Below are 114,260 nucleotides of genomic sequence, written 5' to 3' on the forward strand. Positions count from 1 at the left end.
CACACACGTCTATGCCCGAGGCAGGATTCGAACCTGCGACCGTAGCGGTCGCGCAGTTCCAGACTGTAGCGCTTAGAACCTCTCGGCCACCGCGGCCGGCCTACCAGTTCAGTTTGTTCTCCTACGGGTCAAACAAACCTATGACAGTTTGTGCTAACTTTCTCTGTGTACGTTTAATATCCCCTGTTGGTAATATTTGGCACAGGTTCCACACACTTGAGTAGTATTCTAGGTTGGCCCACTCGAGAGATTTGCAAGAAATCTACTTTGTAAACCGACTGCACTTCCCCAGTGTTCTACCAACACACCGAACTCTGCCATCTGCTTTATTCACGATTGAGACTATGTGATTGTTACATTTCGTATCCGGTCCGCCCCCGGTAGCTGAGTGGTCAGCGTGACAGAATTCTAAGGGCCCGGGTTCGATTCCCGGCTGGGTCGGCGATTTTCTCCACTCAGGGACTGGGTGTTGTGTTGTCCTCATTATCATTTTATAGACGCGCAAGTCTCCGAAATGGCTTCAGATCTAAAGACTGGCACCCGGAAAACGGTCTACCCGACGGAAAGCCCTAGCCACCCGCAATTTCTATTTCATATTCCTAGAGTGTGCTACACTCAGGTATTTGTACGAGTTAACACTTTTCAACTTTGACTCATTGATATTATCGACACAAGACATTATGTTTTCCCGTTTTGTGACATGCACAGTTTTACATTTCTGAAAATTTACAACTTGCCAATCGTCCTGTCAATGTCAAACCTTATCAAGGTCTGATTGAGTATTTATGCAGCTTCTTGCAGAGTACTTCAGTATAGGTAACTTCATAGTCTCTAAAGTGTCTGAGGTTACTACTAATATAGTCTGTAAGTACAGTATACGACATCAACAGCAAGGGTTCCAACACACTTCCCTGGGGCACAACCGTAGGTACTTCCGCTCCTGATGATTCTCCATCCAAGGTAATTTGTTGCGCCCTACCTACCAAAAGTACTTCAATCCTATCACAAAATTCGCTTGGTAAGCCATACGATCGTACTTTTGATCATAAGCGTAGCTGTGGTACTGAAATCAAACCCTTTTCGGAACTCAAGAAATACCGCATCACCTGACTGCCTAGATCGGAAGTTTTCAGAATGTTAGAAAAGTGCGAGTTGGGTTTCACAGAATCTATGTTTTCGGAATCCATGCTGGTGGTCACGGAGGAGGTCAGAATATTAGAGAGATCTCATTATGTTTGAGGTCGGAACATGTAAAATTGTACAACAAATCGATGTCAAGGATATTGGACGGTACTCATTTCCTTTTCTGTTCCACTCGCAAACAGAGAGAGGGAAAAACGACTGTCTCTGTGCCTCCGTATGAGGCCTAATTTCTTGTATCTTACCTTCGTGATCCTTATGCGAGCTATACGCAGCAGAATCGTTCTCAAGTCTCCAGCACACGTACTGTAAATTTTCTAATCTCTTAACAGATATCCTATCATCCTGTCCCTTCCCCTTTTCAGTGTTTCCCACACATTCCTTTCCTCTCCGATTCTGCCTGGAAACTCCTCCTTCCTTAGCTTATCGGTCGACCTATTTTTCAACATTCATCTGTAGCATCACTTCTCAAATCCTTCGATTTTCTTCTGTTCTGGTTTTCCCACCATACAACGCTGTGCTCCAAAATTACTGTCTTAGGAATTTCTTCCTCAAATTAAGACCTATGTTTGATACTAATAGACTTCTCTTGGCCAGGAATGTTCTTTTTGGCAAGGTAGTCTGATGTCCTCTTTTACTGGTTATTTGGCTTCCCAGATAGTATAATTTCTTCATATTGATCTTCTCATTTCTGCTCTCTCATTACTTTCGTCATTCTTCGATTTACTCTCGATTCGTATTCTGTATTCATTAAAATGTTCATTCCATTCAGTAGATCATGTAATTCTTTATTTCCACTCAGGATAGCAGTTTCCATCATTGATATTCTTTCACCTTGAATTTTAATCCCACTCCTGAACCCTTCTTCTATTTCCATCATTCTTTGTCGATGTATAGATGTAACAGTATGAGAAAAGACTACATCCCTGGCTTACACCTTTCTGATCCGAGCACTTCGTTCTTGGTCGTAGCCGGACGAGCGGCCGAGCGGTTCTAGGCGCTACAGTCTGGAACAGGGTCGCAGTTTCGAACCCTGCCTCGGACATGGATGTGTATGATGTCCTTAGGTTAGTTAAGTTTAAGTAGTTCTAAGTTCTAGGGGACTGATGACCTCAGCAGTTAAGTCCCATAGTGCTCAGAGCCAATTGAACCATTTTTCTTGGTCGTCCACTCTCGTTATTCGCTCTTGGCCCTAGTACATAGCGTATACTACCCGTCTCTCCCTATTTCGAACATCTTGCACCATTATACATTGTCGAACAACTTTTCCAGGTCGGTAGATTCTGCGAAAGTATCTTGATTTTTCTTTAGTCTTGCTTCCATTATTAACCGCAACGTCAGCATAGCCTCTCTCGTGCCTTTACCTTTCCTAAAGCCAAACTGATCGACATCTAACACGTGCTGAATTTTCTTTTCCATTCTTCTGAATATTATTCCTGTAAGCAACTTGGGTGCATGAGCTGTTAAACTGATTGTGCGGTTCTTGTACTGTCACCTCTTACAGTCTTCGGAAGTGCGTGGATGATATTTTTCCGAAACCGAAAGTCAGATGGTATGTCGCCAGACTCGCACATTCTACACATCAACGTGAATAGTGGTTTTGTTGCCGCTTCTCCCACTGATTTTAGAATTTCTGATGAAATGATATCTGTTCCTTCTGCCTTTTTTGATGTTAAGTCCTCGAAAGCTCTTTTAAAATATAATTCTAATAGTGAATCCCCTACCTCTTCTAAATCGGCAATTGTTGCTTATTCTATCACATCAGACACGTCTTCCCCTTCATAGAGGCTTTCGATGTATTCTTTCCACGTATCCGGGCTCTCCTCTGCATTTTAAGCTGGAAATCCCGTTGCACTCTTAATGTTACCACCGTTGCTTTTAATTTCACCGAAGGTTGTTTTGACTTTTCTGTATGGTGGGTCAGTCCTCCCGGCAATTATATCTTTTCTGATTCTCCACATTTTTCATGCAGCCATTTCGTCTTGGCTTCCCCGCACTTCCTATTTATTTATTTCTCTCCTCAACGACTACCGGTAACAAATCTAACAGACCGCCTCTCGATTTGCTTCCATGTATTCGTTCATTCGGCCTGGTGGGGGTCCCAGACGCTCGAGCAGTACTCAAGAACAGGTCGCAGGAGTGTTCTACAAGCGGTCTCCTTTGTTGGCCATTCGCCTTCCCTGCTATCGACATCACATGACTTACGGCGCTAAGACAAGATATTTAATCGACTTGACTGTGTCGTACAGCACAACAAATATAAATTCTAACTCATCCACGATCCTTCTACAGTCACACAACGGCGACATTTTTGCATGGAGTAATAGAAAAGACAGCGTAGATCCGACGAACAACCGAGAGGGGTAGCGAAGTGGTTAGCACACTGAACACGCATACAGCAGGACGATGGTTCAAATCCGCATCCGGCCATTCAGATTTAGGTTTCCCGGTATCTCCCTAAATCGCTCAAGGGAAATGCCGGAATGGTTCAGTCCAAACGGCACAGCCGATTTCCTTCCCAATCCTTCCCTATTCCGAGCTTGTGCTCCGTCTCTAATGACTTGGATGTCGACGGAACGTTAAACACAAATCCCCTCCTCCTGCTCCTCTCCCTCCTCCTAAGAGTCGAACAAAATATTTTCTCCCACATACACCTCGCGGAATGATCACGACGAGAAAACCCGGAAATCGGAGCTAATACAGGGGCTTATCCACAATCATTCTTTCCACGTGCCATTCAGCAGCCGAATCAGTTTAAGAGAATCAGTTAATAGTACCAGAAGTACCTTCCGCCGTGCACCGTTAGATGGCTTGAGGAATATGAAGATGTATATGTAGATGGTGATGACTCTCCTGTTTTTGCTAGTCAGCAATGTTCCTTCAGCTATGCATTCACGCCACTTCTTATCGTTCGAGTACATACACTATGTGATGAAAAGTATCCGAACACTTGGTTGAAAATGACTTACAAGTTCGTGGCGCCCTCCATCGGTAATGCTGGAATTCAGTATTGTGTTGGCCCAGCCTTAGCCTTGATGACAGCTTACACTCTCGCAGGCACACGTTCAGAAAGGTGCTGGAAGGTTTCTTGGCGAATGGCAACCTATTCTTCACGGAGTGCTGCACTGAGGAGAGGTATCGATGTCGGTCGGTGAGGCCTGCCACGAAGTCGGCGTTCCAAAACATCCCACAGGTGTTCTGTAGGATTCAGCTCAGGACTCTGCGCAGGCCAGTCCATTACAGGGATATTACTATCGTGTAACCACTCCGCCACAAGGCGTGCATAATGCAGAGTTGTTCGACCGTGTTGTAAGGTGCAATCGCCATCTCCGAATTGCTCTTCAACAGTGAGAACCAAGAAGGTGCTTAAAACATCAACGTAGGCCTGTACTGTGATAGTGAGAGGCAAAACAACAAGGGGTGCAAGCCCCCTCCATGAAAAACACGACCACACCATAACACCACCGCCTCCGAATTTTACTGTTGGCCCTACACACGCTGGCAGATGACGTTCAGCGGGCATTCGACATACCAACACCCTGCCATCGGATCGCCACATTGTGTACCGTGATTCGTTACTCCACGCAGCGTTTTTGCACTGTTCAATGGTTCAATGTTTACGCTCCTTACACCAACCGAGGCGTCGTTTGGCATTTACCGGCGTGATGTGTGGCTTATGAGCAGACGCTCGACCACTAAACCCAAGTTTTCTCATCTCCTAACTGTCGTAGTACTTGCAGTGGATCTTGATGCAGTTTGGAATTCCTGTGTGATGGTCTGGATAGATGTCTGCCTTTTACACATTACGACCCTCTTCACCTATCGGCGGTCTTTCTCAGTCAACAGACGAGGTCGGCATGTACGCTTTTGTGCTGTACGTGTCCTTCGCGTTTCGACTTCACTATCACATCGGAAACAGTGGACCTAGGGATGTTTAGGAGTGTGGAAATCTCGCGTACAGACGTTTAACGCGAGTGACACCCAATCACCTGACCACATTCTAAATCCGTTAGTCCCGCAGAGCACCCGATTCTGCTCTTTCACGATGTCTAATGACTACCGAGGACGCTGATATGGTGCAGCTGGCAGCACGTGTCAGCACAATTCACCTAATACGAAAAACGTATGTTTTTGGGGGTGTCCCGATACTTTTGATCACACAGTGTACGTTAGCGTCTGTGTTCATCCGTTCCAAATTCTCAGTCCACGTTTCAGCTCCGAACAGCCATCATTTGATTTTTGAGAGCGTCATCACGGAGGTTGTCTTTTTTTGTCATGCAATGACGTTTTTGCGCTAGATTTGGGCAACCCACTGGTGTGACCTTTGAAAAATTTGAAAAGGAGTATGCGGAACATTCTTTATCACGAGCACAAGTACAAATAATTTTTGGAAGGCCGGCAACGCGTTGAAGATGAGCGTCACTCAGGGAGGCCTTCACCTTCAAAAACCGATAAAACGCCGAACATGCGCCTGATCTTGTCAGACCAGAGCGACGTTCAACAGTAACGATGGTAGTTGACCTGTTAAACACTTTCATCGTACATCAAATTTTGAACATGCAAAAGGTTTGCCCCAAAATGGTGCCAAAAAGCCTCACAAGTGAGCAGAGGAGCAATTCATCCTCATCTTGCGAGGTTTTCGAATCACCACTAATAGTTCAGCCGTGTGGTCACGTGCGATGAACCCTGGATTTTTGACAACGGTCCTGAGAGAAAGCAGCAAAGTGAGGGGTCGCGCACAATGTCCTGGACCGAAGAAACCTCGAATAAGCGAATCAAAGATCAAAACAATGCCAGTTTGCTTCCTTGACAGGACGGTTCAAAAAATCGTTCAAATAGCTCTGAGCACTATGGGACTTAACATCTGAGGTCATCAGTCCCCTAGAACTTAGAACTACTTAAACCTAACTAACCTAAGGACATCACACACATCCATGCCCGAGGCAGGATTCGAACCTGCGACCTTAGCAGTCGCACGGTTCCGGACTGCGCGCCTAGAACCGCGAGACCACCGCGGCCGGCTCATTTTAATTACCGGTCGTGGACGCTGAATAGAATACGAAAAGAGCCAGAAGTTCAGAGCTCAAAAAAGGTGCGTGCGAACCTGATACTGGACTATGAGCAGTCGGCTGTGGAACTGCGACGAGTGGCCACGCGAAGAAAGACGAGTCCGGCCGAGCGAGACCTAGATAAAGAGAGGCGGGAAAGGGACCGAGGCTGGAACGAGACCGGCCGTCTCCCGTTCCCGGGAACTATAAGTAGAAATTCGCTACCCGAAGTGAACCGTGAAAGACCGTTCCTTAGAATTCGTTCCTCGCTACTTCCGTTCATCTTGGTGAACCGTTCCTTTGAACCCGTTAGTTCGCGAACGACCCATCTGTACTATGTACTATGGGGTGCGAAGTGTAGATCACCTCCCCGATGGTGCACCCTGGGCAACGCTGCGTCATGACTCAGCGGCGAAGAATCTACACAAAAACGGCGACCGAACGCACGAGTGCCTCCCGGTCCAAGCAAAGGCGAACGAGAAGTAGGAGAGCCCGCCCCGGCGGGAACAAGCGGGACATTAAGAGATTATGTATATGCCATCTCAATATAGAAGGATACACGAAGACGAAAGGAGAAATCCTGGAAAAAATCTTAGTAAGGGAAGGAGTAAATGTAGTGTTTTTACAAGAAACACATCTGACGAAGGAAACGATTTCGACACTTAAAATCCCTGGTTTTTCTTTGGTTGAATATAAGGGACATGACAAACATGGCCTAGCAACCCTGGTCCAACAAAATCTTACAGGAAATGTGAATACAGACCTAGAACAACCGGAACATGCCATAGGAATCAAAGTGAAAGACCTAACTCTCTTCAATGTGTACAAACCTCCATCTGAACTCTGGCCACTGGATATACTGCCAAAAGCCGAACACCCAGCTGTGTATGCTGGCGATTTCAATTCGCATCACACTAAATGGGGTTATTCAGAATGCAATACAAAAGGCGAAAGACTGAGTAACTGGGCTGAAGGAAGAGATCTCCACCTCCTGTACGATCCAAAAGACCGAGCGACCTTTTCATCAGCAGCATGGGGATCACAAACAACACCTGACCTGACATTCGTTACAACGGGAGCAACAGAGAGACGTGCTCCAAGCGCAAAGAAGGGTATTACCAAAGTTCCCTAGAAGCCAACACCGACCTGTGATCGACGAAGTGGGACTGTCAATTTCTGTCATACAAAGCCCTCCAATCCCAAGATGGAATCTAAAACATGCTGACTGGGAGACATTTCGGACGCTTACAGAGAGAACAGTGTACCTATACCAGAGAACTATGAGCGGTTCACTACTCTGATATATAAATCTGCACTGAAAAGCATCCCACGCGGTGCGAGGAAATAATACACTCCGTGCTGGACGCGAGAGTGTGAATCATTATTGGAAGAATACCAGGAGACAGAAAACTATGAGGTCGCGGAACAACTAGTTCAAACAGTGAACGAAGAACGCAGGTGTAGATGGATGGAAACGATGGAGAGCATGGATTTCACCCATTCTAGCCGCAAGAGCTGGAGTCTGCTAAGAAGATTGGGAGGAGCTTCAACCCTACACAGACCACAGACGAGAATGACACCCACCCAGATAGCGCTGCACATAAAACAAACCTCGAAAATCCATCTAAGAACATCTGAAAAGAAGGACTTCGATCATATGATAAAAGAGGTAATGAAGAACAAACAAGAGAACACAGATCTGATAAAAGATGTAGAGTTTCAAGAGATCAATAACGCACTGAAAGGAGTGAAAGCTGGCAAAGCAGCAGGAGTAGATGGAATCCTACCAGAATTCCTTAAAAATCTAGGACCAGCAGGAAGAAACTGGCTAGCAAAACTCTTCTCTCAGTGCATCAAGCAGAACAAACTACCTTCTATATGGAAAGAAGCCAAGGTAGTCGCTGTCCTGAAACCAGGGAAGACTGGAGAAAACCCCAAACATTTTAGACCAATTTCTCTTTTATGCACTGTATATAAATTATTTGAGAGAATTCTGATGACCAGACTCTCCCCATATATAGAACCCTCCCTGCCAAAGGAGCAAGCAGGTTTTAGGTCTAAAAGAAATTGTTGTGATCAAGTCCTTGCCCTCACAACCTTTATCGAAAAGGGTTATCAGGATAAGAAGAAAACTGGCGTTGTCCTTTTGGATCTAACCTCAGCATACGATACAGTGTGGAGGGATGGCCTACTTTATAAACTGATGGAAAAAACTCAGAGCAGCCAGACCTATAATCTTATGAAGAACATTCTAACTGGAAGAAAAATTAGAGTTACTCTTAATGGCAGAACCAGGAGATGCGTAGCGCTCAACAACGGACTCCCACAGGGCTCGGTACTGGCCCCCTTATTGTTTAACTTGTACACTGCGGATATCCCATAAACAGCGTCCCGTAAGTTTATATACGCGGACGATATGGCAATAGCTTATCAAAGCAAATATTTTGAAACAATAGAGCGGAAATTGAACGAAGACCTAAACCTGCTGCACCTATACTACACCAAATGGCATCTCCAACCAAATCCAGACAATACAGTAAGTGTAAACATGCATCTCAATAACAGAGCAGCCAAGAGAAAGCTGAACATCTGCATGAATAACCAGACCATTAGACATGAAGACAATCCTCGGTACCTTGGAGTGAAGCTCGACCGATCCCTAACGTACAGAGCCCATCTAGAGGACACAAAACAAAAACTGAAAACTAGAAATGCCATTCTAGCTAAACTCACCGGAACCACTTGGGGATGTGATGCAAATACCTTGAGAACTTCTGCCTTGGCACTGGTATACAGCGTGGCCGAGTATTGTGCACCTGTATGGGCCATAAGTGTGCATGTATCAAAAATCGATATCCAGCTTAGAGAAACAATGAGAATAATATCGGGAGCACTTAAACCTACCCCTATAGATTGGCTACCCGTACTGTCCAACATAGCACCACCTGAAATCAGAAGAAATCAGCTGCTGTCAAGAGAATATAGCAAAATACTGGCAAATCCAAACCTACCCATACATCAGGACCTGACACCAAAAAACCGCCTGAGATCGAGGTCACCTCTATGGCAAATAGGTGAAGAGGTGTTTCCCTTCGACCCAGAAAATGAATGGAAAAGTTTATGGAGTAGAAGCGCAGTAAAGAACAAAAAACTAGTTACTGACCCAAGCATACAAATAGAGGGCTTTAAGCTTCCCAGAAGAGTGTGGACTACGCTGAACCGTGTGAGGACGGGTGTCGGAAGATGCAGGGAGATGATGACAACATGGGGCCTCGCGAACGACCCTCAGTGCGAATGTGGACTCAATCAATCAATGGCCCACTTGATCGAGTGTACTGTGCATGGTTTTAATGGTGAACTGGAGGATATACATAATCTCACGGACAATGCCATTGAATGGCTAAAAAAAATAAGTCATATAGTATAAAATTTTGTGTTTTGTATTATGTAATTAGGTAAAGCTGAATGTCTCATTTTTAATGCTGTAATGCTCAAATTTAATATTTCGCCTTGTAAATGCCGATCGAGTAAATAACTATGTATCCGTCCGTAATTGAGAAAGTATTGCTGGCGCAGGATTTTGTGGAAGAACTGACCTCTCGAAAATGTCGTATAAATTTTCCACGGGGTTCATTTCGGGCAGTCTGGGTAGCGAGAACATTCGCTCGATTTGTCCAGAACGTTCTTCAAACCAATCGGGAACAATCGCGGCGTAGTGACATGTTTGACAAAATGAAGTCCATGATTGGCTGAAAATGGTCGCCAAGTAGACATTTCCAGTCAATTATGGGTTAAGTTGGACCAGAGAACTCAGTTCACTCCATGTAAAGACAACCCACACCAATACGCATTGTCTGTGGTGAGAGGTAATGCCCTAAATTTAGTTTTCTCGGCACGCTCTTGGCACTATACATCTCGGAATATTGAATTCCCTAAGGATTTCCGAAACGGAATGTCACACGCGTGTATCTCCAACTATTAGTTCAAATAGCTCTGAGCACTATGGGACTTAACATCTGAGGTCATCAGTCCCCTAGAACTTAGAACGACTTAAACCTAAGTAACCCAAGGACATCGCACACATCCATGCCGGAGGCAGGATTCGAACCTGCGACCGTAGCAGTCGCCTAGAACCACTTTGACAGCAGGGGTATCGTGCATTAAGAATTCAGCGTCAGCGACAAATAGTCAACCAAATACTTAGAAAAAAATGTCCCTGAAAGGCTCCGGAACAGGGGGAATCGAGCGAGAGCCCGGACATTGCAGACAAGAGGATGCTGGATCATGACAACGTGCCATGCCACTCAGCCGCTTCCACGACGGGAATTTTGACCTCAACAGCAATTCTTATGACTTTCTTTTTCCGAAATTGAAAAATGACCAAAGAGAACGTCATTTTCGGTCCTCGGAGAATACTGGAAAGACCGAGAACGACCTGTAAAAGGCACTATCAGCTGAATTATTTCGGCGTGCACCCCTCCTATTACTACCTCCCAGCATTTCCACTATCAGCGAAATTATGTCCTTGTATGGCCAGCCAATACTCTTCACCTCGTCGAGTTGCGCTAATGCGCGGTGACACAACACAGTCATTGGGGTCAATATTTGTTCATCAACAACCTTAGATTCAAATTATTAACATCGGCTACCTGCTTTGTTTAGTAGTGTCCGGCAAAGATGCTCATTAGCAGTTACTAGGCGGCCGACTCGCGTTTCAAAATGAATTGATATCGTTGATTTGCGTAGTAAATCCATTGCGAATTAATTTCTTCAAAAGGCACAGGATTCATTTGACGCAGCACAATATTTTGTCCGTTGAAAGTTATTCTGTTTGATATTAATGTGAAATAAACTATTGTTATTACTATAGTCCATAGAGGATGCAGTACACGTTTCACTTCTCGTGATACTCTGTTAGAAATCGTACGGCACAATAAACTTCCTGTAATTCAGCTTTTATTAACACATATTCTTTGATATGATTCACTACTACGAATGGTCATACTTCACCCCGATAATAAATGTCCAAACAATGTCTATAAACGAAAGTCAAGTTGCGACGCGATGTTTGAATAGTAACTTCGGCAACAGCTGAAGTTCTGAAACTTGGAATTAATGATACCAATCTTTCATCGATTGAAATGTTCGCTAGATTTTAGCGTTATCTCAGTGCTGTCAGTTATTTCTGACAATAAATTAAACGTACCGAAATGTACTTTTAATTAGCCCAGCTTCCTGTAGGTTTAACTATGCCACGCAGTGGCGCATGAACTTCAGAGACGCGAATATTCAGGACTCAAACACTAAAGACCACCAGACGCTGAAGACGTTAGCAATAGCTGCTTCGCCGGCCGCGGTGGTCTGGCGGTTCTAGGCCGTGCGAATGCTACGGTCGCAGGTTCGAATCCTGCCTCGGGCATCGATGTGTGTGATGTCCTTAGGTTCGTTAGGTTTAAGTAGTTCTAAGTTCTAGGGGCCTGATGACCATAGATGTTAAGTCCCATAGTGCTCAGAGCCATTTGAACGTTCTTCAGAAACCCTTTTGAATAAAGCCCCTTGCAACTCTGCACATAATACTACATTCCATTTGCTCTTATTTTTTATTTAATTTTCTCTACTTTAAAACTTGAATTCGTGATTTTGTATGAAATGTGAAAACTGTTTATAGTCAGTTCGAATAAATTTAAGTTTTAAAAAGAGCAGATGTAAAGCGAGGGTTTACAAGGGCTATTACCAAAACTAGAACACCACTCCCCTGGTGTTTAGCTGCCGAGGAAACTGCTCTGAATGGGAACACTATTATTGTCTGAAAAGAAAAAAAAAACTATGATAGGTAAAAAGTCAGCGTCACTACTTGTTTCACACACCCCGTATGGTCTACGCATGAATAGAACTGTGAACTAACCACGTTTGAATTCTATAAATGTTCTGTGACTACTGCCCCTCTGGTCACATAAGATACTTCCAAGCGGCAGTCACGTTCGTTCCACACCTTATCTACATCTACACGGATACTCTGCAAATCACATTTAAGTGCCTGGCGGAGGGTGCACCCAACCGCTTTCACAATTGTCTATTATTGCAATCTCGTATAGCGCTCGGAAAAAACGAATACCTGTATCTTTCCGTAAGAGCTCTCGGTTTCATTATTTTATCGTGGTGACCGTTCCTCCCTATGTAGGTCGGTGTCAACAACATATTTCCGCATTCGGAGGAGAAAGTTGGTGATTGGAATTTTGTGGGAAGATCCCGTCGCAACGAAAAACGGATTTCTTTCAATTATGTCGTGTGCCCCCCCCCCCCCCCCCCCGAAATCCTGTATCATTTCTAGGATTCTATCTGCCATATTTCGCGATAATACAAAACGTGCTGCCCTTCTTTGAACTTTTTCGATGTACTCCGTCAGTCCTATCTGGTAAGGATCCCACACCGCGCAGCAGTATTCTAAAAGAGAACGGTCAAGCGTAGTGTAGGCAGTCTCCTTAGTAGACCAGTTTTGTTTCCTAAATGTCCTGCCAATAAAACGCAGTCTTTGGTTAGCCTTCCCCACAACATTTTCTATGTGTTCTTTCCAATTTAAGTTGTTCGTAATTGTAATTTCTAGGTATTTAGTTGAATTTACCGCATTCAGATTTGACTGATTTATCGTGTAACGGATTCCTTTTAGCACTCATGTGGATGACCTCACGCTTTCCGTTATTTAGGGCCAACTGCCAATATTCACACCATTCAGATATCTTCTCTAAATCGTTTTGCAGTTTGTTTTGATCTTGTGATGACTTTATTAGTCGATAAACGAGAGCGTCATCTGAAAACAACCTGGGAAGGCTGCTCAGATTGTCTCCCAAATCGTTTACATAGATAAGGAACAGCAAAGCGCCTATAACAAAAATTGTTCACACACACACACACACACACACACACACACACACACACACACACACACACACATGCCCGAGGGAGGACTCGAAACTCCGACGGGATCAGCCGCACAGTCCATGACTGCAGCGCCAGAGACAGCTCGAACCGCGGTATTGACCCTCTAGGTATGGTTGGACTAGAGACAGCACGAGCCGTGTACCTCCTTCCTGGTAGAATGACTGGAGCTGATCAGCTATCGGACTACTGCGCCTAAGAGGCTCTGCCCATGCGTGGTTGTTTACATCTTTGTGCGGGTTTAGTGACATCTTTGAACAGTCAAAGGGACTGTGTCTGTGATACAATACCCACAGTCAACGTCTATCCTCCGGAGTTCTCGGAACTGGAGTGATGCAAAACTTCTTTTCATGTGCAATACGGACACAGTGTTATACCAAACTTGTACCTTCAATCTGGTGCGTCGGTGGCATGACTGCCTCAGTGCTCACGGCTGTTTTGTCTGATTCGAATGCCGATTCTGTACCGCCTTCGAAAGGAAACCTTTTGATCGCGGCTTATAGTAGCCTTTGATATTATGCGGCCACAAGTATTTGGACACCTAGACTCGGGGAGCAGTGTTTTGCTGTGGGAAGATGTTTGACTGGGGTTTTGTGGGTCCATTCGAACCGATTGAAAGCATCAGCGAGAGTTGTGAACGCCTCGATCATTATTTCCAGCTGCATGCCTTCATGCATGACACGGTAACTTTTCGCGTCATAAGACCAGAATCGTGCTACAGAGATTTCAGGGCGTGGTATCCAACTCGCGTCGCTGTCTTCGCTACCTGATTCGCCTGGTGTGAACCCGATGGGACACACCTGCGACGCTAATGTGCGCCAGCTCCATAGCTCGATAACCACCGACACGTGATTTATCTGTGCAGTAGGTTAGTTACACGTCTCGTAGATGATCTGAACTATTCTTTTGTTTAAAATGATGTGCAACGAGTCAGTCTATACAGGCTATGTAAACACGATTGCAGTTAACATTAATGGACAAATGATTGAATTCCTACTCATTCAGCAACACTTAAAAACTATTTTTTTCTTAATTTTTATTTTTAATGGCTACCAATTTTTAAGTAGAAATTTGTCAGTGGGATAGAGGTTGTCCAGGAGAGGCTGTTTTAAATTAGATTCAAAACTTGCTTCGCTACAGCCAGAAAAACTTTTATTGCTTCAAATAGAACTCCTTTCTGAGCCACTGTCACCTTTAACAATGGGTAATAAAAGCCATTTTTCCCTCCAGTATTGTGAGTACATGTATCACTTTTATTTTAGAATTGTGATGGATTATTTATGACCAATTTCACTACCGAAAATATGTATTGTGACAACGCAGTTAATATGACTAGCTCCTCGAAGAGGTACCTACATGACGTCTGTGGATGAACACATTTTCTATGACTTCCCTTTGTCGTAAGTGATCAGAAGTTACCCCTGAAAATTACTGCATACGACATTCAAATGGCTCTGAGCACTATGGGACTTAACATCTGACGTCGTCAGTCCCCTATAACTTAGAACTACTTAAACCTAACTAACCTAAGGATGTCACACTCATCCATGCCCGAAGCAGGATTTCCGCGGTTCCAGACTGAAGCACCTAGAACCGTTCGGTCACTGCGGCCGGCTCCATACTACATTACTATGTGGGAACATGCAACATATGACAAGAGGTTGATACATTTGTTTCCAAGATTAGCAATTATACGAAGAGCTAAAGTAGTTGAACTGTATTTTTTTTTTTATCTCTGTAACTTGCTTCCTGCAGTTCAATTTACCATCAACATGAATAGCGAAAAATTTGGAGCCTTCTATCCTTCTTACATCGATTGGTGCTACATCGATTGTTGGTATCACTTTATTTTTTGTACAGACTTTAGGTACACTCCATTTTCATTGTACAAGTTAATTCCTTCGGAAATATCATTCACTAACTCTTCTGTTGCTTTCTCTCTAATGTTATTTTTTATTGCACTGGTATCGTCAGCTGAAAGTGGCAATTTTGCTTGTTCAAGGAATACGAATGGATCCAAAATTGAGTTCTGTGGGAGTTCATTTCTGATTTTTTTTTATCCCGGTCATTAAAATGTTCTACCTTTCCGACACTGAATTCTTCAGCACAGCCTTTTGCATCTCTTTTGTCAAGTATGACTCAAACCAACTTTGCGTAAAGCCATCAGTTACATAAAATTTGAATTTTTCTGAGCGAGTATCATGATCCACGCAGTCAAAGACATTTTAGAGATAATAAAGAATGCCAACTGGCTATATATTATTACTTAAGACTCGTAATATTTAATGAGTGGATGTATAAATAGCATTCCCAGTTGAGCAACGTCTCTGGAATTCAAATTGTGACAGGCTAAGTATATTGTTTCCACATAAGTGTGAGGCTACTCTTCAGTACACTGCTCTTTGAATATTTTGCAAGAAGATGCCGGTAAGCAAATTGGAGGATAATTGTTTACGTCTGTCTTGTCACCTTTCTCACGAAATGATTTAATACTTCAAGGTTTGAACGTGTCTGGAAAAATTTCTTGTGCCAGTGATGCACTGTATGTATCACCAAGGACGGTATTTATTTAGTTGTAACAGCTTTTCAGAGTTTTTTTAAATTTCACCAACCCCAGAAAAGTTTTTATTTATAGAATTTTTAGAATTGAATTAATTTCCGTTAAGGAGGCTGCTACTATTTCTAGTTTAAAGTTTTGTCGAATGATATTTTTGATATATTTTCTTGCTTCTTCAACTGAACAATTTAATCCTACGTTTGCTGCTACGTTTAGAAATTGATTGTTAAAAGTAGTTGCGACTTTTGAGTCAGTCTGTGATGTGACAGGCTTTGAGGTATGGATGTGAAGACTGCAGTTTCTGTAGTAAAACTAGCGGCAAAGAGGCAGCCGAGAATCTGGCGTGTTTACATCTTAGATGGGTGAGTGTCAGCCATGTTGACAGCAGCAGAATCGTCCCAGTTTCGGCACTGACCGACGGATGTCGGCACTTTAAAATGAGTACGGTCAGTTTGGCGTCCATCGACGTGACGGGGAAACTCAATGGCCGGCATCCTGGGTCATGGCGGACTTCGTCCGGGCCGCTTTTATCATAGAGAATGTACGATGTAGAAATAAATAAAAACTGATCCCAATGTGGCACGAAGGAGCTTGTAGGCTCATTTTAAAGCAGAAAAGTAGCTGGTTGTGATCATATAAACGCGCCTCCAGTTGCCCTGGTAGTTTTTTAATTATAATAAATTGAATATTTTAATAACATGGTAGGATTGTTAATTGGACATCATGGAGACTGACAAAATTTTACGAAAGAGGTGTCAAATGAAAGGTCGGAATTAGTAGTATTAAGACATCTATATAATTTTTTGTACATGTTTTAGAAATTGAAATGAGGAGTCGGAATGCTAACTTCGTGATTAAAAAAGCAGACTTTTGATAAATAAAAAATGGGAAATATAAAGATAGCGACAGTACGCAAAATTAGACACAGGGAAATAGGTAATACAATAATAATATCAGTTATTTATGCATTGAAAGTATTTTAAATAATGAAAAGTTCTATATGAAGAACACACAAATTTTAATAGTATGAGAATAAGATATTTTACAGAAATTCTCATGATGAATCTGACTTCAGCGGAAAATTTCCGTCTGAATACAAGTGTTACATGCATTTTATTGTCTCTATACTAAATGTAAATTTTGTGTGCAAACGAACCTGATTTGACTTCAGAGTGTTCAGACCGAGGGCTTATAAGGGCGGCCATTTTCTGTGGTGGGAGCAGTCACTGAGTATTAAAGGGGTAGCACGGGTGAATGGCAAAAGGTCCGTGTACGAATTGGACTTAAAATGTTTTCGGACCGCAAAGTCGAGTGGAACTTGCGATCTTCAGCAGTTGCGTGCTGCTGGACGTCGAAGAATTCTCGGTGGTGAGTTTGAGAGACTTACGAAAATTTTGCGCACGCGCTAGAATATTTTGGTACCGAGAAGTGTTATTATTTTTTCGAGAAGTATTCTCCGAAACTTTGTTCATCTTGGGGTTTCAGCTATTTAAAAAGAAACCTGATTTGAATAATTGCTCAATGATTGTGATTAATATTTGAGTGGCGCTGTTGAACTGACTCGGTAAATATCTGACGTCGAATCAAGAACACGTAACAGTATTTCTACTAAATCTGTCCTGAACAATTTAAAATAGACTCCAGTTAGCTAAAACTGTGTTGTGTTCACTAAAAATTATTCTTGCCTGCTAACATTTGCTTCCAAAAACTGGAGATTAATGTAAAATAAATGGGGATAGTGCAGCGGATGTGGTTGGCACACCTCATACATAACGTATCCAGTTTAGTTAAACGTCCAACCACATTTTATGGAACCCCAAGGGGTGCATGCTACGTAGGCTTTTTTTTTTTTTTTTTTTTTTTTTTTTTTTTTTTTTTTTTTTTTTTTGCAGAAGCACGTGGGGGCTCGAGCCGTCTAGTTTTACGAGATAACTGACTTTGAACTAAAATTATTGTGATCACCCAGTGCAACCAGTGTGTTTCTACCGATCTCGCGCATAGGGAGAAACCGTAGCACGTCGCAAATGGTTTTCTCGACCCAGCGAAACTCTCAAATAGGTATTTCTCGTCCATAGTAGCTCGCAGGTCATAACATTGTCATTTAATTTGTCATGGTGTCTTGGACAGTGACTGACCGTCATGTCTCCTTAGACAATTTCCAATACAGTTATAATAATGTTATAGGCATCAGTTTAATAATCCACGGCTGCGAAATACTAATACAAATTCTTTACAGACGAATGGAAAAACTGATAGAAGCAGACCTCGGGGAAGATCAGTTTGGATTCCGTAGAAATGTTGGAATGCGTGAGGCAATACTGACCCTACGACTTGTCTTAGAGGATAGATTAAGGATAGGCAAACCTACGTTTCTAGCATTTGTAGACATAGAGAAAGCTTTTGACAAATTCTGAAGGTGGCAGGGATAAAATACAGGGAGAGAAAGGCTAATTACAATTTGTACAGAAACCAGATGGCAGTTATAAGAGCCATGAAAGGGAAGCAGTGGTTGGGAAGGGAGTGAGACAGCGTTGCAGCCTATCCCCGATGTTATTCAATCTGTATATTGAGCAAACAGTAAACGAAACAAAAGAAATATTCGGAATAAGAATTAAAATCTATGGAGAAGAAATAAAAACTTTGAGGTTCGCCGATGACATTGTAATTCTGTCACAGACAGCAAAGGACTTGGAAGAGCAGTTGAACGGAATGGACAGTGTCTTGAAAGGAGGATATAAGATGAACATCAACAAAAGCAAAACGAGGATTTGCCCGCCGGTGTGGCCGTGCGGTTCTAGGCACTTCAGTCTGGAACCGCGTGGCCGCTGCGGTCGCGGGTTCAAATATTGCCTCGGGAATGGATGGGTGTGATGTCCTTAGGTTATTTGGGTTCAAGTGGTTCTAAGTTCTAGGGGACTAATGAGCATAGTGCTCCGAGCCATTTGAACCAAAACCAGGATAATGGAATGTAGTCGAATTACATCGGGTGACGCCAAGGGAATTAGATTAGGAAATGAGACGTTTAAAGTAGTAAATGAGTTTTGCTATTTAGGGAGCAAAGTAACTGATGATGGTCGAAGTAGAGAGGATATAAAATGTAGAATGGCAATGGCAAGGAAAGAGTTTCTGAAGAAGAGAAATTTGTTAACACCGAGTATAGGTTTAGGCGTTAGGAAGTCTTTTCTGTAGGTATTTGTATGGGGTGTTGTCATGTATGGAAGTGAAACGTGGACCATAAATAGTTTAGACAAGAAGAGAATAGAAGCTTTCGAAATGTGGTGCTACAGAAGAATGCTGAAGATTAGATGGGTAAATCACATAACTAATGACGAGGTATTGAAGAATTTGGGAGAAGGGAAATTTGTGGCACAACTTGACTAGAACAAGGAATCGGTTGGTAGGAGATATTCTGAGGCATCAAGGGATCACCAATTTAGTACTGGAGGGCAGCACGGAGGGTAAAAATCTTAGCGGGAGACCAAGATATGAATAAACAGATTCAGAAGGATGTAGGTTGCAGTAGGCACTGGAAGATGAAGAAGCTTGCATAGGACAGAGTAGCACGGAGAGCTGCACCAAACCAGTCTCAGGACTGAAGACCACAACAACATAGGCAATATTTATTTCTGTCAGTGCATGCACCCTGCTGGACATTTTAATGACACCACAGTATTTTTTTGTAGTTTGCAGTTAATATCGGCTCCTGAGTTACTCTGGCCTCTGTATTTGGTGCCATTTGATGCCACAAACTTGAGACAACTTGAAACTTCCTGGAAGATTAAAACGGTGTGGTGGACCGAGACTCGAACTCGGGACTTTTGCCTTTTTTGGGCAAGTGCTCTACCAACTGAGCTACCCAAGCACGACTCACGCCCCGTCCTCACAGCTTTACTTCAGTACCTCGTCTCCTACCTTCCCGACTTTACAGAAGCTGTCCTGCGAACCTTGCAGAACTAGCACTCCTGAAAGAAAGGGTATTGCGGAGACATGGCTTAGCCACAGCCTCGGGGATGTTTCCAGAACGAGATTTTCACTCTGCAGCGGAGTGTAGAGCACTTGCCTGCGAAGGGCAAAGGTCCCGAGTTCGAGTCTCGATCCGGCACACAATTTTAATCTGCCAGGAAGTTTCATGTCAGCGCACACTCCGCTGCAGAGTGAAAGATCTCATTCTGTTAGAAGTTGTCGAATCCACGACACGCGACGTAGCTGTTGTACTGCGTTCCGAAGGCGGGCCAACAGGAAATCAGACAGGTAGTTACGATTTGCCTCCTTGACGCAGGACTAAATAAACAGGAGCAGTCCTGCGCACAGTAGACAGTCTGCTGGGTGATTTCCGCTCTGGCCACTTTGCAGCCGGAGACAGGAGGGGGACTTCCTGGTTTGCATGCAGCTGAGGATGAGCCGGCAGCTGCAGTGATAAGCGAGCCCGGGATAAGGCGAGCAGAGACGAGACGGGGAAGCCGCGCCGCTGAGCTGGGGGTCTCCCACGGTTCATCTCTTCTGCCGCTGCTTGGAGCTCTCTCTCCGTCCCGCGTGCAGACGGTCAGTGGATGTCCGCCGCGAGATGGTGCCAGCAGCCGCCGTGGTCGCGTCGCTGCTCCTCCACCTGCTGTCCACGGGGGTCGAAGCCCGCACCGGCGTCTGCACCCGGAAAGAGTCGTGAGTACTGCAGGATCCACCCACGTCTTTTCAGCTCAGTCAGACGCGGCCCGAAATTGCCACACTGGCGAGAACTGCCAAACCGTTACCGGCGTGTTCACATACTGCAGCAAAGAGTGTAGCTGATAATTTTGTTTGCATTATCTAGAAACGTTTGAAAAAAAAAAAAAGAATAAAATAGCCGGCCGGAGTGGCCGTGCGGTTCTAGGCGCTACAGGTTGGAACCGAGCGACCGCTACGGCCGCAGGTTCGTATCCTGCCTCGAGCACGGATGTGTGTGATGTCCTTAGGTTAGTTAGGTTTAAGTAGTTCTACGCGACTGATGACCTCAGAAGTTAAGTCGCATAGTGCTTAAAGCCATTGCAACCATTTTATTTTTTGAAAAAAAAGGGGAGCGGCAAGTTCGATACGCTTAATGAGATATCTTTTAATTTAAAAAACCTGTCTCACACCGGCCTGATTTAGCTTCACTGATCAGGATAGTAAAAACATGAGTATATTAAGGCAATTTTCATTCACAAAGCAGGCTTATCACATTCGCGCAGTTTATTACTGTTCTATCCTGATTAAATTGAGCTTAACTTAAATTCCATAGGGCAGTGAAGCAATTTCGAAGTCTCGGTGCGACGAAAATTGTCAGTCGATCTCCTGAAAACATTTGTAATAATTGTTGACTTTCGGTGGTCACATGGGGAAGACCGGAGATCTGTGACTGTGTTAGCCTATTTATTTGAAGTAACAGGATACCTTGAGCATACAAAACGGCAGGTTCGTCCAGTGTAAATCAGACGTTCCCCACTGATCCCGTGCAACACAGCGTAGTAAGCAGACACTGTCAATAATAATGAGTTAAATAATACGCGAACACACTTACTTTAGTTTAGTTCATGTATTAAATTCCTTCTCATACAGAATCTCACCAAGATGGCGACTAGCTCAACAATACATACATATACATCTTCGTTCTTTACCGGGTAATCGGCAAGATCTCAATCATTCTTTTCATAAGATGGGTGTTGTGTGATGTTGTGTGGGTGATGAAACTACTTTGCGTTGATAATCATCGTATATTAAAATTTAGGAATCGGTAAGATATTTCGAGATATGTACTGAGTTATATAATTTATAAAATTTCTGAAAATATCGCGGAGAGACCGCTGCAAGAGACATTACAATCTGCACACGTAGTAATATACACTCCTGGAAATGGAAAAAAGAACACATTGACACCGGTGTGTCAGACCCACCATACTTGTTCCGGACACTGCGAGAGGGCTGTACAAGCAATGATCACACGCACGGCACAGCGGACACACCAGGAACCGCGGTGTTGGCCGTCGAATGGCGCTAGCTGCGCAGCATTTGTGCACCGCCGCCGTCAGTGTCAGCCAGTTTGCCGTGGCATACGGAGCTCCATTGCAGTCTTTAACACTGGTAGCATGCCGCGACAGCGTGGACGTGAACCGTATGTGCAGTTGACGGACTTTGAGCGAGGGCGTATAGTGGGCATGCGGGAGGCCGGGTGGACGTACCGCCGAATTGCTCAACACGTGGGGCGTGAGGTCTCCACAGTACATCGATGTTGTCGCCAGTGGTCGGCGGAAGGTACACGTGCCCGTCGACCTGGGACCGGACTGCAGCGACGCACGGATGCACGCCAAGACCGTAGGATCCTACGCAGTGCCGTAGGGGACCGCACCGCCACTTCCCAGCAAATTAGGGACACTGTTGCTCCTGGGGTATCGGCGAGAACCATTCGCAACCGTCTCCATGAAGCTGGGCTACGGTCCCGCACACCGTTAGGCCGTCTTCCGCTCACGCCCCAACATCGTGCAGCCCGCCTCCAGTGGTGTCGCGACAGGCGTGAATGGAGGGACGAATGGAGACGTGTCGTCTTCAGCGATGAGAGTCGCTTCTGCCTTGCTGCCAATGATGGTCGTATGCGTGTTTGGCGCCGTGCAGGTGAGCGCCACAATCAGGACTGCATACGACCGAGTCACACAGGGCCAGCACCCGGCATCATGGTGTGGGGAGCGATCTCCTACACTGGCCGTACACCTCTGTTGATCGTCGAGGGGACACTGAATAGTGCACGGTACATCCAAACCGTCATCGAACCCATCGTTCTACCATTCCTAGACCGGCAAGGGAACTTGCTGTTCCAACAGGACAATGCACGTCCGCATGTATCCCGTGCCACCCAAGGTGCTCTAGAAGGTGTAAGTCAACTACCCTGGCCAGCAAGATCTCCGGATCTGTTCCCCATTGAGCATGTTTGGGACTGGATGAAGCGTCGTCTCACGCGGTCTGCACGTCCAGCACGAACGCTGGTCCAACTGAAGCGCCAGGTGGAAATGGCATGGCAAGCCGTTCCACAGGACTACATCCAGCATCTCTAAGATCGTCTCCATGGGAGAATAGCAGGCTGCATTGCTGCGAAAGGTGGATATAAACTGTACTAGTGCCGACATTGTGCATGCTCTGTTGCCTGTGTCTATGTGCCTGTGGTTCTGTCAGTGTGATCATGTGATGTATCTGACCCCAGGAATGTGTCAATAAAGTTTCCCCTTCCTGGGACAATGAATTCACGGTGTTCTTATTTCAATTTCCAGGAGTGTATATATGGCGTTTCACTAAATGTGTTTGCCTCTGTAAATTACGAAGTAATAGACGACGGAAATACGTCACGTACACCTCCGTCTCCTCATTTCTTGCACTTGTTCGTTTGTTACTGCGGCGCATTACCAAGATGCCTGTTTCCCGAAGCCGTCGTTCAGCACGTAAGGACGTAATGGCTGCCGGAGCTCTTCGCCTAGTACATCTAACGGCGTACGCCATCGCTGTTTTTGTGGCATCGTGTCGGCAGTCCCCGAGCATCAGCAACATGTCACCGTATTCGTTGTTCGTTTATGCCATCTTTACCCGATGTCAGTAACTTTGGAGCCCCGTTTGTTTGCGTGGCTCGAACTGTCGGGTACACGGCCGTGTGCGGCGACAGTCGGCAGTCTAACAGCGCATCGTGGAAGCTTGTCGCTCCGTGACACCGGCGACGTTACAACTCACATTTACGAGGCGCATTGCGTTATGCGCATCGTGTGTGGTATCTGACCCAGATACCTGTCGCTGTAATTCAAGAAAAACCGCGATCTCATTTTTGCGTGGATAATGATGTGCCCATAGAAATTCAACCTCCTTTTTCTCACATCTGCTGCTATGTTTGTAGTTTTCCTAGCGTGTAATCTGTAGCCCTCTTCTGTCAGCTTTGGGCTGAGAATTTTTCTCGCGATTTTCCTTTCTCCCCTCAGTATGCTTTCCTTGTAACTTTTCGTATGGAGTGTTAGCGCCTCACTTGCAGACAGTATTTCAGACTTGATTACTGTGTTGTAGAGCCTGGCTTTTGTGTGAATGGTCATGCATTTTTATTATATGCGTGGTGCCTCTTGCCGAAGGCTCCCTTCATTTTTTGCAGTCCAGTCTTCTGTGCCCTCTTTTTTACCTCCTTGAAGTGACCAACTGTGTTTATTTTGCCGTATTTTGTGTCTAATTCTGTTATGTTTTTATTTTTAGCAGAAAAATACAGACGTCTCGACAGATACTTGCAGCCAAACTTTTTTCACGCCTTTGTTTGTTTGCTGTCGCCAGTTTCATTGAGTTTTCAGTTTTTTTCCCATTCCACCATTACTTTGTCCAGGACCAGGTAGAGTAATAGTGGGGATAATCCGTCGCTTTGGGGCACTCCAGTTTTGATCATGAAGGGATCAGAGAAATCACCCTTGAATTTAACTTTCTATGCTGTGTCAGCTGTCTGATTACTGGTAGTGCTTTTGGGTCGAGTACCTGTTCTTCTAAGACTTTGAACAGGGATTTTCGGTCAACATAATCATACTCTTTCTTGAAAAATATGAACATGCAAATGATTGGCGCATTCCTCATGCCCTTGCAGTTTAGAATTGTTTTCAGATTAAGGATTTGTTCTGTGCGTGAACGCCCGGGGTGGAAGCCTGGCTGGTAAACACCAATTTTGTGTTCTCTGGAGTATATATATACTCCAGAGAACTTTATATATAGTTTTCATGGAATCCTCAGTGCGGGAGTCCTACTCGCACTCTACATAATACTACTTTATCTATCCTGGGAACCTAGAATCTCAGCGATGAATTTTTTGCCTACTTTCGATATAAATAATACCTAGCTATAGATACCAAGACCGTATCAAAATCTCTACAGTAGTTCCTCAGACTAGGCCGGACATATGAAAAGAAGCGAGCACGAAACTTCAATTTACATACGTAGTTATAGAAGGTATTTACGTACTACAACATGTCAGCAACTTACATTTTATGTTTGCATGCAGTAATATTCGTCTATGATAATTTTGAGGTATGACGAATGCAGTGCATGTCCGAGTGGCTTGTGCTGTGAAACCTTGCTTCTTGCAAGGGAAGTACCCTATAGGCTTTGATGAGTTAGTTTTCGGGTGTTAAGATATATAGCATAAATGGTCGTATCCTGTGATTTAATTGACTTACGAGCTTAAATTTGTTTACACTGCCTAGTGACCACATTCTTTAATATGTGACATAAGTGTGAAATTGATACGCCTACGCGCTGTTGACAAAAGGGAGTTCTTAACGGGATAAAGGACTGGCAACAAAACGATCCTGTAAGGGTTCAGTTTTTATATGATGGGGTTGGGATACCACAAAAAACGAAATTTAGTTTACAACTTTTGTTTGTTGACGCAGTCATTTTCCATTGACACGATCATAACTCGTTTCAGTCACATTCACCGTCTTTAGGGGTACAAAAAGATGTAAAGTTTATATATAGACTTTGATGCAAGTAAACAGAATTGAACTAAGTGTACCAAGTGTCGAATCCCTGCAGCCCTTAAAAAATATTTTACTCAGTTGTACGTAAAAATTGCACGTCGTTAAATCAGTAAAACCGTTTTTAAAGCAAAGGAACTTGTTCGTAATAAAGGAAACGAAGCAGCAATTCTCGCGATAAAAATTTACAACGGCTAATGGCTTCTGACTGCTACGAGGGTTGTCCAGAAAGTAACTTCCAGTCGGTCGCTAAATGGAAACCGCAGTGGAAACCAGGAACATATTATTTGCAAGAGTTAGCTACACTTTCCACGTACTTCTCTACATAGTCACCGCTCCGTCTTAGACATTTGCCGGAGCGTTATACCAAATTTCCAACACCATCGTCACAGAAGGCAGCCGCCTGTGCTTTCCTATAATTCTCTACGCTGGTCTATAGCGCTTAGCCTGCGCCAAAGTGTTCTCTCCGTGTCCGCCGATTCATGTGAACAGAGATGGCACTCAGGAAGAGCCAATTAGGGCTGTGTTGTGGGTGATCGAACACTTCCAATGGAAAAGGCTGCAGGAGCTTCATCACTGCCCCTGCAGAGTGCGGCTGAGAATCGCCACGAAGAAGGAAGTGCGTGGCAGTTGTGTTAGGCGGGCTGCATTCATTAAGGCGAAGCCTCTCAGCGGGCGCTCCTACTTGGCGGGAGACATCGTTGTTCGAGGCGCCTTTACTCGCTCACAGTGCACTCACAACTGAAAAGAGCGTCTTGACGCGATAGAGGGTCATACTAGAAACACTACCCAACACATCTGTGCAAAGCTTCATCGGGTTTTCAGTGTGGTGTCCATTTCCTGACCGATCGGAATTTAGTTTCCGGACAACCCTCTTATACCTTAACATCAGTGCCCATACGCTTACAAGGGGGACCCTTCATACTGTAAATCACGAATTTTGCTGCGCTTCAAATATGTTTTAGAGGCACTTACCCTGAGTACCTGGCTAATCGGTTTTTTTGCGATGGGCCTTGGCTTTTGAGAAAATCGATTTTGAAGTTCATTGCAGGTTTTGTATACCTGTAACATCACATATATTTCAGCGAAGTTAGCGTAGCGCAGCGGTAAAGCTTCAAGGTTACCGTGCTGGAGGTACCATGTTCGAATCCCGCTAGTTTATCTATTTTCAAGATCAACCGATTTTTTCCATTTTATTTCAAAGAATATCAACAAACAGGGTAAGGTGTACAAAATTATATAGATATATTCAGTTATTATTTTTTTTCAAATATCCATTTCGTTTTTCGTTGCATCATATTCTCCCAATTCATCTTCTTCGTTGAAATCTATCAGTTCACCATCAATAATGACCCATCTCTCGGTCAAGACATCCTGTATTGCAATATATATCTCATAACCAATTGCAACGGAATTGGCAGAGATCACGCTAGGCGGTGTAGTCGTTACGAGATTCAAATCGCGGAGTAGATTTTCGGCGTATTCAATAGCATTTGCGATTTCGTCTTTTGATTCTTCAACTCCTCTACTTGTGGGCCTTCTTCTGGGTGCACTACTGCAGAAACATTTGGTTTCTTCCAATCCACAGAATTTTTCTAACACACGGCACTAAAGACGCATTGCGAGCAACTGACGCTGTAGTTAGATGTGAACGTAAAGAAAAGAAACTCGCATCGTCATTGGCCTAAGAGCTGGGATTCCCTTTATGGCTAACGGTATTCACGGGAGAGGGGGACGATACTAGGTGGAGATCGATTTCAGATAATACAAGAAGCGACCGTTGTACGAACATTTAGAACTCCAACTGCGAACTGCCGGTCGAGCGGTTCTAGGCGCTACAGCCTGGAAACGCCAGGCCCCTACGGTCACAAGTTCGAATCCTGCTTCGGGCATGGATGTGTGTGATGTCCTTAGGTTAGTTAGGTATAAGTAGTTCTAAGTTCTAGGGGACTGATGACCTCAGGAGTTAAGTCCCATGTACTCAGAGCCATTTTTCTAACTGCGAACCACAAACGGAATGAATATTTGAAAAAATTAGTAACTGAATATATCTTTATAATTTCACACACCTTACACTGGTTGTTGTTCTTTAAAATAAAATTGAAAAATTTGGTTGATTTTGAAAAAAAAATACATGAACGGGGCGGATTCGAACATGGTACCTATAAACCTGACCTGCTCGTAATGTATGGAATGTTACAAAGCACGCAATGAACTTCAAAATATATTTTCTAAAAAACCAAGGGCCGTCGCTAAAAAAACGGATAGCCAGGTACTCAGGATAAGTGCCTGTACAGCATACCAGGTGATCAAAAAGTCAGTATAAATTTGAAAACTGAATAAATCACGAAATAATGTAGACAGAGAGGTACAAATTGACACACATGCTTGAAATGACATTGGGTGTTATTAGAACCAAAAAAATACAAAAGTTGAAAAAAATATTCGACAGATGGCGCTTCATCCCATCATAATAGCAATAATTAGCACAAAAAAGTAAGACAAAGCAAAGATGATGTTCTTTAGAGGAAATGCTCAATATGTGCACCATCATTCCTCAACAACAGCTGTAGTCGAGGAATAATGTTGTGAACAGCACTGTAAAGCATGTCTGGAGCTATGGTGAGAGGCATTGGCGTCGGATGTTGTCTTTCGGCATCCCTAGAGATGTCGGTCGATCACGATACACATGAGACTTCAGGTAACCCCAAAGCCAATGATCGCAGGGACTAACGTCTGGGGACCTGGGAGGCCAAGCGTGACGAAAGTGGCGGCTGAGCACACGATCATCACCAAACGACGCGCACAAGAGATCTTTCACGCGTCTAACAATATGGGGTGTTTTTTTTTTTGTTCTAATAAGACCGTAGGTCATTCCAAGGATGTGTGTCAATTTTTACCCCTCTATCTAAATTATTCTGTGGTTTATTCAGTTTTCAAATTTATACTGACTTTTTGATCACCCGGTATTTGAAGCTCATAAAAATCCGTGATTGAAAGGTGGAGGGCCCCTTGTTAGAAGAGACGACACAGGGAAGTACGGCGCTATGCTGCACCTTGCCGCCATTCCACAGACGGTTGCAAGGTGTGTATACATTCGCTGGACAGTTTCTTCGAAGTGCCGACGCGACCCGAATGCCACAGTGCGGTTCTCTGCCACAGGGAAGCCCCATCTAAAGTTGAGGCATGCATGTAGGACGCTGCGACAACTTCAACTGAGTAAATCTTCATAAATATGTAAATGCGCACATTAGCCAGAATATTATGACCACTGCCCATCGCGATGTAGAATGTCGCCTATTGGCTTTGCAGGCATGTGACGCGGCAAGGAAAGTATGTAAGAGGAGCAGAGGCGGATGGGGTACCACCCTAGCGAAGACACTGGCTCTAAATGGGGAAACCCATTCAGATAACCGACTCTGACAAATTCGCAGATAGTTATTACGCAGAGCCTGTGAATGAGTATCTAGGAAACGGCGAAGCTGGCAGAATGTTGAAGTCCTACTATCATGAGCGTTTACGGAAGAGGTAGAAGGCTAGCGAAACTACCACTATATGTTTAATGGTTGGATGTCTAGGGCTCTTCATAGAATGTGGAGTTCGGAGGATTGTTTGCTCTGTAAAGTAGGATAGATGGTGATTTGTGGCATCTCTGTCGCAAGGGCACAACTCTGGTGCACGTACAAGTGTTTTGGAGCACACGGGTTATCGTACATCGTTTAACATGGAGCTCTGCCGACGACTACCTTTACGTGTACAAATATCGTCCCAGCGACATCGTCAATTACGATTGCAGTGAGCGCGAGACAATCTGAATTCGACCGTCGATCAATGGAAACATATCGACTCTTCGGGTGCGTCACTAGGTCGACAGTCGTCTCCACAAATGCCGTCATCGAACTGAACAACGGCTCGAAACGTGCAGCGCGCCGCGGACGCATCCTTGTGAGAGCAGTATTGTGACGTGAGACATTTTCCCTACGCTTGCACAGAACCTGTGGTAGTAATGGAGGACGCTCTGACAGCTGCGAAACACCTGCATCCCTTCATGCTTGAGCCTCGTGGAGTAGCCGCGTGGTCTTAGGCGTCTTGAACGGTTCACGCGGTTTCCCCCGTCGGAGGTTCGAGTCCTCCCTCGGGCATGGGTGTGTGTGTTGTCGTTTGATCAAGTATTGTGCAAGCTTAGGGACCGATTACCTTAGCAGTTTGGTGCCATAAGAACTTAATACAAATTTCCAATTATCTCTATGCTTGATGTCTCCCTCGACGGCTCTGTCATATTTCAGCAGTGTAACTGTTCGTTGGGTAGGTAGTGAGACAGCGTTGTAGCCTCTCCCCGATGCTATTCAATCTGTATATCGAGCAAGCAGTAAAGGAAACAAAAGAAAAGTTCGGAGTAGGTATTAAAATCCATGGTGAAGAAATAAAAATTTTAAAAATCGCCTATGACATTGTAATTCTGTCAGAGACAGCAAAGGACTTCGAAGAGCAGTTGAACGGAATAGACAGTGTCTTGAAAGGAGGGTATAAGATGAATATCAACAAAAGCAAAAAAAAAAAAAAAAAAAAAAAAAAGGTTCAAATGGCTCTGAGCACTATGGTAATCAGTCCCCTAGAACTTAGAACTACTTAATCCTAACTAACCTAAGGACATCACACAACACCCAGTCATCACGAGGCAGAGAAAATCCCTGACCCCGCCGGGAATCGAACCCAGGAACACGGGCGCGGGAAGCGAGAACGCTACCGCACGACCACGAGCTGTGGAGCAACAAAAGCAAAACAAGGATAATGGAATGTAGTCGAATTAAGTAGGGTGATGCTGAGGGAATTAGATCAGGAAATGATACACTTAAAGTAGTAAATGAGTTTTGTTATTTCAGGAGCAAAATAACTGATGATGGTCGAAGTAGGGAGGATATAAAATGTAGTCTGGCAATGGCAAGGAAAACGTTTCCGAAGAAGAGAATTTTGTTTACATCGGGTATTGATTTAAGTGTCAGGAAGTGGTTTCTGAAAGCATTTGTATGAAGTGTAGCCATGTATGGAAGTGAAACAAGGACGATAAATAGTTTAGACAAGAAGAGAATAGAAGCTTTTGAAATGTGGTACTACAGAAGAATGCTGAAGATTAGATGGGTAGATCACATAACTAATGATGAGGTATTGAATAGAATTGGGGAGGAGTTTGTGGCACAACTTGACTAGAAGAAGGGACCGGTTGGTAGGACATGTTTTGAGGCATCAAGGGATCACAAATTTAGTACTGGAGGGCAGCGTAGAGGGTAAAAATCGTAGAGGGAGACCAACAGATGTATACACTAAGCAGATTCAGATGGATGTAGGCTGCAGTAGGTACTGGGAGATGAAAAACCTTGCACAGGATAGAGTAGCATGGAGAGCTGCATCAAACCAGTCTCAGGACTAAAGACAGCAACAACAACAAACCCCAACAACAACTGTCCGTGTTCCACAGCCAGAACTATGCTACAGCGGTTTGAGCAGCGTTATAGTGAACACACATTGATGACTTGGCCACCAATTTCGCCAGACTGGAGTCCAGTGGTATCCTTCCGTGTATTTATCGGGAGCTATCACGACGTACCCAAATAGGCGGCAGGTTGTTTACGTGAATTAGATGACCTTTGTGTTGACGTGTGATGATACGTACCTCCAATAACCTGCCAACAAATTGTAGAGTCGATGGTGCACGATGATGATGTCCGATATTCCGAGCAGCGTAGGGGACGCTGCGGGAGAACCACACCCCCGTACTTCCTCCGACCGTTATTGGGATGAATGATGATGATGATGATGAAGACGACACAACAACACCCAGTCATCTCGAGGCAGGAAAAATCCCTCACCCAGCCGGTAGTCGAACCTGGGACCCCGTCCGCGGAAAACGCGAACGCTACCGCAAGACCACAAGTTGCGAACGTTCCAAAGATAGAGCAACAGCTATTAAGCAGGTGGTCATTGTCAATAAAATTCTTCTGGATTTGGGGCCGCATTGTGAACTATAAAATTCCGACGCTTTTCGATTATTGCAAGACACCTTCCTCAGGGCGTATTGCTCACTGTTGAATGAGCACTAGTTTGCTAACTTACTGTGGAGAAGTGCTGTGATTGGATATGAGGGTGAGGAAAAAGGGTACGAGGTGTTCTTTTATTGGTCTTTGCATTGCTGTTGTCATTGGTGCAAATAGGCGTTTTCCATTGAAGGTGCCTTTATTGCGTGCCATTGGTGGAAATCGGCGAATAGGAAACTGAGAGGGGACTGCAGCGTAGCGTTGTTTACTACTTGCCTAGTATAGAATAGGGCACGTCGCCAATCTGTGTACCTTCCGCCGCTGTGACCTACCTCGCGCATGTGAAACTTCCTCGCAGATTAAAACTGTGTGCCCGACCGAGACTCGAACTTGGGACCTTTGCCTTTCGCGGGCAAGTGCTCTACCATCTGAGCTACCGAAGCACGACTCACGCCCGGTCCTCACAGCCTCACTTCTGCCAGTATCTCGTCTCCTACCTTCCAAACTTTACAGGAGCTCTCCTGCGAACCTTGCAGAACTGGCACTCCTGAAAGAAAGGATATAGCGGAGACATGGCTTAGCCACAGCCTGGGGGATGTTTCCAGAATGAGATTTTCACTCTGCAGCGGTGTGTGCTGATGTGATGGTAGAGCACTTGCCCGCGAAAGGCAAAGGTCCCGAGTTCGAGTCTCGGTCGGGCACACAGTTTTAATCTGCCTGGAAGTTTCACATCAGCGCACACTCCGCTGCAGAGTGAAAATCTCATTCTGGATACCTCGCGCATGTTGTTTTGCGAGAGCTGTCACTGCTGGCAGCCAAGACCCTGTGAGTCGATACCCGTCTCTTCTACTCATGCTGTCGGGTTGGTTGGCTGTTTCTATAGCCTCTCTAATCTTCCTCCTCAAACTACACGGCTGTTTCGCCAGTACTCGGGCCTCTGGAAATTCGGTCTACATCCTGCACTGTTCTTGGTGATCTGCCGCCGCTGATTTGTTGAATTGTTAGAGACGGATGTATCTTTTGTGTTCAGATAACATTGTGCTTATTGGACGTCCAGTCTCACCTACATACACCAGTCCACTTTCGCACCCGATTGCATAGATTCCGGCGGCATGAAACTTGTCAATTGTATCTTTCGTCAAGCCCAGAACGTCTTTTATTTGTTGCTACGAAAAATCGCCTTAATAACTGCCCGATGGAGAATTTTAGCCAGACGTTCAGTAACCCCTTGCACGTATCGTAGAAGGAGGGTGTTCCGTGCTTCGTTCTGCACTTCCCTACTTCCCTCCCCTTTCAGCACCATATTTTCCTTCGGCGCCATGTTTTTTTGTATCGTCCTCATGTCGTAGCCACTAGCTCCAAAAATGGAAGTGAGGTTCTGCAGTTCAGTTTTGATATTGTGTACACCGCTGATTCTGCAGGCACTCTTGGTTAAAGTTTGCAGGGCCGATTTATTTTGTGTAGGATGGTGGTGTGAGGATGCGCGCAGGTATCTGTCCGTGTTGGTGGGCTTCCTATAAACTCTGTGTCCAAGCTTCCCCTCTGGCTTACGGTAAACTTCCACGTCGAGAAAAGACAATACCCCGTTCTTTTCTATCTCCATGGTAAAGTGAATTTTGCTGTGCTGCTGACTGAGATGTTGGTGGAAGTTCTGGAGCTCTTCTTCTACGTGTGGCCGGATGACAAAGGTATCGCCAACGTATCGTAGCTAGCATTCTGGGCGCAATGGTGGAGACTGGAGTGCTGTTTTTTTCGAAAGCTTGCATAATAACGTCTGCTGCGACTGGATAGGGGAGAACCCATAGCTACACCGTCTGTCTACTCATACAATTCGGGTGACAATCACTAAAGCAAAGGCGTTTTTCGTTGCGCCAGATCTTTTCACAAAATTTCAGTCACCAACTTTCTCCTTCGAATTGGGAAATTCTACTTTGACAGCAAACTACGAGGGTAATCCCAAAAGTAAGGTCTCCTATTTTTTTATAAGTACAGAACTCTGTTTGTGTGGCAGTTCGTCACACTGTAATGAAGAGTGCTTCACGCGCTGTGTGTAAACATACGCGCGCCGCTGTGAGGCGCTCAGTCTTGGCTCGGCATCCGTTGAGAGTGGAGCTCCCGTTGGATGTTACCGCCAAGTGCGAATTGCGCGCAGATATTCGGTTTTTGAACACAAAGGGCACTGCGCCGACTGAAATCCATCGCCAAATTGACGGAAGTGTATGATGCCGTGCATGGATGTCAAAAATGCTTGTAAGTGGTGTAGAGAGATTGCAGATGGTCGGACCGAAATTCACGACGAACATCATGGAAGCGAGCTGGTATGACATGGTCATACAAAAACTGCCACAGCGTGTACAAAAACGCATCGACCGAAATGGTGATTATGTCGAAAAATAGCTAAATGTTCAAGCTGTAAACTGCTGTCAGCCATTGTAGAAATAAACAGTTCTATGTATTTACATTTGGGATTACACTCGTACATAGAGAGAAATGATCATCGTAATAAACTAAATCAGATCTCGCACGGAATCATTTAACCATTCGTTTATCCTGGGCATAGTTCGTCACTGGAGCGGTAGAGAAATAGTTTGAGGGTGGTTCGATGAACACTTCCGCCAAACACTTAACTGTGAATTGCAGAGTACTCATGTAGATGTAGGTGTTGACTTTGGTGTTAAAACACTTCTACGGAGAGAGACTTGGGCTGATCATGGGGCTTTTGTTGGTATACTCTGTTTATCGCACGTAGCGTATAGTTGCACTAAGAATTTGTTTCATGTCTAGGAGTGTAACACAGCATGCTGTACTCTACGACATATGTTGCAAGGAATTACTTGTAATATATGTTGAAAGGTTAAATAACAGAAAACAGCTGCCTGCTAGTCAAATCTTTAAGAGGATTAGATTCGCTCTTACCAGTATCATGCTGGTTTGCCCATCTTCGCATGAGGGCATCAGCTTAGTTCCAGGATGTAGCAACGATATTCATCGGGTTAACGGCAAAATAAAGTGCCGTAAAATCATGTGTAAAAGGTGTATTTGTGAGAGGAACACCGAATAGATGAATGTACATATCATTCCCCTGCCCGCATTTACGCTGCAGCGATTTTGTGTACTGTATCCGCCAATTCAGATGTTTATTCATAGAACCTCCAAAGGGAAATGCCGCAATGATTTCCCGCGAGAGGCATGGCCTTTGCGACAGTTTTGTCGGTCTTCATCAGGGAATATTTTACAAACTGTAAGAGACGATTAACCGAGATTGTCCCCTTTCCAGGGAACACCATGAGAATGTAGTCTCTTTTCGTCTCCCATTAAAGTTATTTATGCTATTTACAAGGCTGCCAATGTGTGGTACGCGCAGTAAATATTTTTTGAATAGTTACATAATTTCCAGTGGCTGCGACGCTTCCTGCGTCAAAGTAAATTCTGTGCGTAGGTCTTGTTACTCATAATTTAAGGCATTGGCGTAATAAAGAGATATGTCAATTTTTGGCCGAAAATACGATTTTACTGCCATAACACAGTTTAAAAATTGGTCGATCACATGGTACAAGAATGCGACCTGTCCATAGGATCAGTTTAAAATAACGTACGGAATGACCTTTTCGACATCGAGTGCCTGGGGCAAGAACTGGGCGTGTCGAAGGCAGTTTAGAAGGACGCTTTGACAATGCCAGCCACTCGTGCTGGCGAAACGTCAGAAAAATCATCATACAAACACCGGCAGAAGAACCAGAGACAGAAGCTGCAAGGCATTTTGTTGTTTTATACTGGTTGTCGCAGAGCATAGATTTTTAGAGTAGGCAATGGTTTTTTTTATCATACTGTCAATTATGTGTTTCCCATCTTGTAGATGTACACCTGAAGATGTCGTAAATAAAAAGAAAGCTTCATACACGGCTGAAAGCGGTTTATTTCTGAAACATGGATTACTTCAGGTGCGATAGCGCTTTACAAACATGTATTTGTGTAATACGTTGGTCTGTTACTGATGCTACTCTACTTCATCAGAAGTAGAAGCACAACGAACTTCTAATTAACCTCACGCAGCCATGACTCTAGTTGGGGGTACCCGTTTTTTTTTAATTCTGAGATTTTTCACAATATTCAATAACCTGTAAAGTGCTCATAGTAGGTTCTTTCTTTAGCCACGTTTTTGTTTATTTCACATCATATACGAATGCGAAAGTTGTTTGGCGCAAGAGCGACAGATATCCCATTTAAAAAAAAGTAAATATTACAAAAATCTTTGTTTGTCTATATAACAAACCGTCAGGGCGTGATGGTAGCCTAAACAAAGGTTACGAAAAAAGAAAATACCCACTAACAAAATTCTACAATTTGGGGGCAATTTTTTATTTTTAACTCGAAGGTATGCAAATGTGACTTATTGGTTATTGCACCAATGCTTTTAATTGCTGACTTATTTCATCCTTTCGCAAAAAAACCTTAAAAATAATCTGTCGGTCTGGTGGCCCTGTTACTCTGCATCTTCTCGAAGACTTCTTACCAATCACTACACATTTGTCTGGACTTCAGTGTATCTATCCTTTGCTTTCGTCCTTGCTAGAGCTTTCCGAGTAGAACGTCGCAGGTAGCTGTAGACAGGCTGGTCTATCCTCTTTCCGGAACAATCTGTTCCGAGGTTCATCATACCTGAAGTGTCTTTGCAGAAATGCCAACACATTCCATCCCCATCCAGCTTAAAACTTCAAGTTTTCTCCCCCGTTAGCAGTAATTTATCGTTGATGACTGGAACAACGGAGGATATCAACGATTTGAAGAAGAAAAAAAAACTGCAATCTGTTGTAGAATTGTGGAACATGTTTTATTAAAAGAATTATGTTGTTTTTTGGGAACGAAAATCTCGTGTATCAAAATCAACATGCAGTCTGTAAACGGAGATCCTGCGAGACTGAGCTCGCACTGTTCCTCCATGAGATCCACAGCGCTATAGACATCGCCGCTCTGGTTCATGCCGTGTTCCCCGTCTTCAGGAAAGCAATTGACCCTGTCCGTCACTAGCATTTTGAGCAAAAAATACAAGCTTACCGGATTTTGGACCAGATTGGTGACTGGATTCCGGGCTTTCTACAGGCAGAACTCAACACGTCGTTCTTATCGGAACAAAATCAACACATGGAAAGGTTATTTCCGGAGTCGACATCTTGTCTACATGGCTACTCTGCAGTTCACACTTAGTGCCTGGCAGAGTGTTCATCGAACCATTTTCATACTACTTCTCTACCATTCCACTCTCGAATGGCGCGTGGGAAAAAGGAACACCTAAATCTTTCCGTTCGAGCTCCGATTTCTCTTATTTTATTATGATGATCATATCGCCATACGTAGGTGGGTGTCAACAAACTATTTTCGCATTCGGAATGGAAAGTTGGTGATTGAAATTTCGTAAATAGATCTCGCCGCAAAGAAAACTACATTTGTTTCAGTGACTGCCGCACCAACTCGCGAATCATAACAGTGACAGACTTACCCCTATTGCGCGATAACACGAAACGGGCTGCCCTTCTTCCCACTTTTTCGATGACCTCCGTCAATGCTACCTGGTAAGCTAGCAGCAGTATTCCAGCAGAGGACGGACAAGTGTAACGTAGGCTGTCTCTTTAGTGGGTTTGTCGTGCCAACAAAGGGCATTCTTTGTTTGGTTTTCCCCACGATATTATGCGGTCTTTCCAATTTAAATTGTTTGCAATTGTAATTCCTAGGTATTTAGTCGAATTGACAGCCCTTAAATTTGTGCGATTTATCGTATACCCAAAATTACTACCCATGTGGATGACCTCGCAGTTTTATTTCTTTAGTGCCAGTTACCACTTTTCGCACCATACAGAAATTCTCTCTAGCTCATTTTGTAATTGGAATTGATCGTCTGATGATTTTACTAGACGGTAAATTGCAGCGTAATCTGCACACAATCTAAGGCGGCTGCTCAGATTATCACCTAGATCATTTATGTAAATCAGGAACAGCAGAGGGCCTGTGACACTACCAGAACGCCAGATATTTCTGTTCTGCTTGATGATTTACCGTCTGTCACTACGAATTGTGACCCCTCTGAGAGGACATCACGAATCCAGTCACACAACTGAGACAATACTCCATATGTACGCAATTTGATTAATAGTCGCTTCTGAGGAACGGTATCAAAAGCCTTATGGAAATCTAGGAATATGGAATATATCTGAGATCTCTTGTCGACAGGACTCATTAGTTCATGGGAATAAAGAGCTATCTGTGTTGCACAAGAATGATTATTTTCTGCATCCGTGTTGTCTAAGTATCAATGTCATTTTCTTCAAGGTGATTCATAATGTTCGAATACAGTATATGCTCCAAAATCCGACTGCAAATTGAGGTCAGTGATACAGGTCTGTTATTGAATGGGCTACTCCTATTTCGTTTCTTGAATATTGGTATGACCTGTGCCACTTTCCAGTCTTCAGGAACAGACCTTTCGTCAAGTGAGCGGTTGTATATGATTCCTAAGAAACGCACTATTGTGTCTGCGTACTCTGAAAGGCACGTGCGTGTGAATTTGATAGCAGTTATGACTCATTAAATTTTTTTTACTGTAGAACGTAGGATTTTTGTAATAAACGAATTATCAGTTAACGATAACAGTAGTGCTAACATTTTTGTTTTGCTTTTAAAGTTTCAATTTTTTTCCTATTGAAATTCAAGAAAACTTCAATCAGAAATGCCTGCGCGTTGCAGTTGGCCTTTTCATCCCGATATCGAAGCACTTTCATTTGACGAAATTATGGCTTCCGCTTACAAATCGGAGTGTTTTATGAAAGACTGGAATTACTTTTCGAACCTTTTATATCCGTATAAATACGTCAGTTCGTGACTTTCAGGCAGTCACGTTTTAATTCGTATAAAAAAACGAAATGACAAGTAAAGTAGACAAGACTGTTTACCGTAAACTAATCCTGTTACAAAAAGAAATCTTGTTGTGAATAGTATTCTAAATGAAATCATTCCGCTTTAGTTTGCTAAAACATTATTTATTGCGACTGCATTTTCGACATGATGTCATTTTCAAGAGTAGTGGTATGTTGTAACCACTATTCTCTAAAATGACCTTGTGTAAGTAAAATAAGTAAAATGATTTCACTCAACAGATTCACTGTGTACACAGTTATCATCAAATAATATTTTACTTGATACTAATGCCCTCTGAGATAATATCCGACCCTAACAGGACTCCTGTTCCACCGCTAACTGTTACAGAACCTTGGTAGGCGTAGACTAGTAAGGGCATGAAAACACCGTGTATCGAAATATGGGATCTTTTCCTGGAAACGAGCAGAGGAAATGTAGTACCGTACTACACCAGTTGCATTCGAGTGCAGTAAATAGCGATTTTAGCCTATTTAAACTATATGGCACACTTCATTCGAATCAGCCTTAATAGTAGACGCTATAAGGAAAATTTTAAACCAATGAAAAATCAATCTAATATCTTACATTATTAATCTACTATGCACCTATAAGTGGTTGGATGGCTGGTATGGCGGAGGGGGACCAAACAGCAACGTCATCGGTCCCATCAGATTAGGGAAGGGTGGGAAGTAAGTCATCCGTGCCCTTTCAAAGGAACAACCACGCCATTTGTCTGAAGCGATTTAGGGAAATCACGGAAAACTTGAATCAGGATGGGTGGGCTCGGATTTAAAGCGTCGCCTTCCCCAATACGAGTCCTTTGTGCTAGCCACTGCGCCACCTCGTTCGGTACCAATGTTCAAATAGCTCTAAGCACTATGGGCCGTATTGTGGGTGATCGAACACTTCCCATCGAAAACGCTGCAGGAGCATCTTCATTGCCCCTGCAGAGTGCCGCCGAGAATTGTCGTGTAGTATGAACCGCATGACAGTTATGTTATGTGGATTGCATAGCTTCAGGCGAAGTCTTTCGCCCGGCCCTCATACCTGGCGGAGGACGCTAATTTCTAGCCAACCTTACGTTCTCACTGTGAGCTCAGAACTGAAAAGAGCGACATGATGCGGTCCACGGGCGTACTAGACACAGTGCCCAACGCATCTCTGAAAAGCTTCATCAGATTTTCATTGTATTTTCCATTTCGCGACCGATCGTTCCTTACTTTCCGAATAATCCTCGTAGTTGCACACGTGTAATTTATTTAAATGTGTATTGCATTTGTTATAATTATGCATACTATAGTTATAATAAACATTTCTATCTCATTTTTAAAAAATCATCTTTGGTGGCAGTAACAGCCTGAAATTACTTTTTCGTTGTAGATCATTGAAGCTTATGTTTTTCTCATTTCCTGACAGACAGACTGCATTTGAATCGTGGCATCTCAAGTTTAAAACAATAATTTTATTGCTCTCTCTCTCTCTCTCTCTCTCTCTCTCTCTCTCTCTCTCTCTCTCTGTGTGTGTGTGTGTGTGTGTGTGTGTGTGTGTGTGTGTGTGTGTGTGTGTGTGTTCACCAGTTTGGGCGAAATTACGTTGAAAAGTCTCGCTTTTCATTACGCAAAATTTTATATGATCAGCAATGTTTACAGACATACAACCCGAATTAAATTAAATTACGTTAGAGTATTAACGTAAAACAAACGTCACTCTGCGGAATATGCATGACGTCATATTTTCAGCCAGTACTGAAATGGAGTAAAAATGAGAAAAAAGAACCCTCCAGAAAATGAGAGGAAATTTAATTTTCTGCCCTGGCACGCTTTTTAATTACGAACTGTCACACGTGTTGGCCAAACAAGCAATTACAGCGCTATTCACAAGGAAAGTTGTTTCTTGTATAGAAAGGTACATTTATTTATAAACAGGGGTCTGTTGTAGAATCGTCGGTTGATCATTAAAACCCTATTTCCTCTGCTCGTTTCCAGCAAAAGATCCCATATTTCGATACACGGAGTTTTGATGCCCTTACTAGTCTACGCCTACCAAGGTACTGTAAGCAACCAGCCGCACAGTTATGTTTGGTGGGTTGCAGACACAGCAGGTTAACTATTGCCGCCCGTTCATTTCAAGGCAGTACGTTGCCCTACAAGTATTGCAACCTAACAAGTGTTGGAATGCAGGTCTGTTATCGACACGAACCATTACCAAATGCACGGCAACTGGTAAATCACCATTTATAATGTACTTTCACATATTTTGATTACTTTACAAATTAATTAATGCGTCAAATACTTGACGTTAAGCATATAAGCTAGGAAGAGCTTAGACAAGGTTTGATATTATGTTTAAAGGCTGTCGGGAATCGCTACGTGCTCTCATTATTAAACACAGGATGAGTAGAATCTGGGTAATTTGTGCTCTGTTTGAAGAAAAAGCTGGTTTTTCACGCACCTCAATGTGTATGGCTTTAGATCTCCTGAACTGTATTTGGTATAAAGATGTAATTTTGCTGAACATTCAGCGGTAACTGTGGATACCTTCTGCTAAATGTGTTGCAGATTGAACTAGCAATAAATTGAAACCTCCTGCCTGTAGCTGAAGTCTCAGTGAATGAACAACGAAAATGTAGTATGTGATGGACGATTCTCCTTTCATTATTTAGTGGAGCACGTGAGCGATAAAATGTTTCCTAATGGTTTAAAGCTTGGTAGAAGTCGCTGACTGCTCTCACTCAAATACTGCATGAATATAGTCCGGGTTTGCTTAGCGTGAGTTCCACTGTCTCAAGACGTATACACAGCTTCTTACTTCAGTACTTGACTTTCTGTGTTAAACTTTTGATATCAGGTTCTCTCTCTTAGTACGTATACTACTGGCCAGTAAAATTGCTACACCACAACGATGACGTGCTAAAGACGAGAAAATTAACCTACAGGAAGAAGATGCTATGGTATGCAAATGATTAGCTTTTTAGAGCATTCACACAAGGTTGGCACCGGTGGCAACACCTACAACGTGCTGACACGAGGGAAGTTTCCAACCGATTTATCATACACAAACAGCAGGTGACCGGCGTTGCCTGGTGAAGCGTTGTTGTGATGCCTCGTGTAAGGAGGAGAAATGCGTACCACCACGTTTCCGACTTTGATAAAGGTCGGATTGTAGCTAATCGCGATTGCAGGTTCTCGTAGCGCGACATTTCCGCTCGCGGTGGTCGAGATCCAATGACTGTTAGCAGAATATGGAAACGGTGGGTTCAGGAGGGTAATACGGAATGCCGTGCTGCATCCCAACGGCCTCGTATCACTGGCAATCGAGATGACAGGTATCTTATCCGCATGGCTGTAACGGAAAAGTGCAGCCACGTCTCGATCCCTGAGTCAACTGATGGGGACGTTTGCAAGACAAAAACCATTTCACGAACAGTTCGATGGCGTTTGCAGCAGCACGGACTACCAGCTCGGAGACCATGGCTGTGGTTACCCTTGATGCTGCATCGCAGACAGGACCGCCTGTGATGGTGTACTCAACAACGTACCTGGGCGCACGAATGGCAAACCGTCATTTTTTCGGATGAATCCAGGTTCTGTTTACATTATCCGTGTTTGACAACATCGCGGTGAACGCACATTGGAAGCGTGTATTCGTCATCGCCATACTGGCGTATCACCCAGCGTGATGGTATGGGGTCTCCACAGTACATCGATGTTGTCGCCAGTGGTCGGCGGAAGGTGCACGTGCCCGTCGACCTTGGACCGGACCGCAGCGACGCACGGATGCACGCCAAGACCCTAGGATCCTACGCAGTGCCGTAGGGGACCGCACCGCCACTTCCCAGCAAATTAGGGACACTGTTGCTCCTGGGGTATCGGCGAGGACCATTCGCAACCGTCTCCATGAAGCTAGGCTACGGTCCCGCACACCGTTAGGCCGTCTTCCGCTCACGCCCCAACATCGTGCAGCCCGCCTCGAGTGGTGTCGCGACAGGCGTGAATGGAGGGACGAATGGAGACGTGTCGTCTTCAGCGATGAGAGTCACTTCTGCCTTGGTGCCAATGATGGTCGTATGCGTGTTTGGCGCCGTGCAGGTGAGCGCCACAATCAGGACTGCATACGACCGTGGCACACAGGGCCAACACCCGGCATCATGGTGTGGGGAGCGATCTCCTACACTGGCCGTATACCTCTGGTGATCGTCGAGGGGACACTGAATAGTGCACGGTACATCCAAACCGTCATCGAACCCATCGTTCTACGATTCGTAGACCGGCAAGGGAAATGCTGTTCCAACAGGACAATGCACGTCCGCATGTATCGCGTGCCACCCAACGTGCTCTAGAAGGTGTAAGTCAACTACCCTGGCCAGCAAGATCTCCGGATCTGTCCCCCATTGAGCATGTTTCGGACTGGATGAAGCGTCGTCTCACGCGGTCTGCACGTCCAGCACGAACGCTGGTCCAACTGAGGCGCCAGGTGGAAATGGCATGGCAAGCCGTTCCACAGGACTACATCCAGCATCTCTACGATCGTCTCCATGGGAGAATAGCAGCCTGCATTGCTGCGAAAGGTGGATATACACTGTACTAGTGCCGACATTGTGCATGCTCTGTTGCCTGTGTCTATGTGCCTTTGGTTCTGTCAGTGTGATCATGTGATGTATCTGACCCCAGGAATGTGTCAATAAAGTTTCCCCTTCCTGGGACAATGAATTCACGGTGTTCTTATTTCAATTTCCAGGAGTGTATATATTCATACTCCGTTTTGTGCTATCACACATTTAAAGTGCTGGAGAGAGGAAGTCTTTGAACACATTTTTCGTAGACGCGAAGCGTCACTTGGACTGAGTTGATCTCAGTCATAAGCGACTTCTGTCATAGACTTACAAAATAAATACTGAGCTTCGAAGCGACGTTTTGAATTAGCAAAATTTACATTTACATTTTTGGAGAACTTGTGCTATATTGCATAGTGATTTAGAGATCTTTTTTATCCGCTGCAAGTGTAGGTAACGCTAGAGTGTACAGTGAAAGAAATATCAAACCAACAATACCTCTTTCCTTTCATATTCTATTAATTTATTGAATGGTGGGAAGACGACTGCCTGAATGCGTCTTCACCCACTTTAACCCCTTAGTTTACAGTGTCGTGTGAGAGACGTAGCGTGCCGACCTGGATAAGCATCACCTAGACGTATCAGAGACGTGGTACGTTTACCGCGCCGAACAAGCGCATGTGGTCAGCCGTGTCAAATGCAAACAGAACATCTGACACGTTGCGGAGCTGATCGAGTACACGCGGCATTCACGAAGTATTCTTCGCCGCATTCGGAACTGCCGACATCACAAAAATACTTTCACAATGTTCCCGACGAGTAGCAAACGTGTTCACGAGGAAAGGGAGACATGTGGTGACAGAGCCAACAATCATTTTGTAGGATACTTTGACAGCGGCAGTGGCAGTGGTGGCGACGTTTTACCTCCTGTACGAAAACTGTGTAAGCGGCTGATACTGACTGAAGATGATATGACGAAGAAGAGCAAACCTACCAGCAACAATCAGAGTCGTGGATGTGGCAAAAGGAAGACAACGAACCAACAATCTGGACGTATACGGAAATTCCTGGAATAAGGGAAGCTGATTTACGGCACGTGAGTACAAGCATAAGAGAATTAGACTTTCCTACTTAATATTAAATATTACATTACATTTGGGGAAAACTTCGTAACTGAGACGAAGAGCTATGCACAAGACGTACTCAACAATGAACAGAAGAGACGAAAAATACAACAAAATTGGTGTGTTATCGGCTGTAATGAAATAAATATATACATTGCGCTTTGTATAATCATGGCTGAAGTAAGGAAACCGTCGATTCAGATGTATTGGGCTATAAGGGCCGTTATAGAAACGTCAATATATAGGAAGAGAGATTTCTGCACATAAGTAGATTTCTTCATCTACCGAATAACAGTTTAGCCAACAACACAGATAAGCTGTACAAACAAAGGCTAGTCATAGATATGTTTTTTTTTTTTTAAATAAAAGGTTTAAATGGCTCTGAGCAGATTGGGACTTAATTTCTAGGGTCATCAGTCACCTAGAACTTTGGACTACTTAAACCTAACTAACCTGAGGACATCACACACATCCATGACCGAGGCAGGATTTGAACCTGTGATCCTAGCGGTCGCCTGAATGCCTCAGTACGAGCTCTAATCTCCCTTATCTTTGAATGGTGACCATTGCGCGATTTGAAAGTTGGTGGTAATAATATATGCTCTACGTCAGGGATTCCCAATGTGGTCGATATCGACCCCAAGGGGTCGATATCGGTTTCCTAGTGGTCGACATAAACGAAAACTGATTTTGGGGGTCGACGAGGTACTTTAATACCTAGGTATTTTGTATCAATAGGAAAAAACTAAAGATAGGCCCCTTATTCATGATATTCTGCTAACTTAAAGAATTGCTAATTTTCACTCTGTCTTCTTCTATTGACCTAAGTTAGAATGAAAAATAACACTCTGTAGCAGCTGTTTTAAGTTAGCGGACCATGATGAATAAGGGGGTCGATCTTAAAAGTGGGTAATTTGGCCATGGGGGTTTGAGGTAACAGTTCATTTTGGAAACGGGGTCACTTGTCCAAAATAGTTTTGGGATCCCTGCTCTACATCCTCGGCGAAGATCGGATTTCTGAATTTAGCGAGCAGCCCCTTCTGTTTAGCGCGTCGTCTGTCTGCAAGTGTGTCCCGCTTCAAACTTTCTGTGAGATTTGTAACGCTCTTCTTTGCTCTTCTTTGAACCTCGTCAGTCTCTTGAATCAGAGTCAACTGGTAAGGGTCCCATACAGACAAACAATGAGACTGGACGGATTAACATATTGTAAGCTAACGGAACTTAAATCGTAAGGCAAAGGGCTAATCCCACTTACGAGGGACGTTCAATAAGTAATGCAACAATTTATTTTCCTGAAAGCACGTAGGTTTTATTTCAGGGTTTCAGTACATCATATTATTCCGCTGTCTTTTGTCTAGGAATCCCTGTATTTCAGCAAAATCTCCGTTCCTTGCGACGGCCTTACGCCGCCTTACTAAGAGGGTCTGTACGCCCACATTATATCACTCTACTGGTGAACATCCGGGCCATTGCGTACTGCTTCCCGCGGAGTGCAACCTTCAATGCGCCGAACAGATGCAAGTCGGAAGGTGCGAGATCCGGGCTGTAGGGTGGATGAGGAAGAGCGGCCCACCGAAATTCTGTGAGCTGTGTCGATGTTGGACGAAAAATTGTATCGATCAGCCTCGTAACTCGCAGTCACCTCCGTACTGTTAGTCCTTCGTTGCCTTTTTTGGTCTTCTGTTTCGAAACCCAGCGGTGGCACACCTTTGAGTACTCCAACTGGTGGACGAGTGTTTCTACACCACCAACAGAGACGTCCAGTTGTGCAGAGAGGTGTCTTCTTGTGATCCGCTGATCACATTGGAACAGGTTTGCGCTAACTTGTTGCTATGATTAAGACACCACGTCCAACGATTCACCGTACTTTTGTAGACTGCCAGGTCTCTGAAGACATTCTGCAGCGCCTTTGTATAACTGCGATGCTCTAGTTTCCCGTCACAAGAAACTGAATGACACCCCTGTGCTAGGAACACACATCGGTTACAGACTCCCATTTTGGCGACTACATACAGCGTCTCCACCAATCAGAAATATACGGAACTATATAGAGTGAGATGACATCACTCCGCTGTGTCCCACAACAAACGCGTCATTGTTTTCTACCGAAACTGGCCGAGGAAAAGGTGTTGCATTACTTATTGAACACCCCCTTTAATAAGCAAATGTGACACAAATGCAAATGAAGTATTTCTTTGATGATTCGCCAAGGTATAAATGGTTGTCCAAAATATGTGGATCCGGCCGATGTGTCCTAGCGGTTCTAGGCGCTTCAGTCTAGAACCGCGCGACCGCTAGGATCACAGGTTCGAATCCTGCCTCGGGCATGGATGTGTGTGATGTCCTCAGGTTAGTTAGGTTTAAGTAGTCCTACGTTCTAGGTGACTGATGACCTTAGAAATTAAGTCCCAACGTGCTCAGAGCCATTTGAACCTTTTTTTTAAACATATCTATGACTGGCCTTTGTTTGTATAGCTTATTTGTATTGTTGGCTAAACTGTTACTCGGTAGATGAAGATATCTACTTATGCGCAGGAATCTCCTGAATGGCATCGTCTTCCGATATATTGGCGTTTCTATAACGGCCCTCATAGACCAATACATCTGAATCGACTGTTTCCTTACTTCAGCCATGTCGCATTCGGGAGGACGACGGTTCAATCCCGTCTCCAGCCATCCTGATTTAGGTTTTCCGTGATTCCCCTAAATCGTTTCAGGCAAATGCCGGGATGGTTCCTTTGAAAGGGCACGGCCGATTTCCTTCCCAATCCTTCCCTAACCCGAGCTTGCGCTCCGTCTCTAATGACCTCGTTGTCGACGGGACGTTAAACACTAACCACCACCAACACCATACTTCAGCCATGATTATACATCGCGCAATGTATATATTTATTTCATTACAGCCGATAGGATACCACTTTTGGTCTATTTTTCGTCTCTTCTGTTCATTGTTGAGTACGTCTTGTGCATAGCTCTTCGTCTCAGTTACGAAGTTTTCCCAAAATGTAATGTACTATTAAATATTACGCAGAAAAAAGTCTAATTCTCTTATGCTTGCACTCACGTGCTGTAAATCTGCTTCCTTTATTCCAGGAATTTCCGTATACGTCCAGATTGTTGGTTCGTTGTCTTCCTTTTGCCACATCCACGACTCTGATTGTTGCTGGTAGGTTTGCTCTTCTTCGTCAGTATCATCTTCAGTCAGTATCAGCCGCTTACACAGTTTTCGTACAGGAGGTAAAACGTCGCCACCACTGCCACTGCCGCTGTCAAAGTATCCTGCAAAATGATTGTTGGCTCTGTCACCACATATCTCCCTTTCCTCGTGAACACGTTTGCTACACGGGTACATTGTAAAAGTATTTTTGTAATGTCGGCAGGTCCGAATGCGGCGAAGAATACTTCGTGAATGCCGCGTGTACTCGATCAGCTCCGCAACGTGTCAGACGTTCTGTTTGCATTTGACACGGCTGACCACATGCGCTTGTTCGGCGCGGTAAACGTACCACGTCTCTGATACGTCTAGGTGATGCTTATCCAGGTCGGCTCGCTACGTCTCTCACACGACACTGTAAGCTAAGGGGTTAAAGTGGGTGAAGACGCATTCAGGCAGTCGTCTTCCCACCATTCAATAAATTAATAGAATATGAAAGGAAAGATGTATTGTTGGTTTGATATTTCTTTCACTGTACACTCTAGCGTTACCTACACTTGCAGCGGATAAAAAAGATCTCTAAATCCCTATGCAATATAGCACAAGTTCTCCAAAAATGTAAATGTATATTTTGCTAAATCAAAACGTCGCTTCGAAGCTCAGTATTTATTTTGTAAGTCAATGACAGAAGTCGCTTATGACTGAGATCGACTCAGTCCAAGTGAGGCTTCGCGTCTACGAAAAATGTATTCAAAGACTTCCTCTCTCTAGCCCTTTAAATGTGTGATAGCACAAAACGGAGTATGAATATATAATTGATAATACAGGGTGATTCAAAAAGAATACTGCAACTTTAGGAATTTAAAATTCTGCAACGACAAAAGGCAGAGCTAAGCACTATCTGTCGGCCAATTAAGGAAGCTATAAAGTTTCATTTAGTTGTACATTTGTTCGCTTGAGGCGCTGTTGACTAGGTGTCAGCGTCAGTTGATGCTAAGATGGCGACCGCTCAACAGAAAGCTTTTTGTGTTATTGAGTACGGCAGAAGTGAATCGACGACAGTTGTTCAGCGTGCATTTCGAACGAAGTATGGTGTTAAACCTCCTGATGGGTGGTGTATTAAACTTTGGTATAAACAGTTTACAGAGAATGGGTGTTTGTGCAAAGGGAAAAGTTCTGGACGGCCGAGAACGAGTGATGAAAATGTAGCACGCATCCAGCAAGCATTTGTTCGCAGCCCAGGAAAATCGACTCGCAGAGCTAGCAAAGAGCTGCAAATTCCACAACCAACTCTATGGAGAGTCCTACGAAAATGGTTAGTTATGAAACCTTATCGTCTGAAATTGGTTCAAGCACTGTCTGCAGCTGATAGATTAAAAGAATCGATTTCTGTGATTTTATCCTTGCTCAAATGGAAACAGATGAATCTTTCGTTTCAAAGATTGTGTTTAGTGATGAAGCAACTTTCCACACTAACGAGAAAGTCAACTGTCACATTGTCTGTATATGGGGCACTGAGAATCCGCTGGAAACAACTCTGTATTTACGTGACTCGCCTAAGGTGAACGTTTTCTGTGCCATTTCAGCCAATAAAGTTTTTGGTCCCTTTTTCTTCGAAGGTGCTACTGTAACTGCACTACAGTATCTGGAGATGTTAGAGAATTGGCTGTTCCCTCAGCTCGAACAAGAAGCACAAGAATTCATATTTAAGCCGGATAGAACGCCACCACATTGGCACTTATCTGTCCGTCAACTGAACGTCAACTACCCGAGGCGATGGATCGGCCGCCAGGCAGCCCGTGACAGAGCACTTCATCACTGGCCTCCAAGAAGCCCTGATCTTACCCCCTGCGATTTTTTCTTATGGGGGTATGTTAAGGATATGGTGTTTCGGCCACCTCTCCCAGCCACCATTGATGATTTGAAACGAGAAATAACAGCAGCTATCCAAACTGTTACGCATGATATCCTACAGAGTGTGTGGAACGAGTTGGAGTATCGGGTTGATATTGCTCAAGTGTCTGGAGGGGGCCATATTGAACATCTCTGAACTTATTTTTGAGTGAAAAAAAACTTTTTAAATACTCTTTGTAATGATGTATAACAGAAGGTTATATTATGTTTCTTTCATTAAATAAATTTTTTTAAAGTTGTTGTATTCTTTTTGAATCACCCTGTAGTATTAAGCTGCTGTACGACTAGCTCAGATTTCTTTTAACTCAGCAGTAACTTAAGTTTCTCTGAGTACATATTGATGTAGTGTTGCCCATGTTTGTGAGTCCTCTATTATATCGAGAAAACCTGTGTGCTAGTTTAGTAGAAATAAACAAGACTTGTTCACGGAATTTTTAACAAATGGGAATTTTTCGTGTAAATCACTCATGTTAAAGGAATAGTTGTAATGATTCAAGAACCGTTCTTGGATTTTATGGTTCTGTAATATTTCCAAACTCATTGAGCATTGAATGTTGTTGTTTCTACAGTATGAATCAACTGACGCTACTTATGAGTTTTACACAACCCCAAACTCGTTCAAAAACCACGCGCAAAATATTGATGTTCTCCCCCTCGCTGTGCAGAAACTGGTAATCTTCCAAAAAAAAATGATCAGAACTTTTTTGTGGCAAATTTAATGTAGCTAAATTTTGTTCTGGGATACGTTTCTGCTGGAGGCCACGGTATTCGAGAGAAATGCGTTTCAAGGTCACTTTCGTACATTTTTCGAGAACTGCTGCCTCTGACGGTAACGTATCCCAGTACAAAATATAACTACATTTCATTTCTAACAAAAAGGTCCCATTCGTTTTTTCAGTGGGTCTAATAGTTGGCACCTTGCAGCCAAAAGAATGTGAAAATCTCACACCTATTGTTTGAAGGCATTGCAGTTTGCATAAAACCAATAAGTAGGGGCTGCTGACTCCCCATGTATCTGTGTATGAAGTGCGATCGAAATGTTTCCCTTCGCAGGCCGTAAACTCCAGCACCGGTATGCCAATCACTCACCAGCTTGAAGATATCCATTTGGTAAAACGTGGTGCCCTGTTGCGTGAATGCGTGAAGAAATCCGTATCTCCCTGCAACACAACCTCGACCGACCCTTTAACGCCCTTTTTCAAAGGACCGAAGGCGTGATAATAGTATGGAGAGGGATCAGAACTATAGGGCAAGTGGTCTAATGTCTTCCACTTTAGTTGGCTTTAACTTCTGCGTCACGACATTTGCGCCATGGGGACACGAGTTCTCACGAAGCAGCACGGGACTTAGCGCAGTACTCCACAACGATTGTTGTCCACTGACATGATGCCACATACACATATTTCATTGTCCGATAAATGTCTACCAGTGTTTGTACTTCGGCAGCCGAAGGGAGAATAGCAGCATGTTGGTCGCGTTTTTGGCGCATTTGATAATATCGCCATATGTGGCGTTTTCGCTTTTACCGAACGCACGTCGCAAAGACACGAATGTCACACTAATGGTTTGCCTACTTATCGGTGCTTACATACCCGCATTGGAGTCGCGCAACTCCGCATATACGCTGCAGCAGCCACGCGGGGTAGCCGCACGGTCTTAGGCGCCTTGCTATGGTTCTCACGGCTGCCCCCATCGAAGGTCGGAGTCATCCCACGGGCATGGGTGTGTGTGTGGTGTCAGCGTAACTGAGTGTAAGTAGATTAAGTAGTGTGTAAGACTAGGGACTGGTCCCATAGGAACTTACCACAATCACCACCACCACCACCACCACCACCACCACCACGCTGCAGCAACGCCCTCAAACGGAAATTTAAAGGTCGCCTCTTATATTTAACAGTTGCGTTTCAATTACTATTTTATGTGTAAAACATAATCTTTCGTCTTCAAGTGTATGCCGAATAAATGTTGTATTTAAAAACAGTCATTTACCTGAATCCGAGTATTACAAACCAGTTTCTTTTGTTCATATGTGATGCAATTCTGGAATTACACAACTGAGTTGGAATGCCTTGAAACCTACAGTCTTTAGTTGTCATAAACCCCCAGTTTGTGGTGGCAAAGTATAGGGTGAAGTATCCCACTGGTCTCAACATTTCAAACACGCATTGGTTGCCGCTCAAGGACCAAAGAATTGCAGTGTGACTGGCCAGCGTTACTGCGATATGTTTCGCCAGAATATCATATTGGCCCATTCTTTCTTGGCACAGGGTGCCACTCAAGAACAAAATGCTTGCAGTGTGAATAGCCAGCGTTACTGCGATATGCTTCGCCAAAATATCATATTGACCCATTCTTTTTTGCAGAGGGTGCCGCTCAAGAACCAAATTCTTGCAGTGTGACTGTCCACTGATACTGCGATGTGCTCCGCCAGCATATCATATTGGCCCATTCTTTTTTGCACATGCTGGCGCTCAAGAACCAAATTCTTGCTGTGTGACTGTCCACTGTTGCTGCGATTTGCTCCGCCAGCATATCATATTGGCCCATTCTTTTTTGCACAGGATGCTGGTCAAGAACCAAATTCCTGCAGTGTGACTGTCCACTGTTGCTGCGATATGCTCCGCCAGCATATCATATTTGCCCATTCTTTCTTGCACAGGGAGCCGCTCAAGATCCAAGTTCTTGCTGTGTGACTGTCCACTGTTACTGCGATATACTCCGCCAGCATATCATATTGGCCCATTCTTTTTTGCACAGGATGCCGCTCAAGAACCAAATTCCTGCAGTGTGACTGTCCACTGTTGCTGCGATATGCTCCGCCAGCATATCATATTGGCCCATTCTTTTCTGGCACAGGGTGCCACTCAAGAACAAAATACTTGCAGTGTGAATAGCCAGCATTACTGCGATATGCTTCGCCAGAATATCATATTGACCCATTCTTTTTTGCAGAGGGTACCGCTCAAGAACCAAATTCTTGCAGTGTGACTGTCCACTGATACTGCGATATGCTCCACCAGCATATCATATTGGCCCATTCTTTTTTGCACATGGTGGCGCTCAAGAACCAAATTCTTGCTGTGTGACTGTCCACTGTTACTGTGATATGCTCCGCCAGCATATCATATTGGCCCATTCTTTTTTGCACAGGGTGCCCCTCAAGAACCAAATTCTTGCAGTGTGACTGTCCACTGTTGCTGCGATTTGCTCCGCCAGCATATCATATTGGCCCATTCTTTTTTGCACAGGATGCCGCTCAAGAACCAAATTCCTGCAGTGTGACTGTCCACTGTTGCTGCGATATGATCCGCCAGCATACCATATTGGCCCATTCTTTCTTGCACAGGGAGCCGCTCAAGATCCAAATTCTTGCTGTGTGACTGTCCACTGTTACTGCGATATACTCCGCCAGCATATCATATTGGCCCATTCTTTTTTGCACAGGATGCCGCTCAAGAACCAAATTCCTGCAGTGTGACTGTCCACTGTTGCTGCGATATGCTCCGCCAGCATATCATATTGGCCCATTCTTTTTTGGCACAGGGTGCCACTCAAGAACAAAATGCTTGCAGTGTGAATAGCCAGCATTACTGCGATATGCTTCGCCAGAATATCATATTGACCCATTCTTTTTTGCAGAGGGTACCACTCAAGAACCAAATTCTTGCAGTGTGACTGTCCACTGATACTGCGATATGCTCCACCAGCATATCATATTGGCCCATTCTTTTTTGCACATGGTGGCGCTCAAGAACCAAATTCTTGCTGTGTGACTGTCCACTGTTACTGTGATATGCTCCGCCAGCATATCATATTGGCCCATTCTTTTTTGCACAGGGTGCCCCTCAAGAACCAAATTCTTGCAGTGTGACTGTCCACTGTTGCTGCGATTTGCTCCGCCAGCATATCATATTGGCCCATTCTTTTTTGCACAAGATGCCGCTCAAGAACCAAATTCCTGCAGTGTGACTGTCCACTGTTGCTGCGATATGATCCGCCAGCATACCATATTGGCCCATTCTTTTTTGCACAGGGTGCCGCTCAAGAACCAAATTCTTGCTGTGTGACTGTCCACTGTTACTGCGTTATGCTCCGCCAGCATATCATATTGGCCCATTCTTTTTTGCACAGGATGCCGCTCAAGAACCAAATTCCTGCAGTGTGACTGTCCACTGTTGCTGCGATATGCTCCGCCAGCATATCATACCCGCCCTATAGGAGAGGTACGCATCGAACCCGATACCTGCAGCTCGTGGTCGCGTTCTCGCTTCCACAGGTTCCCGGGTTCGATTTCCGGTGGGATCAGGAATTTTCACCTGCCTCGAGATGACTGGCTGTTTGTGCTGTCCTCATCATTTCATCATTATTCATGAAAGTGGAGAAATTTAACTGAGCAAAGGTTGGGAATTTGTACGGGCGCTGATAACCGCGCAGTTGAGCAGCCTGTAAACCAATCGTCGTCGGACTCGAACAGTGTTCATGAAAGATGGAGCGCCACTGCACATCATCCTTGAAGTTCACCTGCTCCTCGAAATATATTTGGAAATAATCGAATTATTAACAGATCGATTTCAAATGCCTGGCCGACACGATCACCTGATCACAGGTGAAAAACAAGGTTTTCCAGGGAAACTTTCTCACATGTGCTTAAGTGCTGCATATCGACAGAGGTAGCCAGCATATCTACGGACATGATTCGTTCTCCTGTTTAGAATGCAATCCTGCGCTTTGACTCTTCTAGGCACTGATGGGCGCCGTATTGGACCTCTTTTGTAACAATAATGGTACCGGTATGTAATGCTATGACGGATCGTAGCAGCTCAGTAAAAGTGTTTCAGTTGAATTGATTCTGCATTATTTCTCTTTCCAAGGTCCTTGACATAAATACTACCTGGTTTGGTACTCGTACAGTAATTAGTTTACGTGTTATAATGTGTTAGACATGGAAAGTTTAATTATAACCACCACTATAGAGGGTGGTCCATTGATAGTGACTGGGGCAAATGTCTCACGAAACAAGCGTCAAACGAAACAGCTACAAAGAACGAAACTCGTCTAGCGTGAAGGGGGAAACCAGATGGCGCTATGGTTGGCTTGCTGGATGGCGCTGCCGTAGGTCAAATGGATATCAACTGCGTTTTTTTTAAAACAGGAATCCGCATTTTTATTACATATTCGTGTACTACGTAAATAAATATGAATGTTTATTTGGACCACTTTCTTCGCTTTGTGATAGATGGCGTTGTAATAGTCACAAACGTATAAGTACGGGGTATCACGTAACATTCCGTCAGTGAGGACGGCATTTGCTTCGTGATACATTACCCGTGTTAAAATGGACAGTTTACCAATTACGCAAAAGATCGATATCGTGTTGATGTATCGCTATTGTGATCAAAACGCCCAACGGGAGTGTGCTATGTATGCTGCTCGGTATCCTAGGGTGACATCATCCGAGTGTCCGGACTGTTCGCCGGATAGTTAAGATATTTAAGGAAACAGGAAGTGTTCAGCCACATGTGAAACGTCAACCACGACCTGCAAAAATGACGATGGCCAAGTAGGTGTTTTAGCTGCTGTCGAGAATGCTATATCAACAACGGTTGCACCCGTACCATATTTCTATGCACAAGGAATTGCATGGCGACGAATATCAACGTCGTGTACAGTTCTGCCACTGTGTACAAGAGAAATTACAGGACGATGACAGATTTTTTGCACGCGTTCTATTTAGTGACGAAGTGACATTCACCAACAGCGGTAACGTAAACCAGCATAATATACACTATTGGGCAACGGAAAATCCACAATGGCTGCGACAAGTGGAACATCAGCGACCTTGGCGGTTTAATGTATGGTGCGGCATTATGGGAGGAAGGATAATTGGCCCCCATTGTACCGCATTCTAAATGGTGCAATGTATGCTGATTTCCTACGTAATCTTCTACTGGTGTTACTACAAGATGTTTCACTGCATGACAGAATGGCGATGTACTTCCAACACGATGGATGTCCGGCACATAGCTCGCGTGCGGTTGAAGCGGTATTGAATAGCATATTTCATGACAGGTGGATTGGTCGTCGAAGCACCATACCATGGCCGGATCTGACGTCCCCGGATTTCTTTATGTGGGGAAGGATATTTGCTATCGTGATCCACCGACAACGCCTGACGACATGCGTCAGCGCATTGGCAATCCTTGTGCGAACATTACGGAAGACGAGCTACTCGCTGTTGAGAGGAATGTCGTTACACGTATTGCCAATTGCATTGAGGTTGATGGACATCATTTTGAGCATTTATTGCATTTTAATGTGGTATTGACTGTAACAGCATGCGTTCCCAGAAATGATAAGTTCACAAAGGTACCTGTATCACATTGGAACAACCGAAATAATGTGTTCAAACGTACCTACGTTCTGTATTTTAATTTACAAAACCTACCTGTTACCAACTGTTCGTCTAAAATTGTGAGCCATATGTTTGTGACTATTACAGCGCCAGCTATCACAAAGCGAAAAAAGTAGTCCAACTAAAACATTCATATTTCCATACGTACTGTACGAATATATAATGAAACATGGGGGTTCTTGTTTGAAAAAACGCAGTTGATACCCTTTTGACCTATGGCAGCGCCGTCTAGCGGGCCAACCATATCGCCATCTGGTTTTCCCCCCTTCGAGTTATCAAGTTTCGTTCTTTGTAGTTTTTCCGTTTGGTGCTTATTTCGTGAGATATATGGTCCGGTTTCTATCGATGGAAACCCTGTATACTGGTGCAGTCTTTCAGTGGAATCGTCAAGCGGAACAACAGAAGGTGATCTGGTAACATTGCTTTTCTCTTTCAGGCGACAAGTGCCCTACACGTACACCGGGTACTCAGGACACACCTACGTCTACTACGAGAAGTGCTGGTGGGTGTTCGGTTCGTGCACCAAGTATGGCTACCGCACGTACTCCTACACACGTTATGCGGTGAGTATACTCGCCTGTTGTCAGCATGACTGCACACGCGACCATCGTAAGTGACAGGTCCAAGATTACCCAACAGATATGCCAGCTGCAACGGAACTCATAGTATATTGCACTTTGATAGGTTTGTACAAAGCTCAGTGACATCGACATGTAGCTGAATCACATACGGTGGTCAAAATAAATGTTGCATAGTGATTTATTGCAGTATCTTACTATTAGTTATCTATCTTGAGCTGACTGTAATTTAATTAAAAGAATTAGACCAGACACGCTTCCTTTCGGTTTACACACTTCAAAAAATGTTTTGCATCACCCCAGAGACTAGAATTCCTGAAAATAGACGTTGACTGTGGATATTGTATCACAGACACAGTCTTATTCACTGTTCAGAGATGTCACTAAACCCGCCAAAAGATGTAAACAACCATGCGTCAGCAGCGCCTGTTTAACGGAGGGGGTCCGACAGCCGATCAAATCCAGTCGTTCCACCAGGAAGGAGGTGGCCTTCTCCACCAGACATCACGGTGCCTAGAGTATCAGCAACCAAACTGACAGCCTGCAGCCGCGGGTTGCCGGCCTCGCAGGCGCACCGAAGCACTACACAACCGACAGGCAATATTGAAGAACGGCCACAGCAACAACCACAGCAACACCACCACAGCAAAGGCCCCAGCGGGCACCAGGGACCACTACAGGTTCACGTAAACATAAGGGAGATGTCGCTGTAGATCCCGGAACTATTTTCACACGTCAAACCACTTGATGGAAAATAGTTACGAGGTACTCATCCGCCGAAGCGCTATAAAGGCCGGCGCTCGGCAGCGCACCGGTTGTTCATCGACCGACAGCAGACTTGGATACATCTATGTCTACATCTACATTGCAATTCACATTTAAGTGCTTGGAAGAGGGTTCATCGAACCACAATCATACCATCTCTCTACTATTCCACTCCCGAAGAGCGCGCGGGAAAAACGAACACCTATACCTTTCTGTTCGAGCTCTGATTTCTCTTATTTTATTTTGATGATCATTCCTCCCTATGTAGGTTGGGCTCAACAAAATATTTTCGCATTCGGAAGAGAAAGTTGGTGATTAAAATTTCGTAAAAAGGTCTCGCCGCGACGAAAAACGTCTTTGCTGTAATGACTTCCATCCCAAATCGCGTATCATATCTGCCACACTCTCTCCCCTATAATACAAAACGAGCTGCCCTTTTTTGCACCCTTTCGATCTCCTCCGTCAATCCCACCTGGTAAGGATCCCACACCGCGCAGCAATATTCTAACAGAGGACGAACGAGTGTAGTGTAAGCTGTCTCTTTAGTGGACTTGTTGCATCTTCCAAGTGTCCTGCCATTGCAACTCAACCTTTGGCTCGCCTTCCCCACAATATTATTATGTGGTCTTTCCAACTGAAGTTGTTCGTAATTTCAACACCCAGGTAGTTAGTTGAATTGACAGCCTTGAGAATTGTACTATTTATCGAGTAATCGAATTCCAACGGTTTTCTTTTGGAACTCATGTGGATCACCTCACACTTTTCGTTATTTAGCGTCAACTGCCACCTGCCACACCATACAGCAATCTTTTCTAAATCGCTTTGCAACTGATACTGGTCTTCAGATGACCTTACTAGACGGTAAATTACAGCATCATCTGCGAACAACCTAAGAGAACTGCTCAGCTTGTCACCCAGGTCATTTATATAGATCAGGAACAGCAGAGGTCCCAGGACGCTTCCCTGGGGAACACCTGATATCACTTCAGTTTTACTCGATGATTTGCCGTCTATTACTACGAACTGCGACCTTCCTGACTGAAAATCACGAATCCAGTCGCACAACTGAGACGATACCCCATAGGCCCGCAGCTTGATTAGAAGTCGCTTGTGAGGAACGGTGTCAAAAGCTTTCCGGAAATCTAGAAATACGGAATCAACTTGAGATCGCCTGTCGACAGAGGCCATTACTTCGCGTGAATAAAGAGCTAGCTGCGTTGCGCAAGAACAATGTTTTCTGAAGCCATGCTGATTACGTGTCAATAGATCGTTCCCTTAGAGGATTCATAATGTTTGAATACAGTATATGTTCCAAAACCCTACTGCAAACCGACGTCAATGATATAGGTATGTAGTTAGATGGATTACTCCTACTACCCTTCTTAAACACTGGTGCGACCTGCGCAACTTCCAATCTGTAGGTACAGATCTATCGGTAAGCGAGCGGTTGTATATGAGTGCTAAGTAGGGAGCTATTGTATCAGCGTAATCTGAAAGGAGCGTAATCGGTATACAATCTCGACCTGAAGACTTGCCCGTATCAAGCGATTTGAGTTGCTTCGCAACCCCAAAGGTATCTACTTCTAAGAAACTCATGCTAGCAGCTGTTCGTGTTTCAAATAGTTGACGCCCCAGCAGCCCAGATCTTCTAACTGATCTCTGAATTAGGCATGGTATGTCGGAGAAGTCTCTTGCGGAGACTAGTCGGAAATTATTTCTGTTGTTTTCTATATTATTCTTGTATATAGCTGTGATACGGTGAATACCGCATTTAGATCGCGTCTGCATTGTTACTGTGTGCCAAGGAGGACTTTCAAAAAGGGAAGTGTCCAGGCGTCTCGGAGTGAACCAAAGCGATGTTGTTAGGACATGGAGGAGAAACAGAGAGACTGTCGATGACACGCCTCGCTCAGGCCGCTCAAGGGCTACTACTGCAGTGGATGACCGCTACCTACGGATTATGGCTCGGAGGAACCCTGCCAGCAACGTCACCATGTGGAATAATGATTTCCGTGCAACCACAGGACGTAGTGTTACGACTCAAACTGAGCGCAATAGGTTGTACGATGCGCAATTTCACTCCCGACGTCCATGGCGAGGTCCATACAGTTTGAAACGAGAATCGTGCGACCAGGCAACATGTTTCCAGACATCGACAGTCCAATGCCTGTTTTACGTGCCCAGGCGAGGCGAAAAAAAAGGGGGGGTTCAAATGGCTCTGAGCACTGAGTCCATCAGTCCCCTAGAACTACTTAAAGCTAACTAACCTACGGACATCACACACATCCATGCCCGAGGCAGGATTCGAACCTGCATCCGTAGCAGTCGCGCGGTTCCGTAATGAAGCGCCTAGAACCGCTCGGCCACAGCGGCCAGCCCAGGGGTAAAGCATTGTGGCTTTCGTGAGACCTTAACTTTTACCTGTGAATCGAATGTTCAAATAACTTATGGGTTTTCTGCCGGGTGACGTCGTCGAACACCGCCGATATTTCGACAGGAGCACACCCTGCCATTCTCAAGGCACAAATTCAAAAAGGAAGCAATGTGCAAGGAAATTTAATACCTCGGTTCACAGACGAGAAACAAGGAAGATACCACACACAGTAACCGCAAAGTAAACAAATCAAAGATAACCAACATCAGAAATGTCGATAGTAACTATTAATCAATAGGTGAGGTAGCCCTAATTCTGTCCCTCTGTTATTTGATGAGAGACAGAGCCGGATTTCAGCCGGTTGAAATCAAACTATCAAGCAACCTTATAAACAGAGATAGTGGATTTTGTCTAAATGCTCCTTGGAATCCGGCTCTGTCTCTCATCAAAAAACAGAGGGACAGAATTAGGGCTACCTCACCTGTTGAATAATAGTAACTCTCGACATTTCTGATGTTGGTTATCTTTGATTTGTTTACTTTGCGGTTACTGTGTGTGGTATCTTCCGTGTTTCTCGTCTGTAAACCGAGGTATTAAATTTCCTTGCACATTGCTTCCTTTTTGAATTTGTGCCTTGAGAATGGTAGGGTGTGCTCCTGTCGAAATATCGGCGGTGGTCGACGACGTCACCCGGAAGTTATTTGAACATTTGTGGCTTTCAGTCACGAAGGGCACACGAGTGCCTTCGGCCCCCAAAGCTCATATCGATAATGTTTCGTTTAATGTTTCTGACACTGGCCCAGCATTGAAATCGGCAGCAATTTTCGGAAGGGATTGCAATTCTGCCACGGTGAACGACTCTCTTCATTCGTCGTTGTTCCCGTTCTTGCAGGATCTTTTTCCGGCCGCAGCGATGCCGGAGATTGTGTTTTACCGGATTTCTGATATTCATGGTACTCTCGCGAAAAGTTCGTAAGGCAAAATCCCCACTTCATCGCTACCTCGGAGATGCTGCGTCCCATCTCCCGTGCGCCGACTGTAACACCACGGTCAAACTCACTTAAATCTCGATAACCTGCCACTGTAGCAGCAGTAACCGACCTAACAACTGCGCCACTCACTTGTCTTACATTGGCGTTGTCGACAGTATCGCCGTATTCTGCCTGTTTACGTATCTCTGTATTTGAATACGCATACCTATACCAGTTTCTTTGGCACTTCAGTGTATAATCCTCAAACAACCTTATATTATGTGGAAGAGATTACTTAGTTTACCAGTGTCACTTCCCCATTTTCCTGTTGCAGTCGCGAATGGTCCGCAGAAAGAATAATTCTTGGTGGGCGTCGGTGTCGGTTCGAATATGACCCGTTTTGTGTACTATGGTGGATCGGTACCATCACTCATTACTTTATGTGGTATTGAAACGTCCCCTCAAAAAAATTATACACGACTGTGCTTAAACTGACACACAATATTTTTTAGCGCAACGCAATCTGACTTTCAAAAAACCCTACAAAAGAATGGGCCTGACTAACATTAACCTATACCTTTCACAAATCACTTACCTCACAAAAATCTTCGTTACTCGAACTACTGCAATACAGCGAGCGCCACTACTGCCAGCTAAATAAAAGATTCAAACTACGGAAGGCACTAACTACTGATAGGTATAGTTAGCAAATAAAAGATTTTAATAGAGAACAAACAGTGTATTTACCTTAATAGTCAAAATATATATGGTAGTTCATGACATCCAGTCTTACAAATTACATAACTCCGCCATCTCTCTCCCCATGTCCACCACTGCTGGTGGCTCACCTCCAACTGCGCAACGCTACGCGCTGTTAGCATCCAGCTGCCGCTGCCCAACACTACAATGGCAGACAACAATGCAAACTAAACACAGACTGCGCACAGCACAGCCAGTGATTTTTCATACCGAGCGCTAAGCGGCGTTACCAATAAGAAAACCTAAACAGCCTACTTACATAGCCCCCATGCTCCCCACAAAAAATTTTTACAAATTGTTTTGGGCAGTGGCCAATAATGATTTCATAAAATTTTTCATAATTACTATAACAAAGATATCAAATGCACACACTTATTGATACAATGTTGGTCAAAAGCTAAAATTTTCTCACAGTCCATAAAGACAGTCCTGATCATTCCTCAAAGTAAAATTGCTGTGTTTTTCTCAAAGTCTGAGCAATAAAAGAAAATGCACACAGAAGTAGTGGATTTTCCATGCAGTCTTGAAGAAGTAGCGTTGTCCTTCCAACGGAAGAGCAAACCCACAGCAGAGTCAGTCGAAGTTTTAAAGAATATTGGTAGGTAGGTCGTCACAGAGTAGTCCTGGTAGAGATTACGGTATTGGTGGGCCACCAGAGGTGCAGACCCACTGCAGTCCTTGTAGAAATAATGGTATTGGTGAGTCATCAAAGGTGTAAACCCACTGTAGTCCTTGTAGAGATGGCTAGCAGCCAACTGTTGCGACTGTGCAGGTGCACAATCACCATCGAAGAGTCTTGCAGACAATATCGCATGTACTTGAACCACCACTTGTGCACTCACAAAGTTATTTTTCTAATTGTCCTTAGAACCAGCAATGCTGTTATCCAGTCCCAATGCTGAATTATTAACACACGTGCAAACACTATCAGTCCCTACTTCTCACATATTGTCCATATACTATGACCAACAGAAATGTGTGCAGTGAAATGTAATTTACAAGTTACTTAATTTGATGAACTGGTGTCAATTACAATTTTATAACATAAGAATACAATAACAAAGGTACAAAATACATCTTTAAAGAACATAATAGTACACATAACATTTGCAGTAATACAGGCTTTACAAAAGAATCGAAATAACATATACATCAGTGTTACAGGAATTATGACAGGAGCACATACATAAAAAATCAGAATAAATTTCGAAACATCAACTTCACACATGAGCATTAAAACAGAACAGAATAAATAATTTCTAAACATATTTACAAAGAAAACGACATATTATTAATGCAAATTATATTTGAGGATAACAGTATTCCTCATCATAGTGAATGTAGCTGAATATTAGAAAATTCTACAACATAAGTCTTATCAGATGAACATATAAAGACATGAAGAACATAAATACACAAGGGTACACAAACAAATAGTGGGATAACACAAAAGGAAAGGACAGGGTTTGTTTTCAGTGTAACATTTGGTACTGCAGTCTAACCCAAAACTTCATTCTGTAGATCTTTCGTCATATCTCAACATTTGTTTCCACCAAAAATATCCTATCCAAGCATGCTTTCTGTATTTTGCTCACATCATCTTTCAAAAATAGTTTTTCTCCATTGTACACTACTTTTTTTTTTTTGGCCAAACCATTTTCTTACAACTTCTCAATGACTTTCTTCCAATTCATCATAGTTAGTTTCTTATATAGTCTACCCCCTCTTAAGCTAACTTAAACCTACTGAGCTCAGATGCTAATCTAAGGGACGAGGCAATGCAGCAGCACAAAACAATTAACACAAACAGCAATGATAAAAAAATTGAAATTGGCAAAAAAAAAGGCAGCAATATTAAAACTAATATACGGCAATGCGCAGCAAACAAGAAAAAATAAATCCGTAGTAAAACTGGCTTAATAGAGTAATACAAAGTGAAATTCAGTAGCACTATGCCTGGCACACAGTAGAAGCAAATGCAACAGCTTATAACTAAACATGACAAAGCTCAAGCAGAAAAAAAATTTACACTAAAGACAAGAATGCAGACAAGGACAATGTCTATTCACATCTTAATGTCTATGCAATTAAAGTGGTGCACCACAAATATTTATTGTAAAAAAATATTACTGTGTACTTGAAAGACAATTCTGTATGCAATTTCTGTGAAGGGAAATGTCTTTTTGTGCTACTTCTTTTTTTTAAGTACATCATAAAGTTATTATTTACTGGATCTGTAGGCATAAAATATTTATATTAGTACATCCATAAAATTTATTTTAACCAATGCTTCAGTGCAGTTAGAAACTAGATATTAAACAAAATGAGTAAATAAATGCATAAAGCAAGCCACATGGCATTTCTCTCAACTAGCAGGACAATAGCCACGAAATGTTTCTCGTCGTTTCATTAGGCATTTCAGTAAATATCATAAATTAAGAGCTCCAGAGTGTAATCATATGTTTTCAAGTTTGGGCGTGTAGTATTTGCGATGCTTTCTACAAAGGAATCTCAATAGCGAGGATAATGGCCTCTTTTTTTTTTTCTCCACCTGTGCCTCTGACAGGCACACACTAATGGCTTTCTTTTATCAGGTGGTTGTCGCGGAGCTGGGTGCCCACGACGCATTACATGCAGGTGGTCACTTAACTGTCTTATCGAAATATTTACGACACCAGTTTCCGCTACAGTGGCAGTCTCATATAAAAATATTTTCACAGGTTGAGAATTTGCGTTATAAATGTGTAGAAAATAAAATCCTATAAATATAATAGTGTCCGAAAAATTTTCGCCACCATAGTGATACATTCACGCATATACACACATTTCATAACTCTTAAAGTACGATTCTTGGTTTCCAACATCCTTTTTCACAAACCAGAGTCCCTAACCACTACTCATTATTCCTTACCTTACCACATATACATATTCGTCGACACTTTTTCAATATTTCATCGTAACAGATATGTAGCATAACCAAATAACTCACATAGCATCAGCTTAAACATATACCTCAACAGCATAATTCACATAGTCATCGTAATAATAACATCATAACACCTCAGTCAACTCTCAAAATCGTCGTAGCTTCCTCCAATAATTTCAAAACCTAAAAGAAAATCTCTGCTCATGTCAAAAGTGTCATCTGCCTCAAACGTACTTTAAAAATCATGATCTCATACCAAATATGTCATTCAAAGCTCTCATAGTATCACAATGGTTCCGAAAAAACATGAACAGTTCACAAAGTACAGACAAAATACAATTTCGTAAGTGTGAAGTTATCCAACAGTGTAATTACGTAAACATCTATCACTGATGTAGTAAAAAAAAAAGTTTGTCTCTCAGTTAAATGATCATATAGCTGTGTAATGTATGTGTTAGATAAATATGGTACCGATGTGTAAAGTTGTATAAGCAAATACCATATTACCTAGGGATCCTTGTGCTTGCCGAACACATGGTACACAAAGTAAGCGTGTACCCCCCTGAGGATTAATGTAATTATATCCTCAGGAGTTACAGATTACAGCAATTGGAATGAAATGTATCACGGAAAACTTTCTTTGTAATTCAAAAATCTTGAAAAAGAAATGGTTTAAGTACGAAATTAATCACTCAAATACGTGTACTGTAGCGATAAACTGTGCGTCTTGTTGTAAGATAATTATGTGGAAGTGTCGTAGTTATCGTCCTCTGTAAGCAAAGTTCTGCTGAAGTCAATGTACTTACCTCGTAATAAAGGAAGTGAATTGCTTTGCGTATAGATATCGTAGTTATTACGTACCTTACCGTGATCTAGAAAGTACTATAATGTAACGTATTGTTGTGCTACGATAAAGGCTGTCTCATTGTAGCTATACCATAAAGTTACTACTAAAACATGTTTTCCTTTCCAGAAGAATTCAGAAAAACTGTGCAGATATAAAAGAGATACACCGCAAAAGCAAAATTGTAAATTGTCACTCATTAGTAGCGTCGTGACATAATAGTGTAGCTATCACATAAACTAACCACTGTGTCATCTGGTATCTCACAGAAAGTACTTTAAATCCAGAATTTATTTTCAAGTAACCCAAAATGTTGCATTAAAATCTAATTAGCAGTACTGGTAAATGTTCTAAGTATATCAGCCTTATAGTCGTTACGTAATCGTGCAACTAACAAGCAAGAATGTACACGCACAATAACACTGTGACGTCTGTTCACTATAACAATGCATTCGTAATTTCTGTTTAAATAAGTTCTCTTGGTTCTTGACTGGATATTTAACTTCAAACATGGTTGCATGTTAACAGATTCTAAGTCTGACAAATTGTACTAGTAGCGTGAAGTGAAAAATTTTGTGGCAAAGACAAAGTTAAAAAGCTGATTATATTTCAATAAACGGTTTTGCATGTGAAATGTGGTGTAAACCTTTACTCTTCCTAGTACGCAGACTGTCAACTGAAAAGCATTTATCATGTGATTACGTCGGTAAAGACCACTGGAATTCTGCTCAAGATTAACTTATGTTATTTTTCTCTGAGCCAGCCGGCGCACGCGGCTGCCTGCGGTGCGAGTCATTGTCTGTTTCTTTGTTGGCGCGCGTCGTTATTGGGATTAGGAGACCTAACTTCTACCAATTCACCTTGCCGAGAGGGCCCTGCTCTGTTTGAATCCCGCCAGTTCAGATGCAATTCAGGTCTGTCGTTACGATCATATCGTCTGTCGTCATGTCGGTAATTTCTGTAATTAATTTCTTGTCGGTCACGTGGTGGAGAATTTCTCCCTGAATCGTAACTGCGCGCTGGACCGTTGCGTCTGAAGTTATTCCGTCTCCCGTGATGATAATAGCTCTGGTTGCCATATTGTCTGTTTCTATGATTGTCTCTGTCATATTCATTACTACGGAAATGCGATCTTTCTCTGTAACTATTACTCTGCCAGTGGTTGTCATACGGGTGGTGTCTGTTTTGGTCACGATTTGTGAATGGCCTTGTCGTGTCCAGTTATTGTTTCTTTCATCGCGGAATTGCGACGGATGTGACCTGTAGTGATTGTTTTCCTGTTTTCGCATCCCGCGACTGTCTGTGTCAATTTCTAATTCTTGTAAGAGTCCCTGAAAAGCTTCAATGTCGTCTTTGCAACGGCCTGCCAAAATAATCTGTCGTAAATGTTCAGGTAATTTGATTAAGCAAATGCGGATGAGTTCTGAGGGGCTGTATGGGTTTGAAAGATACTGGTTCTTATGCAACATGTCTTCAAAATATTTGACAAGACTAGAAAACGCAGATCGTTCAAAGTGTTTCATCAAAATTATGCTATGTTTTACTTGGTCTTGTGTAGCTTGAGACCAATATGCTGAGAGGAAGGAAATGATAAAATTCTCCTTCACTATGAAAATCGTGAATGACCGATCGCATTCTTACAGCTGGTTCATTCTCCAAGTAGCCACACATAAATTCTAATCTGTGTTCTAATGACCAGTTGGGAGGAAAACAATGAGAGAATTGATGAAGCCACGGTTGTGGATGAATTTCGTTGCCAGAATTCTTAAATGTTTTGAATTTACGTGTAGTAATGAACAGCTTATAGTCAAAATCATCATGTCGGCGAGTCGCATGTCGGTCATTGTTACGTCGTTTCGGAGGTTCCATCTCAAAATTCGGTGTACCTTGCCAATTTCTTTCATAATTTCCGAAGTGCCCTGTGTTATTAGAGTGTCCTCTGAAATACGTATTTGTTGTATTACCTGTGTCAGCTGATCTTGTACTTCCCGGATTTCTCTTTGGTGTTGCGTACTAATTTGATTCAGACTTTATTTGAATTTCCTAATTTGTTCGCACTCTTCTGTCATTAAAGACTACCGGTTTTGTGTCATTCAGATTATCATCTACCTTCGTAGATAAATTAGTGAACTGATCCGAAAGTTCGGCAACTTTCTCCGATAGTGAACACATTTCCTCAGTGTGTTCTTCTGAACCAAGATTCAGAGTGTTCATTTGTGTTTAAATCGAATCTACTGTGTCCTTTAAGTTTTCCTGAGTTCTTGCAAGTTGTGTAACCGAATCCGTGGATGCAACTGAGTCCATTTTAGCTTGCAAGGTGTCGTGATTTTCACGAACAATAGTTTGCAATTCTTTTATGGCTGCTTCGTGATTCTGTAATGCGTTTTCATGCCGCGAAAAAATAGGTTTAAAATGCTCACAAATTTGTGTTTTTACGTCATTACAGATTTTTTGACATTTCGATTCAATGTTATGTAACTCAGTAGTTAAATCTTCACGTGTTTGTTCAAGTGTGGTGTCTAACTTCCGAAGATTATCTTCCATTGTGTCCAACTGTTGCTGTGTTCGTCTCTGATTTAGTTCCATTGTGTCTAACTTTTGAAGCTTTTGTCCCATTTGTTGCATTAATTGTAATAACAGTGCACTGGTGTCTGAAACATGTTCCTTAGCGCTATTCGGCAATGCATTTGAACCGGCAATATTCGCAGTTTGAAAAACAGAAAATGTGTCTTGACTTATTTGAGAAAACGGTGAGGACGCAAAACCTGAATGTACAGTATTTGCAAGATTGTGTCCTGTCATTTCGGAATCCTGACGCGAGCTGTTGCCGACCGACCGATCGATAATGCTTCCCTGTTCACTAATTGTTTCACTGTGTAAACCATTGTTTGAAGCCCACTCCATTTCCCTATGTAGAATTGCCAAATTACTACTTTGAACATTAGTTAATTCATTACATGGTGGCGCTAACACACTGCTTTCGTCTTCACTGTCATTTCTCAGTTTACTTTGGAGCCTAGTAGTACGTTTTTCACACGCCATTATAGTCACAACATTTCACACGACAACACAGAAAAGCACAATTTGAAGAGCAAAATAAGAAAACACCTTAACATAGCACTGAAAATAATAACTAGTTAATTGCAAGAGCAGCTGCGAAATACTTCATGCAAAAATACATGCATGCCACAACTATTTTACTGTACAACAATGAAAGACTGCAACTACAAAGGAAATTCTCTCTATGATTATGCGCTGGCTATAAACAAAAGCTACACTAATTACACGAACTACAAGGAAAAAATCAGAAGATTCCAGTGAGGTATCCTCGGCTAAGGGTCGACATATGAAACGTCCCCTTAGAAAAATTATACACGACTGTGCTTAAACTGACACACAATATTTTTTAGCGCAACGCAATCTGACTTTCAAAAATCCCTACATAAGAATGCCCCTGACTAACATTAACCTATACCTTTCACAAATCACTTACCTCACAAAAATCTTCGTTACTCGAACTACTGCAATACAGCGAGCGCCACTACTGCCAGCTAAATAAAAGATTCAAACTACAGAAGGCACTAACTACTGATAGGTATAGTTAGCAAATGAAAGATTTTAATAGAGAACAACAGTGTATTTACCTTAATAGTCAAAATATATATGGTACTTCATGACATCCAGTCTTACAAATTACAAAACTCCGCCATCTCTCTCCCCACGTCCACCACTGCTGGTGGCTCACCTCCAACTGCGCAACGCTACTCGCTGTTAGCATCCAGCTGCCGCTGCCCAACACTACAATGGCAGACAACAATGCAAACTAAACACACACTGCGCACAGCACAGCCAGTGATTTTTCATACCGAGCGCTAAGCGGCGTTACCAATAAGAAAACCTAAACAGCTTACTTACAGTATATATTAATTGCCGTTAATACTACCTCTTTGAACTCAATCCTCATCTTAATAGTCGAGACTGTCTCTTAAAAAGTCGTTAGAGAATTTTTATCAGATTTTTTAAATAAATGTAATTTGGGTTTCTTTTCGATCGTGATGGGTGTTACGGTAGTCAGCCTAGCAGCAACTGCCTTGTGGTTGATAATCCCTGTATCCATCACGATACCCCTTATTTGTCCAGGATTACTTGTTGCTAGGACGGCAAATATGCTTTAGCAACCATATGCGCTTCGAGTGGGCTCATGAACTAATGGTTCAAAATACTTTTCTGAGAAAGCATTCAGTGCAGTTTCGGATGACGTTTCATGTGTACCGCTGGCTTTAAGCGTCTAATTTTTCCAGCATATGGAGGGTAGATTCAAGTCAGCACAGAGTTCTAGGGTTGGAACTTTAATAATGGAAACTATTTATTTACTGATCTTACAATACAGATACGTGTTTCAATGTTTTACTGACCTTCAAAGTAGTCACCAGCATGGTGTATAACCTGTTTCCAGCGATGTGGAAGTCGTAGGATACTCTTAAGCAGTGCCAATTTTGTTGACAGTTCGAGCGGCTCGTTCTATTGGCCGCCGAATGTGTGGCAGTTCTGAAGCGAATGCCGTAAAGTGTTTCCTTCAGTTTAGAAATCTAGTTGAACTCACGAGTGGATTAGGTGGTATAGCACTTAGCAGCCCCATCAGTCAAACAAATCAATAACAGCTAGCACTGTACGTGCTTGAGCATTGTCCTGCAAAATGATGGCCAGGTCCTGCAGAAGGTGTCATCACTTCTGTCTCTATGCTGTTCATTTTTGGAACACAACCTACGACCAGCTTACAGACAGAAGTGATGACACTTTCTGCAGGACAATGCTCAAGCACGTACAGTGCAAGCTGTTACTGATTTGTTTGACTGGTGGGACTGCTAAGTGCTATACCACCTAATGCACTCCCCTCACATAAGACCTCGTAAGTTCGATTTCTAAACTGAAGGAAACACTTCACGGCAGAACTGCTACAAATTCACCAGGCGATAGACAGCGCGCTAGAACTGTCAACACACACCTGCCACTGCTAAGACTATCCTAGGACTTCCACATCGCAGGCAACGGGTTATACACAATGCTGGTGACTGCTTTGAAGGTCAGTAATACTTTGACAAACGCATCTATTTTGTACGAGCTGTAAATAAATTGTTGCCGCTATTAAAGTTCCAACCCTTGTGTAATTGTAAGAGTGAGGAACACTGTAAATAATAAAATATTTTAACTATATACGACGGTAGTATCTGTTCCCGACAGAACAGTTACCGTTGATGACCATGCAGCTTTGCTAGAAATGGAAAGATAATTAAATGGACATCTTAGCTGCAAACAGGCGTTGATTTACTTCATTGGGGACATCACCATCATTTATCATTAACCATTTCATTTGTAACAAAGCTGCATGGTCATCAACGGTAACTGTGATTTCGGGGAACAGATACTCCCGTCATATCTAGTTAAAACATGGCTTCCCGACCATTGACCTTCTTGTGCGAACGCACACGATATGCCCGAACTCGTACGGGACTTGGAACATTAATCTGCCACGAATAATGAGTATAATGGGCAAACATCTATTAGGCGACATAAAAGACTTCTGGGTTTGGTACCGCGTCATAATGTAAAACAGATTAGACCCAGAGGAAGGCCGCTGCAATCGTGGCCGAAAAGTTGGCTTTTCTATAGCAGCAGTAGTTTTTACATTAGGACGCGGTACCAAAGCCAGAAAACTTTTATGCCGACTGACTGGCCGCGGAAGCCTACGCAATTATATCTATTAGGCACACTACGAATGTAGCAGTGTGGACATGTTGCGAATGTGAGTCTCACGGGGAGCGTACAAGGGATACGTCCCAGCTGTACCGGGTTCGAGTCCCGGTCGCGGCACACATTTTCAACATGTGCCCAATGAAGTACATCAACGCCTGTTTGTAGCTATGGTGCCCATGTCTGCGGTCTTACCCGCACTTGTTTTAAAGGGCTCTGCGGTACGTTTTGGTTAAGCCGGGAGTACCAGTTGGTGAGCAGATATTCTGTTGGTGGTTTGTGTCCGCAGAACTACTGGGTCTACTCGGAGAAGAGCTTCTGCTGCTCCGGCTACGACGGGGACCCCGACCTGTGGGGCTGCGACCCCGTCTGTCCAGGAGGCTGCGGGCCCAGGGAGGTGTGCAGCCAGCCGTACAGGTAAGTCTCCCGCTGCCGTCTCTCCCACAACTGATAAAGGCCCGTTTCACACTGGGACACGGTCGCCAGCAACTGTGGTGAACGTTCCTGGATCACAGGTGTCCGCGTCCATGCCTCGCCCGACCACCCAGACCGCAGGCTCCTTTTCCATCTTCTGCACTCCCCCCCCCCCCCCCCCCCCCCCACGACGGCGGGCCTAGGTCGGGTCTCCCGATCGCCGTCCGCGTTCGTCCCCTTCTCTCGTCACTCCTTTCCCCTTCCTCCATCCTTCGGGCCCTCTTCTTCTACCCGCCCTTGGTCCCACCCTCGCTTTAAAAAAAATTTCTTTATTTCCAGAAAAAATGTTAATTATACATCTAGCCCACTGCCTTATGAGGTTAGTGGGCCAAAAATAGTGATACAGAGATATAAGTTGCAGCAGATTCTAAGTCATATTTTAGTAACTAGTTAGTAGGTAAGCTATGAGGAGAAAGCAATGGGAAAAATTAATGTGTTAATATACTACAAAGCAGGTAACCTAAATATACACTCCTGGAAATGGAAAAAAGAACACATTGACACCGGTGTGTCAGACCCACCATACTTGCTCCGGACACTGCGAGAGGGCTGTACAAGCAATGATCACACGCACGGCACAGCGGACACACCAGGAACCGCGGTGTTGGCCGTCGAATGGCGCTAGCCGTGCAGCATTTGTGCACCGCCGCCGTTAGTGTCAGCCAGTTTGACGTGGCATACGGAGCTCCATCGCAGTCTTTAACACTGGTAGCATGCCGCGACAGCTTGGACGTGAACCGTATGTGCAGTTGACGGACTTTGAGCGAGGGCGTATAGCGGGCATGCGGGAGGCCGGGTGGACGTACCGCCGAATTGCTCAACACGTGGGGCGTGAGGTCTCCACAGTACATCGATGTTGTCGCCAGTGGTCGGCGGAGGGTGCACGTGCCCGTCGACCTGGGACCGGACCGCAGCGACGCGCGGATGCACGCCAAGACCGTAGGATCCTACGCAGTGCCATAGGGGACCGCACCGCCACTTCCCAGCAAATTAGGGACACTGTTGCTCCTGGGGTATCGGCGAGGACCATTCGCAACCGTCTCCATGAAGCTGGGCTACGGTCCCACACACCGTTAGGCTGTCTTCCGCTCACGCCCCAACATCGTACAGCCCGCCTCCAGTGGTGTCGCGACAGGCGTGAATGGAGGGACGAATGGAGACGTGTCGTCTTCAGCGATGAGAGTCGCTTCTGCCTTGGTGCCAATGATGGTCGTATGCGTGTTTGGCGCCGTGCAGGTGAGCGCCACAATCAGGACTGCATACGACCGAGACACACAGGGCCAACACCCGGCATCATGGTGTGGGGAGCGATCTCCTACACTGGCCGTTCACCTCTGGTGATCGTCGAGGGGACACTGAATAGTGCACGGTACATCCAAACCGTCATCGAACCCATCGTTCTACCATTCCTAGACCGGCAAGGGAACTTGCTGTTCCAACAGGACAATGCACGTCCGCATGTATCCAGTGCTACCCAACGTTGTCTAGAAGGTGTAAGTCAACTAAACTGGCCAGCAAGATCTCCGGATCTGTCCCCCATTGAGCATGTTTGGGACTGGATGAAGCGTCGTCTCACGCGGTCTGAACGTCCAGCACGAACGCTGGTCCAACTGAGGCGCCAGGTGGAAATGGCATGGCAAGCCGTTCCACAGGACTACATCCAGCATCTCTACGATCGTCTCCATGGGAGAATAGCAGCCTGCATTGCTGCGAAAGGTGGATATACACTGTACTAGTGCCGACATTGTGCATGCTCTGATGCCTGTGTCTATGTGCCTGTGGTTCTGTCAGTGTGATCATGTGATGTATCTGACCCCAGGAATGTGTCAATAAAGTTTCCCCTTCCTGGGACAATGAATTCACGGTGTTATTATTTCAATTTCCAGGAGTGTATATACTAGTCAGTAAGTCCTACAGCGTTACAAATGTGTCAGATGAATAGTATAAACCTACTGTAGAGCCTTGCTCATTGAGCTAACCCAAATGAGCGTGCCCCTCACAGGCCAAGATGTAGATCGCTGCAGGTTTCTAAGAATAGTGTCTAAAACTAAGTCCTACAACTAACTTATCCTAAGGTCAAATCAGGTGCGTTGTCCAAATCAGTAAGGTTGCACCCTAGTCCCCCAAAATCCCGAGGCACGGCGGATTCAAGACTGAGGAAGTCGGCCTTTCCGCGCCCAGGCGGTTTGGGAGTAGGGTACCAGACTCTATCAGTGTTCAGGTAGGTCTCTCGTAGGTGCTAATTTAATTCTCTCAAATAGTCCTTTAAGACTTTCTGTGATACCGCGTTAGCCAGTTCATTAATGGTCTGAAAAGTGTCGTGTTGTCTGAGCAGTCTATATGTGTCGTTGTGCTGTAGTTGGTCACGTAACACTGAGGCCACATCATTGAAAAGGGGGCACTCGTAGACTACATGGCCAGGAGTACCCTCCGGAACACCACAGTCACACGCAGGTGTCGCCTTTTTCCCGAATCGACACAAGTATGTCGAGTAGGGTCCATGTCCAGTCAGAAAGTGGATTAGTCCCCTGGTTGGTTCGAAATATGACATTCCCATCCTTTCCCAGACATCTGGTAAGAAATCAATAGCTGATCCCCTTTTTGCCTAGTCTCAACTTTCTCAGTCCTGCTGCCTAGAATTTCCTCTGTTTTCTCCAAATTCCCCTTCTTTGCCCAGTACCAAGCGGCCTGCTCTCTAATTTTGATATCCCTCCCTCAATTGCGATTTTGCTTGGATTTGTCCTGCGACTCCGTTCAACCTGCCAGTCTTCCTCAACAATTCATTGCTCTTCTTGCTTCGTTTCGCGATGCAGATGTAGTCAAAACCGATGGTTCTGTGGTCGATGGACCCACAGGGTTTGCTTTCATCCACGGTAACTACGTTGGGCAGCATTCCCTGCCTTGTGGGTGCAGTGATTTCACTGCGGATCTGGTTGCTCTTTATCGTGAACTCGCTCATCTTTCCTCCTGCCCTGGGGAGTCATTTGTGATATGCAGTGACTCCCTGAGTGGATTGCAAGAACTCGACCAGTGTTTTTCTCGGACCCTTTGGTGCGCCGTATTCAAGGTGCTGTTTTTGCTCTCGCCGAGTGTGGTCGTTCAGTGACGTTTGTGTGGAACCCGGGCCACATCGGCATTCCAGGAAACGAACGTGTCGATCGGTTGGCCAAGCGGGCCACCACGTCGCCACCCCTGGAGCTTGGTCTCGTGGAAAGAGACCTCCGATCAGCCCTACATCGCAAGGTCCGCGATGTCTGGAGCTCTGAATGGTCTGTCTTGAACACGCCCAATAAGCTCTGCATGGTAAAGTCGTCCACGGCCGTATGGAACTCATCCTTGAGGGGCACTCGTAGGGACTCTGCCATCTCCGAATTGGACATACTCGGTTGACCCGCAGCTGTCTCCTTCGCCGTGAGAACCAGCCCAAGTGTCGATGTGATGCGGGGCTGACAGTGGTCCATCTTCTGATGGACTGGCCCCTTTTAGCCTCCTTGCGGCAATAGTTTAGTTTACCAGCTACACTTCCTTTAATTCTAGGCGACGATGCCTCTGTAGCTGACTCAGCTTGACGTTTTATCCGTGCAGCTGGGTTTCATCACTCACTCTCGCATGATTTCTATGCCCACTCCAGCGACTTTTAATTGTGACGCGGATACCAAAATAGTGTCTTTCATCGTAACAAATTGTGTTGGTACCTCTATCGATGCTTTCCAGCTGAGTGGTTGACCTTTTACCTGATCCATTAAACACTGTAGTCTGTTTTACTCTAGCCAATAATTTTCTCTGCTCCTTTTAAGTGTCCTCTATTTTGTGTTACTGCGGTGTTCATTTTAGCTCTGTAGCCCTTGGTGTTCCCTCCCTCTGGGTACAGAGGTTGCACTTTTACTGTATAGGCCTTTTACAAGTATGTCTGTTTGGAACAGGGGACTGATGACCTCGATGTTTAGCCCCCATCAAACCCCAAAACCAACCAACCAACAGGTGTCCGGCACCGCAGGTTTCGCCAACTGATAAGTTAGTGAAATGGACTGGAGCAAGGGGGAACTTTTGTTGGTACTTCTAAGCATGAAGAAGAGGATGACTTTGCGACCTACTTCGTTAGCCCTGAAGGTGAAGTGGCTTGGCAGCTGTAAAAAATGTAATTGCTAGAAATGTTACGTGAACGTTAATGGAGGATACGTCAAGGATTGCAGGACTTGTCACCTTGTTTAGTCGGTGGAGAAGATATTGAAAACAGTATCAGAGATGACTTTGCCACCTACTTCGTTAGCCCTGAAGGTGAAGTGGCTTGGCAGCTGCAAAAAATGTAATTGCTAGAAATGTTACGTGAACGTTAATGTTGTTAGGCCCCATTGTTCATCTTTCATTGTATTTGTGGTGTTCTAACATTCATTGTGGTGTCTGATTGTTCTATATCGTGTCTCCCTACCACTTTCGCGCAACGACGCTCTGAGCGTGTTTTTCAGGGAACTGACTAGTTTGAACTTGGGACCTGTTGCTGGTAAGGAGACGCCAGACCGCACATGACTTGTAGAATTCAGGAGTTCAGTGAGACTAGCGATCATATAACCAAATACTTAATGATCTCAGCGTCAGCTCCACTGCACTCCCTGTAAAAGAATCTTAATACTAACTAAATTTAGTGGAAGGGGTTCAACGCTTTCCTATTTTTAGGTAGCTGGTAAGATAACGTCGAAACACAAAACATTGTTTATAAATTGCACTATTGATAAAAGGAAGTGTTTTAATACAGGATGGTAAAAACCAACTGCGTTCAACAAAATGTGAACGGATATTCCCTGAATGGGTTTCCAAGTTCTACAATATCACATCTATAATCTAGGTTTAAATTAAGTTTCACAAGAGATAAAACTATCAAAATGGTCTACAGTGACCCTCAGTTATCTTTAATTACTTATCTAACTTGTCGTAAATTGCAGTGGCTGATGTGGCTTCTCAATAACTATATAACAGAAAAATCATCGCGTTTCAGATTTTTACTTCAAGTGACAAATGTGAACACCATGAGTTTTAATTAACGATCGACACTAGTATTACGCAAAAAGGGGGTGTAACAGATGAGACTTCTGCAGTTCTGAGTGAAGCGTTATGCGCTGTTATGTGGCATCGCATGCGTTCATTACCTTGTCGTTGGTTAGGCAGCTTCAGGGGGCAGCGGCCGGCGCAGCAGCCATCCAGCTCGCCGTCTCGGAACTAACTCACCTCTCCTCGCTTCTCCTTACAACCATTTACCGAAGTTGGTTTAAAAAGAAAACTATATGGCTGTGTGTTCATCTGACCAATCAGGGTACCAACATTAACCTTAAGCTCCGCCTGAAAAAAATTCTGTCTATCCAATGAGAAACGTTACACTTTTCGAGGTGGGGCAATGTTTTTAAAGTTTGCAACGTAACAGCGACGCGAAAAAGTCTAACAATAAAACTTGCAGTTGTTGTTGTCCTAATGGTTAGTTGGCGACGAGGGTGTCCAGTCCGTCCCTTATCGTAGGGCCTTCTAGCTTAACATGGTTCTCCTCTCGGCTTGTGTTCTCGTTTCTCCCCTTGGAACTGCGTCTGTCTCACGGTGGGAAGGTATGACGTGCATTTAGGCATTCTTGTGTTAGTCTGTGGTATTCCATTTCCTTACTCGTTACTCGTATTACTTTGGTTAAATTAATGTCACGATTTATTCGGATCTATGTGACATACTACTGGATTTGCTTATCATGTCAGGGTTTTCATGGAAGGTGTTGGATTTGCCTGACACTTTAGAGCGTGCAGTGTGAAATCATTATTATGTTAACTGTAAGAAGTCACATTATTCACTGAACTGATTGGAATTTGCAGTTAAAATTATAGCGTGACAGGATCTTATAACACAACAATATTATAATAAATAAATTAAATAGATTATTGTAGTAGTTACATATGTGTAAATAATTGTAATTAAGAATAATATGTTAGCTGTATTTTGTGGACGATAAGGCGGAACGGAGACGCAAAAGAAAAGGGGGGGGGGGCGATGGATGCAAATGTGCTTCAAGGTTACTACCATCCTAGCCACGACTTTGTTGCTATGCTCACGCTTTTGGCATTCCAAAAAGCGGGACGACTTTCTACTTCACTTATAAAATCTTCCGTGTTAATGAAATCTAAACTCATGGTTACAATGTGTACAGTATAATATGTAATGAATGTTTCGCGGCGCTGCCTCAGAAATGACTGCCTGTCTGTTGGCATATCTGCAGCGCTGTGTCTGATCTGTCCCAGTGCGAACACTCCAATTCAAACAGATGCACGTACGGCGCTGAGGCCGTGTGGTGTTCAAAGAATGTAACCCATTGAGTCCTACGATCGCCAATTTTTACATGGAAAATTTCGAACAATTAGCTCTGGAAAAATCGAATAAGAAAACATGTCCATGCTATCGAAATGTGGATGATACATTTGTGGTTTGGTCACAAGGCAAAAAACCCTTAGAGGAATTCATTTGTTATTTAAATAGAATAAATCCAGTATAAATCCAGTTTACCATGGAAATGGAGAATGACAATGCAATATCCTTCTTGAATGTTTTCGTTATGAGACAGACTGATGGCAGCTTGAAACGCAAAGTCTTTCGGAAGGCTACACATACCGACAGATACTTGCATAAAGATTCCAATCATCGTCCACAATAGAAAATAGATCTTATTAGAAGTCTCGTGGACAGAGCTAAAGGGATTTGTGCGCCGGAATACCTGGACACCGAGTTAAAATATCTAAAACAGGCTTTTGAGAAGAATGGGTGCTCTAGTAAGGAAATGAATAGAGTTTTGCGACCGAGTAACAGGAGGGCTACGGACAACGATAGGACACAGCGGTGGAAGAACACGGCTTCTCTACCCTTCAACAAAAAAGTAACTGGTCAAATCGGCAAGATTTTAAGGAAACGTAACGTTCGGCCGATTTTCAGACCAACTAAGAAAATAGGCCAAGCACTTTGCTCCGTTAAGATTCCATGTACATGTGGTAGGGTCTAGATTGGAACTACAAAGAGAAGTGTGAATACACGGTTGAAGGACTAGGGAAAGCAGTAAAGCCAGCCGTGGTGGAACATGCTCTTCAGTAGGGTGGTCACGTAGTGAAACTGATGTTTTATCTACTATGAACGAACTATTGTCCACTGCGATATAGAGAAGCCATCGAAATAAATAAACATGGGGATAATTTTACCAGAAAAGAAGAAGCCATGAAACTCAGCAATATATGGACAGCGTCGCTAAATAATCGAAGCCAAGTTTTTATCTTTGACCTACTAAGATCGATAGTTACGTTTTATCCTTGACAAGGTTTATCTCCCCTGTCACGTGAAATCCAGACCACGCCCACTTTCCACGGTATTTAAGCCGTTCTTCGACGTCCGACTCGTCAGTCGGCAAGACTCAGCAGAACCAGTTGTACAATGTAGCTTTGGACGAAACAACAGGGATAGAAGAGTTCCATGGACCACGGCCATACAACCCGGAAGAATTCTCGGCAGCTGAATGTATCTCTGCCGGTGACTGTCACCAGTGTTCCAGCGTGAAACGGGCCTAACACTATGCGAGCCATGTCCTTCCCCCCCCCCCCCCCCCCTCCCCCCACAATCATCGCCATCTTCCACAGAACGCTGCCTAGTATGTGATACAGCCGTCTTGTTCTTTTTAAGATTCGATTAGCTACAGCTATCGTTCTATAAACCCAAGAATTAGATGATTCTCGTGGGTGTGGAACAACTCAGAAAGTATAACGTAAAACATATGAATATAATACTCACTACCCTGATCATTTGTCAGGAGGCTGACAAAATAGGTGACTACACTCGTCTCCACAATTAAAGCAACGAACGGAAATTTTGCAACAAAAATATTTTAACAGATGATAGTAAAGTAGAAACAATGTAATGGATACAGAACGTAAACGACTGCAGCAAGCATAATTGTACACGGACTGTTCGCTTTTTCCAACTTAATGGATTTACACAGACATTCTGGTATCTGGTTAATGTGCTCAGTATCACATGTGACCACCCCCTGGCGGCGATACACGTGTGACAACGATGAGGCATGCTGTGAATGATGTCATCAATCTCATGTTGAGGCACTAACGCACGTTGTACTTGCAGAGCTGCTCAGAAATCTTGGAGAGTCATTGGTAAAACCTGGCGTTCTAATGGCTATAAGCACTATGGGACTCACCTTCTGAGGTCATCAGTCCCCTAGAACTCAGAACTACTTAAACCTAACTAACTTAAGGACATCAGAAGCATGCATGTCAGAGGCAGGATTCGAACCTGCGACCGTAGCGGTCGCGCAGTTCCAGACTGAAGCGCCTAGAACCGCTCGGCCACTCTGGCCGGCACTAAAAGCATTAATTGCACAAAAACGTGGTTACTAAATAATCATCATACTTTGTGAAAGCATAAGAAATGTACATCTGTGTCGTGTTTACACCTTGAGGTCAGATGCCTATATTCAGGAAAGATATACACACTTTTTAGCTGGGAGACAAGGTAACCGCTTCCTCTTCACAACACAATTTCGAATTACTTAATCGAAATCGGCTGCTTGAGTTTCACCTGCCTTCACTGTAAATATACATTTACATCCATACTCTGCAAGCCACCTGACGGTGTGTGGGAGAGGGTACCCTGAGTACCTCTATCGGTTCTCCCTTCCATTCCAGTCTCGTATTGTTCGAGGAAAGAAGGATTGTCGGTATGCCTCTGTATGGGCTCTAATCTCTCTGATTTTATCCTCATGGTCTCTTCGCCAGATATACGTAGGAGGGAGCAATATACTGCTTGACTCTTCTGTGAAGGTATGTTCTCGAAACTTTAACAAAAGCCCGTACCGAGCTACTGAGCGTCTGTCCTGCAGAGTCTTCCACTGGAGTTTATCTATCATCTCCGTAACGCTTTCGCGACTACTAAATGATCCTATAACGAAGTGCGCTGCTCTCCGTTGGATCTTCTCTATCTCTTCTATCAACCCTGTCTGGTATGGATCCCACACTGCTGAGCAGTATTCAAGCAGTGGGCGAACAAGCGTACTGTAACCTACTTCCTTTGTTGTCGGATTGCATTTCCTTAGGATTCTTCCAATGAATCTGTCTGGCATCTGCTTTGCCGACGATCAACTTTATATGATCATTCCATTTTAAATCACTCCTAATGTGTATTCCCAGATAATTTATGGAATTAACTGCTTCCAGTTGCTGACCTGCTATTTTGTAGCTAAATGATAAGGGACCTATCTTTCTATGTATTCGCATCACATTACACTTGTCTACATTGAGTTTCAATTGCCATTCCGTGACCATTTTCCATTCTTACAACTTGTCGATATACTACAGCATCATCCGCAAAAACCCTCAGTGAACTTCCGATGTCATCGGCAAGGTCATTTATGTATATTGAGAATAGAAACGGTCCTAAGACACTCCCCTGCGGCACACCTGAAATCACTCTTACCTTGGAAGACTTCTCTCCGTTCAGAATGACATGCTACGTTCTGTTATCTAGGAACTCCTCAATCCAATCACACAATTGGTCTGATAGTCCATATGCTCTTACTTTGTTCATTAAACGACTGTGGGGAACTGTATCGAACGCCTTGCGGAAGTCAATAAACACGGCATCTACTTCTGAACCCCTGTCTATGGTCCGCTAAACGGCCTCATATTTTTCAGTTGCACGTGCAAGCCTGGATACTTGCGAACGAACGGGACGTGCCTGTCACCCTGCGAAGCCCGCGGCTGCGAACACGGCTCGTGTACAGACCTGAACACCTGCACGTGCGACGAGGGATACGAGAAGCCAGGTGAGTGAGTGTACAGGCGCTCTCCCTCTCTCTCTCTCTCTCTCTCTCTCTCTCTCTCTCTCTCTCTCTCTCTGCCTGTCTCTCTCTCTCTCTCTCTCTCTCTCTCTCTCTCTCTCTCTCTCTTTCTTTCTTCACAGTGCAGCACTACATGAACACGGAAATCCCTGGCAGCAGCCAATTAATACAGTGTTAGACCGCCCGAAGGTTGGTTATAGCATCACTGTGCTTTGTACGTGTTTTTTAAATAGCACGCTGCCTTTTTTTTTTTTGTTGACACGTGGGATTTAAGGGAAGCAGGAAAGGTGTGGCCGGGGCCTAATCAGTTACCGCTGGTCGCTCAGAAGACACATACATACACTTTATTTAAAAAATAACTCTCAACAATCATTTTAAGAAATTTTATTACACTGACGGCTGAAGGCCTTAATAAGAAAGAACTGCACATTATTGGTCGGCTGAAGGCCACAATGCTACACACCCCCAACGGCTGAAGACCTGCTTAAGAAAGTTCAAAATTCATTCAATCAATTTCAGAATACTCGACGGCTGAAGGCGTGAATTACTAACAAGGTTGACAATTAGACGCTAAAATACTAAAACTCTTTTTTAAATACCTTAATGAGCTGTAACAAGTTTAGTGACAGCTGAAGGCCTTTTTAAGACAAATGGTTGAAATGTCTCTGAGCACTACGGGACTCGACATCTGAGGTCATCAGTCCCCTAGACCTTAGAGCTAAAACCTAACTAACGTATGGACATCACACACATCCATGTCAGAGGCAGGATTCGAACCTGCCACCGTAGCGGTCACGCGGTTCCAGACTGAAGCGCCCAGAACCGCTCGGCCACCCCGGCCGGCCTCAGTAAGACACAATTGAAAACTATTTGTCGGCTGAAAGCCACAAGCAATTTTGGAATACACAACGGCTGAAGGCCTGAATTACAAGTGAGGAAGGCAGTTACAAATTAAACCATTATGGCAAATTTTAAACAATTATGATAACATGAGCACGTAAGACGGAGTGATCGATAGACAGTGCTCCCTGGACGGACCTGAGGAAGGTGACTACAGCTGTGTAAGGGATGAGACAGGCAGCCAAAAATAATGTTCACCTATGGATGGCAACTCAAACTAGAGACGGTTTGAAAGACGACAAACCATCTTAGCAAATCCACCCAACAGCAGACAATGATGGAATAATACAGGCGAAAGCGAAGTGGCAGACAGCACTGCGTCTCCAGAACCAAGTGTTTTAAACACCAAAAGGCAGAAGGAACCATTATGATCCAGGTAGACGAGGAGAACAGTTATCCATACCCTCAATCAAGGGAGCTGTCAAATTACACGCCATGCTGGACAGCATCGGCAAAACGAGGAATGTACGCTTCCGCAAATTACTCTAACCACCAGGGCACGTAACTGGGGCGTTAACGGCCACTAGGCAGTAAGATACCGCTGATTGCACTTCACCAATAACGAACAACGAATTGAAACTAATATCAGGCAGTAGAAGGCAGCTAATAGCTTCTGCCAACCAGACACACTCCACTTGCTGCGGCTGGTCTCACCGACCTTGGGAGCAGCAGCACGCAGACGACAGCGAGGTCTCAAACAGTGTATGTTTCACTACGGGATGAGGTCCACTCAACTCCAAACGTGCTGGGTTCGGCCGTCGGCTACAGCCCCTCTATCCGACAGTGCCTGCACGCCGCCAGCGGTCACGGCCTGCCCTCACGCTACGGACCTCCTCGTTGCTCCGACTGAAGCCGAACTACCGACACCAGAACGCAGGCAGCATTCAAATAACTGGACATTAAAACCACACAAGAACACACGGATCCGCGAAGACAATTCCACAGTGTCTCAAACAATACTAAAACCAGCCGCTGTGAAACAACACGGACGAATTATAATTCGGCACAAACGCAGAGAAGCAAGAACAGGTCGAAAAAACAAATGCACGTCGTGCGCTGCGACGACTGACCGAACGACCAACATCACTCAAAGTCAGGCACGGAAAAGATCCCTGTATGGACACTGCCATGAGGGCACTTTGACGGGCAGACACACACACACAGGTGAAAGTTGCACTAGTCGAATATCACGGTTCATTCAACTAAAACTCTCGTGACCTCAACCTTCCGTCGGACAGTGCATGAGTGTCGCCAGCGGTCGGGCGAGTACTGGCTGTCCACACCTCACTGGTGCTCTGTCCAAGCTCAACTCCCCCTGACACACGAGCACCCGGGAATACTAGAGGCCGCTCCAAAGATGGTACCACACTACGCGCTATCGATAAGCGCTGCTGCTACTCGCTGACAGAAAAGGTCAGAAATCGTAGTGGCGCCAGTGAACACTCTAAGAAAACGAGACGCCACTAACGCTATTACAATACACCAAGCTATGAATGGCATCAACGTGAGCTGCACACAGGTCTTTTTTTTTTAATTCCATATTCTCTCGTCAAGGTCTGTTCGACGGCATATTACAGTGTACTATTCACGTAAATACATTATTCAAGCTGACTGTGTCTCTCCACTTCTAGGACACAGAGCAAATACCCAGTTAAGCGTGAGTCGTCCTCTTCTTGGAGCCAGCAGTAAACAAGTTAAGACACAAGGAAAATGCATACCGTTCAGTCAGCCACCTTGACTTTAAAGTCTGTTCCACTGCGGCCGGCCGGGGCGGCCGAGCGGTTCTAGGCACTACAGTCTGGAACCGCGCGACCGCTACGGTCGCAGGTTCGAATCCTGCCTCGGGCATGGGTGTGTGTGATGTCCTTAGGTTAGTTAGGTTCAAGTAGTTCTACGGGACTGCTGACCTCAGAAGTTAAGTCCCATAGTGCTCAGAGCCATTTGAACTTTTTTTTTTTTTTTTTTTGCTTTGTCAAGGAAGGCAGATTCGGTTACGATTGTGGACGAGGCTGTAAGCGGTTACTGTTGTTTTCCTTTTGCAATTACACACACTTATTTTAAAACGATAATTCCAGACTCGACAATAAATAATCACATGTTATTAATGAAAGAATAAACAAATGTGTAATTAATAGTGCTTTCAGTACGTTACAATTAACCAAATGAGTATAAAATACAGACACAGCAAATAATGTATTAAAAACAAGAAATTAGAATTTTCAGGCAAGAAACCACAGTCATGGCGTTAACGCATTTAAAGCCAATAATGGCAATTACAAAAAAATTTAACAAACATACTGTAAAACAGCATCGCAATTGCAAAGCTTAATTTAAAAAGACAGGCAACTGATCACCAATCGGGTGATACAAAATTGTGGTAAACTTCGTAGTACAACCATTTCAACCTGTTGTAACGCCAAGAATGGCAATTATATTAAGAAATTTAGAAACATTGCAAAACATAATAAAATAATAAAATACACAAGGCCAGTCACAGACGGCGCACCAGGAATCTGCCTCTGAGTAGGTCAGCGAAGGATGAGATAGGCAGCTAAGAGTTGCATTCACTTCACAAGATGGCAACTCAGACTAGTGTCAGACTAACAAATGATTACTGATAATCTTGCTCAGGCTACCTGACGTCCGATAAACCAAATGCAACGATGGAGCAATGCGCCAAAGCCGGAACCGGCGGTCTACACTCCGCCTGCAGAATACTGTGCTAAGAGCGCCCAGAACGACAAAGGAACCACTACCACCAGATTAGAAGAATCGCCAGCGAACCTACAATCAAGAAAGCTATAAAAACTATACGCCTCACCGGACAGCAGCGGTAAGGAGAGAAAACGTACACTGCTGTTACATACGCTAACCCCCAGCGCAGGTAAATGGGGCGTTAGCGACCACGAGGCAGGAAAAATACCGCTGGTTCAACTTAACAAATGGTAACAAACTGAACGCAATAAATAGTAATTAAAAGTCCAGGAAAGTTAATCAGGTCCGCCTTCCCCAAGCACTCCACTCGCTGCTCTTCGCCTCGGCAACACTACGAGCAGCAGCACGAACCCAAGTCACTGGAGAATAGCGAGATGCCACAATGGTGAAGGTTTCTCTACTTGAATCCAAATGCACTCAACTTAAAGCTTGCAGGATCTGGTTTTCGACGAGGCCGTGCACCCTCGTGACCACAGCCCTTCCATCCGGCAGTCCACGAGTGCCGCCTGCGGTCCCGGCGTGTTCTCGCACTGCGCGGACCTGGCTCCACTTGAGTCCCCAACAGAACTGGCCCACCCAACGATGTCGCCCCAAAGATGGGGCAACAGTTACTACATATTGATAACCGCCTCTGCTGCCATTAGCGGACAGGCAATGCTTGCGATACCAAGTGGCGCCAATAAACACGAGACGAAGACAAAAAGCGCAACCATGCCAACCAAACGATACGGTCTGGCATCCAACAGCACCAACGCGAGCCGCTGCATGGCTCAGTCTACGAGGATTGAGCGACCTTGGTTTGAAGCTTCCAGTTCCCTGAAGCACGAAAATACACTCCTGGAAATTGAAATAAGAACACCGCGAATTCATTGTCCCAGGAAGGGGAAACTTTATTGACACATTCCTGGGGTCAGATACATCACATGATCACACTGACAGAACCACAGGCACATAGACACAGGCAACAGAGCATGCACAATGTCGGCACTACTACAGTGTATATCCACCTTTCGCAGCAATGCAGGCTGCCATTCTCCCATGGAGACGATCGTAGAGATGCTGGATGTAGTCCTGTGGAACGGCTTGCCATGCCATTTCCACCTGGCGCCTCAGTTGGACCAGCGTTCGTGCTGGACGTGCAGACCGCGTGAGACGACGCTTCATCCAGTCCCAAACATTCTCAATGGGGGACAGATCCGGAGATCTTGCTGGCCAGGGTAGTTGACTTACACCTTCTAGAGCACGTTGGGTGGCACGGGATACATGCGGACGTGCATTGTCCTGTTGGAACAGCAAGTTCCCTTGCCGGTCTAGGAATGGTAGAACGATGGGTTCGATGACGGTTTGGATGTACCGTGCACTATTCAGTGTCCCCTCGACGATCACCAGAGGTGTACGGCCAGTGTAGCAGATAGCTCCCCACACCATGATGCCGGGTGTTGGCCCTGTGTGCCTCGGTCGTATGCAGTCCTGGTTGTGGCGCTCACCTGCACGGCGCCAAACACGCATACGACCATCATTGGCACCAAGGCAGAAGCGACGCTCATCGCTGAAGACGACACGTCTCCATTCGTCCCTCCATTCACGCCTGTCGCGACACCACTGGAGGTGGGCTGCACGATGTTGGGGCGTGAGCGGAAGACGGCCTAACGGTGTGCGGGACCGTAGCCCAGCTTCATGGAGACGGTTGCGAATGGTCCTCGGCGATACCCCAGGAGCAACAGAGTCCCTAATTTGCTGGGAAGTGGCGGTGCGGTCCCCTACGGCACTGCGTAGGATTCTACGGTCTTGGCGTGCATCCGTGCGTCGCTGCGGTCCGGTCCCAGGTCGACGGGCACGTGCACCTTCCGCCGACCACTGGCGAGAGCATCGATATACTGTGGAGACCTCACGCCTCACGTGTTGAGCAATTCGGCGGTACGTCCACCCGGCCTCCCGCATGCCCTCTATACGCCCTAGCTCAAAGTCCGTCAACTGCACATACGGTTCACGTCCAAGCTGTCGCGGCATGCTACCAGTGTTAAAGACTGCGATGGAGCTCCGTATGCCACGTCAAACTGGCTGACACTGACGGCGGCGATGCACAAATGCTGCGCAGCTAGCGCCATTCGACGGCCAACACCACGGTTCCTGGTGTGTCCGCTGCGCCGTGCGTGTGATCATTGCTTGTACAGCCCTCTCGCAGTGTCCGGAGCAAGTATGGTGGGTCTGACACACCGGTGTCAATGTGTTCTTTTTTCCATTTCCAGGAGTGTAGTTCCTATCATGGCCCTCTACAAGGACAGCGTTTCGCGTAACTTCGACCGCAATAAAGGAAAATGAATGACGATTCAACAGTTTTTAATGAACGACTGCCTCTACCGTAGACAAGCTGTAGTTTAAACTTACTGTACTATATTCACCAGCATCATACCATCGGCGTTTAGTAAGTAATGTAAGTTTTTACCCCGAAAGAAGATTGGTTTTATTGAGCATTCCACTACACCACCTCATTCCCCACTCTTTTGGCTACAAAAAGCTACTTTTCAACCTAATCTACGTTCAATGCGACGGTCTTGCGCCACTTTACAGGGCCTGTCTGCCCGCAAGATGCCATTCTACTGGTCGACTGCATCAATAACCCCGCACTATCTACGTACTGCTTCTCGCAGAGTGTAAAACACTATATTGCAAGATTGTGCCAAGTATAACACTATGTTCACAAACTAGCGTTACCCACTGGGAAGAATTTGATGTTTGACCGTGATTTTACCTAACAGACGTAGGGTATGGAACAGCAATTTTGTATAATTGGCAATAATAGAAAACTTGACAGGCTCTATTTTGGGGTTAATCAAAGTAGAGAAGTGCATGCGAATGAAATAACAAACGGTCGCCAGCCTACTTAGGCATAATAATTTGAAACATTATGTTCAATACTGACCCTACGACTTACCTTAGAAAAGAGATTAAGGAAAGGCAAACCTACGTTTCTAGAATTTGCAGACTTTGAAAAGCTTTCGTCAACCTCGAATGGAATACTATTTCAAATTCTGAAGGTGGCAGAGCTAAAATACAGGGAGTGAAAGACTATTTACAATTTGTACAAAAGCAGATGACAGTTAGAAGAGCCGAGGGGCATGAAAGGGAAGCAGTGGTCGGGAAGGGAGTGAGACAGGGTTGTAGCCTGTGCCCGATGTTATTTGTTGTGGTTGGCAGGAGAGCAAACACCGTGTAACAAAAGGAGGCCGAAATGCACGCGTTTTAGCTCACGCAGGCTGGCGTGAGGTCTGGAACATGATAAGGGAATTGGAATTGAGAAAAACGGACGCAGCTGGTGGAATACTTAACTTTAATCCACTAATGATGAAAGTCGCTCGTGACAGTACATGATTCACAATATCAATGGTAACTGAATATGGCGCCTTGCTAGTATGGCGATGACGAATACACGCTTCCAATGTGTGTTTACCGCGATATCGCCAAACTCGGATGCGACCATCATGATGCTGTAAACAGAACCGGGATCCATCCGAAAAAATGACGTTTTGCCATTCGTGCACCCAGTTTCATCGTTGAGTACACCATCGCAGGCGCTCCTGTCTGTGATGCAGCCTCAAGGGTATTGGCATCCACGGTCTCCGAGCTGATAGTCCATGCTGCTGTCTTCGAACTGTTCGTGCAGATGTATGTTGTCTTGCAAACGTCCCCATCTGTTGATTCAGGGATCGAGACGTGGCTACACGATCCGTTACAGACGTGCGGATAAAGGCCGTTTGGACCCAGCACGGCGTTCCATATTACCCTCCTGAACCCACCGATTCCATATTCTGCTAACAGTCATTGGATCTCGACCAACGCGAGCAGGAATGTCGCGATACGATAAACCGCAATCCCGGTAGGCTACAATCCGACCTTTATCAAATTCGGAAACGTGATGGTACGCATTTATCCTGCTTACACGAGGCATCACAACGTTTCGGCAATCAACGCCGGTCAACTGCTGTTTGTGTATGAGAAATAGGTTGGAAACTTTCGTCATGTCAGCACGTTGTAGGTGTCGCCACCGGCGTCAACCTTGTGTGAATGCTCTGAAAAGCTAATCAGTTGCATATCACAGCATCTTCTTCCTGTCGGTAAAATTTCGCCTCTGTAGCACGTCATCTTTGTGGTGTAGCAATTTTATTGGACAATAGTGTAGATTAGATTCCAAATGCGGCACTTGGCACTCTCGACGTTAACCATACAACGGCTAGCCACTGACTGCGTAGCGAACTCACACCGTAGGTGCCCATATCGACCACCAAATTCGCCTTTTAATGCGCGCCAAGCCAGTTCCTTAGCGGAGGGGGTTCCCTACACCTTTTATACTATCAACGGAAGTTCCCTAAGCATTACCCAGCATTCAAAGTACAATTTGTCTTACTGAACACACGTATTTTACAAAGTTTTTAAATGTAATTTTAGTTTTCATAATGCATATATTACAAACTTCAATTCAACGGCCTTCATTAGTAAAGAACAAACACTTCATAGTCTCATTAACATAATTACACAGTATAAACTACTTACAGTCGATAATGGTGTTAGAAGTGCATCCTTTATTGGGGCTAAACAGATGGAAGGTGTGACATCACGTGGATGAGTAAGAAAAGTCGAGTGCAGTTTTATGAGCTCCCCTTGTCACTGAGAAGTTCTTTTGCATTTTTGTATCGACGAACGTGCTGAAGTTCGGTTCCTGGAGGGAGCAAAATACTTACGACTTGATTGTTGCACCGTGAGGGTGCACGTCAAACAGAATAACTCCCTCAGAGTCCCCGAAGACCGCCGCCATAACTTTAACGGTTGACGGTGCGGTTTCGAACTTATTCTTCGGAGGACGTGTGGTGTGGCGTTACTTCATGGATTCCCTTTCCGTTTCCGATGCGAAGTGATGAACCGATGCTTCATCGCCTCGGACGTAGTTCGACAAAAAATGTGACAATCAGCCTCGTAAAGTGCAAGCAATTCCGCACAGACGGTCCTTCTGTTGTGGTTGGCAGGAGAGCCAACCATGTTACTAAAGGAGGCCGAAATGCACGCGTTCTAGCTCACGCAGGCTGGCGTGAGGTCTGGAACATGATAAGGGAATTAGAAGTGAGAAAAACGGACGTAGCTGGTGGAATACTTAACTTTAATCCATTCATGGAGAACGTCGCTCTTTATGGTACATGATTCACAATATCAATAGTACGGATACTGGCGCCTTGCTAGGTCGTAGCACGTGACGTAGCTGAAGGCTATGCTAACTATCGTCTCGGCAAATGAGAGCGTAGAAGTCAGTGAACCATCGCTAGCAAAGTGGGCTGTGCAACTGGGGCGAGTGCTAGGAAGTCTCTCTAGACCTGCCGTGTGGCGGCGCTCGGTCTGCAATCACTGATAGTGGCGACACGCTGGTCCGACGTATACTACCGGACCGCGGCCGATTTAAAGGCTACCACCTAGCAAGTGTGGTGTATGGCGGTGACACCACACCTTCGTTACTCTTTATAGTCTTTTGTTAGGCGACAGTCCCTAGCTGATAACTCCGCCAATTCGTTACACAAAATGAGTTTATAGACATCTGATTCTTGTCTTTTTCCTTGCAACTACAAGACCTGTGAGAAAATCAACAACACAATTCGACAAAACACCTGAGAAAATTTAATCTTCAATGGTGCATTATTTCATTTTTAATAGGGCTTGTGACTTTGCAGACTTACACTTCCTTTCTTATGTCTCCACGAATTTGGTAAATTAATATGATTTCATAGACTTTCTCTGGTACACTTCTTTTATGTCTAACCATAGGTCCCATTCACATCTGTCACTGTTACGGAACCTCTACCATACTTCATTGTTGGAAAACAAACTGTTCAAATGTGTGTGAATTCCTAAGGGACGTAACTGCTGAGGTCATCGGTCCCTAGACTTACACGCTACTCAAACGAAATTACGCTAAGAACAATACACACACACACACACACACACACACACACACACACACACACACACACACACACACAAAAGCTCGAGAGAGGACTGGATACCTCCTGCGGGAGGGGCCGCGCAATCCGTGACATGGCACCTCTAACAACGCGGCTGTTCTCTTCCCCGCATGAGGTTCAGTACCGACAAGCCACACTTTACGTTCTCAATGGTTGGTAATTTAATCAGAGTGACTAAATAGCTGATTTCGTTACGTTCACTCAGTTAACGTAAGACCAGAAACTCTTGGAAATTTCAGACAGATCAATTGGAAATATTTTGCTCTTCTTGCGCTCATTCTGTCTTGTTCAGTTTTTTTTTCTTAACTATGCACTGCCAATCGCTTAAATCTGTGGCTAAAGTATATTTATCTTTTGTAGCAACGTTCTCAACGCGACTAAAGAACCAAAGTGTGTCCTTCTCATTCCTCACAACTTTAACTGGTCACATAGTAGTTTAGGGCGTATCCTACATTGCTTTTGAATTTTATTCACTTGTGCTCTACATTTTGGCCATTAGAGCTGAATGACTGATATTCGCTGCTCTGATATTTTGCAGTTTCATTTATGCGCCATCTGAAAAAAGCGCAAGAGACGGAACAGTATTGGACCTTTGGTGGAACTCTGCCGAACGCGCATTCTGATCTCTCGCTTTGCAGATGATGTGGCTGCCCTATTCCCGATACTGGAAGTCTTTGTGCTTCCTCTTTCTTAAACTGGAAGTGAACCAGCTATGCCGTGAAATATACATCCCATGAAAAATTTCTGTGATACAATATACGAGTAATTATTGACTTAATCAAACGCGTTTCATACCTCAGGACTTGTTCCAATTAATGACGTTTTGTCACCTCTGGATGTGGGATCATCTGCACATTTTTTAACAACGGTCATATGTGGGAGTTACACCGACATTAACTTAGTAAAAATACGTAAATGTCACAGCACAATAATCCTGTTGTTAACTTAAAATGTGAATGGTGGGCTCCATGTGGTTCCCAAGTCGTTCGGCGACCGTAAACCATAAAATTACCAAATATGCAACAACCAGTCGCAAAATCATGTTTTATTTATTCACTTTTGCAAATCGATCAGTTGAAATCGATTTGCAAAAGTGAATAAGTAAAACATGATTTTGCGACTGGTTGCTGCATATTTATTAACTTAAAATGATTTGTATTAAGGGGAAACGACCTGGTGACGAACGAAAACAGAGCTCAAATCTAGGACTTTTTTTCCTCCGTAGTAGAATGTAATAGACAAATGGGTTTTGCTGCAATGAATAAAGCCTCCATTGAATTTTTTATTTGTATTTTTATTGACAAATATTAATATCTTCACTCTGTAATTGGCATTTGCCCGACGCAGCTCTGAAAAGAGTTAGATCAACGTTTCCCGCTGTAACTCCGGTTGTGGTTGTCTGAAACATGATCTCACTCCGATCCTTACAAATGTAATTTTAGTTCATCGCTGGGATTTGAAAAAAAAATTGGCGGAAATATAGATATTTGAAAAAATGGCAACTTTTTGGCTCCGTTTTAACTAAATATCAGCATAAAAAAATCTGCTACGATGAACTGAGAATTCAGTTTCCTTCCAGGGAGACCATAAGTCATTAATATTAGATGGAAATTGTTACGTGGCGACGACAACCACCCCGAAAAACATGGTGTAAACGCATTTAAAGTTTAAAAGGTATTTAACATGTAAAAAAAAAAGGGACAAAGCTTGAAACTTACGGGATATCATTGGTCCATAATAACTATCGGCCCGGCTAGTGGATGCCCGATCTCTGCTACTTTCACCTGATGAGCCCTCATTTTCGTCGCTGAAAGCATCGCCGCTGGCGTCTCTGTCTTCACAGAATCGGCGCATTTTATCCCCGATTTTGATTTAAAAGGCATTCGCAACGTGCATCAAATGTAAAAAAAAATTCAAACGAAACTGATTTTCACTTAACGCCGAACAATAAAAGCACTCATCGGTGAATGACGCCGGCTGACGCTAACTTAGCCATGAAACAGCCGACGGAGCGTCTACCAGCGGGCCAACATGACAAAAGTGGTGGTCTGCTACGCGTTCAGGACATTCTTAAACATTTTCATCGTTACAATCAGTCATTAACATCTCACGGACGCAACGAATGTAGGGCTTCAAACGCACAAAGAATCATTATTATTTTTTTTTTTTTGGATTCCGTGAATAACGTTTTCTGGAATAATTCTTCAATGTATATACTTTCGAATTTCGCAATAAAAAATGTCAATTTTTTTTTCGACCGTTCCCCCTTTACCGCGTTGTAGTCTGAGATGGACCATTCTAGCCCGGCCAACGGCCATATCATCCTTTGCCGATGGCTTCACTGGATGTTGTCAGCACACCGCTCTCGTACTTCCTGACCGGAGCCGCTACTGCTTGGTCAAGCAGTTCCTCATTTGGTCTCAGGAGGATGAATGCACCCCTTACCAGTTCTTCCACCAAGGAAAAATTCCTCGCAGTACCGGAAATCGGATGCTGATCGTCTGCATCCCTGTCAACCGTACTGATCACTCAGCTTCGGAGGGTGCTGGTGCAATGTCACTTCTTAGTACGCATGGCCTTCTGAATTCCTTGTCTTTGATATTAGCGGACGATTCACGAAAAGTCGTTTTTATTTTCAGTTATAAGGCATTGCTTTCTTTCGGGTTCAAATGGCCCTGAGCACTATGGGGCTTAACATCTGTGGTCATCAGTTCCCTAGAACTTAGAACTACTTAAACTAACTAACCTAAGGATATCACACACATGCATGCCCGAGGCAGGATTCGAACCTGCGACCGTAGCGGTCGCTCTGTTCCAGACTGAAGCGCCTAGAACAGCTCGGCCACAACGGCCGGCTTTCCTTCTGGATCAGGGGAAATGTGGTTGTCGTCGGGGCCTGTCTTCGTCTTTTATGGGTTATTAACCCACGACCAGTCTCACACCCAAGGACCGCTCTTTTATCCCTCTGTTTTTCCAGTTTTCAGGTTTGACATACACTTTTATTCCTCACTTTATAGTTTGAACCCGTCCACTTTTCGCGGACGCCTCTTACACACGTACATTTTGGATTGAGGGACTGATGACCTCGCTGTTTAGTCCAATAACCCGTTCCAATCTATCAGTCACAATCAAAGGCTGACGTATTGCCATATTAACGAGTTATGAGAACACAATTAAAGAGTACTAAAACATAAACACAACATAGCGAATTAAAGTACAGCTTAGCAACGGTTAGAACGTAGTGACAGATATAAAATGATCTCCTTTAGTACCTGATCAGCGTGATACGTCATAGGATAACGATGTGCACATATACATAGTGCGGTAGTATCATGTACACAAGGTAGAAAAGGGCAGTGAGTTGGCGAACACGTCATTTTCACTTGATTCATTTGAAAAGGTTTCCAGCGTAATGATGACAGCATAATGAGCAGTACTGGACTTTGAACACGGACCTAGACGCACAGGACATTCTGTTTCAGAAATCTTGAGGGAATTCAATATTCCGATATCCACAGATGTAAGAGTATGCCGAAAATACCAAATTTAAGGCATTACCCCCTCCCCCATCTCCAGCACGAATAACACAGTGGCCGACGTCCATCACGTAACGACCGAGGGCGGTGGTGTTTGCATACAGTTGTTAGTGCTAACAAACAAGCAACACCGTTGGAAATCAATGTGGGCCATACAACGAACGTGTCTGTTAGGACAGGTCAGTGAAATCTGGCTTTAATGGACTATCACAGAGGGCGACTGATGCGAGTACCTTTGCTAACAGCATAATATCGCCTGCAGCGCCTGTTCTGGGTGCATCACCATATCAGATTCACACTAGGCGACTGGTCAGGTAAGTCCCGATATGAGTTGGTAAAGCCGGGCGTAGTGGGCGAGTGGTTCTAGGCGCTACAGTTTGGAACCGCCCAACCACTACGGTCGCAGGTTCGAATCTTGCCTCGGGCATGGATGTGTGTGATGTCCTTAGGTTAGTTAGGTTTAAGTAGTTCTAAGTTCTAGGGGACTGATGACCTCAGAGCCATTTGAACCATTTTGAGTTGGTAAGAGCTGATGGTAGGTTCGAGTGTGGCTCATGAAGCCATTGACCCAAGTTGTCAATAAGGCACTGTGGAAGCTGGCGGGGGCTGTGTTTGTGTGGAATTTACTGGGTCCTCTGGACCGGTCATTGAGTTAACGGTAGCGTGTAGAATGTAGAATGTTGAGACGTGATGACAGCCATGCATCTGTATTTGCAGGTGAGGCAGAAGCTGAGAACAAACCTGTTGTGTGTCGGCCGGTCTGCAGCTCGGGATGTGTGAACGCAGAGTGCGTTGCGCCTGACACGTGTAGCTGCCTGCCCGGCTACAGTAACCACGGGCCACTACCATCGCACAGGTAGGACAGTACTCTGGTATGTACATTGCGTGTGTTATATTATTTGTAGTATAGCTCGGTAGTCAGAACACACAAAGCTTCAAGGAAGCCTTCAATTTGGTAATGGAAGTAAGTGTGTGCCGGAGGAGTGGGATAAACATTGTGGAGGGTACCAAGTAAGTAGGTCCAAAAAGACATAAGTTGCTGTAGTTATGAAGCATTGCGCGATATAGAGTAGCACTGGGAGCTACATCAAACTAATAGTCAGAACCACAACAAGATTCACTCCGTCTTCAGGCCACAAGTGGCCCATCGGGACCATCCGACCGCCGTGTCATCCTCTGGTCAGGATGCAGATAGGAGGGGCTTGTGATCCGCACACCACTCTTCCAGTCATTACGTTGGTTTTCTGTGACCGGAGCTGCTACTGTTCAGTCGAGTAGCTCCTCAGTTGGCATCACAAGCCTGAGTGCACTCCGAAAAACGGCAACAGTGTATGGCAGCCCGGATGGTCACCCATCCAAGTGCCAGCCATACCCGACAGCGCTTAACTTCGGTGATCTGACGGGAACCGGTATATCCACTGCGGCAAGGCCATTTCACAACAAGATTAAATTATCATAAAACCAAATTAGGTTCATGATGATGTAAAGTTTTGAGGACAGAACAACAACACTGTAAGCTTTAAATATTTTTGGTTTAATGTTGTTGCAATCTTATCACAGAAATACACGCATTTACACAGTTTACAATGTGACAATGTTACGACAGTTGTCAGACGAACGCATCTTGTCCTCAGAAAGTGAAACAATCCTGAACACAACAACGGTAAATTTTGTGAATCTTCTGGTTTTGGCGGCGCAAACACTGTTCCTTTGAGTTTCGGATGTGCAGCCGCAAGAATTCTTCTTCTTCTTCTTCTGTATAACGTTCAGCCATCTATGTTGTATGACAACGTCGAAATTTTGCCAACTACATCGTCTTTTTGGGACTCGATAGAGAAGGAGGCAATTGACATTCGCTTGACGACGAACTCAATTAATAGAGATAGTGGTTTCAACCTTGATAAATCATGGAATCCGGCACTTCGTGTAATAAACTCACAAAGACGACGTGACAGTGCAGCTCAGCAGGATATATCGACATGCCAACACAGATCGACTCCAGAGTCATAGATGTAACTGCATTGTACACGTCTCTGCCGCTGACCAACGTCTCTGGCGCATTTGTATCTGTGGGCTCATGCGCAGTGATGCTGTACACGAGTATCAACGGACGAAGCGAGCACTGGAAAACAGTCTTGGGGCTCACTCTGAAGATGACTGAACGTTATAGGGCCGAAATATTAGAAGCAGAAGGAGAATTCTTGCGGCTGCACACCCGAAACTTAATGGAACAATGGTAAATTTTAACTTACAACTTCTTTACAAAATTATTCTTAGTATGTCATGATGTTGGCCAGTACTACGATACATCACCTGATTCCGGTTGAAAGTTTGGTTTTATTTAGGAGGACAATCAAGTTTAGTTTTGTGACAAGTTGAGCAAAAGATTACCCAAGCTCGCTCGAGTTTACAGTGGATGCAAGCTGGTGACCCAAGTGGTTTACACCTCTGTTCGCAGTATTTATCTTAGCTGCGATGAACTGTCGTCTGCATGGCTGCTGTCGTCCTCTGAAATTCCAAGTTCCTATATAAACTAATTAAGCCTTTGCTGATTTTTCCAGCAGAAACTCTCCTTGTTTCTGGTTATGCGAGAAAACATGTACTCATCCCTATTCTTGGAATATGGCAATATGCATGTGCATGGCTGGAGCAGCGTGCATAATAAAGTGCCCTCTCAATCCTCGCAAGAACGATTAACTAACTGGCTGATTAGTTTCTGCACAGTTGGGGCTCAACGACTCTACAGCTAATATGTAGCTGAATCTGAGCCGCACAAATACAGGGTGTTTCAAAAATGACCGGTATATTTGAAACGGCAATAAAAACTAAACGAGCAGCGATAGAAATACACCGTTTGTTGCAATATGCTTGGGACAACAGTACATTTTTAGGCGGACAAACTTTCTAAATTACAGTAGTTACAATTTTAAACAACAGATGGCGCTGAAAGTGATGTGAAAGATATAGAAGACAACGCAGTCTGTGGATGCGCCATTCTGTACGTCGTCTTTCTGCTGTAAGCGTGTGCTGCTCACAACGTGCAAGTGTGCTGTGGACAACATGGTTTATTCCTTAGAACAGAGGATTTTTCTGGTGTTGGAATTCCACCGCCTAGAACACAGTGTTGTTGCAACAAGACGAAGTCTTCAACGGAGGTTTAATGTAACCAAAGGACCGAAAAGCGATACAATAAAGGATCTGTTTGAAAAATTTCAACGGACTGGGAACGTGACGGATGAACGTGCTGGAAAGGTAGGGCGACCGCGTACGGCAACCACAGAGGGCAACGCGCAGCTAGTGCAGCAGGTGATCAAACAGCGGCCTCGGGTTTCCGTTCGCCGTGTTGCAGCTGCTGTCCAAATGACGCCAACGTCCACGTTTACACCTCCATCTCATGCACCAGAGTTTACACCTCTATCCATACAAAATTCAAATGCGGCAACCCCTCAGCGCCGCTACCATTGCTGCTCGAGAGACATTCGCTAACGATATAGTGCACAGGATTAATGACGGCGATATGCATGTGGACAGCATTAGGTTTACTGACGAAGCTTATTTTTACCTGGACGGCTTCGTCAATAAACAGAACTGGCGCATATGGGAAACCGAAAAGCCCCATGTTGCAGTCCCATCGTCCCTGCATCCTCAAAAAGTACTGGTCTGGGCCGCCATTTCTTCCAAAGGAATCATTGGCCCATTTTTCAGATCCGAAACGATTACTGCATCACGCTATCTGGACATTCTTCATGAATTTGTGGCGGTACAAACTGCCTTAGACGACACTGCGAACACCTCGTGGTTTATGCAAGATGGTGCCCGGCCACATCGCACGGCCGACGTCTTTAATTTCCTGAATGAATATTTCGATGATCGTGTGATTGCTTTGGGCTATCCGAAACATACAGGAGGCGGCGTGGATTGGCCTCCCTATTCGCCAGACACGAACCCCTGTGACTTCTTTCTGTGGGGACACTTGAAAGACCAGTTGTACCGCCAGAATCCAGAAACAATTGAACAGCTGAAGCAGTACATCTCGTCTGCATGTGAAGCCATTCCGCCAGACCCGTTGTCAAAGGTTTCGGGTAATTTCATTCTGAGACTACGCCATATTATTGCTATGCATGGTGGATATGTGGAAAATATCGTACTATAAAGTTTCCCAGACCGCAGCGCCATCTGTTGTTGACAATTGTAACTACTGTAATTTCGAAAGTTTGTCTGCCTGAAAATGTACTGTTGTCCCAAGCATATTGCAACAAACGGTGTATTTCTATCGCTGCTCGTTTAGTTTGTATTGCCGTTTCAAATATACCGGTCATTTTTGAAACACCCTGTATATCCTGTAAGTACAGGGCGTTATGTGCCCCGTTCTGCAATTGATGCCAGTTCGGAGAGGAGTCCCCGAAAATTTCTGTCTTGTCTTTCTCGTAGCCGAACTGTCTCCCCACCTGGCTTCTTTAATTCTCCACGTCACAGCTTTCTTCGACCAATAGGAGCGTTCCTATTATTTTTGTGGAAACTCTCTCTGCCAATGGCAAGGGCCCTACCACTGAACTGCGTCGAAATCTCGGCACTTTAGTCCTTCCTGGTTCGTTTCCGCCCGCTCCAGACACCTAAAAGTTAAATGCGTACATCACATGTGTACCACTTTCTTTTCACGTGATCAACTGTATCACTGCTTTTGTCGGTATCCATTTGGAATTCCAAAATGCAGTTTTCTGAAGATTCTTTCTGTCCCGTGGCCCATTACTTGCTCTCCAGTATGCGTCACCTGTCCGGTCGCTGAATCTCACTGCGGGACGCCCGCTAAGAGGTTTTTGTGGTGTGACCTCTGCTTCCACAAAAAACGTTTCCTCTCGCTGCTTGTTTCACCTTCTGCTTATTGACATGCATTATATATGAGCAGTGTTAATACCATCAACTGAGTGTCATCCATTTTGAATTACATACTTATAGGCAAATCTACTCATTACCACGTTAGGCGTCATATTCACCTTTCCATTATGATATACAAAACTCTTATGAAAGGTGCGAAATTGACCTTCATTTACTCTGAATGAGACCACGGGTTGGTTGTATTTAAACATGGACCCATCTCACATTTATAATGTGCAGTGGGGTGTGATTGTGTTGCTCTTGGTTTGTACACAAAAGTGGGGGAGGGAGGGTTTGCACACCAGTGTTACCTCAGCAAGCAGTTGACTTGTTCAAGATAGTCATACACATACAGAAAAAATGAAGAAAATAAATAATTTATATTATTTATATAATTTAAATATTGTGCCACCCAAATTAAGAAGGCATAGGACAGAATGATGGCACTTTCGCAATGTTTGTAGTTGATCTGATTATTCAGTAGCTTGAATATCTAGTGGCAGGAAGAGTAGGTATTCCTCAGAGATAAGCTAACTGTCCTGGAGAGTATGAACTTCCAGTATGTTTTTAGGTTTGGGTCCGTTGCACCGAGAAGTAAACTGCAAGTGTCTAGGCACAGCAACACTGCGTTTGGAACACTGATCAAACTGGATTTAATTATGTACTAGGTTCTGGTACGATACTATCGAAAAAACAGGAAAACAGTCAACAGTTGCCTTGGCCCAGTCTGCATTCCATCCAACTGATAGCTAAACAGTAGATGTTGGACTCCTAATGCGTGGAAAACTAACAAAAAAAAAAGATCTTCCATCAAACAAACATTCATAGGCTGGCACATTTGCGAAAACGTCAAAAGGCCATGTAAAATTCTTTTTCGTCAACCTCGTTAATGACAATGTGCCAAATGACCAGCAATGTACAGTACTTTGTGATTCTTTGGAAGCTCCCTGTTTCCTTCTGAATTACTGTGCCACGCTTTATCATAATGCTTGTTGTGCACAAAGATTGACATTAAATTATTTAAGAAACTTTAATTATGACATAAGGAGCAGATTAACAGACGTGTCTTCGTTTCTTACCAGGGGGTCACCACTAGAGGCCAGTTACCAGCTCTCACCGAAGGCGCCATACAAGAAAACTTGCTGGCCAACGTGTCAGCACGGTTGCCAGAATGGCTACTGTGTCCTGCCAGAGACCTGCACGTGTCTGGACGGTTACGAAATGGACCCGGGAGACGATACCCGTTCCAGCTGCCTCCCAGTCTGCTCGACGCCGTGCACCAATGCCAACTGTACAGCCCCAGACATCTGCACCTGTTTCGCTGGCTACGAGAGGGACGTCGAAGACCTGTCTGGGGCTACCTGTGTCCCCATCTGCCCGGACCCCTGCGTGAATGCCGAGTGCACAGCCCCAGCAACATGCACTTGTTTAGATGGCTACCAGAAGGATCCCGAAGACGCGACCAACTCCACCTGCACTCCCATTTGCTCCACTCCGTGCACCAATGCCAACTGTACAGCCCCAGACATCTGCACCTGTTTCGCTGGCTACGAGAGGGAGGCTGAACACCTGTCTGGGGCTACCTGTGTCCCCGTGTGCCCGGACCCCTGCGTGAATGCCGAGTGCACAGCCCCGGCAACATGCACTTGTTTAGATGGCTACCAGAAGGATCCCGAAGACGCGACCAACTCCACCTGCACTCCCATTTGCTCCACTCCGTGCACCAATGCCAACTGTACAGCCCCAGACATCTGCACCTGTTTCGCTGGCTACGAGAGGGAGGCTGAAGACCTGTCTGGGGCTACCTGTGTCCCGGTCTGCCCGGACACCTGCGTGAATGCCGAGTGCACGGCTCCGGCTACGTGCACCTGTTTGGACGGCTACCAGAAGGATTCCGAGGATGCGACCAACTCCACCTGCACTCCCATTTGCTCCACTCCGTGCACCAACGCCAACTGTACAGACCCAGATATCTGCACTTGCTTCGACGGCTACGATGTGGACCTCGAGGACTTGACCGGTTCCAGCTGCCTCCCAGTCTGCTCCAATCCGTGCACCAACGCCAACTGTACGGAGCCCGAGATCTGTACCTGCTTCGAGGGCTACGAGCTGGATCCGGAAGATGCGACCGCGTCCACGTGCCTGCCCGTATGCTCGTTTCCTTGCGTGAACGCAAACTGCACGGAACCGGAAACGTGCACCTGCTGGGACGGCTATGAAGCCGGCCCGGACGACCCTTTCAACTCTACATGCGTACCCGTGTGCCCCGACGGCTGCACCAACGCCAACTGCTCTGAGCCTTGGACGTGCACGTGTCTGGATGGGTACGAGATGGACCCTGGCGACGAGACAAATTCCACGTGTCTTCCTGTTTGCTCCAACGGCTGCGTCAACGGCAACTGCACGCAGCCGGGGGTTTGCACGTGCTTCGATGGCTTCAGAATGCTTCCAGGCGATGAGACCAAGTCCGTTTGCTACAACATCGTGCACATGTCATGTGAGTAACACACTGTTTCTTGAAACTTTCTGGGTTCCCAGATAGATGCCCTGTTTCTTTGCTTCCGCATGGCTTTCGATACAGTTCCCCACAGTTGTTTAATGAACAAAGTAAGAGCATATGGACTACCAGACCAATTGTGTGATTAGATTGAAGAGTTCCTAGATAACAGAACGCAGCATGGCATTTTCAATGGAGAGAAGTCTTCCGAAGTAAGAGTGATTTCAGGTGTGCCGCAGGGGAATGTCGTAGGACCGTTGCTATTCACAGTATACGAGGGCTATCCACAAAGTACATTACGTTTTCGAATTAAAAATAAATAAAGTACTGGAATTTCTTTTATTATATACAGATGAAAGCCACACTTAAATACTATTTTTCTACATAGTCGCCATTTAAATTAAGGCACTTATCGCAGCGATGGACGAGCTTGGGAATTCCTGCGTTGTAAAATTCGGCCGCCTGCGCCTTCAACCACGTGGTTACCTCTTCTTTTGGGACAGAAAAGGTGTGATTTTTGTGGATTTCCTGGAAAGAGGCACTACAATAAACTCTCAAAGGTACTGCCAAACTCTTTACAACCTCAGAAGAGCAATACAAAAGAAGCGCAGGGGAAAGTTGGGCTCAAAGATCTTGCTGATTCACGACAACGCCAGGGCCCACAAGGCAAATGCCACTCGTGAAGTTCTCGAATCTTTTAAGTGGGAGTTGTTTCCGCATCCGCCGTACAGTCCCGACCTGGCACCGAGCTACTTCCACTTATTCCCAGCAATGAAGAAGTGGTTGGCTATTCAGCGTTTTGATGACGACGCACAGCTTCAAGAAGAGGTAACCCCGTGGTTGAAGGCGCAGGCGGCCGAGTTTTACGACGAAGGAATTTCCAAGCTTGTCCATCGCTACGATAAGTGCCTTAATGTATACGGCAACTATGTAGAAAAGTAGTATCTAAGTGTGGCTTTCATCTGTATATAATAAAAAAATTCCAGTTCTTTATTTATTTTTAATTCCAAAACGTAATGTACTTTGTGGATAGCCCTCGTACATAAATGACCTTGTGGCTAACATCATAAATTCACTGAGGCTTTTTGCGGATGTTGCTGTAGTTTATCGAGAGGTTGTAACAATGGAAAATTGTCCGAAATGCAGGATGATCTGCAGCGAATTGACACATGGTGCAGGGAATGGCATATGAATCTCAATGTAGACAATTGTAATTGGCTGCGAATACATAGAAAGATAGATCCTTTATCATTTAGCTACAATGTAGCAGGTCAGCAGCTGGAAGCAGTTAATACCATATATTATCTGGGAGCAGGCATTAGGAGTGATTTAAAATGGAATGATCATGTAAAGCTGATCGTCGGTAAATCAGATGTCAGACTGAGATTCATTGGAAGAATCCTAAGGAAATGCAATCCGAAACAAAGGTAGTAGGTTTCAGCACACTTTTTCGTCCACTGCTTGAATACTGCTCACCGGTGTGGGATCCGTACCAGATAGGATTGATGGAAGAGATAGGGAAGATCCAACGGAGAGCAGCGCGCTTCGTTACAGGGTCATTTAGTAATCGCGAAAGCGTTACGGAGATGATAAACTCCAATGGAAGACTATGCAAGACAGACGCTCAGTAGCTCGGTACGGGCTCTTGTTGATGTTTCAAGAACATACCTTCACCGAGGAGTCCAGCAGTAATTGCTCTCTCCTACGTATATCTCGCGTGGAGACCATGAGGATAAAATCAGAGAGATTAGAGCCCACACAGATGCATACCGACAATCTTTCTTTCCACGAACAATACGAGACTGGGGTAGAAGCGAGAACCGATAGAGGTACTCAGGGTACCCTCCGCCACACACCGTCATGTGGCTTGCGGAGTATTAATGTAGATGTAGGTGTAGATATAGATTAAAACTATGTGCCGGACTGAGACTCGAACTCGGGACGTTTGACTTACCGCGGGCAAGTGCTCTACCATCTGAGCTACCCAAGCACGACTCACGACCAGCCTTCACAGCTTTAATTCTGCCAGTACATCGTCTCCTACCTTCCAAACTGGAAACATCCCCAGGCTGTCCCCACTATAGCCTTTCTTCCAGGAATGCTAGTTCGCAAAAGAGCTTCTGTGAATGCAGTGTCTCGCGGCGGTAACATCGAATAAAATGTTCTCGGGTTTCCAACCGCGTCAATTGCTTAAAACTACACGAGCTTCCGGCCAAGCACTCCTTGGCCATTGTCAAGTGGTATGGCTGCCGGCTGTGATGTCATTGGTGCCCGTGACGTTGCCATATATGGGCATGTTTCGAGTTGGCGTTTCATGTGCCCTCTTCAACCACGCGATCGCTGGATCCCACGCAGCGCTCAGCTGCAAGCCACCGTCTCTATTCAGTGTGTTTGCAGTAACTATTACGTAAGTAGCCAACTCAAAACATGGCCATATATGTCAATGTCATGGGCACCAGTGACGTCACAGCCGGCAGCTAGCGTATATAAGGGCGCACCAACAGCCGACTGGCAGTCATACCACTTGACAATGGCCAAGTAGTGCTTGGTCGAAAGCTCGTGTACTTTTAAGCAATTGACGCGGTTGGAAAACCGAGAACATTTTATTCGAGCTTCTGTGAAGTTTGGAAGGTAGGAGACGAGGTACTGGCAGAAGTGACGCTTTGGGGACGCGCCGTCAGTCGTGCTTGGGTAGCTCAGATGGTAGAGCACTTTCCTGCGGGAAGTCAAAGGACCCGAGTTCGAGTCCCGGTCCGGCACACAGTTTTAATCTGCCAGGAAGTTTCACATCAGCGCACACTCCGCTGCAGAGTGAAAATCTCATTCTGGAAACAACCCCCAGGCTGTGCAAAGCCATGTCCCCACAATATCCTTTCTTTCAGGAGTGCTAGTTCCGCAAGGTTCGCAGGAGAGCTTCTGTAAAGTTTGGAAGGTAGGAGGCAAGGTACTGGCAGAAGTAAAGCTGTGAGGATGGGGCGTGAGTCGTTCTTGGGTAACGCAGATGGTAGAGCACTTTCCTACGGAAGTCGAAGGTCCCGAGTTCGAGTCTCGCTCCGGCACACAGTTTTAATCTGTCAGGAAGTTTCATATCAGCGCACACTCCGCTGCAAAGTGAACATCTCATTCTGGTCTCTGCATCTTACGTAGGTGTGTAGGCTTTCGTGTGCATTGTCATTCAAGGTAAAAGCTTTTAGGCCTCCCCAGTTTCAACCGGCGTTTCGATGGTTCCGCTGTTATCTTCTTCAGCATCTTCTGGCATTCCCAGTTAGCTGAAAGAAGATCAGTATCGCTTGCACTTGTAAGAAGTAGTCTTGCTGCAGCCGGCCGCAGTGGCCATGCGGTTCTAGGCGCTACAGTCTGGAACCGCGTGACCGCTACGGTCCCAGGTTCGAATCCTGCCTCGGGCATGGATGTGTGTCATGTCCTTAGCTTAGTTAGGTTTAAGTAGTTCTAAGTTCTAGGGGACTGATGACCTCAGGGGTTAAGTCCCATAGGGCTCAGAGCCCTTTGAACCATAGTCTTGGTGCACTTGGCCACGCCGACTATGGAGCCTTGTCATGGTCCGCGCTGTTCCTTCCATTGGAGGTTCGAGTGCTCCCTCGGGCATGGGTGTGTGTGTGGTGTCTTTAGCGTAAGTTAGTTTTAATTAGATTAAGTAGTGCGTAAGCTTCGGGACATATGACCTCAGCAGTTGGGTCCCATAAGACCTTACGACAAATTTCCAATTTCTTGATGCACTTGTTCTGAGGAAGTGGGATTATCTGGTGACAACAAGTAGAGCAACAGAGCGAGAATGTGATTCTTCAATTTCTCCAGGCGTATTTTATGGAGAAATAAATCTCGGGTGAACAGCCCGGCATGAGTGTGCATAGGACACTGGGAAATATCCTTTTTCTTCTTAACCCGGGTGATCGCGGGTTCCCACGCCTTGCTAAGGATGTAACCGCTGTCACGATTTAGTTGTGGCCCCCTTACTCTGATCTCTATGGCTTCGTGATGACACAGTCCCAGTATTTGGAAGTCTGTGTCAGGACTTTGGTTTGGTCACAATCCATGCTGTGGAGTTCCGACAGGCAATGCTTAGCGATTGCCGACTTACTGGGCTGTTGCAGTCTACTGTGCCGTTGATGTTCTCGACATCGGTCCTCAGTCGTAAGAATGGTCTGACCTATGTATACACTAACGCATTGGCAAGGTATCTGGTTTACGTAGACCAAGGTTGTCATTGACACTACCAAGAAGGCTCTTGGTTTTGTTTGGAGGACGGAACATGGTTTGTGTTTGTGTTTACGTAAAATGCCTCCAATTTTCCCAGACTGTACCGAATTCGGGGAAGAATAACGAGAGCGGTGCCGGCAGACCCTCCTGAACGAGAAGACCTTGGACGCAGCGCCCAGACGGCGGGAGAACTGACGCTGTACCTGGACCGCCCCGACTCACAGGAAGCGGCTGAGGGAGGAGAGGGAGGGGGATTGTCCTGTATATACCTGTCGCCAGCCCACCGCCGGTCAGTACATCAGCGCACTTGATGATGGAAACGTGATCGATTGCCGAAATATTGTGTCCTATGCACACTCATACCGGGTTGTTCACCCGAGATTTATTTCCTCAGAGCGAGAATGTTTACCAACATATTACGTCAGCTGGTCGCTTCCTGGTATATGGATATGTTATTGCACTTTGCCTCCCGTGATCGTTATCATAAACATGAGGTGGCGTTACAGTAAAAAAAAGTGCACTGGATACTGACAAGGGAACCTCCCCATCGCACCCCCCTTAGATTTAGTAATAAGTTGTCACAGTGGATAGGTCTTGAAAAACTGAACACAGATTAATCGAGAAAACAGGAAGAAGCTGTGTGGAACTGTGAAAAAATAAGCAAAATATACAAACTGAGTAGTCTATGTGCAACATAGTTATTATCAAGGATGGTGTAAGCTCAGGGGCGCCGTGGTCTCGTGGTCAGCGTGAGCAGCTGCGGAATGAGAGGTCCTTGGTTCAAGTCTTCCCTTGAGTGAAAAGTTTAATTTTTATTTTCAGTTTATGTGACAAACTCTTATGTTCACATCACTTTTTGGGAGGGATTATCACATCCACAAGAAAACCTAAATCGGGCAAGGTAGAAGGATCTTTTTACCCATTCGCCAAGTGTTCAAGTTAGGTGGGTCGACAACATATTACTGTCATGTGACGCACATGCCGTCACCAGTGTCGTATAGAATATATCAGACCTGTTTTCTTGTGGAGGAATCGGTTGACCTATGACCTCGCGATCAAATCTTTTTGGTTCCCATTGGAAAGCCACGTCCTTTCGTCTACTAATCGTACGGTTTTGCGGTGCGGTCGCAAAACACAGACACTAAACTTATTACGGTGAACAGAGACGTCAATGAACGAATGGACAGATCATACCTTTGCGAAAATAAAGAAAGTAAACTTCTCACTCGAGGGGAGAATTGAACCAAGGACCTCTGGTTCCGCAGCTGCTCACGCTAACTACGGGGCCACGGCGCTCGTGAGCTCACTCTATCCTTGATGTTGCCTATCTTGCACATGGACTACTCAGTTTTTGTATTTTGCGTATTTTTCCATAGTTTCACACTACTTCTTCCTGTTTTCTCGATTGATCTGTGTTCAGTTTTTCAAGGCCTATCCACTGTGCCAACTTATAACTAAATCTGACGGGGATGTGATAGCGAGGTTTCCTTGTAAGGAAAGCGCATAGCATTGTAAATGATTTCAAAGTAATAAATGCACAACTATTAAGTGGTTCAGTGTGTCCTCGTGAAATATCACGATGAAAACTCGAGATAAGCCAACCGAATCGGCCTCACTTCCAGGTGCAGTAATATTGTGATCGAATGTAATTGTTTATTATTCCTCGCGCTCCATAGTTGGGTTTTTATTTCATTGATGGCAGGAAGCTCACATCTGTGCTCTCCATAAAAATTACTTTCGATGTTGAGAAACCTTTAGCACGGAGCCAATGCTCATGCGCCGTTGTTAACTACCTGGTTTGCACAGGGGAGAACGGAAGACAACACGAGATAATGAATACTCCATTATTCGTCTTCGGCAGCGCTTTGCGGACACTGCGCAGGTGCCTTTCGTTGTCAAATCCACCAGTGCGACCTGCTTCTTTGGCTAGCTTCTGTATTTACACTCTACGAAAAAATAGTCTATGCACCACGAAGAAAATATCCTACGTTCTGAGAGCAATTGAAACAGCATTTGCTACTTCAGGAAGGCTTCAGAACCCGAAAAAGTGTCCCTTATGCAAGCAGCTCCTCATACTCAATTTCAATAGGACAATACCCGACCCCATGTGGTGAAGAAAGAAGAGTACCACTGCTTTTCTGGTATGCAAGTTCCGCCTGCGAAGCTGCGTGTTGGCAACTTGTTCGTTCCGATCCTCTTGCGACCACTGCCGATGCTTTGTGGAACCACTAAAAAACCATGTATTGCCCAACAGTCTCACAGCCCGTCCGCAAGTACAGTATTGTCATGGTCCTAATCTGTAGAATAAATTTCTTTCTAATCACACGTCTCCTTCTTGATGCCCCAGTTTTCACTTAAAGTTATATAACTCATCCGAATACATTACGTTAAAACTTGAAACTATGTACGAATGCATACTTTCGCCGCGATATCCGTTAATGAAACATTCTCTGGTTTCAAGCCGCGTCAAGTGGTTGACTGCCCACGAGCTTTCAGCAGAGATCTCCTCTGGATGTATCCACTTGACAATGGCAGAGCCGCGTGAAGTGGTTGAGTGCCCACGAGCTTTCAGCAGAGATCTCCTCTGGATGTATCAACTTGACAATGGCAGAGCCGTGTCAAGTGGTTCACTGCCCACGAGCTTTCGGCAGAGATCTCCTCAGGATGTATCCACTTGACAATGGCAGAGGAGATATCTGCCGAAAGCTCGTGGGCAGTCAACCACTTGACGCAGCTTGAAACCAGTGAATGTTTCATTAACTTGAAAATAGTTGTTGATCTTTTCTTGGAAAGTGATACATATGACAATATTCTTTCTTATCAAAGTCATTAGTCCATGTCTATATAGTTATTGAGATAGTGCTTGTGTCGGCTATGTTATGTAAACTTTCCATTCAGGGGTGATAGGAGGAGGGGCGGGTGCAGCGGCGCTGCTGGTCCTGATGTCGACTACGTCCATCGCAGTCTGCTGTTTCCTGCGGAGAAGACGCAGCTATGTCGTCAAAGGTGAGTCACCGTCGCAGGTTCAGTCATTCTGTCAGCGGCGTAAACCTAGACTGCACACAGATGCTACTGTGAAATTATTCCCGGTTTTCTCTAAATAGCACTGACGCTCCAGGAAGCAATGGTCGTCGAGGAAATAGCTTTTTCACACGAGGAAGGAAGTGTGTGTGACGCGAGTGCTGTAATCGACAATGATAAAAAATTACTTTTTTTTGTCCCTTATCGACCCTTGAGAACAATGTTCGTGCATCATCTCCTGTTCATTCTAAATCTGTGACTTTAGTCCGCTAGTGACTGCAAGATGGGTGGCTGAGGGCGTTTCTATATCTATACTCTACAAATGCAGCTTGTGGTGTGTGGCGTAGGGTACTTTGTGCCCTGTTTCAGTCGCGAATGGTTCTCGGAAAGCATGATTGCCGTTACGCCTCTTGTGGACTGGAATATTTCTACTTTTGTATGTATAGCCTTTTCGCGAGACCTACGTAGAAAGTGGGCGATGTATTGACGAAACTTCTAGGAAAGTACCCTCTCGGAATTTTACTGCTGTAAACCACACCGTGATGGAGCAACCCTCTCTTGCAAAGTCTGCCACTGTAAATGGCTGAACACCTCCGTGATGCTTTAGCACTTGCTAAATGAATTTAAGGAGATGGGACCTGGATAAACGGAAAGAACCAGAGGTTGCACAAAGTTTCAGGGAGAGCGTAAGAGAACAATTGACAGGAATGGGGGAAAGAAATACAGTAGAAGAAGAATGGGTAGACCTGAGGGATGAAGTAGTGAAGGCAGGACAGGATCGAGCAGGTAAAAAGACGAGGACTAGTAGATACTGCCTACAGGAAAATTAGAGAGACCTTTGGAGGTAAGAGAACCACTTGTATGAACATCAAGAGCTCAGATGGAAACCCAGTTCTAAGCAAAGAAGGGAAAGCAGAAAGGTGGGAGTATATAGAGGGTCTATACAAGGGCAATGTACTTGAGGTCAATATTATGGAAATGGAAGAGGATGTAGATGAAGATGAAATGGGAGATACGATACTGGGTGAAGAGTTTGACAGAGCACTGAAAGACCTGAGTCGAAACAAGACCCCCGGAATAGACAACATTCCATTGGAACTACTTACGGCATTGGGAGACCCAATCCTGACAAAACTCAACCATCTGGTGAGCAAGGTGTATGAGACAGGCGAAATACCCTCAGACTTCAAGAAGAATATAATAATTCCAATCCCAAAGAAAGCAGGTGTTGACAGATGTGAAAATTACCGAACAATCAGTTTAATAAGCCACAGCTGCAAAATGATAACACGAATTCTTTACAGACGAATGGAAAAACTAGTAGAAGCCGACCTCGGGGAAGGTCAGTTTGGATTCCGTAGAAATGTTGGAACACGTGAGGCAATACTGACCTTACGACTTATCTTAGAAGCTAGATTAAGGAAAGGCAAACCTCAGTTTCTAGAATTTGTAGACTTAGAGAAACCTTTTGACAATGTTGACTGGAATACTCTCTTTCAAATTCTAAAGGTGGCAGGGGTAAAATACAGGGAGCGAAAGGCTATTTACAATTTGTACAGAAACCAGATGGCAGTTATAAGAGTTGAGGGGCATGAAAGGGAAGCAGTGGTTGGGAAGGAGTAAGACAGGTTTGTAGCCTCTCCCCGATGTTATTCAATTTGTATATTGAACAAGCAGTAAAGGAAACAAATGAAAAAATCGGTGTAGGTATTAAAATCCGTGGAGAAGAAATAAAAACTTTGAGGTTCGCCGATGACATTGTTATTCTGTCAGAGACAGCAAAAGGACTTGGAAGAGCAGTTGAACGGAATGGACAGTGTCTTGAAATGAGGATATAAGATAGTAAAAGAGTTTTGCTATTTATGAAGTAAAATAACTGTTGATGGTCGAAGTAGAGAGGATATAAAATGTAGACTGGCAATGGCAAGGAAAGCGTTTCTGAAGAATAGAAATTTGTTAACATCGAGTATAGATTTAAGTGTCAGGAAGTCAGTTCTGAATGTATTTGTATGGAGTGTAGCCATCTATGGAAGTGAAACATGGACGATAAATAGTTTGGACAAGAAGAGAATAGAAGCTTTAGAAATGTGGTGCTACAGAAGAATGCTGAAGATTAGATGGGTTGATCACATAACTAATGAGGAAGTATTGAATAGGATTGGGGAGAAGAGAAGTTTGTGGCACAACTTGACTAGAAGAAGGGATCGGTTGGTAGGACATGTTCTGAGGCATCAAGGGATCACAAATTTAGCATTGGAGGGCAGCGTGGAGGGTAAAAATGGTAGAGGGAGACCAAGAGATGAATACACTAAGCAGATTCAGAAGGATGTAGGCTGCAGTAGGTACTGGGAGACGAAGAAGCTTTCACAGAATAGAGTAGCATGGAGAGCTGCATCAAACAGTCTCAGGACTGAAGACCACAACAACAGCAGCAAATGAAACTGTAACGAAACGTGCTGCCTTTCTTTGTATCTTCTCTGTCTCCTCTAAGAACACTGTCTGGTTGGTTTCCCAGACTGACAAACAATACTGAAGTTGAAACTTCCTGGCAGATTAAAACTGGAAGCTTCATATCAGCGCACACTTCGCTGCAGAGTGAAACATTCATTCTGGAAACATCCCCCAGGCTGTGGCTAAGCCATGTCCCCGCAATATCCTTTATTCCAGGAGTGCTAGTTCTGCAAGGTATGCAGTAGAGCTTCTGCGAAGATTGAAAGGTAGGAGACGAGGTACTGGCGGAATTAAAGTTGTGAAGACGGGGCGTGAATCGTGCTTGGGTAGCTCAGTCGCTACAGCACCTGCCCGCCAAATGAAACAGTCCCGAGTCCAGGAAGTTTCAAATTCCGGTGCAGAGTGGAAATCTCATTCTGAATACTGAAGTTGTGTACGTTTATTACCGTCTTTTTGCAACTGCGTCGAAACTGTTATTAAGAGCAAACACGTTTCGCTTTATTGTAAATCATTTTCAGTGCATACTGTAACAATATGGTTTTCTTCTCATCTCACCATTTCTTATGTTTGCGTTCGTCTATTGCCAAAACAAACAACAGATGAACGCATCCGACAATAGGAAAACAAAACACACGAAAATGCGATGTGTGAATGGTTCTTCACTGCACACAGAATCGTGTGATTAAGTCTTATATATGTAAGAACAGGAGGGATGACGTAAATAAGAAAAAACCGTAAGTAGCGGTAAGAATTAACACTGTTTATAGGGCCGGCCGCTGTGTTCTAGGCCCTTCTGTCCGGAACCGCGCTGCTGCTACGGTCGCAGGCTCGAATCCTGCCTTGGGTATGGATGTGTGTGTTTTACGTAGGTTAGTTAGGGGACCGTCTACCTCAGATGTTAAATCCCATGGTGCTTAGAGCCATCTGAACCAATTTTTGAACTGTTTATAGCAATAGATGAAGCATGCGAACTGGTCATGATCTCAGCAAACAAAATTGTAAGAATCAAAAGACCCTGTTGTTACAGTGACCGCTGAAGATGCTTTAGAATAAAGCGAAACGCATTTGGTCTTGATAAGAGTTTCATTACAGTTACAAATGGCGGTAATCAAACTATACAACTTGCACAGGGCTTTACACACTACTAGCGGGTGTAGAGTGGACTTAGAAAATCAAGTTTTACATAGGAGCCCATGTCCGGAAACGAAGAAGTGGAAAGTTGTAACTGAAAACCGTTTTGATATCTCTTACAGTGGAATACATGTACTGGTACTGTTGTTGCTAAGACTGTAGGGTAGGCACGGCACAAATTTTCACGTCGCATTTGATCAATACGGTCGTAGCCACTGCAGCTGATGACATGAAATTCTCATTCCAGGAATAATTTGGAACAATGTGATGTAGCTGCTGTTCGTCAAATAATGTTTCGCTATGGCTCTTGGACTGCCAACAGCTCTGAAGACCTGGTCGTGTCTCTGTTCCAGGGGAAGGTGTTTTTGTAAATCCGTCCTTCGGTATTTTCGACCCGGCATCAGAGATCGACGATCTACTGGACGAGATGAGGAAGGAAGAAATCGAGGAACAGACCAGACACCGGATGCTGAGCCAATCACCCGACGGGCGACTTGAGTTTTTATAGAATTCCCAGGTTTTGTCATTAAATGCCAGTAGAATGAAATACAAATGTTGCCAGTGGATCTTGCTTACTAGCAATAACTGGTTTCGGTAAACAGAGCTACCATCATGTGACCTGTAACTAGTGTACATAAAGTGTAAAGGAAATTACATTATAAGAATAGCGTCAAATGCCATAAATATCATGCACGTACCTCGATAAAGGGGAATGATACTAGTATTTACAGTATGTTTAGCCAAGCGCATCCGTCCCATATTACGACTCACGGAGCACATCCTTAATACAAGAGCGCCGCTGAACTGACACTAGAATAGAGGTCGGTAGTGTATTCATATTATTGTCAGTTGCATGTGTACTTATGTTATTGTAATAAAAATGTTGGTAACTGTTAAACGGCATAAAAATTTTTAATGTAAAAGGTAAATTTTTTTTCAAGAACCTATTAGCAACCTATTAGTAACCTATTCAGTGCATGTACCGTTTTAGTTGGAAATTTTGCGTAAATTGTTTCTATGTGTGTTAAATGAAAAATGGCATGGTGGGCTAAATCAGACCGCTAAATGGTGGGCTGGATCCGACCGCACATTTTTTTATCGTTTATGTGTATGAAATTATTTATCTATGGAAACGAAGTGAATTTTTGTTTATTTTTAGGAAAATGGTAGGAAATTACAAACGAAAAACGACAAAACGCAGTCAAAACGATATCCGCCGAGCAGTTGCTGCGACACAAATGAGGATGTCTTTATGAGCTCTTGCGGGCGTGATTTTAACATTCAGAGGTGCAATGAAATCATCTTTTTTCAATTAAAATTTACATTTTTTAACTTTCAGCACATTTAATACTCTTACCAGTTTTTAATACATTTTGTTCGTTTATGTAAAAAAGATAACTGCTAATAATTATTTCCCAAAAAACCGTTCATTTAGAAGTGTTTCTGTGCAAAATCAGGGATTCACCCCACAATTTTTGCAAATGGCAAAAATGGATGTTAGGTCTCCTATGACGAGTTTTAGTAACGTAATACACTCTGCGATAAAGAATTGATTATAATTTCAGAAAAACTTGGATAATTTGTTCAAGAGAAACAGCTCCACAAATTCAGAAAGTCAATAACGCCTTGGCCCAACTTCTTATGCAACCAGTTGTTCGACTGGGCATCGATTGATAATGTTGTTAGATATCTTCCTATAGGATATCGTGTCAAATCCTGTCCAACTGGCGCGTTAGAATGTCAAAATCTAGCTGTGCCCATAACGTTCTCAACTAGGGGCGAATCCGACGACCTTTCTACCGCCAAGATAGTGTTTGGCAAGCACGAAGACAAGCAGTAGAAACTCTCGTCATGTGTGGACGGCCATTATCTTGCTGAAATTTAAACTCCGGATGGCTTGCCATGTAGGGCATAAAACCGGAACGTACAATATCATCGACGTACCGCTGTGCTGTAAGGGTGCAGTGGTTGACAACCTAAGGAGTCTTGCTATGAAACAAAAGAGCACCCCACACCATCACTCCTGGTTGTCGGGCCGCATGCCGGGCGACGGTCCGACCGGGATGGCCGAGGGGTTCTAGGCGCCTCAGTCTCAACCGCGCCACCGCTACGGTCGCAGGTTCAAATCCTGCCTCGAGCATGGATGTATGTGGTGTTCTTAGGTAGTTAGGTTTAGGTAGTTCTAAGTTCTAGGGGACTGGTGACCTCAGATGTTAAGTCCCATAGTGCTCAGAGCCATTTTTGAACCGGGCAACGGTCAGGTACGTATCCCACCACTGTGCGGGGTATCTCCAGATACGTATGCGTCAGTTATCGGAGTTCAGCCCGAAACGTGATTCATCGCGCA

At 44.5% G+C, this 114,260-nt stretch overlaps 1 protein-coding gene and 1 pseudogene across 1 annotated transcript; one reads left to right on the forward strand and one right to left on the reverse strand.

Moving 5' to 3' along the window:
- The first annotated feature begins 20,093 nt into the window (after window positions 1-20,093).
- On the forward strand, window positions 20,094-112,836 carry LOC126293537 (tenascin-X-like). The gene is made up of 8 exons (XM_049986806.1): window positions 20,094-20,340; window positions 55,703-55,829; window positions 70,524-70,651; window positions 80,419-80,549; window positions 94,438-94,576; window positions 99,678-101,092; window positions 108,209-108,316; window positions 112,267-112,836. The coding sequence occupies exons 1-8, from the start codon at window positions 20,246-20,248 to the stop codon at window positions 112,419-112,421; spliced, it is 2,298 nt and encodes a 765-aa protein (XP_049842763.1). The 5' UTR covers window positions 20,094-20,245; the 3' UTR covers window positions 112,422-112,836.
- Window positions 95,040-95,157, reverse strand: LOC126293816 (5S ribosomal RNA; annotated as a pseudogene).
- Window positions 112,837-114,260: the final 1,424 nt, after the last annotated feature.

Source organism: Schistocerca gregaria, chromosome 10 (assembly GCF_023897955.1).
Source record: "Schistocerca gregaria isolate iqSchGreg1 chromosome 10, iqSchGreg1.2, whole genome shotgun sequence".
Classification (NCBI taxonomy): Eukaryota; Metazoa; Arthropoda; class Insecta; order Orthoptera; family Acrididae; genus Schistocerca; species Schistocerca gregaria.

Bases quoted from the DNA above. Each gene is read 5' to 3' on its own strand.
- LOC126293537 (XM_049986806.1), top strand. From the start codon at position 20,246: ATGGTGCCAGCAGCCGCCGTGGTCGCGTCGCTGCTCCTCCACCTGCTG. The intron at 20,341-55,702 runs GTGAGTACTGCA...TTTCTCTTTCAG, and splicing joins GTCTGCACCCGGAAAGAGTC to GCGACAAGTGCCCTACACGT. The intron at 101,093-108,208 runs GTGAGTAACACA...CTTTCCATTCAG, and splicing joins CAACATCGTGCACATGTCAT to GGGTGATAGGAGGAGGGGCG.